This window comes from Phyllobates terribilis, unplaced genomic scaffold (assembly GCF_046119375.1).
Source record: "Phyllobates terribilis strain yellow unplaced genomic scaffold, ASM4611937v1 Scaffold_10__3_contigs__length_209671492, whole genome shotgun sequence".
Taxonomy (NCBI): Eukaryota; Metazoa; Chordata; class Amphibia; order Anura; family Dendrobatidae; genus Phyllobates; species Phyllobates terribilis.
This window is the reverse complement of record NW_027362770.1, coordinates 133,942,053-134,064,429: the sequence shown is the minus strand read 5'-3', so window position 1 is coordinate 134,064,429 and position 122,377 is coordinate 133,942,053. Positions and strand designations below refer to the sequence as shown.

The 122,377-nt window shown below is 44.7% G+C and overlaps 1 protein-coding gene across 2 annotated transcripts; it reads left to right on the top strand.

The window, feature by feature from the left end:
• The first annotated feature begins 12,482 nt into the window (after positions 1 to 12,482).
• Positions 12,483 to 101,242, top strand: ANXA6 (annexin A6). Of its 2 annotated transcripts, XM_073649815.1 has the most exons (26): positions 12,483 to 12,663; positions 28,768 to 28,816; positions 53,060 to 53,150; positions 54,941 to 55,035; positions 55,164 to 55,277; positions 56,520 to 56,610; positions 56,695 to 56,774; positions 58,594 to 58,650; positions 60,917 to 61,010; positions 61,792 to 61,887; positions 62,869 to 62,927; positions 65,383 to 65,505; positions 65,858 to 65,916; positions 68,537 to 68,621; positions 73,301 to 73,382; positions 73,570 to 73,664; positions 75,030 to 75,143; positions 82,392 to 82,482; positions 86,942 to 87,021; positions 88,402 to 88,455; positions 92,845 to 92,862; positions 93,024 to 93,117; positions 97,874 to 97,969; positions 98,621 to 98,679; positions 99,561 to 99,683; positions 100,864 to 101,242. In XM_073649815.1, the coding sequence occupies exons 2-26, from the start codon at positions 28,805 to 28,807 to the stop codon at positions 100,921 to 100,923; spliced, it is 2,022 nt and encodes a 673-aa protein (XP_073505916.1). In that variant the 5' UTR covers positions 12,483 to 12,663; positions 28,768 to 28,804; the 3' UTR covers positions 100,924 to 101,242. The 2 variants fall into 2 exon arrangements, with proteins under 2 accessions (XP_073505916.1, XP_073505917.1); XM_073649816.1 differs by lacking the exon at positions 92,845 to 92,862.
• Positions 101,243 to 122,377: the final 21,135 nt, after the last annotated feature.

Below are 122,377 nucleotides of genomic sequence, written 5' to 3'. Positions count from 1 at the left end.
TACAGCAGCCTCCAGTTATCTAGCTGAGCCTGATTATTCTCCACTAGTTGAAGGGACGGTCCCCTCTGCGGCCTGATCCCTCCACGTCCGTGTAGATTCGGGCGCACGGGTGGCTTTCTGCACCCATCATGCCCCTGGGATCCCCTCTGATTCTGGAGCCTTCCCTCTGCTTTACCAGGCCCGCTCTCCTCTCTCTACTCCTCCTGAGCAGAGCTCCTGCTCCCAACTCTCTCTCCTCTGACTGAACTCCTTCTCTAAACTGTCTCTAGAACTTCCACCCTTTCTTTTATACTACTACCCTGACGGTGCTCCCCTGATCTGCTTCCTCCACCCACACCCATTACATGGTTCCACCCTCCAGCTAGGGACCAGGGACTGTGCTCTCCCTTAGCAGCAATCTTGCCCTTCCCTACTGGGGTGGAGTGTGTTGGATGCGGGTGTGTGGGTCCCGGGTAGTACTCCATCCTTACCTGAGAGTGGGGTACCACACCTCTGGGTGAAATGCAGTACCTCTGTGGCGACTGAACCCGCAGGGGCGCCACATTCCCCTGCCCATTAGTGTTTTTAGGAGTGCACCGCTCCCCAGCCCGCTAGTGTTTTTAGGATCACACCGCTCCCTTGCCCATCAGTGTTTTTAGGAGCGCACAGTTCCCCTGCCCATCAGTGTTTGTAGGAGCGCACCGCTCCCCTGCCCATCAGTGTTTTTAGGAGCGCACCGCTCCCCTGCCCGTCAGTGTTTTTAGGAGCGCACCGCTCCCCTGCCCGTCAGTGTTTTTAGGAGCGCACCGCTCCCCTGCCCGTCAGTGTTTTTAGGAGCGCACCGTTCCCCTGCCCGTCAGTATTTTTGGGAGCGCACCGCTCCCCTGCCCATCAGTGTTTTTGGGAGCACACCGCTCCCCTGCCCGTTAGTGTTTTTAGGACAGCACCGGTCCCCTGCCCATCAGTGTTTTTAGGAGCGCACCGCTCCCTTGCCCGTAAGTGTTTTTAGGAGCTCCCCTGCCCGTTGACTTTCCGGGAGGTGGTGTGCTCCTGCTTGATTGACACTTTGGACCAGCGGCATGGTTGCAGCACGTGCCCCAATTGTGCATTCTCCAAGCAAAAGCAGCTTTATCTCTGCAGCATCAGAGGAAAGCAGCCACCCGGAGGCTCGAAAACTTTATCATGTTGAGAAAACCCCCCCTTCACCATCTTGGGTTTTTGCTTTTTCGTTTTTTGCTCCTCTTATTCCCAGAACCATAATGATTTGAAAGTTTTATATTTTTTTTATATTTTTAAACACAGACGCAATTAGAGGGATTTGTTTAATTGGGAGTCCCAGTTTCCTCTATTTCTGATCCCTCCCAGATTATTTTGTTAGCGCCTGGGTGACACGACTTTTATTGAACTGTCTTTTGTAAAACCGAACTCTAAAGCACAGAGGTATATAATTTAAAGAGAATGCACATGTCCGATTTTTTTATTTTTATTTTTGTCTGTAGGAGGAAAAAATTGCAGCATGTCCGATTTGTATCTGTAAATCAGATCGCACTTGGCCATGCAAGTCAATGGGTCTGTCAACAAAATCAGAAGTCATCTAACAGAATGGAGAAGATGGAGACATTTTTTTTGTTTTATCTTCTTCATATGCAAGAAAATCTGAGCACGCCCTGAGCACACCCTGAGCACGCTCTGAGCACACCCTGAGCACACCCTGAGCACACTCTGAGCACACCCTGAGCACACCCTGAGCACACTCTGAGCACACTCTGAGCACACGCTAAGCACACCCTGAGCACACGCTGAGCACGCCCTAAGCACACTCTGAGCGCACCCTGAGCACACGCTGAGCACGCCCTAAGCACACTCTGAGCGCACCCTGAGCACGCGCTGCGCACACTCTGAGCACGCGCTGCGCACACTTTGAGCACGCGCTGCGCACACTCTGAGCACGCGCTGAGCACACTCTGAGCACGCCCTGAGCACACGCTGAGCGCACACTGAGCACGCCCGGAGTACATGCTGAGCGCGCCCTGAGCGCACGCTGAGCACACGCTGCGCACACGCTGAGCACATGCTGAGCACGCTCTGAGCACTTTTATACATGACCCACTAGTCAGCTTACTATTTGGTCAGCACAATAAAAAGCGGGTTTATGGAGGTAATAAAGTTTCATAACTTGGAGGTTTTGTGGGTGTTTTTGGATACTTAGGGGAAAATATTAAAAACATGCTGAAAATGGGGATTGAAAAAATGGGAGATATGCCATAACGAATAGTTTAATCAGAGGGTAGTGGTATTACCCTACCCTGTGATCAAGGTTAGTATATGGCTAACTGCATTTCTTATTTTTTAGTCTGATACACAGCTCCAAATTTCTGCCTTCAGAGTTAGATTCTGTCTGTTTATAGCCACCACTAGGGGGAGCTCACTGCAGCCAAATTTCCAACTTAAGACAGTGATGCTGTATGCATGTATACGCCGTTAGCTAGGAAGATGCAGTGTAGGATAGATGACAAGACTATTGTTAGAACCTTGCTCTTAGGTTTTTTCCTTTGCTGGTCACATGACCTTGTTGGCCTATTTAATCCTGCTCCGCCCTTCTGGCTTTGCTGGACTTCATTGTATAACTACTTTCTAGCTAGCCTGTGCTCTGTATCTAACTCTGTTAGTTTGCTTGGTCTACGGACCTCTATGTTCTATATATTTTGTTTGTTCGTCTGTCTGCTACTATTTCTGTTAGGAGGTGTCCCATTTTCCTCCCAGTCCTTAGTACTTGTAGGGATTCCTTCCCCACATCTATAGGTCTCCGTACAGACTAGCTTAGGACTTTAGCAGGTCTGATCGCAGGATCAGGTCCCCTGTTACATCGTAGGGATCAAGCTGAGTTCTATCGTAGGGACAGATCTCCTCTCTTTCCTTAGCTCTGGTAGCAGAACATAACAACTATGAGAAAGAGGGGAAAAAGCAGATAATAGAAAGCAAACGACACTTGTTTGTGATAGTGCTCATGATGGGATGGAGACCCATTACAAGGTTTACAGTGTAGCCCTCTGGATACTTGTAAGGGTGCTTTCACATTACGTTCCGGCACCCGTTGGGTGACTCCATTGGGGTTTACATCTGAACCACGATTCGAACATATGCACCATCGGGACCATAGACTATAATGGTGCCGACAGAGCAAACATATGCTCTACCGTGCACCATTTTTGGGTTTATACGCCTACTGGAGGTGGACACTCAGATGCAGTCTACTACGTCTGGTTGTCCACATCCAATAGGCATATATGCCCGGAAATGATGCACGGTAGAGCGTATGTTCGCTCGGTCGGTACCATTATAGTCTATGGCCTTGATGGTGTGTCAGGGTCAGAAAGAATTTTTTTTTTTTCCACTTTTATACGCTTTGCTTATGTACTAACCACCATTTTGTGTCTTATAACAATAAGCTTTCCTTGCTACGTGTTACTCAGATCGAAACTTATGCTAAGATGGCGCCGGTATCGGCCAGCACCTGTTTCAGAGAAATGAAACCGGATCATCAACTGACGGTTGCAATATCTGCCCAGAGACTGAGTTAAGGAGACATGGACCAATCAGGAGTGGCCGGATACTAGACATTTATGGCTTACCCCGCCCCGAACAACCCCTTTCCCCTCCCCATTATGTAGTGTATTTAGGTTTGTGCATGCGGAAATAAAGGCAGAACATTGCTGAGATCGTGGCTTGCCAGTAGCCTTCTGAGCGTGCTCTGAGTTTGAACCAGCTCGTTGTCTGACTCATTCTTTGAATAATTGACCCATGCTCATAGCCTTAATTTGGAGTGACTAGAGGACGAGTGGATTGTCGTTACGACCCCGACAGGTGCATACGTCCGAATTGCAATTTGTGTAAGCCCCATGGGGAAACCCAACGGGGGCCGGAACGCAATGTGAAGGCACCCCAACACTCCTGGTAACCTGTCCTGCTGTGTTATGTGCTTGTTGGATGTGTGATCTGTGGCTTTGGTTGCATTTTCAGGCTGGTCTTTGGGGAGTGCTGACTTTCTGTGCTTTTTTGCATGCAGCCTCAGGATTTCTCCGAGAACGGCCCATGACATTGGCTCTTATCCCAGAAAACACAAGAATGGAGATTTCTGTGAGCTGGGGGGATTTCAATATCTCAGCAGCTTTGAGTCTTTTGGAACCAATCTGACACAAGTGTTAAAGGGAACCTGACGGCTAATACATGGCGGCCAATCCGCGCATGAAAACAACTGGTGGACTTGGTCAGTGCGTCAATTTTTAAGCTCGATGCAGACGACCATTTTCTATCCATCTGAGAAAATTGGTCGGATTATTCTAATCACACTGTGATCAGACTTTCTTGGAGGTGGAGAGACCCATAGACTCGTATGGGTAATTTTCAACCGTGACCTAAATCAAAATTTTTTTTGCAGATACACAGTCATGTGAACAGCTCCTTAGACTATAAGGGATACCTGTCCTATTCATGAAAATCACTATTAGGACAAATACATGACTCGTCAGCACCAAAGTCCAAATCCCGTTTTGGGGGAGTTCAGACATAAGCCCCGACGGGGCCACTGAACAGGTGCCTAAACGCAGTGTGAAACCACCTTTAGGCTGAGACTACACAACGTCTTTGCCCACGACACACTGCACATGCAAAGATCACATTACAAACCGACTTCAATGCACCAGAACGTTAGGAAATACGGCCGCTGGTTATAAAAAAAATCTAAATTATTTGGGTTTTTCCACTGGTGTTTCATGGTGCAGAAAACTTGCCGGTTTCAGCACAATCACGTTCCCTTGCAGTATAGTGCATTGTAGCAGCATAATGTGATTTTGGTGGCCCACTGAGTTATAGCCAAAGTCGCTGTATAGCCGCTGCAAACTGTGACCTCTGTGCGGTATAAAGGTATGTGCCCACGATGCAGAAATGAAGCGGAAAATTTCCACTTAATTTCTTCATGTCCTTGCCCGGAAAAACGCATGCGGAATTTGACAAGTGTTTTTTGCGCGTTTTGCACATGCGTAAAGGCACAAAGAATGGACATGCTGCGGAATTTTCCGCACATCAAAAACTCTGCGGAAAATTCCGCAGCATGGGCATTACAATTGCGGAATTACATAGGGGACCATGGGAGAAGGCTTACCAAGCGTTTCCCAAGCGTTTACGCTGCAAAAATTCCGAGGCAAAAACGCATCGTGGGCATATACCCTAAACGCTGCAATTCATATACAGCATCTTACTATGAGCAAATCACTGCACCAAATAGCATCTCATAGTTACCCCAACGCTCCAACACAGCACCTACACCGAGGCACAAGCCGTCCACATGTCAGCCACATGCAAGTCCTGTCCTGTGGGGGTTAGATTAATACCGGCTATATGGCAAAAGATTAATGTTAGGGATCCTGAATATGCACATTGTACAAAGAGGTCAGGAGCAGAAAGTGAGAGCAAAGGACCCTGTGCAAGAACTGTCATACAACACATCATACAATAAAAACAAGTTGTGCCACATATGGCTGTGTGCCCATGGTGAGGAGACGCTGCTTGTTATGCAGCGTCAAAGCCGCAGCGTCCAGATGTTACAGCATAGTGGATGGGATTTGTAGAAATCCCATGTCCACTATGAATCTCAGCGCTCCTGCGGATCACCCGACAACACGGACATGCCGCACGTCTTTCCAGACCGCAGCATGTCAATTTCTCTTGCAGAGTCGCTAGTTTCCGCAAGAGAAATTCTATCAGTGTAATGTATAGGATGCGGTGAATCCACATGGTGCAATGAACACATGCGGATTCACCTGCGTGCAGCGCTTTGGATGCAGCATAAAGTATACTGAGTCCAAAGCGCTGACAGTACGGATGGTGTGCACATACCCTAAGAACACAAACCATAGTGCAGTATAGTGCACACAAGCACCATGTACACACAAGAACTAATACACCACAAACAAGCACAAATGCATCATGCACACAGAAGCACAAATGCATCATGCACACAGAAGCACAAATGCATCATGCACACAGAAGCACAAATGCATCATGCACACAGAAGCACAAATGCATCATGCACACAGAAGCACAAATGCACCATGCACACACAAGCACAAATGCACCATGCACACACAAGCACAAATGCACCATGCACACACATTCATACAAACACCATGTACACACATGCACCATACACAAATGCACCATGCACACACACGTAACAGGTGCAGGATATGAGCAGCACAAACACTTTCAAACCATAAGGGTCAGTCCCTTCTTTGCTTCTTTACCTCCTCCATTGCTGCCTCCAGTCCATGAAGACTATCCTGCACATGGAGAAGTGGCCCCAAACATTACACATGCCCCGCCCCCAACGCTGATAAACTCCGCCCCCCATAGCAACAAATTAGAAGAGTTTATTAATAACCCCCTTCTATCTTCACCTTTATGCCCCAGGCGATCCCCGTGCAGCTGCTGTAACTCTGGAGACTCCTTACCAGCAGCGCAGCCTGCAGCCTCCTGTAGTGCAGACGGTCCGCGCACAGTGAGGAGAGGAGCAGCGTGGCCCCGCCCCCACAGGACGTCCCGACGACACAGAGGGAGGACGCTGTGCTGCCTGCAGAAGAGGAAAGGTGGGGGCCAGCATGCCTAATCCCAGCATCTATCTATACCAGCTATTAGGTTATACCTTCCCATGGTGAGTTTTTAATACTGCAGGTTTTCCTATTATGCAAATTACGTTACTTGCATTTTTATTGCATTTTTGACTGTTTTTTTTTCTCTTCTTGTCATGCTTTAAACAGAGCATCTTTGTTTTTTTATACTTCCTGGTTTTTGGCTTTGACTGAACTTTACTACTACAGTCATGTGCGGATTACACAAGTTTTTGATTCGATTCTACTGTGAAAACGCACTAAAAACACATAATAAAATCACTAGAAGCTCATCAAGGGTGCACAGCTTTAGGCCGGTTTCACACGTCCGCATATCTCAGGTACCGGAAAAAACAGTACTGGAGATATCCGTTTCCCCGTTGCCGTGTGTCCGTGTGTGCCGCATTAGGATCACACGGACCGGCGCCTGGGAATCAGCGTACAGTTAGCGCTGTGCCTAAGTGCCGGTACTGAACACTGCCCTCATCATGGTTCCCTGCCGGTGCTGCAATCAGCACCAGCAGGGACCATGATGAGGGTAGTAGTGTCTACTCCCGCAGTGCCCCCACCTGTAAAAATAAGAATAAAATAATAAAATCCTTATGCTCACCTGTCCTAGCGTCCCCCTCTGTACCAATGCGACCGCTCAGCAGAGGAGCCGGGGAGAATGAGCCTGAGCTGAGCTCAGTGAGTGACAGGACACAAAAGTTTAACAAAAAGCATTTTTGCTGTGTTTTTTTTCTGTGTGTTTCGTCATGCGGAAAAAAAACAACATTTTATGGTAGCAGCAATAAAAAAAACAACGAGATTTCTACAATCTAGCGTTTTTTTCCTTGTGGTTTTTGAGCTGCAGTGCGCTGTTTTTTTTTTAAAAAAACAAAAACGCAACATGTCAATTCTTTCAGTGTTTTTGCAGCTTTTTTTATCCAATCAATTGAATGGGTAAAAACGCATCACAATTGCATGAAATTTCTGAAGCGTTTCTCCTGCCAACAATGACTTTTTCATATTGATTAAAAAACTGTTAGGAAGCACTGTGTGAACATACCCTAGGAGGGTCACTTTCCTGACTGATCCGGAGAATCCTCACACTGCGGATTCACAAGTGACTGCAGACTTGTAGTTTAGGCTGTGTTCACACATCATGTTTTTTTCAGCGTTTTTTGATGCGTTTCTTTTTATGCAAATTTTCAGCTGCGTTTTGCAGTACCAGCAGAAAAGTCTATGAAATTCCAGAAATCTCATGCACACATCATGGTTTTTTTTCTGTTCAGGATTTTGCATGTTTTTTTTGCAAAATAGAGCATGTCACTTCTTTCAGCGTTTTTTTCAGCATTTTTTCACCCATTGGAAGTAATGGGTGGTGAAAAAAAAATGCTGAAAAAACGCATCAAAAAACGCAGGTGTCAAGTTTCCAGCATTTTTTTCAGCATTTTTTGTGCCTAAAGCGGAATGGTGTTTTTTTTCACTGAACTTTTTGTACATGCATATAAAAGAGACAAAAGGATAGTGAAAAAAAATGCTGAAAAAATGCACCAAAAAAAAAAAAAAAGAAAACAGCCACAAAAATTCTGAACAACCTCCTGGCAAGAGATCAAGTTTTGCTGCTGAAAATAAGTGCTGAAAAAAACATGATGTCTGAACATTGCCTAAGACCAGACCCTTTAACAGGTTTATCAGCACCTACCAGTTTCTATAGACCCTGTACCCTTTCTCTTCATCCAGCACTAGGCACGAAATCATGTAAACTGGTCTATTTTTACGCTGCTTAGAAGCCAAACTTGAAACAATCAGCCTTATAAAACCCCTATAAATAATAGCCATTGTTATAGTAAGGTCACTGTGAGATTTAAAGATGTCTTTCCACCACTAGCCAGCAAGGGGCAGTATTCCCATGATAATAACATTGCGGGTTATGCTCTAGTTCAGCATAGACCAGATTACCCAAGAAAGTTAGCTTCTAGTTGAAGATGGAGGTAGTCAGTTCGGATTAGCGGAAGAGCGCCGTTCATCCTAAAATCAGTCATTTCCTGCTTTCTTCCTCTTTCACTCCTTAAGAGAAATGAAAGAAACTTTTTCTTCTTTCAATAATAATGAACTATTTTCTCGAAATCCCATGGGGTCCTATAAATGGAGATGTCGGAGGACAAAGACGAAGCTGCTCGTTCCCAGGCACCCTACCATAGTGATCAACAATAGTCACCCATACTTAATGACCAGCCCAGGGGGATGGGGATGACTCGGTACCTGGGCCTTTGCCTTTAGGGATGTCGCGGTGGTCGGCTCCCGGGCCCGTACCCTGGGGTCTCTCTTAAAAAGGGTGGCTGTTTATTAATTTTAAGAAAGTTCGTGACGCCACCTGTGGTATCTGGTGAGAGTCACCAGCGCTGCGCAGTCCGCTGAGGCCGATGATAAGGCAGCTGGATGCTATAACTCCCCACAGGTGGAGCTGGGCCTCAGGGCAGCGGACGGAGAGGGGGATACAGGACAGGCGAGACCCAGCCGGGTCAGAGCAAGAACAGGGACAGACACGATAGTCACTTCAGTACCTTTTACTGATGGAAATTCAGGCACGTCCCAGAGCACTGTAGGGTGAAGGGTGCATATCAGGATCCTCCCCAATGAGCGGGTGTAGGGCCTCCTGTTACTTGCCTCTGCGTAGTAAGTTTCTGACCTGCCTGGAGCTAGGCCTAACTTTGTCTCTGTCCTGCGCTTGCTGACCTTGTGGTAGGGCCTTTTCTTGGAATACACGCTCCTCAGCTTGCGGGGCCTATGTGTTTCCTGACTCTGTTACGTATCAGCACTTTAGCGATCCTGGGACTTGTAGTTCTCCAGGGATTCCGGTTATGCCTTACTGGGTCATAGAGATCCCAGTAAACTTCGGACCCGGTGTCCGGTAAATTCTTCGCGGTGAGCTAGTTAAGCTCCTCTGCCCCCTATGTACCAACTCTCCACTCGCCTTCGGCCTACTCGGGCCCTCACTAGGCTATACACACTGATGGCAGCTTTCCGCACTTCACCGATCTTATGGCGCCGGCACACCTAAAGCTCACTTCCCTGAGCTACACCGAGTCTTGGTCTGGATAAGCTCCACTGCAGGATAGCAATTGCAGGAACTGGAACAGACTTTTGTCCTGTGAGGTAACTCTTCTCAGACTGTACTGGACTCACTGCTAAACCAGAATAGACTAACTATATAGATAAATAGGGAAGGTGGAGCCAGGCTGCCTGGCTCCACCTTCCCTATTTATCTATCCCTAACGGGCTCCCTCTGCTGGTCTGAGGTGGAAGGTGGAGATGTGTGAATGGTTATGGGGGCCTCTTGGGGAGGAATCCATCAATGCACTCTTCTAGGATCTGTGATACCAAGCGCAGCTGGGCATCACATTAACGGTTGCAAACTCTCATAGTGGCACCGTACGCTTGATGGTTGCAGTTAGACGCACAGTCCATGAATGTTTCTAAGCATAAACCTCTTCTCTTTTCGAGCAGTTCTTCCCTGGTCCGGAGTGGTTGGCAGCTCGTGCCAATCTTTCAGTGAGTTTTCAGGTTGGCTGCACTTATAGTGGTTGTTAGGCCTTACAAGTCAGCAGTCACGCTATGTGACTGTAGACTTGTGAATACTTACAATGCGTACACTTCGTACTGTGAGGATTCTCCAGGTTTTGCATACTTTCAGCCACATTCCGACTAGACGTGTCCGGCGTCCCTCAATACACTTGCATAGAACGAGGCCACACAAGTCTAGTCGGCATGTGACTGCCTGTATATAAATCGCTTACTTGTGATCACGTGCCCGCTACTCCCGACACCAGAGTATCCTCACAGCTCACAGTGTGAAGATTCCCAACTCTGCTGTCACATAGAATGACTGTAGACTTGTATCTTAAGGCTAGACAACCCCTTTAATATGCCCTGGCTAACAGGTACTTGCACAGTGGCACCAGGTACTCTCTATTGTAGGGCACAGCACTTCTGGAGGTCCTGTTGATCGTAAGGTAATTTAAAAAAAATCCCTATCTGTTGGTTACAGCTTGTTGAAATATTCTTTAATCACCCTCCCCGGGTCCAGTGTTGTGTTTCTGTCACTGCTTCCAGTGTCTGTTATTGTCTGCAGCGTTGATATCACATAAATAGTGCTGCAGTTAATCTGTGAGTTTAGCAGCTCTGTCTGAGTTGATGGCATGAGCTGCTCAGAGATGCTGAGCTGAGGATTAGCTGCAGCGCTCTTGACGTGACGTCAGTGCTGGACCTGGGGAGTGTGAGTAAAGCACTTTTTGTTTAGGAAACTGGAAAAAGCATTTGGCCCACTGATGGCTCCTCAACAGCCCCTTCTATCTTTTCATTAGCAATACTCTGCAGCGTTTCTGTACCGCAACACTCACGTCTCTATCAGGACCAGGCTCTTCTGTTTGCAAGTTGGCAGGAAGGGAAACCACAATCCCTGATGCCTAGCTGGTGCCGCTCTGTGCACCCAAGTGCAAAAAAGTGCTGTGTGTCGCGCCAAAAAGAGTGCACAAGGATAAGGTTCATCGCAAACTGTCTTCTAGAGGAGAACGGTCCCCGAAAAACCTTACTCCATCCTTCAAGACCATCAGGCCACAGCAAGAGTCAGTGGTGGGGGCACGGCAAGGTTCAGAGGTGGGGGCCACCAGGGCACGGCAAGGGTCAGAGGAGGGGAGCCACCAGGGCACGGCAAGAGTCAGAAGTGGGGGGCCACCAGGGCACAGCAAGGGTCAGAGGAGGGGGTAACCAGGGCATGGCAAGCATCAGAGGTGGGGGCTACCAGGGCATGGCAAGGGTCAGAGGTGGGGACCACCAGGGCACGCCAAGGGTCAGTCAGAGGTGGGGACCACCGGGGCACAGCAAGGGTCAGAGGTGGGGGCCACCAGGGCACGGCAAGGGTATGAACCACCAGGGCACGGCAATGGTAAGAGGTGGGGACCACCAGGGCACGGCAAGGGTAAGAGGTGGGGACCACCAGGGCACGGCAAGGGTAAGAGGTGGGGACCACCAGGGCACGGCAAGAGTAAGAGGTGGGGGCCACCAGGGCACGGCAAGGGTAAGAGGTGGGGACCACCAGGGCACGGCAAGGGTAAGAGGTGGGGGCCACCAGGGCACGGCAAGGGTAAGAGGTGGGGACCACCAGGGCACGGCAAGGGTAAGAGGTGGGGACCACCAGGGCATGGCAAGGGTAAGAGGTGGGGGCTACCAGGGCACGGCAAGGGTAAGAGGTGGGGACCACCAGGGCACGGCAAGGGTAAGAGGTGGGGACCACCAGGGCACGGCAAGGGTAAGAGGTGGGGACCACCAGGGCATGGCAAGGGTAAGAGGTGGGGGCCACCAGGGCACGGCAAGGGTAAGAGGTGGGGACCACCAGGGCACGGCAAGGGTAAGAGGTGGGGACCACCAGGGCACGGCAAGGGTAAGAGGTGGGGGCTACCAGGGCACGGCAAGGGTAAGAGGTGGGGACCACCAGGGCACGGCAAGGGTAAGAGGTGGGGACCACCAGGGCATGGCAAGGGTAAGAGGTGGGGGCCACCAGGGCACGGCAAGGGTAAGAGGTGGGGGCCACCAGGGCACGGATGTGACAACTACCTCTGCAAACCCCCCCATAACTATTCCTCTAATTTGTTCCATATTATGGACTGTCCCACCAAAAGAGCGACATTTGAGAAGCCTGTCTGCAGCGTTCCTTTTTAATCGACAGATGCAAGAAGAGTCTGAAACAATGGACAATGTGGACACATCAGGTCACTTTTCCCAGAAGCAGAGCTCATATGGCTTCATATAAAGGGGTAGGATCCGGCCCTCCCCCAGAAGTAGAGCTCAGCTATGAGCCAGGGCTGCAGCCTGGTGCTGACATCACAGTGACGGCGGTGGCAGCAGCTGCTCCAGTGGAGGAGGGCAGAGGCAGACCCTTCTTGTCTCTTCTTATCCTTCAGGGCTGCACAAGTCTCTGCCAGGATCTCTGCCACATCTCTCCCCCCAGAGAAGCTCAGCAGCCCACCTCTCACAAGTAAGTCCTATTCTCCTTCTTTCTTCTTGCATTTACACAATGGGCAGAGCAGTTGGCACACTGCCCAGGCTTTAAGGGCTTTAAGGGCATTCATACAACCTCTTCTAGACCCCCATGCGCTCGCTGCACGTATTCTCCATTCCTCTGTGGCTTTAACATAGGAAACTATTTTTTTTCTGCACTGAATCCGCTGTATTATAGGGGGGCGCAGAAACTTTTAACACATGTTCTGCATTTATATATATAGCAGATGGCACATGTAGCAGAGCCGAGTTTGTCATCGTATGTAGGCGTTATATAGACCGTTCTTAAAATAAATGACAAACTCAGCTCTGCTACATCTGGTTAATTACTTTGGTGAAAAATTCTGTTTTTTGCAAAAAATATTGAATTACCAGGGATGTGCGGAGCGATTGGCGGAGCTGTACACCAAGATTAGGCACGGTGACACCTCATCCACCGTGGTACAGTAGACTGGGTGTGTCCCTGCTGCATACAGTACTGATACAGGGACCGGGACGGGGCATGGAGCCAAAAAATAATGGCTGCAATTACTGCACATATGGGGGCTCAGGAACATGCTATTGTCTGCTGTTATCCGCCAGTAGATAATAGAATGTGATATGAAAGGGGGTAAAGAAAAATGTGACTACCCTTAGGCTATGTTCACATGCAGCATTTGTGCTTTTTTTTTTGCAGCCTTTATTTATGCAAATAAGAAGCTGTGTTTTACAGTACCAGATTTCCGAAATCTCATGCACAATCTCGTTTTTTTTTTTTTCCTGACCGAATTGAAAAGCTGCAGCTTTTTAGTAATTCTTTCAGAGTTTTTGCTGCATTTTTTTTTTACCCAGAAATGCTACAAAAAAAAAATGCAGCAAACAGGTTTTGCTGCGTTTTTGGTGAATAAAACAATCTTTATGACACGTGCACTTAGAAAAATCACACCTAATCTGCACCAAAAAACACTGCTAAAAAAAAAAAAGAACAAAAACTGCATTTTGAACGCAGCATTTTTACTGCCTAGAAAGCAAAAAAACGCTGCGTGTGAACATAGCCTTGAAGCAGCACTCCAGCTTTTTTTTTTTTTTTTTTGCAGCGCCAGAGTTCTCTGCCGTTAGTCTTATACTTACCAGCCGCCATCTTCATCTGTTCCCGGAGCCGCCATCTTGTGACCGCAACGTCTGACTGTCCAGAAGTCAGAGGTAATGGTCACAAGCTCTCAGTGTAAGTCTATGAGAGTCAGAACCTGAGCGGCATCGGAAAGAGCTGAAGTCGTGTCTGGTCAGGGGACTTAGATTAGTGGCACCACCCTACATCTGAAATTAAAAAAAAAGCGGTGATTTAAAAACTTACTTTATTTTTCATAACGATTATTGTTTCCACAGTTTTCATACCACATTGTGTTCCCTAGATTTTTTTTATTATTAAAGGGGTCCCCCCTTTTCCTGCACAACGGTGCTCCCAGTCACCCATATGTGCAGTAAATGCAGCCAGCCCCCTTCACTTGAATGGAGGCGCCACTGTGCTAGGAAAAGAGATACGTTTCTATATCAGCCCCCCAGAGTGTTGGATCAAAATCGGACAGGCATGTCAGGGGGTCCGTGAAAATATCGGACCGCACTCGCATGATATCCATGTGTGATTCGATTTTCACGAACTGTCAGAATGGAGAAGGTGGAAAATATATATATTTTTTAATTTCATACATAGTGAATCAAGTATATTGTGACAAGTATTGCTCATATAAAAGTGTGGTGGCCCACCGGAGGATTCCCCAGTACTCCCTTGGGCCAGTCCAGCCTTCTCCATGCTTTGCTACATCTGTGGAGGTCGTATAATTTTTGTTTGTCGTTACTCTTTTTAATATGTGAAAAAATAAATGAGATCCAGTGAAATAATCATATGACGTGATTATGATGAGAGATGGTTGCAGTTCCAGGTCATGTGAAGCTTATCTGCAGCGTGATGATAGTCTCCCAGTTTAGCATGCTGTGGGTACATGGCAGGGTGTGGTATACGAGGTATGCTTTGCCAAATACTAAAATTAGTAATACTGCCATATTGTAGGGGAGTGATGCTCCAGACCCACTTATCACATTAGCTATGTAGATGTACTTATATCTTTACATGAATATATACATATATGTTGCTTTTGAAATTGACTTTTGAAGTCTTTTATTACTAAAGGACGGGTCCTGATCGTGCCGCACCCTATGTAACAGGCATAGCTAAAGGCTCATTGGCCCGGGTGCCGAACCCCAACCCACACCCCAAAAGAGAGTAAAAATCATGTTACGTGACCCTCAAGCACTAAGACCCATATGCGACTGCTATTTTTGCACCCCCTATAGCTTCACCCCTGACAACCCTTGTTTTATTGAGATGAGGGAATCAATTTCGTTCTGAAGTCTCATTAAAAATTTGGGTACAAGTACAGTTGGTTGGCGGTCAGTCCGCTCGCTCCTCTCCTAGCTTCCGATCTTTCTTCAGTCTTCGGTACTGATCTTCTTCCACTGACTAGACCTCCGGTGTTCACGTATGGTGCAACACAGGTCCAAAATCTCAGGACTAAAGACCTATCCCAAGCTAGCAGAGGACCAGGCAGAGTGCTGTAGTAGGAGGACAGGTCAAGGTCAGGCCTGGGACAAGGGAGTATAATATTTTAGTATCTTTTATCCAATTACGTCAGAACACATTTGTTTATCTTATAAAGGGTATATCAGATGCATCATTTAAACAATGCCCTCCGATTGCCATTACTCCACTGATTTTGGAACAGTTTTTCTTTTTCTTCTGTGCCCCTCCGTTCCGTAGTTATGCCCCCCTGAAATAAAGGTTAAAATTTTCCCTTCATCCAACTGGGCATACGCCATAGAACTTTTCTGTGGGTATTTACTTTTTCTCCTCTGACACTTGATCACCCCATTAATTAAACTTGCCGAAATATTCACAAAACCCAAGGCCCTATGTAACCAACATGGCCATAAGTGCAGCTTGTCCATCTATCATCACCGTCGAGGAGTCCGTCATGTTTGGCTTTGGGTCTGTTTCACCATTCTTGACCTCAGGCTTGTGTTCAGACTTCATGGATGCAAGACGATGACATCACATAGATGATCCATATATAGTCATGGATATGAGAAATATGAGGGAACCTGGGTTGTTGAAAGACAAGATATATTCGTAAGTGGCAATATAAAATAGATGGCCAAACACGTGAACCTTGTAAAGACTTGACTTGGCAATTGACTTCTTACATGGTGCTGTCATGGTATGTCTGGAAACAGTCATAGGAGCTTCATGGGATGGGTTCTCATGAGAAAAAACCGACACACAAGTCGAAGATCACCATAAGAATTATCAGGAAATGGTTAGCGTTATACAAAATGCGTTGCTATTGTCACAAGTGTATCAGGTGTACCAGACAGTCAGTCTGGATCTGGCTGTAGAAGGTCACTGCTCTTGGCATTGCAGACACCTTCTTAATCCTTCTTCCTTTTAGACCAAGCGGCGACCTCCCTCCTGGTGCTGATTGACACACCCTTGCATTGAAATTAAAAGCACTCAGTTTGCTCCAGGCAATCGCCGGTGATACTTCTATATACCTTTGTGCAAGCTTGGAGCACTAGCAGTCAGCTAGCTTCTTCTCTGGTGCCCTTGGAGGGCAGTTGGTGTTTCTCCTCTGGTGTCTGTTCAAGCTAAGTTTAGCCCCTTTGTTTGTGTACCTTGTTGTCTTTAGTTTGTAGTGCTCACCCCTCCCCCTCTCTATCTAGGGCCAAGCTCGGGACATTCAGGGCTTAGGTTCCTGCTCGGCGATTGGTGCACAACCAATATAGGGACAATAGGGTAGTTAGGGTGTTATTAGATCTGCCTAGGGGTCTCCACTCCCACTTTCCCTAATGTTTGGGTTCCTCCCCCTCTTCCCTTTGTGTTGCACTTAGTCTTTCCCACACCTTGCGTGACAGCTATTGGGCCATGGACAAGGCCATCCTTTGGCTGAATGGTGCACTCCTTAATGCCCCCACCCCATTGTTCTTTGCTCAGTTTCCTCAGGACAAATGCAAGGGCAGTAGGCTGCCTTTTATATGCTAGGAAAACTTATTTAGGCTTCCTGCCATGAAATGACCCAACCCACATGTCTTATAGAAAAATCGGCAGAAGAACCTGTAGACTGTGGTCAAGTGACCATGAAGTCACTACAGGTCCTTCTGCTTATACCCATGGAGTCTGCACTGATAATTCAGGGATGGCGCCACTGACTATTTAACCCTTACTACCTGGCAGTGCAGGCGCCCCTTCCCTTGTCTCTGCTTGTTACAGTAGAGAGCAAAAGCATACAAGGAGGGGGAAGCTGCCGTGACCACCTAGGTCTCACATAGCTAAGGCCAGATATGCCCCTGGAGATATAAAAAATGTGTCTGGGTTTAGTGGATGCAGGGAGAATCATGTTCTTCTGCAGGTTTCCAAGGTTTGAGTTGGGCACCTTATCTCAGAAGAAGGGAAAAATGGAGATTTCAATGTGTGGCATGTGAGTTTTTTATCGCTATGACCTCCACTGGTCAGTAGAACATGGAGACTCACTGGTGTCCTCAGGTTCGAGGTACAGTAATGTGTCTGAACGTGCCTGAGACTGCAGCTCAAAGTTGGATCCAATCACACATTTATGGCCTATTCTGTGGGGGTTTTATTAAACCCCTCTTACGTTTTTACATTATAGACATGAGATTTTTTCCTACACATAGTCCCATTCCATTGAGGACCATTGCAGCTAACCTCGACCAATGGTCCTTCTTCATCAACTACTCAGTAAATATAAAGTCAGTGTGAAATATCTCATGTTCTGTCTAATTAGTCGACAGGAGAACCTAAGATGGATGAGAAATGAGATGTCAGAGTTGTAGATATTAGGCTCCTACACTACTAATGAATGAGCATATATAGAAAGTTACTAATCTACCGAACCTGGTAATTCCCTATGAAATCCATTAACTCATCACTTGTGTATTATGATGGTGGTATTTATTTATGCACAATTAATGCTTGTTTTTCCATTAAATTCCAGTTGTCCTTCGCCCACCCTCAAGAAACGAGAGGATAAAAACTTTTCCTTGTCGTTTTTGCTTTTTATTAGTTTTTTTTTTTATTCCGCTTCTACTTAAAGAGGATCCATCACTCGTTATCAATATGTAATATTATTACCTGGTGTAAATGCCGCTGTTCTCTGGAATCCGGCGATGTTTTTCTTTTGTTCCTGCACCTCTCCGTTCCTGAGATATGGCCCTTTCTTCCCAGCACAGAAATCTAGTCTGGTTAGCCAACGGGGTGTAGTTCTCAAGCAGACACCAGCAGGAAAGAGCTGATTATCCCGCCCACTTGGATAAGAAGTCTAAATTTATATACAAGAAACAAAGGGCCATATCTCAGGAATGGAGAGGCCCAGGAACAAAAGAAAAACATCGCCGGATTCAGGAGAACAGAGGCAATTACACCTGATAACAAAATTACGGTACATATTTATGGCCAGTGATGGGTCATCCTTAAATTTGATTATGGGTTGCTTCACTGCTGGGAATCCCAGAAAGATTTCCCATATCTTTTCTTTATGTATAGTTGATCATCATCATGAGGGATTAAGACAAAACCATCTCTAAGAAGGTGCCGTCTTGTTGCCTGTAGAACCCGTCCACGTTACATTTTTGGTACAGGTTAAATAAAAGGAAATCCGAGCTATGATTGGTGCGAGCAACAAGAATACATAACACCCTATATTTAGAAGAAAATGTAGCAAACCTCCTACCTTTCAAATCACAAGTGTCTCTGGCCTTTCTCAGGTCAGGGGGCGTGAAACGCGTGTGTCTCCAACTCAAGTGGCTTTCATGACTGAGACTATTCACTATTCAGAGTGTAAGAACATGGATTACTTTCTTACATCTTGACTTTTCGCAAGCAATATACAAGTTTCCATTTGTACTCGAGTATTTTGTACCCATGTTTTTATATCACACTCAAGAATTCCTGGAGATGCCAACTTTATGCCGTTTAACCCATTAACAATGTGCCAATTTATTATGCCATTTAATGGGATTTATTCTAAAGCGCCGCCTTTGTATGGTTCCTTTTTTAGTATTTTGGTTTTACTCTAAATTAAAAAAAAAAGTCCTAGAAAAATAGCCGCCTTACTTACCAACACCGGGTTCCGGGTCACAATACCAATGCACTACAGGATGCAGCTGTCACGCAAGGTGTGGGAAAGACTTAGTGCAACACAAAGGGAAGAGGGAAAGGGAGCCCAGACTCTAGGGAAAGGTGGAAGTGGAGACCTCCTAGGCTGATCTAGTGTCACCCTGTCTCCACTAACCTCCCTATATTGCTTGTTCACCAATCGCTGCATGCGTGCCTCGCCCAGTATTTCCCTGGCATATGGCTAAGACTAGGGAAGGGAGAAGATGAGCACTAGTCGATCTCCACTAAACACTATAGACAACAAGGGTGAACAAACAGGGGGAAATTGCTTAGCTTTAGACGACTCTAGACAAATGCGCACACGTCCTCAAGCTCCAGAGAGGACAAAGTACTGCTCTTGCTAAAGCCTTCACCAGTAGTAATGAATATCGCCAGCACCTCCCTCCGAAACACAGTAGGTATTTATACACTCAGGCCAAGGTGTCAATCAGCCAGAGGGAGGTAGCCGCTGGGTCCTAGAGACAGCCTCTAAAAAGATGTCTGTAATGCTAAACGTAGAGATCTCCTGCAACCAACTGCACACCAGTGCATTGGCATCGTGACCTGGTGTTGGTAAGTAAGGCTGCAATTTTTCCTTTTTGGTGAGATGTTTTTGATTTTAGTGTCGGAACTTGTAAGACAATGAGAGCGCTTGACGTGGACTGCGAGTTTACATATTTTTGCTAAAATATTGACCAATACCTCCTTGATTTTATACCTCTTTTTCATCCTCTTATTGCACATTTTTTCATTTTTATGCTGGATGCAGCCAGGTTCTTCAGTGTTGGCCTGGTAAATTGGGGTGTCTGTCTTGTGGGGTGGACTTATATAGTGCCGGGCAGCCGGCCTGATCTAATAGTATAGGAGTCATCAATATGCTGTAAGGCTATGTTCACACGTTGCGTTTTTGCTGTTTTTTTTCCCGCAGGCAAAACTTGCTCTCTTGGCAGTAAAGAAGCATCTTCAAAAAAACAGGTTTTGCTGAATTTTTTGTTGCTTTTTTATTGTCTCTTGTTCATGCTGATAAAGTTTATTAAATTGTGCCCCTTAAAGTGGACCAGTCTCCAGGTCAAAAGTTGTCATTTTTTGCTCTTACTTTAATTCTCACTGCTCCTGTGAGTATTCCATTTTTATTTTTTTTTAAATCCGCCTTACGGTTCCAGAGATATAAGCCTTTTTTGTAGTGCTAATTTCTATGTTCTTTACAAGGGGGTGTGGCACACAGGATCCTCAGGGGCGTATCATCCTGTGAGCCACGCCCCCATAGGAGAAAAAAAAACATACAAATTTGCACTAAATAAAAAGGCCAATATCTCTGTAACTGTATAGCGGATTAAAAAAAAACAAAAAACTGGAATGCTCAGAGGAGCAGCGGGAATAAATATGAGCAAAAACTGAAGACTTTTTATTTGGTGACAGATCCTCTTTAAATATTCTATTACCCAGAATCACATAGTCTTAAAGGCATACACACTTGGATTCTAAACCCAAGTTATAAAACATGAACATTATAAATAGCCGATATTATCTCGTTTTAAAGTAAAAAAGGAACGTGAAATCAAGAAAATAACCAAGTCATACAAAATAAACAATAGGTTTATGTTGTATGGCTGCAGCTCTGCAGCACCTGGCATTAATCAGGTGCATGCTATATAAATCCATCACGCCCTGCATTCAGGTTTAGTCTTATGCAGGTAAGATGGTAATGCCGGTGTCAGTGGGGACTGCTTGCTGGATTAATTTATAGAAGCAATAGAGGTCAGAGAGGAGAACCAAAAGCGAGAAACCCTAACGTACCGACAAACTAACGTACCATTCAACCCCCAACATCTACATTTTACACTGAAAAACTCCTGATGGTGCTGACATTATGCCGTTTATGGCCATATTCCCACTTAACAATGGTTGTTTTTTTTAGCTGCTTTTTTTCAGCAGTAAAATACCAGTCTGTTTTGATTATTGTGTTTTTGCTGTGTAGTTTAGATGTTGTTTTTGTGTTTTTGGTGCTGACTTAAAGTTGTCTTTTTAATGTTTTTATTACATAAACAATGGGATTTTGCATGCAGCAGGCTCCCCACAGATGCTAATACGGAAAAAAAAACACACAAAACCCCACAGTTTAGCAGCGTCTTTAAATACACAGTGGGTGTTCATAAATCGCATGCTACCAAACTACTTGTCAGTTTTTGTGCAATGTGCCTATATACCTATTGTACATTTTCCACAGACCACCATATCTTTGAAAAAACAGCAATCGTGTTAAAGAATTTGTTTTGCAGCTGTGTTCCTTTAAAAATGCTGCATAGTTTCCCTTCTATATCCTCTGTGATGCACTGTATTTCTGGTGCTGCAGAATGAGTTATCTGAGAATCTGTTAGTGAGCTCAGTCTGATGGTTGATGGGGGAGTTTGTAACTGTTTTGTCATTTCTGAGCTCCACCCAGCTGATTTATGTCTACAGACCACATCAAAGTTGAATGAGCAGGAAACAAAGAGCTTGAAAAAGATGCAGAACTTTTAATGAAGTCATTCCTCTGCCTTTCTCCATAAGGGCTCTTTCGTGTAAGCGAATAAATCGTACGAGTGTCTTTTTTCGCCAGGGCGCTGTCCTGTGTCTTTTTTTCGCCGGAGCGCTGTCCTCTGTGTCTTTTTTTCGCCGGAGCGCTGTCCTCTGTGTCTTTTTTTCGCCGGAGCGCTGTCCTCTGTGTCTTTTTTTCGCCGGAGCGCTGTCCTCTGTGTCTTTTTTTCGCCGGAGCGCTGTCCTCTGTGTCTTTTTTTCGCCGGGGCGCTGTCCTCTGTGTCTTTTTTTCGCCGGGGCGCTGTCCTCTGTGTCTTTTTTTCGCCGGGGCGCTGTCCTCTGTGTCTTTTTTTCGCCGGGGCGCTGTCCTCTGTGTCTTTTTTTCGCCGGGGCGCTGTCCTCTGTGTCTTTTTTTCGCCGGAGCGCTGTCCTCTGTGTCTTTTTTTCGCCGGAGCGCTGTCCTCTGTGTCTTTTTTTTGCCGGAGCGCTGTCCTGTGTGTCTTTTTTTTGCCGGAGCGCTGTCCTGTGTGTCTTTTTTTTGCCGGAGCGCTGTCCTGTGTGTCTTTTTTTTGCCGGAGCGCTGTCCTGTGTGTCTTTTTTTTGCCTGAGCGCTGTCCTGTGTGTCTTTTTTTTGCCGGAGCGCTGTCCTCTGTGTCTTTTTTTTGCCTGAGCGCTGTCCTCTGTGTCTTTTTTCGCCTGAGCGCTGTCCTCTGTGTCTTTTTTCGCTGGAGCGCTGTCCTCTGTGTCTTTTTTCGCCTGAGCGCTGTCCTCTGTGCCTTTTCGCCGGAGCGCTGTCCTCTGTGTCTTTTCCTTTGTTTTCTCAGGCAGTTCCATAGAGAAAGAGGCAAAATAGAAACCAAATCATGCAAATTTTAATTTTACAGATTGTACATGTTGCAGATGATTAGTTAGTAAGCCTTTTTGGAAAAATTCATAATACTGTAGATATATAGAGATCAGATAGCTAACATGAGACAGATTAAATCATGGATATGCTACAGAAAAATAGATGTAAGGTAGAAGCATAGATAGAAAGCTAGATAAATAGATCTCAAGGCTGCCTGATTTTTGGCCCCAATCATCCCATAACTACTTCCAGACCGCCCATATATCTTAAAAGTCTGGGTGGTTCGCATTCTACTCTGCAATGATGAACTAAGGCATCACTGCAGAATAAGCATCTGCATACTATTGTGCAGCTGTGAGAGTGGGGTGCCGGCTGTAAGACACAGCCTGACTCCCCATAGAGAAGGCAGAGTTTGTTTATTACCATCTCTGTCTTCTCAATCACTGTATGCACAGCACTGAATATACATTAATTGTAATCGCTAACAACGCTTCCTCCTCCTAACCAAGTGGTCATGTGCTCGCTACTTGTAGAGAGGGCGCCGGATCTGCTGGGCCCCAGGATACACAGTCAGCTCTATTATGAGAGATACATTTCCACTATAACTGGGGCTAATATATCAGCCCCAGTTACAGGGGATATCAGGTAAAAAAATAAAGTATTTAAATATTGAAATGCCCCTCAAAGCTTTTTTTATGACCTTATAGAGGATACAATATGTAAAATAAAAAAATAAAAAGCAGGGAAAAAAAAGAACAAAATAAATAAAAAGCCACAGCCAATTAAAATCACTGTTATTAGCCCCGTCCCATTGGGGGAAAAAAAATGTCTGAAATTGTTGCAGAAAGGTTATGTTTTAGTAGTCCTTTGTGGTTATAAAAAAAAAAGTGAAAAACAGATTTTCTTTAGTTTCCCACTGATATTGCCGAACATAGGTAAAGACATGAGAGGGCATAAAAATTAATCTCTGTATCATAGAAAAAAACGTGCAAAATTATTTGACTATCCAGTCCCAAAAAATATTTGACAGCTCGCTAAATGATATGCGTGAGAAAAAATAAAATTTGGTCAGGAAAAGGGGGAGAGGGTGTGTGTGGGTGGGGGGGTGGGGGGGCTGAATGGCCCGGTCTTGAACTGGTTAATAAAGGCCGGTTACATGGAGTCAGCTACCTAAAAATAGAGCTGTCCATGCATCTTTCATGACTAATCCCCAGGGCCGCTCTGCGCGAGTCTGCAGATCTGGACACTGCGGCATGTCATGTACTAGATAGGATCATGCTGGCTGCGGACATTGAAACATGGCTCTGAATTGTCACTGTCCAGGAAATAGTGATTGTGATATACATTATAAAGGAGCCCTTGTAGTCTGAGACGTTCTGACCGGAACATTATCCTCCACGTACATGTGTGTATCCACCAGCTGTCGTCCTGGCTAATTTCCTGCGTTTCCTGAGGCAATACTTGTGACTGCACAGTTGGCTACACACAGGTGGAGGCGGCCATTTTGTGGCTGTAATCTCTTAGGCTGTTTAGATACCAGCATAATTTAGGATAAAAAAAAATAAATTAGCAAATAAGCTGCAGTAAGTAAATAGTAATAGTACATATAAATAACATAGGGTACTTAGTTGACACTATTTTGATCAAAAAAGCATAAAAGCCTTCCTACCACGACAAGGTGAACCCATCGGGACAGTCCTATCCTCTAGTATTAAACCTCTTTATGTGCTAGCAGGCCTCCATAGATGGGGACAGAGCAGGTCCCAGGGCTGACTATTTAAACATCCGCGTGTGGAAAGCTATATAGACTAAAAGCACAGGCCCAAAAGGTAGTCATGCTCTTGTATGTGCAAAGTACAAGAAACTAAAGCAAAAACAAAAAAATGAGCCGGAACACATGTTGGTATAAGTGCAATGTGTAGGTGCACATAAGGCTATTTACACACTGCATTTTTGAGGGTTTTTCAAGCATAAACGTCTTCTATCTTTGGGGAGTTTTTGTTGGAATTTCTCCTTTTTCTTGAAGTGTTTTTGCAGCCTTTTGATTGGACAGTGCCTAATTTGGAGGAGATTCCATCAGGATCTGCTTATGAGATGTTACATACTTTTTTTTCCCACTATGTCTTTCAATTACTCTTCGGTCAAAAAGGCACAAAAAAACTCTTCACATGAACAGAACAGTAGATTTTGAAATTCTGGCCATTTTTCTGCCTGTACTTTTACATCATTTGACATATGGTAAGGTTTTAATACTAGAGATTGGGATCGTCCCGAATAGGGTCACCTTGACGCGGTGGGATGGCTTTTAGTTCTTTTTTTAATCAAAATGATGTTTCTCGTTTTGTTTTTCTTAGGTTTTTATGATGGGACTCACTTTTGTGGTGTACAATAGAGGTCCTAAATATTTTATTTGCTTTCGGCCATTAGCTTTGTGCGCTTGTCTTTCATACCCAGCTGTCCGCAGATATCCGGGACTGTCCCACAGAACATCTGCTTCATTCCTGGGAGGTGAGGAGTGAGGGGCTGTCAGGGGGCTGCGGGGGTTAGCGAAACAGAAATAATTAAGTGTTAATTCCTGGGATGGTAGAGGGGACGTAAAGACTACAAACGCGTGGGACCGTTATCTGCTGTTGTGGCTATGCAATATTTATTAACAGTCTAGTCTGCTTTGTTCTGGTGTTTAGATGACATGTTACTGTATGCGGCACAGAAGTTCTAGGCCAAGTTCACACATTGAGTATTTGAGTTTTTTTGGCTTACAAATATTGAAGTAAAAACTCGCCAAATACTCAATGTGTGCACGCGGCCCTAGGGTTGTTATGTTTCAGCTGTTCAGCAATGGGGGCAACACTGGTGGTTGTAGGATGGTTGAAAATGGACTAATGGTGTTTACCCCCTTTTATAGCTCCTTCTTTGAGTTATTGTACTCTTGTTTTAGGATGAGATCTATGTGAAATAAGACTAGGCAGGAGTAGAGTATTGTGGGAAAACCCATGAGGGCCAGGGTTGGAGTTGACTTTCAATCGGTGAGGGATTGTGCTGCTGCGGCTGAGCAGACCAAGAGCGCGAGGTGTGAGAGTGAGAAAGCTGTGTTTTGGAAGCCATCTAGGGATGGACTGAGAGTCCCGATACCAAGCGTGCTGGGAGACTTTGGAGATCAAATGAAGCCAGGCGTGTATTTTTACAAATATGCCTGAACATCAAAGACTGAAAATAATTTTGCAACATTAACAGACTGTGCCTCATTTTGGATAAAGTTACCACTGGTTAAAGACTGTTGTCTTGTGCACCGCTCTGAGGAGGTAGTCCCCAGTTAGTCCTGTCCTACAATGTTTTTTAAAAGGCCCCCATACTTAAAGGGGTAGTCCGGTCCAAACCGATAAGTCTGCAGTCACTCTGTGTGACTGCAGACATATGAATTCCCCCAGCGCAAGTGTATGGAGAGAGTCCTCAACCACTGGCTGGGAGTATGCATAACTCATACATACCCTCCGTTCCCGACTCAGAAACCGGCGAATCCCTGCAGCGCGCAGTGCGTGCTCTGAGGGGATTCATAAGTCTGCAGTCACACAGAGTGACTGCAGACTTATCGATTTGGACCGGACAACCCCCTTAAATGCAATTCATTTTGACACTTGGTTTCATTCAAAATTTTGTACCATTTGCCTTCCATAGCATCAGCTATTCCTAGCTGCAGAATGAGTTAACTGAGAATCCATTAGTGAGCTCGATCTGACAGGGAGTTTTCAACTTTTATCTGCCTTTTTCTGAGCACAGCTGATTTATGACTATAGGCCATATCAAAGTTGAATGTGTTGGGAAGCAAAGAGTCTGTACAAACAACTTTTATGAAACCAGGTAAAAAAAAAAACCAAAAAAACAATTTTTAGATCCAAATGCAAGCATGAAAAAATTGGACAACCCTTGCAGGCCGTAACTTTGGTTGGCCAGGACCAGATGTTGAAAGGTTCAATGAGGGAGACCACCAATCGAATGTAAAGAGTCTTTTACTAAAGAACAACTTGGTGGAGATTGTGTACAATAGATATCGGGTGCAGAACTTCCTTTGGAACATGGGGCATCTTGACACACATTCTCTTTCCTTCTCTAGGATCGCTGGTTTCTGCACCAGCTAGTTCCTCTGCCTTCACCACAACCCAGCGCAGTACTTCAAAAGCTTTCCTTGCTCTCAGTAACGACACTACAATCCAGTAAGTGAGAGTCCTGTACTTCAACCCGCGGTTCCACGTCCTTTTCCCCTTAGGGGAGCTTCTTTTGCCACTATGGCCTTTACTTCGCTTCTTGGCTTGCTGATGCCTTGGAACTATCACCTGGGGCACACTCTTTGTCTTACTTTTCCTCTTCTGTCCTGGCCTGTTACATCTGTATCTTGCGGGGCCATCCTGCTAGGTGTCCTGTCCCAGGACCCGTCTCCCGTGCATTATGCTGTCCATTGCCTCGGTTTCCTCTCACATCAGGGACACCCACATCATGTGACTCTGCTCAGACGTAGGTTTGCTTCTGCTACAAGCTGAGCCCTATCTAACTTCCTGCAGGAAACTGTTTAGTTCCCTTCACTTTATCTCCTTCCACTGAGGGTTAATGATTTGGACTAGCCCAATCTCTCCTAACTGTCGGTCAAACTAAAACGACCTCAGTAATAATGCATGCCATAATACACATTACAACAATATGCTTATCTTCAAGGGGGAACGTTGGCAGTATGTCCATCTCCCTACATTTCCCCCTTCTTTAACGATGGTCGTCCTCTGCCAACTGGAACTTGCAAAACACCAAGCATCACACCACAAAACAGGTGTTAAACCATGTGGGGCCCTCTTCTACTAGTAGAGCTACACAGACCCGATTCTTCTCGGCAAGGACCCCAGAACTGCAACTAACCAAGTCCTTTCAACCCGACACCAGTCCATCGGGTTGGTCTGGCCCTTCTAGGCAAGGGCCCTGGAACAACAGCAGTGTCTGTTTTTTTGCAAGTAGCCCAAACGGCAAGGGCACAATCTATCGTTCCGTCATCAGTTCCTCACGGGAAACGATCATTATCAACGTTTCCAATCATTAACCCTAACTCTCCCTATTGTCTGTTAAACTACAACGCCATCACAAATAACTCATGTCAAAATACAATACACATCTTCAAGGGGGAATGAGACTACCTTCATAAATTCTTAATTTCTCACACATTCATATTGAACCCATAGAAAATTGGAGTGATATATTTCCCTGTTTGGGCGCCATATTCTGATCGATAGGTAGATACTGTACAAAAGGAAAGAAAAATTTGTATGCCTCTAGGTGGGTTTGCAATGCCTGCTGGAGTCTGTCCAGGAGAATGAATGGTTGTAGGGGAGGGGTAACACTGAAGTTACAAGTCTGCTCTGTGCAGCCTAAAATGCCGGCTCTGTTCCAAGACCCTTGAGTCATGCAGAAAGCTCCTGAATGTGATTTGCACCAGGGTCTCCAGGAAGACGTCTGAGGCTGAGCCAAGATTTCTGCACTGTGAATAATATTCCATAAAAGGGATCACCGGAGAATAAAAGAGCATGGAGGAAAGACGGCGGCCCATTACATATAAACATTATGTGATTTACACAGGAGAGAATAAAGCATTAGTCTGGAGTAAAATGGGTCTTATATTGGAAATTCTTCGAACCCAATTCATTATTGCATTTTTACCTGATTTTCGTGGGGTTTTTGGTATTTTGCGCCTTTTTTGCACCAGTTTCTTCTTTCCATGTGTCCCTTTTTGAAGTCTATTTTATGTGTTCGGCGGGGTTTTGTTTTTGCTTTTTGCGGCTTTCAAGTTGTTGTCCCCTGATTTATCATGTGACCGTTTTCAAAAAGTCGCAAAATGTATTACAAATGTAGTCCAGTCCCCCTCGGAGTGTTTTTATATATGTCAGAAATTTTTTAATCATTTTTGCAAACAGTGTGACTTTTTCACTAAAAAGTTGCAAAAAGAGTGAAGACTTTGAGGCTGCTTCATCAAAGCTTTTTTTTTTGTCCGGAAACTGATGTAAAAGCTTTTGAAAAGTCACAATTTATTGTGCGATGCAGAGTTGCGAAAAAAAATTTGCGACTTCTGGCATTTTTAAACCAGTTTGAAGTAATCAAATGTGCCGGCGTTTGGTAAGCCAGAAATGTTACTCCAGTCTCTGACCGGAAACAGCACCACTCTTGTTTATAGACAGTGCCTGGAACTGCAGACTATAGCCGTTCACTTAAGCTGCAATACCCAACACAACCTGAGGACAAGAATGGTGCTGTTTCTAGAAATATACAATAGCACAACTTATTTTTTGATGATTTCTTATCAGCTTTGCTCTTGGCATCAGGTGCCCTCAAGTATCTTCCTCTGATTATTTACCACCTTGTGATCCCAGAAAACACTAGAAAAATTGGACAGAAGAAAACTTAACGACTTCTATTATTTTGAATATTCCATTTATTTTGTATCATTGTCTTTGTTCTTTAATTCTTCTCTTTTCTCTTTGCAGGTCCTAGTTTTCCTCTGAAGATTTGATCGGGGTCATCATGGCATCAAAGGTAAAATGTCTACAAGGGAAGCTCTGTGCCGGAAGGATGTTCACCATGAGATTGTTTACAGCCTGTTATATTATATGTCACCGTGATTGAGGATCTTTTACAAACAAGCGGCTTCCATTATAAACTGTATATATTAGCCGGGTCCTGCAATTCTCTCTTCTTTTTTTCTTTTCTGTAGCTTTTCTTTGCTATATAACCCACCATGTTGGATTTTCTTAGCTTCACCAATCTTCTCAGTATTGCTATATACTATGTCCCCAGATCAAATCCTCCTTTAAAGGGAATCTGTCAGCAGGTTTTTGCTCTGTAATCTGAGAGCAGCATGATGTAGGGTTTGAGACCCTGATTCCAGTGATGTCACTTACTAGGTTGTGTGTTGCTCTTTCAATAAAATTTGTGTTTTATCAGCAGGAGATTATCTATAGGACTAGGTGTCACGTGCGTCCTAGTCAACTGCTCTCTGTAACCGCACCCTCACCACTTATTGGCAGCTTTATGTCAATGTACACAGACATCAGCCAATCAGTGGTGTGGGCGGGGTTATACACTGCTCCGCATTCAGAGCTCTGCTAGATCTGCTGCAGAGAAAACTTTGTATTAAAATGACAGCATGGAGATTAACAAGTGACACGTCGCTGGAATCAGGGTCTCTGTCCCTACATCATGATGCTCTTAGATTACATAGCAAAATCCTGCTGACAGATTATTGTCTCAAAATCTTTCTTCCAAAGCGCACTTCTCAGCCTCCCGCCTTCCTGCTGCCGGAGGGCGGTGTGCTTTTCAAGATTGACAGTTCGGGATAGTAGCATGGTTAAACCATCGGCCCAAAGCTATATTCTAGTACTGAAGCTGGCTGTATCCCGCAATCCAACCAGCTTCAAAGCAGCGCTTGCGAGCTCTATAGTAAAGAGCTTGTAAGTGCTGTCATCCTTGCTTAAGACACTGCCCATCTTTGATAGACTACAGAAGTGGCCAATAATCTAGGCAATGAGAAATAAACTATAGACTTAAATATTCCTCCATTCTTGAGAAAAGAAGAGATTTGTAACAAAGGTAAATTGCATTGTTGATTGTATTTAAAAAGCACTTTGCAATTTTACCCTTATGTGATGATGATGAGACAATCTCTTTAAAAAGTTATTCCCAAAAAGACAAGACATCCCCTATCCATTCAATAGGGGATAACTTACTGATCACTGGTGATTTGACTGCTGGGGCCCACAATGATTCCTAGAACAGGGTTCTACAGCCCTGTCCATCTCGGATTTCCCTCCATTCATTGTCTATGGAACTGCCAGAAATATTCAAGCTCTGTATTCAGCAGTCCCATAGACAATGAATGAGGCCGAATATGTGCACCTCTGCTTCATTCAGGACAGGGCTGCAAGTTATCCCCCTTTTTGGACATAACCCTTTAATCTCCACCTTTTCTTTTATTCTATTACTGTCTCATATTTAAAACTGAGAAATATATTATGAAGTCTTCTGTGCTTCTCAGAAGCTGTCGTTCCCTTTCCTGTCTTGTCTGGCTGTAGGACAACTTATTGCAGCAGGAGCCTCCCCCCAATTCCCTGATTTCTAATCCCCATACTGTTGGCTAACGGGGATGGGATTCTGTGACCCCTAGAACCTTCATGATCACAAAAATTACCACCTTTGCATCTAAGCTTTCTCTGATATAGGAGCTCAGGCCCTTTTGAAGAAAGTCGTACTGAGCTGAAATATTCAGCACAACTCGTGTTACCATCTCGGGGTCCGGAAAGGGTCCCATTCATCAACCCCCACGCGGTTTAAAGGGTGCGCAGCTTGTTTCCTATGGCAAAAGTATGTTTGGGATAGAACAAATCCAATACTGTTTGTGTTCATCTATAGAGCACTGACATCCATATACTTGAGTGAAGCAACTGCTCCCTACAAAGTGGTGGAACATGCGGGCAGCAGTTGGGTTTCACGAATAATGGACCATCAAGTTTTCAGATCCTCCTCAAAATTCAAAATTCTTTGCCTTCAGACCATAAATGTCAATACCTTTCTCATGTATTTGGAGCAATGGTTGTCGGGGAAGGAGATGCTGGTGATTTCCCAGCACTCCATATATTTAAGAACACATGCCAAGATATGTCAAGAATGTGTCGTCTCCCTAGAACGGGATATTAATAGTGACCGTGCGGCACTGGAGAACTCAGATGAGTAGAAGTGAAGCGTACTCTCCGGGGTAAAAGCAGCAAAGAAGGAAATATTATATTGGTTGTACACCACGGTTATATATTAAATGGTATTATGGAGTGGTGAATATATCTAAATTGTGTTACACAATCTGTTGGGGTATTTTTCTCTAGGAGCAGCGCCAATTTTAGATGTGGTTGAGTCTGGTATTGCAACTCCCACATAGCCTGGTGGATAAGATTGAGACTGTTTTAGGGCATAACACCTTTAACATATTCATCTGAGAATAAAATTCTGCATTGAGAAATGGTTGACAGAAGGTTGGAAAGACTTATGCCAAAAAATAGTTGTTGGGTAATGGAAGGGGCTTGTCTCTGGAGAGGCTATCCATGTTGAATCAGTGGGGTCCCACCTTAAAGGGGTTATCCAGGACTATATTAGGGATGAGGGGACCGGTGGTAGTTTGGGTTCTGGTACCCGACTCAAACTTTAGTCCAAAGTTTGGTTCAGGTATCAAAACTCAACCTGAACCCGACCCCCATTAAATACAATGGGACCCGAACTTTGGAGCTGGCAAATCACTCTTTCTCGCGCTCGAGATCTCTCGGACCCACTCTCTCTCTAGATCTCTCGGACCCACTCTCTCTCTAGATCTCTCGGACCCACTGTCTCTAGATCTCTCGGACCCACTCTCTCTAGATCTCTCGGACCCACTCTCTCGAGATCTCTCGGACCCACTCTCTCGAGATCTCTCGGACCCACTCTCTCGAGATCTCTCGGACCCACTCTCTCTCTCGCGCTCGAGATCTCTCGGGCCCTCTCTCTCTCTCGCGCTCGAGATCTCTCGGGCCCTCTCTCTCTCTCGCGCTCGAGATCTCTCGGGCCCTCTCTCTCTCTCGCGCTCGAGATCTCTCGGGCCCCTCTCTCTCTCTCTCGCACTCGAGATCTCTCGGGCCCCTCTCTCTCTCTCTCGCGCTCGAGATCTCTCGGGCCCCTCTCTCTCTCTCGCGCGCTTGAGATCTCTCGGCCCCTCTCTCTCGCGCGCGCGCTTGAGATCTCTCGGCCCCTCTCTCTCTCGCGCGCGCTTGAGATCTCTCGGCCCCTCTCTCTCTCGCGCGCGCTTGAGATCTCTCGGCCCCTCTCTCTCTCGCGCGCGCTTGAGATCTCTCGGCCCCTCTCTCTCTCGCGCGCGCTTGAGATCTCTCGGCCCCTCTCTCTCTCGCGCGCGCTTGAGATCTCTCGGCCCCTCTCTCTCTCTCGCGCTCGAGATCTCCCGGCCCCTCTCTCTCTCTCGTGCTCGAGATCTCCCGGCCCCTTTCTCTCTCTCGTGCTCGAGATCTCTCTGGCCCTCTCTCTCTCGAGATCTCTCGGGCCCTCTCTCTCTCTCGCGCTCGAGATCTCTCTGGCCCTCTCTCTCGCGCTCGAGATCTCTCGGGCCCTCTCTCTCTCTCGCGCTCGAGATCTCTCGGGCCCTCTCTCTCTCTCGCGCTCGAGATCTCTCGGGCCCCTCTCTCTCTCTCGCGCTCGAGATCTCTCGGGCCCCTCTCTCTCTCGCGCTCGAGATCTCTCGGGCCCCTCTCTCTCTCTCGCGCTCGAGATCTCTCGGGCCCTCTCTCTCTCGCGCTCGAGATCTCTCGGGCCCCTCTCTCTCTCTCGCGCTCGAGATCTCTCGGGCCCCTCTCTCTCTCTCTCGCGCTCGAGATCTCTCGGGCCCCTCTCTCTCTCTCTCTCGCGCTCGAGATCTCTCGGGCCCCTCTCTCTCTCTCTCTCGCGCTCGAGATCTCTCGGGCCCCTCTCTCTCTCTCTCTCGCGCTCGAGATCTCTCGGGCCCCTCTCTCTCTCTCTCGCGCTCGAGATCTCTCGGGCCCCTCTCTCTCTCTCTCTCGCGCTCGAGATCTCTCGGGCCCCTCTCTCTCTCTCTCTCGCGCTCGAGATCTCTCGGCCCCTCTCTCTCTCTCGCGCGCTCGAGATCTCTCGGGCCCCTCTCTCTCTCTCGCGCGCTCGAGATCTCTCGGGCCCCTCTCTCTCTCTCGCGCGCTCGAGATCTCTCGGGCCCCTCTCTCTCTCGCGCGCTCGAGATCTCTCGGCCCCTCTCTCTCGTGCTCGAGATCTCCCGGCCCCTCTCTCTCTCTCGCGCTCGAGATCTCTCTGGCCCTCTCTCTCTCGCGCGCTCGAGACCTCTCGGGCCCCTCTCTCTCTCTCTCGCGCGCGCTCGAGATCTCTCGGGCCCTCTCGCGCTCGAGATCTCTCGGGCCCTCTCGCGCTCGAGATCTCTCGGGCCCTCTCTCTCTCTCGGGCCCTCTCTCTCTCTCGGGCCCTCTCTCTCTCTCGGGCCCTCTCTCTCTCTCGGGCCCTCTCTCTCTCTCGCGCTCGAGATCTCTCGGGCCCTCTCTCTCTCTCGCGCTCGAGATCTCTCTGGCCCCTCTCTCTCTCGCGCTCGAGATCTCTCTGGCCCCTCTCTCTCTCTCTCTCGCGCTCGAGATCTCTCGGGCCCCTCTCTCTCTCTCTCGCGCTCGAGATCTCTCGGGCCCCTCTCTCTCTCTCGGCCCCTCTCTCTCGTGCTCGAGATCTCCCGGCCCCTCTCTCTCTCTCGTGCTCGAGATCTCTCTGGCCCTCTCTCTCTCGCGCGCTCGAGACCTCTCGGGCCCCTCTCTCTCTCGCGCGCGCTCGAGATCTCTCGGGCCCTCTCTCTCTCGGGCCCTCTCTCTCTCTCGGGCCCTCTCTCTCTCTCGGGCCCTCTCTCTCTCTCGGGCCCTCTCTCTCTCTCGGGCCCTCTCTCTCTCTCGGGCCCTCTCTCTCTCTCGCGCTCGAGATCTCTCGGGCCCTCTCTCTCTCTCGCGCTCGAGATCTCTCGGGCCCTCTCTCTCTCTCGCGCTCGAGATCTCTCTGGCCCCTCTCTCTCTCTCTCGCGCTCGAGATCTCTCTGGCCCCTCTCTCTCTCTCTCGCGCTCGAGATCTCTCTGGCCCCTCTCTCTCTCTCTCGCGCTCGAGATCTCTCTGGCCCCTCTCTCTCTCTCTCGCGCTCGAGATCTCTCGGGCCCCTCTCTCTCTCTCTCGCGCTCGAGATCTCTCGGGCCCCTCTCTCTCTCTTGGCCCCTCTCTCTCGTGCTCGAGATCTCCCGGCCCCTCTCTCTCTCTCGTGCTCGAGATCTCTCTGGCCCTCTCTCTCTCGCGCGCTCGAGACCTCTCGGGCCCCTCTCTCTCTCGCGCGCGCTCGAGATCTCTCGGGCCCTCTCGCGCTCGAGATCTCTCGGGCCCTCTCTCTCTCTCGGGCCCTCTCTCTCTCTCGGGCCCTCTCTCTCTCTCGGGCCCTCTCTCTCTCTCGCGCTCGAGATCTCTCGGGCCCTCTCTCTCTCTCGCGCTCGAGATCTCTCGGGCCCTCTCTCTCTCTCGCGCTCGAGATCTCTCGGGCCCCTCTCTCTCTCTCGCGCTCGAGATCTCTCGGGCCCTCTCTCTCTCTCGCGCTCGAGATCTCTCGGGCCCCTCTCTCTCTCTCGCGCTCGAGATCTCTCGGGCCCCTCTCTCTCTCTCGCGCTCGAGATCTCTCGGGCCCCTCTCTCTCTCTCGCGCTCGAGATCTCTCGGGCCCCTCTCTCTCTCTCGCGCTCGAGATCTCTCGGGTCCCTCTCTCTCTCTCGCGCTCGAGATCTCTCGGGCCCCTCTCTCTCTCTCGCGCTCGAGATCTCTCGGGCCCCTCTCTCTCTCTCGCGCTCGAGATCTCTCGGGCCCCTCTCTCTCTCTCGCGCTCGAGATCTCTCGGGCCCCTCTCTCTCTCTCTCTCGGGCTCGAGATCTCTCGGGCCCTCTCTCTCTCTCGCGCTCGAGATCTCTCGGGCCCTCTCTCTCTCTCGCGCTCGAGATCTCTCGGGCCCCTCTCTCTCTCTCGCGCTCGAGATCTCTCGGGCCCCTCTCTCTCTCTCGCGCTCGAGATCTCTCGGGCCCCTCTCTCTCTCTCGCGCTCGAGATCTCTCGGGCCCCTCTCTCTCTCTCGCGCTCGAGATCTCTCGGGCCCCTCTCTCTCTCTCGCGCTCGAGATCTCTCGGGCCCCTCTCTCTCTCTCGCGCTCGAGATCTCTCGGGCCCCTCTCTCTCTCTCGCGCTCGAGATCTCTCGGGCCCCTCTCTCTCTCTCGCGCTCGAGATCTCTCGGGCCCCTCTCTCTCTCTCGCGCTCGAGATCTCTCGGGCCCCTCTCTCTCTCTCGCGCTCGAGATCTCTCGGGCCCCTCTCTCTCTCTCGCGCTCGAGATCTCTCGGGCCCCTCTCTCTCTCTCGCGCTCGAGATCTCTCGGGCCCCTCTCTCTCTCTCGCGCTCGAGATCTCTCGGGCCCCTCTCTCTCTCTCGCGCTCGAGATCTCTCGGGCCCCTCTCTCTCTCTCGCGCTCGAGATCTCTCGGGCCCCTCTCTCTCTCTCGCGCTCGAGATCTCTCGGGCCCCTCTCTCTCTCTCGCGCTCGAGATCTCTCGGGCCCCTCTCTCTCTCTCGCGCTCGAGATCTCTCGGGCCCCTCTCTCTCTCTCGCGCTCGAGATCTCTCGGGCCCCTCTCTCTCTCTCGCGCTCGAGATCTCTCGGGCCCCTCTCTCTCTCTCGCGCTCGAGATCTCTCGGGCCCCTCTCTCTCTCTCGCGCTCGAGATCTCTCGGGCCCCTCTCTCTCTCTCGCGCTCGAGATCTCTCGGGCCCCTCTCTCTCTCTCGCGCTCGAGATCTCTCGGGCCCCTCTCTCTCTCTCGCGCTCGAGATCTCTCGGGCCCCTCTCTCTCTCTCGCGCTCGAGATCTCTCGGGCCCCTCTCTCTCTCTCGCGCTCGAGATCTCTCGGGCCCCTCTCTCTCTCTCGCGCTCGAGATCTCTCGGGCCCCTCTCTCTCTCTCGCGCTCGAGATCTCTCGGGCCCCTCTCTCTCTCGCTCTCGTGCTCGAGATCTCTCGGGCCCCTCTCTCTCTCGCTCTCGTGCTCGAGATCTCTCGGGCCCCTCTCTCTCTCGCTCTCGTGCTCGAGATCTCTCGGGCCCCTCTCTCTCTCGCTCTCGTGCTCGAGATCTCTCGGCCCCTCTCTCTCTTTTTCTCTCTCTCTTTCTCGCCCTCGAGATCTCTGGAATCCTCTCTCTATCGCCCTCCGAACATTCAAATGGACTTCCGGGTGAAGTCCATGTACGAACCTCGAACTTTTAAGTTCAGGATCGCTCATCGCTAACTATGAGCCAAAAAGCTAACAGACAAGTTGTCGCTAACCACCTGTCTGTTCCGTCCGGCATTTGGCTCAGAGCGGTCACTGACTGCTCCTTCCGGTGATTCAGCTGCTCCACGTCAATAGAGCAGCTCTCCTTCTCCTGGGTTGCTCTCTCCATGAGGCGTGGCTGCTGACATCATGCTGAATGACCGCTGGCTTCCCACAGTTAGGTAGCAGGGAGCAGGCTGTAAATCAGCATGACAATGAGCAGTCAACAAAGCAGAGCTGAAGAGAAGTGGCTGTTCTGTAAACATAAGACTCAGAATAGCTGGCAAGGGCGGTCAGTGACAGCAGAGATCTGAGCTGGGTCCAGAAGGAATGTGAATTTCTGTTGACACTTTTCTGGGTGGATTTACTCCATTGAGTTGTATTTGGTGTGAAAAGTGCAAAAATGTAAAAAAAACAACAAAAAAGTGTATGCATTTTTAGTGAGTTTCCATAGCGTAAACACATCAAAAACACATGTAATCTGCACCAAAAGCTTATCAATAGTTTTGTCAAAGCCAAATACCAGGGAGTATCAAAAACAAAGCAGCTTTATTTAACCCCTTTATGCCATGGCCATTTTCCGCTTTTTTGTTTTCGTTTTCTTTTGTTTCTCCTCTTCCCAGAGCCATAACTCTTTATTTTTCCGTCCATATAGCTGTATGAGGGCTTGTTTTTTTTGCAGTACGAGTTGCGCTTTTGAACGACACCATTGATTTTACCATGTAGTGTACTGGAAAATGGTGAAAAAATAATTTCCAAGTGTGTTGAAATTGCAAAAAAAAAGTGCAATTTCGCAATAGTTTTTTTGCTTTTTTATTTACCATGTTCACTATATGGTAAAACTGACCAGGCAGTCTGATTCTCCAGGTCTGTACGAGTACGCAGACACCAAACATGTATCGTTTTGTTTTTTATTTAAGTTGTGAAAAAAAATTCAAAAATTTGTAAGATTTTTTTTTTTGCTTTTGTCGCTATTTTTTGAGACCTGTAACTTCTTCATTTTTTGAGATGTGGGGCCGGGTGAGAGCTTATTTTTTGCTCCTTAATCTGACGATTTTACTGATGCCATTTTGGGGTAGATACGATGTTTTGATCGCCACTTATTTCATTATTTTGCAATGTTGCAGCGACTATAAAATTCTGGCCTTTTGATTTTTTACGATCGGATTTATTTATATTTCGATTTGATTTTTTACCAATACAGCGATGACTAATGTGTTCTTTTTTTTTTTTTATTTTATGGGGCAAAAAAGATGGTTTGAATTTTTTTTTTTTTATATATTTTTAAAAACTTTTATTTTTCCTTATTTTAGTGTATTTAATAGTCCCCTTAGGGGACTTGAAGCTGTGATGGTCTGAATGCTTGTGCTATACATAGCAGTGCTACGTATAGCGAATATCACAATCTCCTGTGAATGTGATAAAAATCCGTGTTAAAAAAACACAGAAAAAAGCAATGAAAAATCGCAAGTAACCGAATTTAAATAATAAATGCAGAAAATCTGCAGCACCAAAAAACTCACCAAAATCTCATAGCGGGAACGTAGCGTAAAAGAAAGATAATGTAATATGATGGGAAATGCAAGTGTCTAGGTTAATACCCCCTGGAGCGGAGCAGACGGGTCTTTTATAAAGACTTATGACATTTGTTCCCACTGACACTTATTCTACAGAAGTCATTATTATCTCTTGTGCAAGATAGAACAGATGGAAACTAATAGGAACTTTCCCAACTTGTGAATGACTTTAAAAAATCAGTTTGTCCTTTTGCTTCCACCCTAAGTGATCAGCTTTAATCATTGGAGCAAGAGCTCAGCTATCCTACAGCGCCCCCTGAGGAGAAACTAAGCATTACAGTTTTTTTCCATGTAATGTAGGTTGGTTATCCTACATACTTTATAGGTTTTCTGCTCTGATATCTAAAATTCATCAGCTGACAGAAAATCTATCACTTATGAACGCTTATAGAAAGAGTCACATCCAACAGGCAAAAAGTAGAAGCTGAAAACTACTATAGAACTTATTGGAATATTTGCATAGGCAAATCCAGTGTGGTCACTATAGAGATGTCATTTCATAAAGGGTTATTCTCATCTTATTTGGATATGCCATTACTTTTGGGTGGACAGTTTCTTTTAATCAGCGTTCTACCAGCACTATAGGTGCCGGAAATTACTTTGCGTCAGTTCCCAGCATACATGGTTCCTGCATTTATCCAGTAGCCCGTTTGTCCTGAGCCGGCAGCCCACCTCTCTATTATGCCTGTATACGGTTTAAGTAGAACAAGAATAGGGATATAAATGGAAAAAAACATATATATATATTTTTTTTTGTCATACAACCCCTATAATTGGTCTCTAGTACTTTTTTTTTCTATTTTTCTGTCTCTTTTCCCCCAATACTCTGATGACCTTGCTCACCTCTGGTTAATCTCTTTCTAGCTTCGGTAGTGTAACCAGACCCTCCTAGTTACCTCTGTGAATTGCTCAGACCCAGAAAATGATAAATTATTAATAATTCTACAGCAAGTTACAAAGGGGAGTGATTAACCAACTACGGAAAGTTCTCTGTATTGTAGTGCAGTAGGAAACAAGGCTAATTCATCTAGAAAGTTATTAAACAGGTTATTGTCTTTAAAGGGAATCTCTGACTTTAAAACATTGGGTCATTTTTAAGGTTATGTTCAGGGAATCTGTTAAACCAAAATGATGGTATTACTAAGCCCATATCCTTGTAGGGTATATAGTCCCTATAAAAACCGCACCTTTATTAATCTAATCGTGGCCTTGGTTTTACAGAAAAGAAAGATTAATCAAGCATTCTAATTAGGGTGCTCGGTGCACCCTGAGTATGACCAAGAAGCTCAGTGCATCGTTCCACCCACTGGTTTTGCATTGCCCCACCTCCCTCACTGGTGTTTGACAGTAAAAGCTAAGACAAGCCATTGCTGTCAATCATCAATGAAGAAGACAGGGCATGCACACTGAGCTTCTTGGCCACACCCAGGGTGCACTGAGCAGAAAATTAGTATATTTGATCAAACTTCAGTTTTCTCACCCCTGTTTCCTTTCTGCAGAAACTGAAGGTGCAATTTGTATAGAGGCTACATCCCCTATTTGCCGCATTTAATATATCAGAGTGGTCGAGTTCAGTTTTTTAAATACCCTGCGCAGTGATAAGTTATTGATAAAATTCTGGCTGTCTACAGCCGTCAGTAGGGGGAGCTTAAGAGCCTATTACACACACACACACACACACACACACACACACACACACACACACACACACACACACACTCATGGTTATTGGGTGGGTGAAGCCATTTATTGTCAAACTACTGTGTTTTCTCTTTTTAAATCTTAATGACAACCAAAAACATCCAAATGACCCCGATCAAAAGTTCACATACCCTGGTGATTTTGGCCTGATAACATGCACAGAATTTGACACAAATGGGTTTGAATGGCTATCCAAGGAATTGATAATGCCAGTGAGCAGCGTTCAAACTGTGATTAACAAATGGAAAATCAGGGGCTCTGTAAAAACCAAACCACGGTCAGGTAGACCAACAAAAATTTCGGCCACAACTGCCTGGAAAATTGTTCATGATGTAAAGAAAAACCCACAAATAACATCAGCTGAAATTTAGGACTCTCGGTCCAGCGGTGTGGCTGTTTCAAGATGCACTTGAAGAAAAATGTGCTGCATGGTCGAGTCGCCAGAAGAAAGCCATTACTGCGCAAATGCCACAAAGTATATTCCCTACAATACGCCAAACAGCACAGAGACAAGCCTCAAAACTTCTGGAACAAGGTAATTTGGAGTGATGAGACCAAAATTTTACTTTTTGGCCACAACCATAAACGTTACATTTGGAGAGAGGTCAACAAGGCCTATGATGAAAGGAACACCATTCCTACAGTAAAGCACGGAGGTGGATCGCTGATGTTTTGGGGATGTGTGAGCTACAAAGGCACAGGAAACTTGGTAACAGTTGAAGGAAAGATGAATGCAGCACGTTATCAGCAAATACTGGAAGCAGATTTGCACTCATCAGCCCCGAAGCTGCGCATGGACAACATGACAACGATCCAAAACACAAGGCCAAGTCGACCTGTCATTGGCTGCAGCAGAACAAAGTGAAGGTTCTGGAGAGGCCATCTCAGTCTCCTGACCTCAATATCATTGAGCCACTCTGGGGAGATGTCAAGCGCACAGTTCATGCTAGACAGCCCAGGAATTTACAGGAACTGGAGGCTTTTTGCCATGAAGAATGGGCAGCTTTACCATCTGAGAAAATAAAGAACCTCATCCACAACTACCACAAAAGACTTCAAACTGTCATTGATGTTAGAGGGGGAATACACGGTATTAAGAACTGGGGTATGTGAACTTTTGATCAGGGTCATTTGGATGGTTTTTGTTGTCATTAAGATTTAAAAAGAGAAAACACAGTAGTTTGACAATAAATGGTTTCACCCAACCAATAACCATGAGTGGAGAAAAAGTTTTTTTGTTATCATTCATATTCTCTGAAACAAGTCCAAGAAAGGAAGAACTCTGCCGGGGTATGTAAACTTTTGAGCACAACTGTACGTACATACATACATACATACATACATACATACATACGTACATACATACACGCACATACATACATACGTACATACATACACGCACATACATACATACGTACATACACGCACATACATACATACATACACGCACATACATACGTACATACATACACGCACATACATACATACGTGCACGCACATACATACACGCACATACATGCACATACATACATACGTACGTGCACGCACGCACATACATACATACATACGTGCACGCACATACATACATACGTACATACACGCACATACATACATACACGCACATACATACATACATACGTGCACGCACATACATACATACATACGTACATACACGCACATACATAAATACACGCACATACATACGTACATACACGCACGCACATACATACGCACATACATACGTACATACATACACGCACATACATACATACGTACATACACGCACATACATACACGCTCATACATACGTACATACATACGTACATACATACACGCACATACATACATACGTACATACATACGTACATACATACACGCACGTACATACATACACGCACATACATACATACGTACATACACGCACATACATACACGCTCATACATACGTACATACATACGTACATACATACACGCACATACATACATACGTACATACACGCACATACATACGTACATACATGCACGCACATACATACATACGTACATACACGCACATACATACACGCTCATACGTACATACACGCACATACATACGTACATACATACACGCACATACATACGTACATACATACACGCACATACATACGCACATACATACGCACATACATACGCACATACATACGCACATACATACGCACATACATACACGCACATACATACGTACATACATACACGCACATACATACGCACATACATACGCACATACATACGCACATACATACGCACATACATACGCACATACATACACGCACATACATACATACGTACATACACGCACATACATACACGCACATACATACGTACATACATACACGCACATACATACATACATACATGCACATATTAAACCGAGAATGAAGCGGTACGTGATAAAGCGATCTTCCAACCCAGATACAAATTTGCCCATACATTATTAATACACAGACCCGAGTCTGCTGCTTTAATGTTAATCCCGGATGCTGCCGTTACCTCGCCCTTGAAAGCTGTACCTTAGGTGGAACATAAAACTAATGGACTCTGCATTTGTGAGACATAGCAGTAAAATCTCTATTTTTAGTCATGAGAGATCTATAAAGCTCATACTAAAGCATTGCTTAATATGTCAATATAATCCATTCACCAAAGAAAGTAATGGTTTCTTTTCCCAGTCGTCGGGTAAAACCATACATCATATTTCAGTCTTTTTCTTGCAGGACTTTAATAAAGAGTAGCCTAGACTATAAGGGAATATTTTTGTCAGTCGGGTCTGAAACGCTCAAAACAGTGCACATAAGCATTTCTATGTAAAATCCACATGCTGTTCCTATGTTCAGGGAGTTCTGAGAGGATTTTTTTTTTTTTTTTTTTTAACTGCTTCAGGTTTCCAAAGATGCTAAGTAGTTAAAATAAGTGACCCTACCATTCTACAGGTGGCTGCCGCTCTGAAGACGCTCTATACTTTATAATGGCCACAGTGTGAACATGCTCCTACATATTGCACATATACCAACTTATGCTCCAGCTAATTTTTTTGGTTTCCCTGTAGTTTCTTGTACACTGCACAAACAGGGGTTCCCTTTTTTGAGCTAGGGATTTCATCTATATAGCTTTCCACGGGCAAGTGTCTGCTCTGTCCTTATCTACTTATTTACATTCAGGACACAAGGTAAGGTTTTAATACTAAAGACAGGATAGGACTGTCCCGATGGGTTCACCTTGTCGTGGTACAATGGCTTTTATGCTTTTTTGATCAAAATAGTGTTAACCAAGTACCCTATGTTATTTACATGTACTATTACTATTTACTTATTACAGGGTATATGCTCATTTTTTTTTTTACTTTATAATATAAGTCAATGGGAAGGCTCAGAAGATGTTTTTTTAACATTTTGCCAGCATCTTTCTTCATTGCTAAAAAATTGCCAGTAAAAGACACAAAAATGCTCAAAAATAAAACCCTCAAACGTTAAAAGAAAAAAAGTGCTTTGGAAACTACCCAAAAAAATCCTAAAAAAAAAACATTTTTCAGGAAAAGAAAAACATCTTGGCATCTCCTGAAGCCATTTCTACTAAAATTTGGTAAGTTCACCACCCGAAAAAAAGACATTGTGGCACATACCCTTAGATTCCGTTCACACATTGAGGTTTTTTTTTTGCTGCGTCTTTTATGCAAATTAAAAACTGCTTTTTACAGTGCCAGCAAAAGCTTGTTTTTTTCCCCCTGACTGAATTGGAAAATTGCTGGGTTTTTAAAATTTGCATCATGTCATTTCTTTCAGCGTTTTTTTCACACATAGAAAGCAATGAGTGCAAAAAACGGCGCAGTGTTTTTCGTGGAGTTTTTGGTGAATAAAACTAACTTTATTAAAATACTGTAGAAGTAAAGTAATTTACTTTCCAGCCGCCGTCTTCTGCTCTTCCTGGCGCCGCTCCAGTCCCGTTCCATCTCTCATAGACTTACATTGATAAGTGAATACTGGAGCAGCAAATACTGGAGCGATCCAGCAGAGGACAACTGGAGCGGCGCCGAGAACAGAAGAAGTCGGCGTCTGTTACTACAGACAGGAAACGTGAATTAGTGATACCACTCCGGGCGTGAAATAAAAAAAAAAATCCTTAGAGTATCTTGGCTATGGATTTGGAGCAGAAAACAGAGCTTTGTCTCTACAAGTGGTGGAACATGCGGGCAGCAGATATATTAAGAAATTAATCAGTACAGTAATTTTGGCCAAATGATAAAAAGTGTGGATTCATTTTAAGACCATACTTTTTCCACATCACTAAAAAATGACAGATAATTGTAGTTTTCCTTATAAAGAATCCCTTTAACACTGGAGCCATTCATTCTTAAGGTTCCCATTACAAAACAATTAAAGAATATTTGTAAAAAATTGCCAATTGTAGCCAGTATATCAGGTTGGACCATGCTGGTATCGCAGCTCGTCACATGTATGGGGCGACATTTATTGTTGCATCCTGTTGTCTATATAACCAGGAGACCAAATTATCTATATGGAAACTTTCACTTTGACTCTGTAAAGTTGTGCAGGAAATGAGAAATATTTCTGCTATACCCTGCTCAGAAATGATTAATCCTAGGTAATTCAGTAACCTGAAGAACTAAACTATTTTTTAACAGTTTTAAAGTGAATCCTTGTCGGGCCGGATTATGCAGTAAATTTATGGCACAGTCTGTTGTAGGAAGGACTAACATGAGTTTTCACGTTGCATTTTTGGGCAGTATGTGGCACAGTTTTGCTGGAAATCTAGAGAGAACCGAAGAAGTACACGATTTTATACAGGCTTATATGCCTTTCTCTTTTCAGCCGTGCATCATATTACTGCCCTACAGACGCCTTGTGAAAACGCAGTGTAGTATAGCAGTAACTGAGAGCAGGCAGGCACCGTGTCAGCAGTGTTGTCAGGCTGTTTGGTCAAGCACAAAGGATGTGGACTATGCCAGTTACTTAAAGTATCCGACTCATTCTTCAGGCATAAGAATCCTGATTCTTTACTTTTCTCTGCAGAGATACTTAGTATTTACACATCCGAAGAGGTACACAGCATGATGGTTATGCATCCAAATAGGTACACAGCATGATGGTTACACATCCGAAGAGGTACACAACATGATGGTTACACATCCGAAGAGGTACACAACATGATGGTTACACATCCGAAGATGTATACAACATGATGGTTACACATCCAAAGAGGTACACAGCATGATGGTTACACATCCAAAGAGGTACACAGCATGATGGTTACACATCCAAAGAGGTACACAGCATGATGGTTACACATCCGAAGAGGTACACAGCATGATGGGTACACAGCATGATGGTTACACATCCAAAGAGGTACACAACATGATGGTTACACATCCAAAGAGGTACACAGCATGATGGTTACACATCCAAAGAGGTACACAGCATGATGGTTACACATCCAAAGAGGTACACAGCATGATGGTTACACATCCAAAGAGGTACACAGCATGATGGTTACACATCCAAAGAGGTACACAGCATGATGGTTACACATCCAAAGAGATACACAGCATGATGGTTACACATCCAAAGAGGTACACAGCATGATGGTTACACATCCAAAGAGGTACACAGCATGATGGTTACACATCCAAAGAGGTACACAGCATGATGGTTACACATCCAAAGAGGTACACAGCATGATGGTTACACATCCAAAGAGGTACACAGCATGATGGTTACACATCCAAAGAGGTACACAGCATGATGGTTACACATCCAAAGAGGTACACAGCATGATGGTTACACATCCAAAGAGGTACACAGCATGATGGTTACACATCCAAAGAGGTACACAGCATGATGGTTACACATCCAAAGAGGTACACAGCACGATGGTTACACATCCAAAGAGGTACACAGCACGATGGTTACACATCCAGGAAGGTACACGGCATGATGGTTACACATCCAGAGAGGTACATGACATGATGGTTACACATCCAGAGAGGTACATGACATGATGGTTACACATCCAGAGAGGTACACAGCATAATGGTTACACATCCAGAGAGGTACATGACATGATGGTTACACATCCAGGGAGGTACACAGCACGATGGTTACACATCCAGGGAGGTACACAGCACAATGGTTACATATTCAATGCTACCCATTATACAGTGTATATGATATCAGATGCTGCATGCCCGCTTCATGCCACACCGAGGACTGGCTCGGGAATCTGTAATAACATGGCGTCAGGACTGAATCTCACAGACTACTACACGGACAGTATTGTGACGATCTCTTAAAAGGGAAAGCACCAGTCACAGGGTCCAGCTAAATTCAGCTCCAATACACATCACATGGTATCACATGATCATTTGAATAAAACATGTCAGCAAAATACTGAATATTTCCATGAACAAGTATGAAGGACTGAGATGGAGGTGGTTTACACACGCATAGGGCTTTGATTTAAAGTTGCTCCATTTGCTTTGTCCTCCTATAACTTTGCATATCCAGGATGGCGCTGCCATAAAATTACCAGGGATCTAGAAAGAAGATGATTAACAATATGTTAAACCTGAATGGTGAAACATTTTAAGCCTCATGCTTTTGGCACATTGCTGCATGTTACCAGAGTTTCCTAGGATTCAGGAACAGGTCTACTACGGAGATAATGGGTTAATAGCCTAGAATAGGATTGTAATACTAATACCAGATTCATCAGAGGGAGATTTACTGGAAAAGGTAATCGGATCCTGCAGTCACAGCAAAAAGCTGAAGTGCCTTGCAAAATCTTACGTCTAATTGTTCTGTTTCCTTAAATTTTTTTTATTTGTAAATTTTGACTTTCCCTTTAACCATTGCTTTTGTTCCATAGTGTAACGTAAGCTAATGCCGCATCTCCTACACGTGGCATGCTGTAATTTCATGCAGTCTTTATTTTGCAGTCACGAGATTTTAGAAATCATGACTTGAATCCCGAGGCGCCCTCTAGTGGATGGCTTCTGTATTTTCTGATGTATTTTCAACGTTTGGTTTTCTTTCAAATAGCCAACCCATAAGTGATATACAGAGTTTGTATTCGCATTAACCCCTGTCCCCAGCAGGCTAAAATTAGTTTAAGGACAACCGCTTGGATTGTTATTGTGGCATTAAAAAGGGGACTTGTCACTTGCCATAAATATGTAATATTATTATCTGGTGTAATTGCCGCTGTTCTCCTGAATCCGGCGATGTTTTTCTTTTGTTCCTGCGCCTCTCCGTTCCTGAGATATGGCCCCTTCTTTCCTGTATAAAAATCTAGTCTTATTAGACAAGTGGGCATTATCAACTGTTCTCCGTGGGCATCGTCTTGATGACCACACCCAGCTGGCTAAGGACTAGATCTATATACAGGAAAGAAGAGGCCATATCTCAGGAACGGAGAGGAGCAGGAACAAAAGAAAAACATCTCCGGATTCAGGAGAACAGCGGCATTCACACCAGGTAAAGAAATGACATATTTATGGCAAGTGACAAGTTCTCTTTAAAGGGTTAGATGAGTTGGTTAAAATAAAAACAGCTATTTAACAACCCCCTGAACCTGAGCTCAGAAACTGTTCTGTGCCCATGATGAAAGTTCAACCCACTTTATCTATTGTTTTACAGGTCTACGGCAACCTCTTAAATAATAATTTAATCATATTTATTTCTATAGCGGCAACATATTCTGCAGCACTTTAGAAGCTCTTAAAGGGGTTCTCCAGGCACAGGTATTGATGAACTATAATCTGTCGGATAAGCAATAGCAGATCGACGGGGGTCCAACATCTGGCGATTGGTGTCTGCTCTGTTGGTCATTGAATTTAATTATTTATGAACCATCACTGCAATTTGCAGCTTGACTTTATGTGCTGCAGTCGCTGCCAGGTGCTGCAGTACAGCTGTAGACTAGTATAGAAAAATAATAAACACGGTGCTGCAGACTAGCATAGAAAAATAATAAACACCATGCTTCAGCACCCGGCAGGGGCTCCTACACTTTGGCGCTGCGCTTAGCAGCTCTGTTGAAAGTGTTTACATCTGGTGGTCCCCAGATCAAATAACAGCCGTTCGGTGGGTGCGCCGGAGTGCCACTCCCCTAATAACTGTACCAGGACAACCCGCTTTAAACTTTTTGGCTATTTTTTTTTTTTTTATTTATTTTATTTAAGCAATTTTTTTAATCAAACCGCTTTTATTACCCCAACTGGCAAAATACATTTCAGAACAATTTGTGATCACTGTATAATGTAACTGTATTATACAGAATATATACATAAGGATTGTAGACATACACCACTATTGTTCACATATACAGTGAAGGGAATAATAATTTGATCCCTTTATCTCATTTACACAATGTGATTTTCTTGATTTTTTTGGGGGGGATATTCTATCTCTCAATGTTAAAATTAACCTATCCAGACTGTTCATGTCTTTGTCAGTGGGGAAACTTACAAAAACAGCAAGGGATCAAATACTTATTTCCTTCACTGTAGATTGAACACTAAATATTTTCATCTCCTTAACCCTCCTTCCCCCAAACATCTCCCGAGTACCTACACTTCCCCTTCCGGTGTACAACTGTCACGCAAGGTGAGGGAAGGAATAAGTGTACAACGACGGGAAGAGGGGGAAGGGAGCCCAACAACTAGGGAAAGGGGGAGTGGAGACCCCTAGGCAGATCTAATATCACCCTGCCAACCCTATTGTCCCTATATTGGTTGTGCACCAATCGCCGAGCAGGAACCTAAGCCCTAAATGTCCCTAGAGCTAGGCCCTAGATAGAGAAGGGACAGGGTGAGCACTAGTCAGGCCCCACTACAAACTAAAGACAACAAGGTAAACAAAGGGAATACACTTAGTTTGAGCAGACACCAGAGAGAGAACGCCAACTGTCCTCCAAGGGCACCAAAGACGAGACCAACTGACTGCCGGTAATACAAGTCTGCACAGAGATACATAGAACTACCAACGACGACTCTCTGGAGAAACTGAGTAACTACCAAGCAAGGATGTGGCAATCAGCAGCAGAAGGTGGAGGTCGCTGCTGGATCCTAAAGGAAGAAGGATGTAACTATACTACAGAGATGAGAGGATCAAGAAGGCATCTGCAATGCCAAGCGCAGTGACCTTCTACAGCTGGGTCCAGAGCGACTGTCTGTCACATCTGACACACCCATGACAACAACAAACAATACATTACCCAGAACACCATCCAGAATATTTTCATTAAAGTATTAGGAAATTGAAAACCCACACAATTTGCCAATTCCCTTGATCCTACCGCAGGACATCTGATCCAGTTCCTCCATTGTTTCCCCCCTTTTGATATACGCCTTTTTCTCCATATAGATTGTATTATTTTGATATTTTATTACTACTTCTGTCTATGGAGGAGCACTTCAGAACCAATGTTTGGCAATTGATTTCCTAGTGTGATATAATATTTTGGATATGGCCACCTGAATTGGGAAGGACTCTCAAGCGTCCCCCACCAGGCCCAGGATACAGAATTTAGGACTTAGTGGGATTTTAATGTGATAAACCTCTATAATTAATCTACCAACCCTTTCCCATAACAGCAAACATGACCAAAACATATGTATTAAGTCTACTCCGCAGCGTGGACCGCAGTCATCAGTTCTAAGACCCATTCTGCACAACACGTTTAGAGTTCTATAAACTCTGTGGAAAAGAAACAGTTGAGATCTTCTCTGGGCCGTGTTGATCGAAACCTTCTCATCCTCTAACGCTAAAGCACATATGTCAAACTCTGCCCACGGATCCCCCAACTGGCACCGCCCTATCAACTATATTGGTATCCTGGATTGAAAGTTGAAAGCAATGATGGAGGCAGGAGCGTCAGTGACTCTCTCTCCCATCATTCCCCCTGTGAGTCTTTCATTACGACGCGCCTGCTGTACCGAGATGTGCAGAGGATCTCAAGATATGCTGAGGAGATCAGATCAGCAGGGGAACGAGCAAGCGAGGTAAGTATTTTTTTTTATTGTGGGGCCATTATACTGTATGGAGGACTATGTGGGGCCCATTATACTGTATGGAGGACTATGTGGGGCCATTATACTGTATGGAGGACTATGTGGGGCCCATTATACTGTATGGAGGACTATGTGAGGCCATTATACTGTATGGAGGACTATGTGGGGCCCATTATGCTGTATGGAGGCCTATGTGGGGCCCATTATGCTGTATGGAGGCCTATGTGGGGCCCATTATGCTGTATGGAGGCCTATGTGGGGCCCATTATGCTGTATGGAGGCCTATGTGGGGCCATTATACTGTATGGAGGACTATGTGAGGCCATTATTCTCTATGGAGGACTATGTGGGGCCCATTATAATGTATGGAGGACTATGTGGGGCCCATTATGCTGTATGGAGGCCTATGTGGGGCCCATTATAATGTATGGAGGCCTATGTGGGGCCCATTATACTGTATGGAGGACTATGTGAGGCCATTATTCTCTATGGAGGACTATGTGGGGCCCATTATAATGTATGGAGGACTATGTGGGGCCCATTATACTGTATGGAGGACTATGTGGGGCCCATTATACTGTATGGAGGACTATGTGGGGCCATTATACTGTATGGAGGTCTATGTGGGGCCATTATACTGTATGGAGGACTATGTGGGGCCATTATACTGTATGGAGGACTATGTGGGGCCATTATACTGTATGGAGGACTATGTGGGACCATTATGCTGTATGGAGGCCTATGTGGGGCCCATTATGCTGTATGGAGGCCTATGTGGGGCCCATTATGCTGTATGGAGGCCTATGTGGGGCCCATTATGCTGTATGGAGGCCTATGTGGGGCCCATTATGCTGTATGGAGGCCTATGTGGGGCCCATTATGCTGTATGGAGGCCTATGTGGGGCCCATTATACTGTATGGAGGACTATGTGAGGCCATTATTCTCTATGGAGGACTATGTGGGGCCCATTATAATGTATGGAGGACTATGTGGGGCCCATTATACTGTATGGAGGACTATGTGGGGCCCATTATACTGTATGGAGGACTATGTGGGGCCCATTATAATGTATGGAGGACTATGTGGGGCCCATGATACCGTACGGGAGACTATGTGAGGCCCAGTGTACCGTACGGAGGACTATGTGGGGCCCAGTGTACCGTACAGAGGACTATGTGGGGTCCATTATACTGTATGAAGGACTATTTTGGGGCCCATTATAATGTATGGAGGACTGTGGGGCCCATTATTCTGTATAGAGGACTATGTGGGGCCCATTATACCGTATGGAGGCCTATGTGGGGCCATTATACTGTATGGAGGCCTATGTGGGGCCCATTATAATGTGTGGAGGCCTATGTGGGGCCCATTATACTGTATGGAGGACTATGTGAGGCCATTATTTTCTATGGAGGACTATGTGGGGCCCATTATACTGTATGGAGGACTATGTGGGGCCCATTATACTGTATGGAGGACTATGTGGGGCCATTATACTGTATGGAGCATGTTTTGTGGCCATTATACTGTATGGATGGCTGTGTGGAGATTACAATTGGAGAATGATACTGTGATGGGGTCACCATTCTTTGCCGGGGGGATTGAGCGAGGGTACACTAGGGTCATCATACCGTGCATGTGGAGAGTACTGGTGAGGAATTCACTGTTAGGGTATCATACTGTGTTTGGGGGGGGGCACATTTGTTTGCATCATATTTTATTATCTGTATTATTCAAGGTTTTTATATTTTATTGCATATAAATTAGGCCATTGGACCATATGCTTTTACTGCTCTTAGATAACATATTATTTCAATATTTTATTTGAAGATCTATTAATTAAAATGTACTTAGCTTGTGGGACAACCCCTTTAAATTTGTTTCCATATGAAAAAGTTAATAGTTATATTTATAAGGAAAAACCTCCTCAATTGTTGAGATTTTTTTAAGAAATATCAAGGTTGTCCCTCAACTTTGTCCAAGGTTTTAATTTTGGCCTCTGTGTATTTGAGTTTGAAACCCCTGCTCTAAATGTAGCCCACTTCTTTCCCAGTTACCTTTAACTAGTGCAAATACTGTAATGCCTTTAGTAGTTTTAGCTTGTACCACAAAGTCTAGTAGTCCATTGGATTAGGTCAGAGATGGCTTCCCGGGATCTTATTGTGTGCTTTAGATGTAAGTATTTGAAGAAAGCAGAATTACTCAAATTGAACTCCTATTTCAGATATTCGAGAGCAAAAATGACCATTGGTGCAGATATTTCAAACCTGCCTTTTCCATCCCATGAATACCTCCAAATGCTGTAATTCCCTCAAGCCAAGGTTATTCCAAATACTATTATTGGGACGCCTCCAAACGCTGTAATTTCCTCAAGCCAGGGTTATTCCAAATAGGAGTATTGGGACTCCTCTAAACTCTGTAATTCCTTCAAGCAAGGGTTATTCCAAATAGGAATATTCTTGGAACGCCTCAAAATGCTGTAATTCCCTCAAGCCAGGGTTATTACAAATGGTATTATTGGGACGCCTCCAAATGCTGTAATTCCCTCAAGCCAGGGTTATTACAAATAGTATTATTGGGACGCCTCCAAATGCTGTAATTCAATCAAGCCAGCCAGGGTTATTCCCAATAGGAGTATTCTTGGATCAATCTCGCATTCCCCAACACTTTTTACAGGTCCACCAGATCTTATGCATCAGGAGTAGAGTCGGTAGCATCTTAAGTTGGCTTTAAATTTATGGGATTCCAAGACTTCCAGCAAGTTGTGACCTCCCGCAAAAATGTCAAGACTAGTGCCCCCCGGCTCCTTTGTTTCCTCCAGAGCTGATCATCTAAAATGCTGAAATTGGGAGGCCAAGAAGTGCCCCCATGTATGGTATGTAGCAGCGCTAATACCCCTTGATCTTTTGGTAGCTGTAGCTTTTCGAGTTTAACTCTAGGGATTCCTTTTTTCTATACCAGATCTCTAAAGAGGTGATGCATTTTCCTGAACCAAAATTTGGGAATATAAATGGGGGAGTTGTCCAGTGTCTTTAAGATACAGGGTACATTTTAATGAGATTTGTGCTGCCCATACTTTTCCCCAAGCACATATTTTATGCCTCAGCTTAATCACCAAAGGGTCCAAATTTAGGGAAATAGAATCCTTCATCTTCCTTGTAATGTGGATACCAAGATATTTGAATTTCTCAACCACTGAGATATTTGATATATTATCCAGAACAACCAATCCCGATCATCCAATGGAAGTAGAGCAGATTTTGATCACTTTATACTTGGGTCGGAAAAGGACAGAAAAATCTCTATTGTGTCCATTATGAGTGGAAGAGACATATTAGAATTATTAACAAATAACAGGTCGTCGGCTTTTTAAGCAATTCTTTCCTCGTTATTGCCATATGTAAAACCCTCTATCATTATTTCAGCAATTTGAATATGTATGAATTATAATTTATACATTATAGAACATAATTGTACTTTATATAATACTTCGGGTTTTTTTCTGTTTGTTTCGTTCGATATTGCAGGGAGGCCGCTACAGAGGATCCGTGAAGGATTACCCTGACTTTGATGCAAGCCAAGACGCAGAAGCCCTTTATAAGGCTATGAAGGGATTCGGTATGTGGAAATAATATTTAGGCCATGTTCAGTATTTGGGCTCCAGACCCTCTCACCTAGCTAAATCAGATCTCATACTTTGCACTGATGAGGGGCAACACCCCCGAAACATCGTGTTTGCAAATAGAGATTCTGGTTTGGCTTTTATCCTAAGTCATGTTGAAGTCTCGTTAAAGGGTCGATATTGACTTTTAGGATCGCTGCTTCCAATAGGTGGTGCTAGAGTTCTTGTCCTCTTCCTCTTTGAAGAGACAATTTGCATATTTAATTTCCAAGAGGCGCATGCATGACTTATAAGTCTCCTCACTTTGACATGCCAGGCTTGGATTGTCACTCTCCACAAGGAGACCATATTCCAGAGCCTCTCACCTAGCCAAATCAGATCTCATACTTTGCACTGATGAGGGGCAATAACCCGAAACATGTGTCTGCAAATTGTGATTCTGGTTTGGCTTTTATCTTAAGTCATATTGAAGGCTCGTTTAAGGGTCGATATTGACTTTTAGGATCACTGCTTCCAATAGGTGGCACTAGAGTTCTAGTCCTCTTCCTCTCTTAAGAGACAACTTGCATATTAAACTTTTCAGAGAAAATCTAGTTTGAAGGTCCTAGTGCCATTCAAGGTGTTCAGGTTTTTTGGGAGTGTTTTCCCATGGTTTTTGTTGCATCTTCTTTTACTTTGTTTTCCAGTCGTTTTTTTTCACTCCATTCAATAATAACTAGTGTTTTGGTTTTTTTTAAGTAAAAACAATGGCAAAACACTCCAAAAGGCATCCGGGCATCTCTTGAGGTTTCCCATTGACTTACAGAGCAGTTTCCTAGCTGAAAATGCCTGAAGAATGAACACGTCGCTTTTTAACCACTTGGTATTTTTAGAAATCTGAAGTGGATAAAAGACTCTTTAAAAGCCTGAACATGTACACAGCAAGTCGCTTTATCATAGAAATGTATATTTTTATTATTTTGCTTGTTTCCTGAGGGATTTTTCTGGTTGTCTGTGCAGCAAAATTTCCTGAAAGACATTAACATACCCTAAGGGTTTTTTTTTTTTGCTGAGTATTTGGAGCAGAAACGCTCAGAACTTTTTTTTCTTTCTACCCAAAATCTCTTGTAGTATCTTTCTGTCAATTTCATGCAATTTTTGGGGCCTTTTTTTTTCCACCATGCAGAAAGCTATTCTTTTTTATATGCTTCTCTATGGGAACTAAAAGTGTTTGTGTGGGGGGGGGGGAGAAACACTTCATAAAAAGTGAAAAAAAATTAACAATAATGCAATAACGCTTGAAATGCATGATTTTTGAGTGCAAAAACGCTGCAAAAGAAAAAAAGCGACCAAGCAAAAAACTAACTTTATTAAAAATGTGCTGTACATCTATAATCCACACCTAAAGAGGCCAAAACGCAGCAAAACCTGCTTTTCGTAAGCAGCTTCTTTGCTACCATGAGAACTGGTTTTTGCCTGCAAAAAAAAAAAACACGCTGCAGAAACGCAACATATGAATATAGCCAAAGGCTGGTCGTATAGGACTTGTTGTAGGACTGTGGTAGACCTTCCATTGACTGATGATTTTTTTTTTTTTTTTTAACGATTTCGAATATTTTTTGGTTCTAGAATGTTTTATTCTTTACACATTTTCTGGTCTACCATCACAACTCCACCTAGGAGCTTATAAGGTGTCTGGTGTATTTTAGATCATATATGACCCTACGTTGGCTCCAAATGTTGTTGTCTTCTGCTGGACCTTTTGGACTCATAAGTTTTACTAATGACTCAATTTAATTTCTTGTAGGCAGCGATAAACCTGCCATCCTGGATCTTATCACGGCACGGAGCAACCAGCAACGTATTCAGATTATCCAGGCCTACAAGTCCCTCTACGGCAAGGTAACTATACAGAGTCAACTTACTGTTCATCAGGTCAATGGTCCAAATTTTACTTGACGTCTTTCACACACAGACCCGATTGATATAATCAGCCTTGTTCCTATAGTTTATTTTTTGTTTTTCCTTAGGATCTTGTTGAAGACTTGAAATATGAACTGACTGGTAAATTTGAAAGACTTATCGTAGGCCTCATGAGACCCCCGGCTTATTTTGATGCTAAGGAAATAAAAGATGCCCTGGCTGTGAGTATAATACAATACCGGATAATCAGAATGAAATATTAATTTTATAATTTACATCTTTGGGTTAAAAGATCCAGGACAGTGGAGTCCATCAAATTGCTGGGTGTGACTATAGTAAGGAGTCCCGTGACCCAATCGCCAGCAATGGAGAATGGCACTTAATTGTAGGTTTCTACTGACCTTAAAACAGTAGAAGGACATAAAGGAAGGATAAGAGGGAGTCAAGATGGAAAGGATGGAGGGAAGGGATGAAATAAGGATAAAACATATGGAGGCAGAAAGGGAGGAAGGAAGGGAGGAAGAAAGCATATCATTTAGGAAGGTAAGAAAAGTAGGATGCAAAGGATGAAGGAAGCAAGCAAGGAGAAAATGAATGAAGGAAGAGTGGGAAGAAAAAAGAAAGGAAGGGAGGAAATGAGAGAATTAGTGATGGGGAAAAGGCGTAAAGGAGAAACATGAAGTTGAGAAGGTAAAGAGTGGTGGAAGGCAATAAAAGGAGGAGGGAAGGGGCTGAAAGGCAAGGATGAAAAACAGATGCAACTTAGGAGGTAAGAAAAGTTGAAAGGATAAACGAAGCAAGAAGAAAGGGAAAGGAGGAAATAATGAAAAAAGAATGAGTGATGGAGGAAAGTAGAAAAGAAATGTGAAGTTGAGAATTAAGAGGGAGAGAGGTAGAAGACCATGGCTGGAAGTGGGAAGGGATAAAAAAGAATAGAATTTAGGAAGGTAAGAAAAGAAGGAAGGAAGGAAGAAAGCAAGAAGAAAATGAAGGAAGAGATTGGATGAATAAAGAAAGGAAGAGTGTAAGGAGGAAATAATGAACAAAGGAGTGCGTATTGGTGGAAGGAAGTAAAGAAGAAACATGAAGTTGAGAATGAAGAGGGAGAGAGGTAGAAGGCAATGGCTAGAGGAGGGAAGCAATGGATGGAGGAGCAGGAGGCAAAAAGCTTGGAAGATAGAATAAAGGATGAAAGGGCGTCAGGCATGGAACTAGGTAGGAAGAAATGCAGTAATGAAGGCCAGGTTTTTGAGAGAAAGGATAAGAGTAAATTATGGAAGAAGTAAGGAATGAATGGATAGATTTCGGGAAGGACAGGGGGGAGGAAGGGCAGAAGAAAGGAAGAGATGACTGGAGAAAGCAATAAAAAATGGATGACAGAAATGAGAGCGATTCTCTGTTATTTTTGTGTTATGGATGTCATCCTTCTAACCTTCGGTCTGATAGATCTCCTCTCATTTTAGGGTGCTGGTACTGATGAGAAGTGTCTGGTAGAGATCTTGGCCTCTCGGGACAATCAGCAGATTCACGCACTAGTGGAGGCTTATAAGGACGGTGAGTTGGGAGCGGATCCTATGATATATGATCTCTAGTTATTATATGTATGTCTGCTCACCTCTGCTCTCTGGTTTATTTCAGCGTATGGAAGAGATCTGGAGTCGGATGTGGTCACAGATACCAGTGGACATTTTAAAAAAATGTTGATTGTTTTGTTGCAGGTAAGACATACAATACACACCGTATATACAACATACATGAAAAAGTTACCAAAGCTTTAAAGGGATTGTCCTTTGATAGACATTGATATATCATTAGGTTATGCCGTCAAACTCCTATAATTTGGTATCTGACCACTGTGCCCTCCTCCCACCAGTTTTTGCTTAAAAATAGTAGTAGCATTGCCAATTCATCTCTTGTCATCTGGCTTTTACCAGGTCATATGGTTGTCCCATCAATGATCATGGAGCATCAAGAAAGTCAAGTGAAGCCAGCGATAAACCCTTTTCTAGGGATGCTACCTTAATATACTGTACGAAAGTTTTAGGCAGATGTGGAAAAAAAAGCTATAAAGGATTTATAAAAAGTAGGAGTGTTAATAGTTTTTCTTTTAACTAAATGCAAAGTGAGTGAGCAAATGAGAAATCTAAATCGCATCATTATTTGGTGTAACCGCCCTTTACCTTCCAAACGGCATCAAAGTATATCAGTTCTTCTAGGTACTTGTATGCAGTCTCATAAGGAACTTTGCAGGAAGGTTGTTCCAAACATCTTGGAGAACTGACCACAGATCTTCTGTGGATGTCGCTAGTACAAATCCTTTTGTCTCTCCATGTAATCTCAGACAGACTTGATATTGAGATCAGCGCTCTGTAGGGCCCCCATCACCTGCCTGTATTTGTCAGCATTGAGGACATCTTTAATCCTGACCAAATCCCCAACTCCATTTGTTAACTTGCAGCCTCCATGCTTCACTGTTCCTACAGACACTCATTGTACCAGTCTACAGCCCTTTGGAGAACAGCCATTATTTCACGTTTTGACTTATCAGTCCATAACTGCGACTGCCATTATTCTCCACCCCAGTTCCTATTTTATTGTGCATAATTGAATCACTTCTTTCCATGTGAAAGATATGGTTTTTGGTCGCAATTCTTCCATGAAGACCATTTTTCACATTTTGACTCAATAGTCCAGCACACCTGATGACCTTTTTCTTCCATGAAGACCACTTCTCCAAACAGTAAATTGGTTTATCTAGGTCCCACTGGTTGCTGCCAGTTCTGAGTTGATGGCACTGCTGGAAAGGGAAGTATGATGTGTCTTTCATCTGCTGCACAAAGTTTACTTGGCCGACCACTGCGTCTACAGTCCTCAACATTGCCCATTTTTTGATGAGAACTACAGGTAGATACTTATCCATCATGAAACACCATTAGGGAGTTGTCCAATTGCCTCTAAATTTATTCTACAGCCGGACAATGTCACCAAACATACAGCCAATGTCATTAAGAACTATCTTCAGTGTAAAGGAAGAGATTTCGGCCCCACAGATCCCTGATCTCAACATCATCCAGTCTGTCTGGGATTACAATGACGAGACACAAGGATTTGCACAAACGACATCCACAGAAGATCTGCGGTTAGTTCTCCAAGATGTTTAGAACAACCCCCCTGCCGAGTTACTTCAAAAACTGTGTAGAAGTGTATCAAAACCTAAGCATTTATCACCTATAAAGTGAATAGATCATGAATGCTATGATCTGGAATATACCTTTGAAAGACTCGATCAGCAACAACACAGTGTTTGTAAGTGATTTCCAAATGTACAAACAACCTGTATTCATCCTTTCATTCTGCATTGTAGTCGTTTGTGGCTTATATTTATGACCCCCCCCCCCCTGGAAATGTATTAATTGTATCTGATTACCTTATGAAATCTCATGAGTAAACTGGTATCATAAATTATGCAGCAATGTTTTTCTTTGTGGTTTCTTTGTCTCAAATTTGCTATTGTCTGGTCTTGGTCTTGTTTTGTAGGGCACAAGGGAAGAAGATGACATTGTCAGTGATGAGCTTGTGGCACAAGATGCCAAGGTAATGTGCCAATCACTGCGATTTAGTATTTAGATTTTTAGAAAAAAAGCTAAAAAGACAATTTATAGTCATCTTTTATATAATTATTAAATCTGAACTTGTTCTGGAACGTTAAACTACACTGCTCAAAAAAATAAAGGGAACTCTGAAATAACCCATCCTAGATCTGAATGGATGAAATATTCTCATTGAATACTTTGTTCTGTACAAAGTTGAATGTGCCGACAACAAAATCACACAAAAATCATCAATGGAAATCAAATTTATTAACCAATGGAGGCCTGGATTTGGAGTCACCCCCAACATTAAAGTGGAAAAACACACTACAGGCTGATCCAACTTTGATGTAATGTCCTTAAAACAAGTCAAAATGAGGCTCAGTATTGTGTGTGGCCTCCACGTGCCTGTATGACCTCCCTACAACGCCTGGGCATGCTCCTGATGAGGTTGCGGATGGTCTCCTGTGGGATCTCCTCCCAGACCTGGACTAAACCATCCGCCAACTCCTGGACAGTGTGTGGTGCAACGTGACGTTGGTGGATGGAGAGAGACATGATGTCCCAGATGTGGTCAATCGGATTCAAGTCTGGGGAACGGACGGGCCAGTCCATAGCTTCAATGCCTTCATCTTGCAGGAACTGCTGACACACTCCAGCCACATGAGGTCTGGCATTGTCCTGCATTAGGAGGAACCCAGGGCCAACCGCACCAGCATATGGTCTCACAAGGGGTCTGAGGATCTCATCTCGGTACCTAATGGCAGTCAGGCTACCTCTGGCGAGCACATGGAGGGCTGTGCGGCCCTCCAAAGAAATGCCACCCCACACCATATCTGACCCACTGCCAAACCGGTCATGCTGAAGGATGTTGCAGGCAGCAGATCGCTCTCCACAGCGTCTCCAGACTCTGTCACGTCTGTCACATGTGCTCAGTGTGAACCTGCTTTCATCTATGAAGAGCACAGGGCGCCAGTGGCGACTTTGCCAATCCTGGTGTTCTGTGGCAAATGCTAAGCGTCCTGCACGGTGTTGGGCTGTGAGCACAACCCCCATCTGTGGACGTCGGGCCCTCATACCACCCTCATGGAGTCGGTTTCTCACTGTTTGTGCAGACACATGCACATTTGTGGCCTACTGGAGGTCATTTTGCAGGGCTCTGGCAGTGCTCTTCCAGTTCCTCCTTGCACAAAGACGGAGGTGGTGGTCCTGCTGCTGGGTTGTTGCCATCCTGCGGCCCCCTCCACGTCTCCTGGTGTACTGGCCTGTCTCCTGGTAGCACCTCCAGCCTCTGGACACTACGCTGACAGACACAGCAAACCTTCTTGCCACAGCTCGCATTGATGTGCCATCCTGGATGAGCTGCACTACCTGAGCAACTTATGTGGGTTGTAGAGTCCGTCTCCTGCTACCACGAGTGTCAAAGCAATACCAACATTCAAAAGTGACCAAAATATCAGCCAGAAAGCATTGGTACTGAGATGTGGTCTGTGGTCCCCACCTGCAGAACCACTCCTTTATTGAGGGTGTCTTGACAATTGCAAGTAATTTCCATCTATTGTCTATTCCATTTGCATAACAGCATGTGAAATTGATTGTCAATCAGTGTTGCTTCCTAAGTGGACAGGTTGATTTCACAGAAGTTTGATCTACTTGGAGTTATATTCTGTTGTTTAAGTGTTCCCTTTATTTTTTTGAGCAGTGTATTATTGCTACTATTTTTTTTTTGCTTTGGACATATTGTGGTGTGAACAGCCCCAGTTTAGGAGAAAAGAAGAGGTTATGCTTACAGCAGATGAATAACTAACCTCAGGTCTATGCTAGGATGTAAATAAAATAAATAAGGAGTAGTTCACTAAAGTGGTGATTAGCCAGCTAAGAGAAATGGATGGTGAAGCAAACTCCAGAAATAGTGGTAATATACTCAGACACAACATAGCTGTCAACCATACATAGAGTCAACCTTAAGAGGCTTTGGGTAATAATGTCAAAGTAGTTTACTGGGTTACTTGGAAAACCCAACCTGGAGTACAGCAAAGGGAGGTGACCATAGGAAAAGAGAGCATGGTCCGGTGCTGGTGCCGGAACAGGTACGTAATAGATGGAGAGTGGATCCTCAGGACCAAAGGATTTCATTCAGACACTGTTTTGGCCTTCTGATGGTCCCTGGCTGATAACTAAGAACACATCCAGAAGATCAATACTATGAACATTATTTAGATGTTTATACCTTTTCTATATGGTAATATATGAATAATCCATGTGTTCAGGATCTATTTGAAGCTGGAGAAGCAAAATGGGGCACAGACGAGGCTCAGTTCATCTATATTTTGGGAAGCCGGAGCAGGACACATCTGCAACTTGGTGAGTTCCATAGATATTTCCCATTAAATGAGTATTCCCTTCTCAAGCATTTATACCATAAATATATAGTAGATGCAGGGCTCCTTGACAGGATCTGCATCTATCTCAAGAATGAGGCTCCATTATGCGCTGCTGTCAGTAGAGATAGGGTTAAAGTTTCCATACAAAACAATGGAAATCTGACAATCCCGCTTCAGACCCCTGTTCTTAAGATAGGAGGGGTCCTATTGGAGACCTGCATCTTCTATACATTTATGGCATATTCTGTGGATGGGGAATAAGTGTTCGAGGTGGGAATATCCCTTTAAGGAATAAAGCCAACTTTTATTGTAACTAAGTGATTGTGGGTTGCATAATCAGTTATAAGTCCTCTATATTGATGAGTGTTCCCCCCTCCCTCTTCCGTCCCTTGATTTTCTGTGTATGCAGTACATCGAGATACATGACTAATGACTGGGTGGAGAAAATCCGGAAGAGGAGAAGGCAACACTCATCTTGGTGTCTTTTGAATCTCCACACATTCTAGGTTCTTCCCTATATTGTTATGACAAGGTGTACCCTGATTGGCCACCTCTGATTTGATGTCCAGCCTTAACCAATAATTGCTTCTGGAGCCGCTCAGTTGTTGTTCTGTTTGAGGTTGGAGCTGTTGAACATTGTTACTGCTGACGCTAACCAATTGGTTCCCAAACGTTTTATGCTGCAAATCCCCTAATCACCTAGTTGATGCAGGTATCTATTAACAAGTAGAAAATTAATATTTTTTTTTCTGATCTTGCAGTTTTTGATGAATATGAGAAAATTGCTGGGAAGAGAATTGAGGAGAGCATAAAGGGAGAACTTTCTGGAGACTTTGAGAAGTTGATGCTGGCTATAGGTAAATTTATTTTTTGTGGGGGGGGGGGATTAAATCTGTGAGTCACTGTTGGGTCTAAGCTGTCAGAAGTCATCCAGGTCATGATTCTCTTATCTCTACTTCCAAGGAGTCATGTTGGAATTTCATAGAATGAAGAGTGGTGTGATATCATCATGGATGTCTCCTGTGTAGTTGATTCATAAATAAGGGATAACTTGAAAATTCTGGGTCCCAAAGAAAAATCTGTAACAGTGCCCTCCCCTACAGTACCTTGTGCCAATTCTAATACTGGTCCTTCTTGTGGCAGAGGAGCCTTTATAGCCACTCAGTCACCAGGGCACTATGTGACTGCGACCGCTACACCCCTTATAGCACATTTAAAGGGCTAACTAAAGTTCAATGACTATAACTATATAAATGGGGGGGTCCAGCTCCTGATTTTCTTTTGAGTATCAAATGCAAACTGCTCTGAAAAAGTAGCTCTTCTCCAAAAAGTAGTACACAGACTCCTTAGTGCCACCCATAGCTAGTCGGGCAAAATGTTCTCACTGCCTTGCTCTGGTGTCCAATCTAGTCATCAGCGGTAGCTGGACCAGGACAGTCCTCGCTCTGCACTCACAAGGTTTCATAAAATTTTGACTGCCCGTGAGATCTTATCACTAGGCGTCATGCAAAGTAAGGCGCGTCATATCACGGCCTTGTGGGGCCCAGGAGGGAATGAATCATCTAGGGTGCCAGGTTGTGGATGGCGGGCGCATAAGTCATGACTGCCCAGGTTTGGCTGCCATCAAGGACCAAACTGAATGTCTGAATAGGGCTGCGCTAATTTTTTTTCTTCACTCTCTAATAAGTCAATATTTGGGTCGGACATCGACTTGACTTACATGTTGGCTACTTGGCGCTAGAGAGACTGTTTTATTACTTTTGGACAGAAGCTACTTTGCACAATGAATTTCACTTCTATGATTAGTATAGCTTTCAATGTATTTTTATTTTTTCCAGTAAAATGCATCCGGAGCATCAGAGATTACTTTGCTACAAGGCTGTACAAGTCAATGAAGGTAAGGGGCAGTAATTATGATGTTCAGTGCCTATGTATACTGGTGTGTTTGTGTGTGTGTGTGTATATATATATATATATATATATATATATATATATATATATATATATATATATATATATATATATATATATATATATATATATATATATATATATATATATATATATATATATATATATATATATATATATATATATATATACAGTACAGACCAAAAGTTTGGACACACCTTCTCATTTAAAGATTTTTCTGTATTTTCATGACTATGAAAATTGTACATTCACACTGAAGGCATCAAAACTATGAATTAACACATGTGGAATTATATACTTAACAAAAAAGTGTGAAACAACTGAAAATATGTCTTATATTCTAGGTTCTTCAAAGTAGCCACCTTTTGCTTTGATGGATGCTTTGCACACTCTTGGCATTCTCTTGATGAGCTTCAAGAGGTAGTCACCGAAAATGGTTTTCACTTCACAGGTGTGCCCTGTCAGGTTTAATAAGTGGGATTTCTTGCCTTATAAATGGGGTTGGGACCATCAGTTGTGTTGTGCAGAAGTCTGGTGGATACACAGCTGATAGTCCTACTGAATAGACTGTTAGAATTTGTATTATGGCAAGAAAAAAGCAGCTAAGTAAAGAAAAACGAGTGGCCATCATTACTTTAAGAAATGAAGGTCAGTCAGTACGAAAAATTGGGCAAACTTTGAAAGTGTCCCCAAGTGCAGTTGCAAAAACCATCAAGCGCTACAAAGAAACTGGCTCACATGAGGACCGCCCCAGGAAAGGAAGACCAAGAGTCACCTCTGCTTCTGAGGATAAGTTTATCCGAGTCACCAGCCTCAGAAATCGCAGGTTAACAGCAGCTTAGATTAGAGACCAGGTCAATGCCACACAGAGTTCTAGCAGCAGACACATCTCTACAACAACTGTTAAGAGGAGACTTTGTGCAGCAGGCCTTCATGGTAAAATAGCTGCTAGGAAACCACTGCTAAGGACAGGCAACAAGCAGAAGAGACTTGTTTGGGCTAAAGAACACAAGGAATGGACATTAGACCAGTGGAAATCTGTGATTTGGTCTGATGAGTCCAAATTTGAGATCTTTGGTTCCAACCACCGTGTCTTGGTGCGACGCAGAAAAGGTGAACGGATGGACTCTACATGCCTGGTTCCCACCGTGAAGCATGGAGGAGGAGGTGTGATGGTGTGGGGGTGCTTTGCTGGTGACACTGTTGGGGATTTATTCAAAATTGAAGGCATACTGAACCAGCATGGCTACCACAGCATCTTGCAGCGGCATGCTATTCCATCCGGTTTGCGTTTAGTTGGACCATCATTTATTTTTCAACAGGACAATGACCCCAAACACACCTCCAGGCTGTGTAAGGGCTATTTGACCAAGAAGGAGAGTGATGGGGTGCTACGCCAGATGACCTGGCCTCCACAGTCACCAGACCTGAACCCAATCGAGATGGTTTGGGGTTAGCTGGACCGCAGAGTGAAGGCAAAAGGGCCAACAAGTGCTAAGCATCTCTGGGAACTCCTTCAAGATTGTTGGAAGAGATTTCCGGTGACTACCTCTTGAAGCTCATCAAGAGAATGCCAAGAGTGTTCAAAGCAGTCATCAAAGCAAAAGGTGGCTACTTTGAAGAACCTAGAATATAAGACATATTTTCAGTTGTTTCACACTTTTTTGTTAAGTATATAATTCCACATGTGTTAATTCATAGTTTTGATGCCTTCAGTGTGAATGTACAATTTTCATAGTCATGAAAATACAGAAAAATCTTTAAATGAGCAGGTGTGTCCAAACTTTTGGTCTGTACTGTATATATATATATATGTGTGTGTGTGTGTGTGTGTGTGTGTGTGTGTGGGTGTATATATATATATGGGATATGGGAATATTAACTGACTTTACCACCTTTAGGAGGATCTATCATTTTCCATAGATGTGTAATTCTTTACCTGGTGTAAATGCCGCTGTTCTCCTGAATCTGGCGATGTTTTTCTTTTGTTCCTGCTCCTCTCCGTTCCTGAGATATGGCCCCTTCTTCCATATATATAAATCTGGTCTTTTTAGCCAAGTGTGCGTGGCTCTCACCTCTCTGTGGGCGTGTTCTTAAGGACTACACCCTTTTGGCTAACAAGACTATATTTGTATAGAGAGAAAAAGGGCCATATATCAGGAACAGAGAGGAGCAGGAACAAAAGAAAAATAACGCCGGATTCAGGAGAACAGCGGCATTCACACTAGGTAATAAAATTACATATTTATGTCAAGTGACTGGTTCCTGTTAAAATCAGACACCTCTCATAAATGCAGCCCTATCTGCTCCAGGGTTAGCAGCCAGTCATATTTTAAATAAGTTTATATTTCACGTTGTACTATAAGAATTATTTTATAATCTTTATTATTTTGTGGTTCATAGTATTTTTCTTCCTCCAGGGCTTAGGTACGGCTGATAACACCCTGATTCGGATAATGGTCTCCCGTAGTGAGATTGATATGATGGACATTCGGGAGTCATTTAGGACCCAGTATGAGAAGTCTCTGTACTCTATGATTAAGGTAAGTGACCCCCTACAGTCCATTAAATTAGGGTTATTAGGAACAATATAAAATCGTGGGAAAAGTTTTAAGGAGATGAAACTAGCTAACGAAAAATGTATTCAGAATAAAATGCAGAATAGTTTTCCCAATATCATCCATGAAACAAGAACTGTGCTCAGATTGGAAGACCTGTCCTGACCACCGATTCTCCTGACCTAACTGCTTTGTTAGGCCAAAGGGACCTTTTATGCCCCCCAAAGTTCCAGGGCCGGGGTACCATTGCTGCCCCTGCATGTACTGAATCTGGTTTTAAGTAGCTTATAACATTTTTGTTTTTTCCTTATAATTCATCTGTAATAATTTTTTCTAGAATGACACATCTGGGGAATATAAGAAGGCATTGCTGAACCTCTGTGGAGGAGATGATGAGTACGTATGACCGTCTCGGCTTGTATCATGGCTCATTATGTTCAGATTGTTACCTTTTTTAGTCATTTTATATTTCTTTATGATTGTAATTGGTATAAATGGTAGAGAGACAGAGATAAAAAAGATAGATATGAGATGGATATGTGAAGGCCCATCAGCAGATTGTTCTGAGACTTCTTATGTTTTGCACGTGATAAGATGTACAATGACGGCCCGATTCATCATTTAAGATTTATTGAAGTTAATTTTCTTTTCTTTTTCTATTTGCTGTTCTTCAAAATGGCATATGTGGTTCATGAATTTAGCACAAAATCAGAAAAATGCTCTTTATGCCTTTTGACCAATTTTTGTGCCTTTTGAGCTCCAAAAGTTGCAAATCTGCACAAAATTAAGAACTTCTTCAAAAAGTTTAGTACAGACAGAGACTTGAGTTCGAGGTTTCATAAAAGTGCGACATTTGGCAAGTCTCAATCCTTGTGGTGGGGGGGGGTGAGGGGGAGAAAGGAAGACCTAAAAAGTGGCGCAAAATGTATAGAGGTTAAGATGAAAATACAAAAGCCACCAAAAAGAAGGAAACTGTTAAGATGACATTGATGCATCGGGGCCTGAGTTTTATGAAGTTGCTTCAATTTTACTGTGATTGTTATAAATTGAGGGGCTTAAAAAAGATCAACCACTAGGACTCCTAGCAATCCCAAGATGTAGGTTTTAAAAACCTGAGAAAGGAGCTCTGCAGCCCCATCCTAAATGGAGCGGAGATGTTCAAGTGCAGCTTCTCCTCTGTTCATTGTCTATGGGTGTAACCGATCGCTGCACTGGGCAGTCCCATAGACAAAAAATAAGGGTCGGGTCAGACTGCCCTGCAATCTGCAAGATATCCCCTATCCTATGGATTTTTTAGGAATAGCTGTTGTCAGGTCACAGCATATTGCTAACCTATTCACAGGAGAGGTCATCAATATGAGATTAGTGGGCGTCCGACACCCTGCTCCCCCATCCGTCAGGAAATGACCAGATGTAAAAACTTTGAATGGGGATGCACTTTGCAGCTCTGTTTAATGTGTAGCGGATGTTCCCGGTTAGTGCAGAAGGTCAAAGTATTTACATCTGGGCAAGCAAATAACAGCTGATGGGTGGTGGTGCCAGATTTTAGACCCCCTCCCAACCTTTGAATAGATCATTAACAGTGTTGATCAAGCACTGAAATGCTCGGTACTCGAAACAAGCAGGTCGAACACTTAAATGTGCTTGACTCAAGTAGCGAGCATAATGGAAGTGAATGGCAAACTCAAACATTTTTCTGGAGGCTGGAAAAATATTATCTCGCTCTCACTCACGCACGCTCTTGCTCTCTCTCTCGCTAGTGGCCCCCTTTGTTTGGCCCGCGCCCCCCTTGTTTGGCCCGCGCCCCCCTTGTTTGGCCCGCGCCCCCCTTGTTTGGCCCGCGCCCCCCTTGTTTGGCCCGCGCCCCCCTTGTTTGGCCCGCGCCCCCCTTGTTTGGCCCGCGCCCCCCTTGTTTGGCCCGCGCCCCCCTTGTTTGGCCCGCGCCCCCCTTGTTTGGCCCGCGCCCCCCTTGTTTGGCCCGCGCCCCCCTTGTTTGGCCCGCGCCCCCCTTGTTTGGCCCGCGCCCCCCTTGTTTGGCCCGCGCCCCCCTTGTTTGGCCCGCGCCCCCCTTGTTTGGCCCGCGCCCCCCTTGTTTGGCCCGCGCCCCCCTTGTTTGGCCCGCGCCCCCCTTGTTTGGCCCGCGCCCCCCTTGTTTGGCCCGCGCCCCCCTTGTTTGGCCCGCGCCCCCCTTGTTTGGCCCGCGCCCCCCTTGTTTGGCCCGCGCCCCCCTTGTTTGGCCCGCGCCCCCCTTGTTTGGCCCGCGCCCCCCTTGTTTGGCCCGCGCCCCCCTTGTTTGGCCCGCGCCCCCCTTTTTTCCCTTGCTTCCCCCTGCTCGCCCCCGATCTCGCGCCCTCAGAGAGCACACTCGCTTATCACTAGTCATTAATATGCTGTGACCAGACAACCCTTTTAAGTAACAGAAGATTGATGCTGTGCAGGTACTGGAAGCCTGACGTTGGTGTCAGGCCATAGTGTGTGTAGGAAGGAGAGCAGCGATAGCAAGAAAGTGACCTGGAAGTACAAGTAGCAGACTGGATCGAAGATGCAGACGTCTCTGGTGGTCCGGGATCGAGGGAGTGAGTAGGGGGGAGGTCAGGTATAGCCAGGGCCAAGAGTCCACTCGGGTACTGCCGTGGGTTGCAGGAGGACACAGGAGTGGTCACCTGGGATTGGGGTGACTGTAGAGTCCTTCTGGAAGTTTTGGTTAACTTGCCAGGCAAAGACCACCATGTACTGTGCTGGAGCCGGGACATAGACCGCAAGAAGGTTATAGGACGAGGTTTGTGGTGTCATGTGATCAAGGGTCACCTAGTTCTGTCTTAGCGAGAAATGCACGGCCGCCTGAGAAAGGGTCCGAAAGATATATACTGTGGAAGGGAAACTTCTTCATGGGTGTTTAGGGTCACTGTCATGATCTATGACCCTTGCAACTTTTGCACATGACAAATTATAGAAGTGAACCTAAAATATGCTATGAATTGTAATCCTGCATATAAGCTGTTACTTTCCTTTTTAGCACCGCTGGGGAATATTTCCCAGAAGCTGCTCAGGTGGCGTTTCAGAAATGGGAACTTAGCGCGACCACTGCTTCACGCATGGAGGTTCGAAGAGAATAAGATGCCCCCTCTCCCTCTCTCTTGCCGCACTTCCTAACCAAGCTAGCAGGCATCACATCCAGCTGCTCGCTTGCCTGTCCTTAGCTACAGCCTAACCTGGATCTGTCAGAGACAAGTCAGTCAGGAATCTACACAATGCTTTTACGTAATGAAGACAAATACATGGCCCACCAAGCAGAAAAGGGAACACTGAAAAGTGTACATGTATGCGCTCATTTAGCCAATATGTCCTAGACTTTTATAAAAAAAATAAAAAAAAATGTCCAATATTTATAGAAATGTAACCCTTTTTAAGCAAAGTGCTGCTAAATCTCCAGAAATGATAAAATTCTAATTACCCACAGTCACCACTAGGGTGAGCTAGCTACTTGGGGAAAAAATAAACAGTATGCAACAAGTTTGTGCTCCATCTAGTGGTGACTGCATGGGGCAAGATTTCCATCTTTGACCACTGTAAAGAAATATTAAGAAATTAATAAACATGGAATTGTGGACCCATTTAGATTTGCAGGAAGAAGCCTCTAAGCTGCTGTCAAGCCCCATAGGTAGGGCTTTGACTTCTATGGCAATAAAAGATTGGGAACGTCGATATCCAATACTTCCTTCTTGCAGAAGTCAAATCCCTGTCCCTAAGCAATGGCACATTGTAGATTCCCAGCGTATATGTTGGACCTGTCTGTGACAAATCTGATCAATATAACTAATCAGCTAATACCCTTTGCCTCCTGGTTTCCCTCCTGCCTAACACTTTGCTTTCTAGCTAATAATGTTAGAATATTTGCAAATTAATTTGCCTTTTCTTTCAATGCATTATATGGCTAGCAGAATAGTGCAGTGTATTATATGGCTAGCGACGACGTCCAGCGCACTGTGCGGCTCGCAGTGGAGCGCGGCGCACTGTGCGGCTCGCAGTGGAGCACGGCGCACTGTGCGGCTCGCAGTGGAGCGCGGCGCACTGTGCGGCTCGCAGTGGAGCGCGGCGCACTGTGCGGCTCGCAGTGGAGCGCGGCGCACTGTGCGGCTCGCAGTGGAGCGCGGCGCACTGTGCGGCTCGCAGTGGAGCGCGGCGCACTGTGCGGCTCGCAGTGGAGCGCGGCGCACTGTGCGGCTCGCAGTGGAGCGCGGCGCACTGTGCGGCTCGCAGTGGAGCGCGGCGCACTGTGCGGCTCGCAGTGGAGCGCGGCGCACTGTGCGGCTCGCAGTGGAGCGCGGCGCACTGTGCGGCTCGCAGTGGAGCGCGGCGCACTGTGCGGCTCGCAGTGGAGCGCGGCGCACGGTGCGGCTCGGCTCGCGCTGGAGCGCAGCGCATCACTGACCTTCTAGCCACCTCTTCTATTCGCTGTGCATATAATGCATATTGCCAGAATACGAACTAGAAAAGGCTTCTATGACAGAGGAGTCTACTCAAAATATACGGTATATAATCTAAAATATTCTGCAATTGCAATAGAATAATAAATTAGTGATTTTTATTTATAGCAGTGACTTCATCATCTTATATTAGAATAATGATTCATAAAACCTAAGATAAAAGCCAATTACAGATGCTGAGAGATTATATATTGCATTTTGAGTGGACTCCCTTCGATTCTTCTTTCTGGTTTGTTTATGGTCTAAAATGACACTTTTGTGATACATGTAATATGATTTATGATGTTATATGGATAGTAATGGACACAATTACAATATAAGATATACTTACACAATACAATAATACGTTGTATAACTTGATAATTAAATGGTGCTTGGACTTGGCACTCTAAGGGGCGGCATAAATGAGTGCTAAAAACCATATAACAAATAGACATTTGTGTGAAAGATATTGATTTTTGGAGGATATGTTCCCTAAACTGTTCCTTTAAAAACCTATGTAAAAAAATGGCATTTTAGTTTTTTTTTCTTAATAATACAGAAGTGTCCTTCCTTGCCATTCCTCTTGGCTCGACATATTCAGAGATGTGTGACACGTCATGTCATGATCCTTTGATATAAAACATATTCTGTTGGAAGAGGTTTCTGCTATATGTGTCTCTGTCGCCACCAAGGGGTTGTGATACGAATTGCATCCTGTCGGGGGTTTGATTAGCATCTATATATATAATCGTCTTATCCCGTCTGTCTGTCTGTCTGTCTGTCCTGGAAATCCCGCCTCGCTCATTGGTCCGGAAGCGGATTTCTGAAAAAAGATGGCGGCCGTCAGCGGCTCATTTTCGTGACGGAGCTCAGCGGCGATGCAGCCGGGAGATGACCGGCGCGAGGCGCTCATCTCCCGACCGCCGGCGCCGCTGACCTCCATGCGGCTAGGGTGTGAAGGGGAGGACCGGGGAGCGGCGCTGCGGGTCGGGATACTTCTGCTGCGAGCGCCCGCTCATGTCCCGGGTTCTTGCAGCGGAAGTAGCCGCACAGGCAGCGCCGCTCCCTGGTCCTCACCAATACGATTCGATGATTGGTCGCGGCGAGAGATCGCGACCAATCACTGATCTTGGCCCAAAAGTTAAACACCGCTGTGCTGATTGGTTGCGGATGCTGCCCGCGACCAATCACCGATTTGGGCGCCACATTTAAATAGCAGCCGCGACCAATCACCGATCTTGCAGACACATTTAAACACCGCTGTGCTGATTGGTCGCGGACGCTATTTAAATGTGGCGCCCAAATCGGTGATTGGTCGCTGGCAGCGTCGGCGACCAATCAGCACAGCGGTGTTTAAATGTCTCTGCAAGATCGGTGATTGGTCGCGGGCGCTATTTAAATGTGGCACACAAATCGGTGATTGGTCGTGATCTTCGGCCGTGACCTATCACTGATCTTGCCGCAAAAGTTAAACACCGCTGTGCTGATTGGTCGCGGCGGCTGCCCGCGACCAATCACCGATTTGGGCGCCACATTTAAATAGAAGCCGCGACCAATCACCGATCTTGGCGCCACATTGAAACACTGCTGTGCTAATTGGTCAAGGAACCCAGCCGCAACCAATCAGTGAGCTTGGCGCCAAATGTAAACAACGCTCTGCTGATTGGTCGCGGACTCCAGCCGCGACCATTCAGCGAGATTGGCGCCAAATTTAAACAACGCTCTGCTGATTGATCGCGGACGCCAGCCGCGACCAATCAGCGAGATTGGCGCCAAATTTAAACAACGCTCTGCTGATTGGTTGCGGCCGCCAGCCGACCGCGACCAATCAGCGAGATTGGCGCCAAATTTAAACAACGCTCTGATCTCCCGACGGCAAGTGTGAATGGAGGACCGAGGAGCGGCGCCGCCGGTCGGGATGCTTCTGCTGCGAGCAGCCGCTCATCTCCCAGCTGCTCGCAGCGGAAGTACCCGCACAGCCAGCGCCGCTCCCCGGAGAACAATCAGCGATATGGGCGGCAAATTTAAACCCCGCTCTGCTCATTGGTCGCGACCGCCGTGCGCGACCAATCAGCGATTTTGGGTCAAAATTTAAACACCGCTCTGCTGATTGGTCGCAACCACCGGCCGTGACCAATCAGCGATATTGGCGCCAAATTTAAACCCCGCTCTGCTGATTGGTCGCGGTTGCCGGCCGCGACTAATCAGCATTATTGGCGCCAAATTTAAACACCGCTTTACTTATTTGTCGCGGTGGCCGGCCGCGACCAATCACCATTATTGGCGCCAAATTTAAATAACACTCTGCTGATTGGTCGCGACCGCCGGCCGCAACCAATCAACATTATTGGCGCCAAATTTAAACCCCGCTCTGCTGATTAGTCGCGACCGCCGGCCGTGACCAATCTGCTATATAGCCGCCAAATTTTAACACCGCTTTGTTGATTGGTCGAGGCCGGCAACCGTGACCAATCAGCGATTTTGGCGCCAAATTTAAACACCGCTCTGCTGATTGCGCCCTGTCGGCCGCATACATATTCTAGAATACCTGATGCATTAGAATCGGGCCACCATCTAGTATTACATGAATGGATTGAGTTTGTATAATGGAAAATTTGAGTTCTTAACCAAATTCGGTCAAAGGCGGACACACGTGGCTGGCATAAGGATAGGGCATGCTGTGGGTAGACTGGAGTCCAGTTTATCCCTTAAGCCAGAGCAGAGAATCACTAAAATAGACGTGTGTACCCTTCACTTTCTACAAATTTAATTCAGGACTCTAATTTCTCAAAGTCTACATGTTGGAAAAACCATTGACATACTGCAATTCTCATCATAACCACTGGGTGGCTACAATTAGACACCTACGGCATAACCATCTCCCGACACAACATTGTTTTTCCATAGCGGCTCATCATGGGAAATCTCGAACCAAAAGGAAAGGTGAGGAAGGAGACATTTCTAACTCTATTGACTCAAAGAAAACATATCAGTAATTTCCCTAAAAGAAAGGGCCATGTGGAACTTCTTGTTATATCCGCTAATTACTTGGGTTAGAAAAGCTGCAACCAAGACCATTATTGAATCCCCGAAATGGCTTCACTCTCAAAAGAGGATGTCCAAGTAGGGTTAGGCCTCTTCAAGTCTTAGGTTGTAGATTTGGGATGGGGCCCTCAGTTACATGGGAACATACCCAAAATCTGACAACGTACCTAAATATGGGAACATACCCTAAATCTGGATTTTAGCATTCATGGATTTTAGCGTTCATGGATTTTAGCATTCATGGATTTTATCATTCGTTATTCCAGTTGAAAGGAACCATTCAGCCGGCAGCCGACTTCAATGCTGACAATGACGGGAAGGCACTGAGGAAAGCAATGAAAGGATTCGGTAAGGACATCAGTCAGTGACATATTGTATTTTTTGTTTATTGCATTATTGTATGTGCTTATATCCTTCTTCCTGTCTGTTCCTGTAATATATGGGGTTTTATTTTCTCTCAAGCACTTTGCATTGGGTGTACAAATGTACTAAAACCACCCAAACCCTATTTTATACATATATGTATATTGTGCAGGTACTGATGAGGGCGCCATCATTGACATCCTCACCAAACGCAGCAACTCCCAGAGGCAAGAGATAAAACAAGCTTTCAAGTCTCACTTCGGACGAGTAAGTCTCATTTTGCATGTCAGTAGATTTTTACTATTAAATCTGAGAACAGCATAATGTAGGGGCAGAGACACTGATTCCTGGGATGTGACACTTGCTATAGTTTCAGCACAATCAGTGTTTTATCAGCAGGAGATTATCACTGCAGGACTAGATGTCACATGCAGACTAGTCAGGCTAATCTGTGTAATCTCACCCCCACTACTGATTGGCTGCTTGCTGACAGTGTACACAAAAAGCCACCAATCAGGGGTGTGGGGTGAGATACACAGCTCAGCATTCTGACCACTGCCACATCTACAGCAGAGAAAACAGGGATTCTATCAAAACTACACCGAGCAGCCCAGTAAGTGACACATCCCTGGAATCGGGGTCTCGGCCCCTACATCATACTGCGATCAGATTACATAGCAAAAAGCTGCTGACTGATTCCCCGTAATAAGGCATAAATCAGATTAGCCTAAAAATTCAGATGTCTACCCGTTGGAAAGTAGTCCACGGATTAACCAGGTCAGCCAGAACAAGTCAATTCCTATCTGTGGCTTTTTGCAATGACTCATGCAGATGGGTCTCAGGTAGGGCAATACCCATATGTCCTAACAGGACTGGGGTTGTCGATATTATATCGCTTTTTCTTCACAGTTCCCACTTCTAGGGCCCAAGGAAGCTGAGCTATAGGGAGCTGTTTAATGGGGTCCTCACATTGTAGGGTCACTTGTGGCAAACCCGGTTGAGTTGACCTTGTGGAGCCAATTTTCTTTTATATGGTTGAAAAATCGCTTGGGACCACAATTTTCAGGACATGCAAAAGCCTAACGGAGCAATAAACCCAGAACCAAACAACTGGTCCTGGACCTTTATGACGTGGGAGAAGAATGAGTCACACATGGATTCTGAAGTTCTTGTAGTGTTAGGCTTTAAGCCCTTTAAATTTCTTCTGCACCTTTCCATTGTCCTGAACTTTTAGTATTAGGAAAGTGAAAACGTAGAATGCTGTCAAAAAGATTAATTTTTCTACCAGCCATCATCTGAATTTACTAAGGAAATACAAACTGCATATATGAACCTTCAGGGCTCCTACTAAACTTTTATCTGGTGTCTGATATTAAGGTGCTCATGTTAAAAGAACATTGCAAGAATCCGTTGGATCTATGGGGATGTACCAAACTTTCCATGACAGCAAGTGCTGGGGAAAAAAAGGAATGATTGGGCATGTTGTATTTTAACATGCCCCATCCTTTATTTTGCTAATAAGCTGCATATGTGAAGATCTGTTCATGCTTTATATTTGTGCACTTAGGATCCTGTATTGGGGATTCCTTGGTGCAGGAACCGTGTCTAAGGATGCTTTTGTCTTATTTTTAGGATCTTATGGCTGATCTGAAGTCTGAGCTCTCTGGAACCTTGTCCAAACTCATTCTAGGACTCATGATGACACCTGCCCAGTTTGATGCCAAGCAGATAAATAAGGCCATTGTGGTAAGTAGTCTTTATTCTCACGTTTGATCAGTGCAGAATTGTGATCCCCACCGATCACTTAAAGAAGCAGATGTATTCAGCCAAGTGTTAGTCTTGTGATATTAACAAATGGGGCCAAGGCTCTGAAATAACAAAAACAGAACTCGCATAATGAAGCCCCTGCAACTCCAGTGCCGTCTACCAAATACTCCTTGCTTTCTACAACACAATTGCTGCCACCAATCACTGGATGCAGTGGTGATGCCAAAGAAGACCGCTGAGTTGGCGGTCTAGTTTTGCAGCAGCCATGTGTTGTGGACAAGATGTCACAGCTACAGTCTTGTAATCAAAGTTCAGCGGGAACCAGGTAGAGAGGTGGCGATGGGTCGGCAGGTGTCAGGTGACTGATATCTCAGGGCTAGGTGCCGGGGCCACGTACCTTGCCGAGTTCCTGATTCAACCCTTATCTGTCCCCTCCCCCACCCAGGGAAGTAGGGAGTAGTTGTATATAAGAATTCACAAACCAGACTAACAAGGGAAGACGTACAGGGATAAATGAAAATACCAATCATACAAATATGCACTCACAGAGTGGAACACCAGGAAGTAAAAGGAAGGAAAAAAACAAATAGGAGAGGATAAGAATATGCACACAGACAAGTCACCAAGCAACAGTCTTAAAAACAACACTCTAAACACCTCCTCAACAGACACCTTCAACTCCACACCAGGCAGTATAAAACTAACACTGGCAATTCTGATTACTAGAGGGGAGTGGCCAACACTGAACAGCTCAGATCATCAAAGCGGGAAAGCTCCAGGAGCTCGCAACAGAAAAAAACTGCACTTTTAAAATGATGGAGAAATACTTCTAATCAGTGCAAGAGTATGTGTAATCAGCCTCTGAGGTCTTCTGGCCCCTCTGTCACGGTAAACCTGTGACAGCAGGGGCTTATTTTGGTATTTTAAAGCAATAAGCTTAAAATAAGACCTTTTAAGCCTATTTTCAGCAAAATCTGCTTCTCTGAGCCTCTTCCCCCATCAATTTAGTTATTCGGGTGGTCTCAGCACCCAGACCTCCACCAATTAAAATGATTGACATAAGTTTATTAAAATGGCAGCTACTCTTTAAAATTTAAAGGGATTGTCTCATCTAGTTATTTCTTAATTGAAACTGAATGCCGAGGAATAAAAGACAAAGTTAATTAGAAGGTTACATTTACTTTATCTTATACTAGATGGTGGCCCGATTCTAACGCATCGGGTATTCTAGAATATGTATGCGGCCGACCGGGCGCAATCAGCAGAGCGGTGTTTAAATTTGGCGCCAATAATGCTGATTGGTTGCGGCCGCGACTAATCAGCAGAGCGTTGTTTAAATTTGGGGCCAATCTCGCTGATTGTTCGCGGCTGGCGGTCGCGACCAATCAGCAGAGCGTTGTTTAAATTTGGCGCCAATCTTGCTGATTAGTCGCAACCACCGGCCGTGACCAATCAGCAGAGCGAGGTTTAAATTTGGCGCCAATACTGTTGATTGGTGGCGACAGCAACCAATCATCAGAGCGTTGTTTAAATTTGGCACCAAAATTGCTGATTGGTCGCGGCCGGCCACCGCGACCAATCATCAGAGCGGGGTTTAAATTTTGCACCAAAATTGCTGATTGGTCGCGGCCGGCCACCGCGACCAATCATCAGAGCGGGGTTTAAATTTTGCGCCAAAAATGCTGATTGGTTGCGGCTGGCGTCTGCGACCAATCAGTAGAGCGCTGTTTAAATTTTGCGCCAAAATCGCTGATTGTTCGCGGCTGGCGGTCGCGACCAATCAGCAGAGCGTTGTTTAAATTTGGCGCCAATCTTGCTGATTAGTCGCAACCACCGGCCGTGACCAATCAGCAGAGCGAGGTTTAAATTTGGCGCCAATACTGTTGATTGGTGGCGACAGCAACCAATCATCAGAGCGTTGTTTAAATTTGGCACCAAAATTGCTGATTGGTCGCGGCCGGCCACCGCGACCAATCATCAGAGCGGGGTTTAAATTTTGCACCAAAATTGCTGATTGGTCGCGGCCGGCCACCGCGACCAATCATCAGAGCGGGGTTTAAATTTTGCGCCAAAAATGCTGATTGGTTGCGGCTGGCGTCTGCGACCAATCAGTAGAGCGCTGTTTAAATTTTGCGCCAAAATCGCTGATTGTTCGCGGCTGGCGGTCGCGACCAATCAGCAGAGCGTTGTTTAAATTTGGCGCCAAGCTCGCTGATTGGTCGCGGCTGGCGTCCGCGACCAATCAGCACAGCAGTGTTTAAATGTGGCGCCAAAATCGCTGATTGGTCGCGGGCAGCGGCCGCGACCAATCAGCATAGCGGTGTTTAAATTTAGCGCCAAGATCACTGATTTGTCGCGGGCGGAGACCGCGACCAATCAGCGAATCGTATTGATGAGGACCGGGGAGCGCCACTGCCTGTGCGGGTACTTCCGCTGCGAGAAGCCGGGATATAGAATCATAGAAGAATCATAGAATGGTAGAGTTGGAAGGGACCTCCTGGGTCATCTGGTCCAACCCCCTGCTCAAAGCAGGATTCACTAGATCATCTCAGACAGATGTCTGTCCAGCCTCTGTTTGAAGACGTCCATTGAAGGGGAACTCACCACCTCTCGTGGCAGCCTGTTCCACTCATTAATCACCCTAACTGTCAAAAAGTTTTTTCTAATATCTAATCTGTATCTCCTCCCATTTAGTTTCATCCCATTGCTTCTAGTCTTTCCTTGTGCAAATGAGAATAAAGATGATCCTTCTACAATGTGACAGCCCTTGACATATTTGTAGACAGCTATTAAGTCTCCTCTCAGTCTTCTTTTTTGCAAGCTAAACATTCCCAAATCCTGCAACCGTTCCTCATAGGACATGGTTTGCAGACCAGTCACCATTCTGGTCGCTCTTCTCTGAACTTGCTCCAGTTTGTCTATGTCTTTTTTAAAATGTGGTGCCCAAAACTGTACACAGTATTCCAGATGAGGTCTGACCAAAGAGGAGTAAAGACCGATAATGACTTCACGTGATCTAGACTGTATGCTTCTGTTAATACATCCCAGAATTGTATTTGCCTTTTTTGCTGCTGCATCACACTGTTGACTCATGTTCAGTCTATGATCTATTAGTATACCTAAGTCTTTTTCACATGTACTGTTGCTTAGCTCTATTCCTCCCATTCTGTATATGCTTTTTTCATTTTTATTGCCCAGATGTAGTACTTTGCATTTTTCCCTGTTAAAAACCATTCTGTTGGTTGCTGCCCACTGCTCCAGTTTATTTAGGTCTTTTTGAATCCTCTCTCTCTCTTCTCTAGTATTAGCTATCCCTCCTAGCTTTGTGTCATCAGCAAATTTAATCAGTTTACCCTCAATTCCTTCATCTAAATCATTGATAAAGATGTTGAACAATACAGGTCCCAGGACGGAGCCCTGTGGTACCCCACTTGAGACATTCATCCAGCTGGATGTGAAGCCATTTACAACCACCCTTTGAGTCCGATCACTAAGCCAGTTATGAATCCACCTAACAGTTGCCTGGTCCATTGCATACTTGGTCATTTTTTCAATAAGGATGGTGTGAGATACTTTGTCAAATGCTTTGCTGAAGTCAAGATATACTATATCTACAGCATTTCCCTGATCCACCCAGTCAGTGATTCTGTCATAGAAGGAAATTAAGTTAGTCTGACATGACTTGTTAGTTACAAACCCATGCTGACTCTGGTTAATCACTTCATTCTTATCCATGTACTTACATACATGTTGTTTAATAATTTGTTCAAAGATCTTTCCTGGTATAGAAGTCAGACTCACCGGCCTATAGTTCCCTGGGTCCATCTTCTTCCCCTTTTTGAAGATAGGAACAACATTTGCTCTTCTCCAGTCTTCTGGGACTTCTCCTGTTCTCCAAGAATTTTCAAAGATTATGGAGAGTGGCTCTAAAATTTCTTCTACGATCTCCTTCAGTACTCTGGGGTGTAATTCATCTGGACCTGGAGACTTGAACTCATTTATGTTAGCTAAATATTCCCTCACAATCTTTCTGTTTACAGATAACTTGGATTCCTCTATTCCTTTAAAAGGACAGTGAAGATCAGTTGATGTTACATTTTCTTTCTGAGAGAAAACAGATGCAAAATAGGAATTAAAAAGTTCGGCCTTCTCAACATCCTCTTACCATTTCTCCATTTTCATCCTCTAAAAATCCTATAGCATCTTTGACTTTTCTTTTACTTTTGACATACCCCCAAAATCCTTTTTTATTGCTTTTGACATCTCTTGCAAGCCTTAATTCATTGTCAGCTTTAGCTAACCTGATACGTGCCCTGCAGGATCTGCAGACTGCATTATAATCTTCTTTAGATATGCCTCCCTCTTTCCATTTAATAAACATTTCTTTCTTTCTTTTTAGCATGTGTTTAAGTTCTGTGTTCATCCATCCTGGTTTCCTTAAATGCTTCCCATTCTTCCTACTTTTCGGGATTGTTAACGATTGTGCTTTGAGAATCTCATTTTTAAAAATTTCCCATCCTTCCTGGACATTTTTGTCCTTAAGGACATCCAGCCATTGGATCCCTCCTATTCTCTTTCTGAGTCTCTTAAAATCTGCCTTTCTAAAATCTAACCTTGAAGTCTGAGTCTTCACATGTCTTCCTCCTCTAGTTATCCAAAATTCTATAATAGCATGATCGCTGCCTCCTAGGGTCCCAGCCACCTTTACCTCCTCAACCATTTCCTCCCTGTTTATAAGGATTAGATCCAAAGTAGCAGATCCCCTTGTTTTCTCCCCTACCTTTTGGAAGATAAAGTTGTCAGCAAGAGAGGATAAGAATTTGCTTGACATGAGCGACTGCTCGCAGCAGAAGTATCCCAACCCGCAGCGCCGCTCCCCGGTCCTCCCTTCACACCCTAGCCGCTGATCTCCCGACAGTAGCCGCATGGTGTTACTAAGGTCCGGACATTTGTGTTAAAAATCGCTGATTGGTCGCGGGGGCGCTGGCCGCGACCAATCACCGATTTGGGCGCCACATTTAAATATCGGCTGCGATCAATCGCCGATCTTGGCGCCACATTTAAACACCGCTGTGCTGATTGGTCGCGGACGCTGCCCGTGACCAATCACCGATTTGGGCGCCACATTTAAATAGCGTCCGTAACCAATCAGCACAGCGGTGTTTAAATGTGTCTGCAAGATCGGTGATTGGTTGTGGCCACTATTTAAATGTGGCGCCCAAATCTGTGATTGGTCGCGGGCAGCGTCCATGACCAATCAGCACAGCAGTGTTTAAATGTGCCGCCCAAATCGGTGATTGGTCGCGGGCAGCGTCCGTGACCAATCAGCACAGCGGTGTTTAACTTTTGCGGCAAGATCAGTGACTGGTCGCGGCCGAACACCGCGACCAATCACCGATTTGTGCGCCACATTTAAATAGGGGCCGCGACCAATCACCGATCTTGCAGAGACATTTAAACACCGCTGTGCTGATTGGTCACCGACGCTGCCCGCGACCAATCACCGATTTGGGCGGCACATTTAAATCGCGTCCGCGACCAATCAGCACAGCGGTGTTTAAATGTCTCTGCAAGATCGGTGATTGGTCGCGGCCCATATTTAAATGTGGCGCACAAATCGGTGATTGGTCGCGGTGTTCGGCCGCGACCAGTCACTGATCTTGCCGCAAAAGTTAAACACCGCTGTGCTGATTGGTCACGGACGCTGCCCGCGACCAATCACCGATTTGGGCGCCACATTTAAATAGCGGCCGCGACCAGTCACCGATGTTGCAGACACATTTAAACACCGCTGTGCTGATTGGTCGCGGACGATATTTAAATGTGGCGCCCAAATCAGTGATTGGTCGCGGTCAGCGTCCGCGACCAATCAGCACAGCGGTGTTTAACTTTTGGGCAAAGATCAGTGATTGGTCGCGGCGAGAGATCGTGACCAATCATCGAATCGTATTGGTGAGGACCGGGGAGCGGAATCGTATTGGTGAGGACCGGGGAGCGCCTCTGCCTGTGCGGCTACTTCCGCTGTGAGAAGCCGGGACATGAGCGGGCGCTCGCAGCAGAAGTATCCCGACCCGCAGCGCCGCTCCCCGGTCCTCCCTTGACACCCTAGCCGCATGGAGGTCAGCGTCGCCGGCGGTCGGGAGATGAGCGCCTCGCGCCGGTCATCTCCCGGCTGCATCGCCGCTGAGCTCCATCCCGCAGATGAGCCGCTGACGGTCGTCATTTTTTTTCAGAAATCCCACGGCGCTGATTGGCCGCTGCCGGACCAATGAGCGACGCGGGATTTCCTGGACAGACAGACAGAGAGGATAAGACGATTATATATATAGATATTAATTTTGATGTTTTAAAAAAAAATCCACAAAGTTGATGTGACATGCAGAAGTAGTGCTGTTGCTTCAAAAGCATCCAGCAACTATAAGAGTTCACATAGTCACAGGAGACTGGAAGTGTCGTGCTTCAGAAGCATCCAGCAACTAGAGGGGTTAACAGTCACAAGAGACGGAGTGTATTAGCAGAGCCCCAGGGGGATTGTGGGAAACTTGTTGTTGTGGTCTGGCTGAAGAAGAGAAAGGTTGTGTTATCTGGATCTGACAAAAGGCAACTGAACAGGATTCAGATCAGGAGAGAAACTAAGCACAGGTCAGATAAACTCCCTGAACTAACAGTGCAGAGTATTATCAGGCAGGAAGATAAGGACTGGAAGGAATTGTCACAGCGATCATCGGCCTCATCAAACCCTCCCCCCTCCATCTCCATACAGGATAAAGAATGTTGTGCACTATTGTGTCCTTGTGAAGGAAAAGTCTGTGGTTGTGTATGCATAGAAGTGTGCTGCTAAGAGATCTAATCTGTGCTGAATTATGCTACTGAAAGACTGTAATACTGTGCCTTGTGAAGAAACTACTGTATTGTTAATCGAGCCGGTTGCTCAAGAAACTCAGACTGTACTGTAATGAAGATTGCTGCTGTAATATCCCTGAATTACACTGGCCGTGCTTCAGATTAAATTCCACTGTTAAACTGTTGAAAAAGACTCTTGTCAGATGTGTCTGGTCAGCAACCGAATCTATCGTGTGCCTGAGAGAAGCTGCAGCCTATGGTCGCCCTGAGTAACGGTTCCCTCAGGATTCCAAAGAATTCATGAAACCCGTCTCGCCCTATCTGAACCTAGTGGCGTGCGTGTAACATTGATTTTCCATAAACCATTCGTCTATGGATTTGCAGGGCGCGGGTACAGATGAAAAAGTCCTGATTGAAATTTTGGCTACAAGAAACAACCAGGAGGTTCGAGCTATTGATGAAGCCTATCAAGAAGGTGAGCTGATCATAGACGGTGCATGTCCAGCTAATAAATGTCATTAAATAGTAACATAGTAACATAGTTTTTAAGGTTGAAGGAAGACTAAGTCCATCTAGTTCAACCCATAGCCTAACATGTTGATCCAGAGGAAGGCAAAAAAAAACATGTGGCAAACACTAAGCTCCACATTGGGGGAAAAAATTCCTTCCCGACTCCATACGGTAATCAGACTAGTTCCCTGGATCAACGCCCTATCAAGGAATCTAGTATATATAACCTGTAATATTATACTTTTCATGAAAGGCATCCATGTCCTTCTTAAATTTTAACAGTGAATCACTCATTACAACATCATGCGGCAGAGCGTTCCATAGTCTCACTGCTCTTACAGTAAAGAATCCGCGTCTGTGATTATGATTAAACCTTCTTTCCTCCAGACGCAGAAGATGCCCCCTTGTCCCCCTTGTCTCAGGCCTCAGAGTAAAAAGATCAGTAGAAAGGTCTTTGTACTGTCCCCTCATATACTTGTACATAGTAATAAGATCACCCCCAAGCCTTCTTTTTTCCACAGTAAATAACCCCAAGTGTAACAACCTGTCTTGGTATTGCAGACCCCCGAGTCCTCTAATAACCTTGGTCGCTCTTCTCTGCACCCGCTCTAGCTCAGCAATGTCTTTCTTATACACCGGAGACCAGAACTGTACACAGTATTCTAAGTGTGGTCGCACTAATGACTTGTATAGAGGTAAAATTATGTTCTCCTCATGAGCATCTATGCCTCTTTTAATGCATCCCATTATTTTATTTGCCTTTGCAGCAGCTGCCTGACACTGGCCACTAAACGTGAGCTTGTCGTCCACCAATACACCCAGGTCTTTTTCAGTTACAGTTTTGCCCAGTGTTTTACAATTAAGCATATAATGATACATTTTATTTCCTCTGCCCAAGTGCATTACCTTACATTTATCCCCATTAAAGCTCATTTGCCATTTATCTGCCCAAGCTTCTAGTATACATAGATCCTCCTGTAATATAAAATTGTCCTCCTCTGTATTGATTACCCTGCAGAGTTTAGTGTCATCTGCAAATATTGAAATATTACTCTTTATGCCCCCTACAAGGTCATTAATAAATATGTTAAAAAGAAGGGGGCCCAATACTGACCCCTGTGGTACCCCACTGTTAACTGAGACCCAGTCTGAGTGTTTTCCATTAATAACCATCCTTTGTTTCCTATCACTGAGCCAATTCTTAACCCACATACATATATTTTCCCCTATCCCCATTGTTCTCATTTTATGTTATCAACCTTTTGTGTGGAACCGTATCAAAAGCTTTTGAAAAGTCCATATACACAACATCCACGGCATTTCCTAGGCCCAGTCCCGAACTTGCCTCCTCATAAAAACTGATCAGATTAGTTTGACAGGAACGATCCCTCGTAAACCCATGTTGATATTGGGTCATGAGGTTATTCTTCTTCAGATACTCTAGTATAGCATCTCTTAGGAAACCCTCCAGGATTTTACCCACAGTAGAGGTTAAGCTTACTGGCCTATAATTTCCAAGTTCAGTTTTTGTCCCCTTTTTGAATATTGGCACCACATTTGCTATACGCCAGTCCTGTGGCACAGACCCTGTTATTATGGAATCTTTAAAGATTAAAAATAATGGTCTATCTATGACGTTACTTAATTCCTGCAGTACTCGCGGGTGTATCCCATCCGGGCCTGGGGATTTGTCAACTTTAGTGATTTTTAGACGCCGCCGTACTTCCTGCTGGGTTAAGCAAGTGACATTTAATGGAGAATTTTTGTTTTCACTAATCATGTTTTCTGTCATGTGATTTTCTTGTGTAAATACAGTTGAAAAAAAATCATTTAGCATATTGACTTTTTCCTCATCCTCATCCACCATTTCACCCAACACTATTATTTTTTAGATTTTTACTATTTATGTAGTTAAAGAATATTTTGGGGTTATTTTTACTTTCTCTGGCAATGATTCTCTCTGCCTCAATCTTTGCTGCCTTGATTTGTTTTTTACATAATTTATTTAATTTTCTATATTTATTTAATGCCTCATCACTACCTACTTGCTTTAGTTCTATAAAAGCTTTCTTTTTCTCACTTATTGCGCCCCTTACAGCTCTATTTAGCCCTAGTGGTTTCCTCCTATTTCTAGCATGTTTATTTCCATAGGGTATATATTGTGCACAGGTCCTATTCAGGATGTTAATAAATGTCTCCCATTTGCTTTGTGTAGCTTTATGTCTCAGGATATCGTCCCAGTTTATTGCACTAAGATCATCTCTCAACCATTGGAAATTAGCCTTCCTGAAGTTTAGTGTCCTTGTAACCCCTCTACTACACCTCTTATTAAAGGTTACATGAAAGCGTATTATTTTGTGATCAATATTACCCAAGTGACCCCCAAATCGTATGTTTGATATGCGGTCTGGCCTATTGGTTAATATTAGATCTAGCAGTGCCCCCCTTCTTTGTTGGGTCCTGAACCAGTTGTGAAAGGTAATTGTCTCTCATAGCTGTCAAAAACCTATTACCTTTGCTTGAACTACATGTTTCTGTCCCCCAATGTATTTCAGGGTAGTTGAAGTCTCCCATAATAATGACTTCTCCTTGAGTCGCTGCTTCATCTATTTGCTTTACGAGGATATTCTCCGCTACTTCCATTATTTTTGGAGACTTATAACAAACCCCTATCAGTAATTTACTATTTTATCCCCCTCCCCTTATCTCCACCCACAGGAACTCTACATTTTCATTAGATTCACATATATCCTCCCGCAAGACAGGTTTTAAGGATGATTTTACATATAAACACACCCCCCCCCCCCCTCGCTTGTTTGTACGGTCATTTCTGAACAGACTATAGCCCTGTAAATTAACTGCCCAGTCATGGCTCTTGTCCAGCCACGTCTCAGATATCCCTACCATGTCATAATTAATTCTAACTCCTCCATTTTGTTGGTGAGGCTTCTGGCATTAGTGTACATGCATTTTATGTATCTCTCTGTACCTCTATTCCTTCTTACTTTATTGACTGTTCTAACCCCACCCCCAATTTCTTTATTTGTGCCCAGGTCACTATCTGCACTATCTTCCCCACCTATAAAATGAATACCCCCCCCAAATCCCTAGTTTAAACACTCCTCCAACCTTCTAGCCATTTTCTCCCCCAGCACAGCTGCACCCTCACCATTAAGGTGCAGCCTGTCCTTAGCGTAGAGTCTGTAGCCAACTGAGAAGTCGGCCCAGTTCTCCAGGAACCCAAATCCTTCCTTCCTACACCAGTTCTTGAGCCACTTATTTATCTCCATAATCTCCCGTTGCCTCTCTGGCGTGGCACGTGGTACCGGTAGTATTTCAGAGAATACCACCTTGGAGGTCTTTGCTTTCAGCTTGCAGCCTAATTCCCTGAAATCATCTTTAAGGATCTTCCACCTACCTTTAACTTTGTCATTTGTGCCAATGTGCACCATGACCGCTGGGTCCTCACCAGCCCCTCCCAGTAATCTGTCAACCCGATCAGCGATGTGCCGGACTCGAGCGCCTAGTAGGCAGCACACTGTTCGACGATCCCTGTCTTTGTGACAGATTGCCCTATCTGAACCCCTAATAGAGTCCCCCACTACCAGCACCTGCCTGGCCTGCCCTACTCTCCTATTTCCCTCCTTACTGGAGCTGACACTCCTCCGGCTTTCAGGGGACATGCCTTGCTGCAGTAGTGCTACCCCTGTACCGTCACTCCCCTCATCTGCCAACTTTGCAAACTTATTGGGGTGTGCCAGATCAGGACTAGCCTCCCTGGCACTCTTCCCTCTACCCCCCCTTCTAACTGTCACCCAACTAGCGGCCTCACTGTCCTGCAGCTCCCGACTACCACCCTCCGCCACATCTACCCCAGTGAGCTGCTGCACACATCTCGCGCAGCAGTAAGCAACCCTGACAAGGGGTTCAAGGAATGCATACATGTGGCAAGATGTACACTGGATAGCATTGTCAATAATGGAGCTCATTTCCTAATGGGGATTGCAATAGACAGAATGTTAAGTAAAAAGAAAAGTAAAGAATTAATGAAATACAGACAGCAATTCAGTCCAAAGTTCTCCCTTCCAAACTCCCTGAATCCAAGTCACTGGAAAACAAGTCACACACTTACTTTCGTTCGCACTTATACACCGATCACACTCGCAAATTAAGAGATTTAAAGAGTTTTTTTTTTTTTTCCCTTTTCCAGCAATGCACCCTTCACCTCAATGCACTTCCAAAAGGAAGGAAATGGGACACTGAACCTAAAGTCTATCCATATTTGCATTTATATTACTGTAATGCAGTATGAATGTGAATTCTAGACAGAAGAGACAGTAGAGAAAGTGACAGTTGTGCTTTAATGCTGCTATCCTGCCTGTGAATTCTCTAATTTCTAAGTGTATCCTCGTTCTTCACAATAGCTTTCCACAAGTCACTGGAAGATGCGATAAGCTCAGACACATCTGGACATTTCAAGAGGATCCTTATCTCATTGGCATCGGTAAGTTAATATTAAAAAATCAAGCAAAATCAAATAACTAATATAGTAAATATGAAACAGTTACCAGATATTCATTTTATATAATAAAAATCAGCAAAATATCTGCATATCCATCCCCATTAGATAGTGCTCAGTCTGATTTTATTATTTAAAAGGAGGTTCTTCAGCAGCTGCAGTGCATATTACATGTTACTTTACATCCTTCTTATTGAGAAGAATAAGTGTGCTTCATATTGAAGGGGTTCTTCTAAATTGTAATACAATGGCCCCCGTCACGTAATTAAAACGGCAGCCCATCCTGCGCACGTATCTTGGCAGGCTACAGTCTGAAGAAACACAGCTCACAAGACCTGTGTCTCACCTGACAGAGGAGATGTATTGTAAGCACATATAACTCTGAGTCAAGGAGAAGGGCTGTGACTGGAGAAAATATAAATCCTCTCCTTGGCTGAGTGTGCATGGGGGGGACTGAGGCAAGAGAAAAAATCCTTTCGTGCTCAGTCAGCTGAGAAGATTTTTCTCTTGTCACAGCCCCTATCCTCAGCTCAAGGAGGTACGTGTGCTTATAAAACAGTTCCTCTGTCAGTTGAGACACAGGTCTCGAGAACTGTTTCTTTAGATTGCATCCCGTCCTGACATGTGACTAGAATGGGCTGCCGTTTGAATAATGTGACGGGGGCAATTTTCTTATCTTCTTGGAGAACCCTTTTAATGATGTAAATAGCTTCTTCGGAGAGGAGGACAGGAACTTTACTGCCACCTATTAGAGGTACAATAGTAATCCTAAAAGTCAATATCAAACTTTTAAGGGTCCTTGCCACATGACTTGGGGTAAGAAGCAAGAACAGAAACCCCATTTGCAGACATATGTTTTGGGAGTGTGGGTGGGGAGTTCACCCCTCATCAGTGCGAACCAGTGGACATAAAGATACTATTACTTTTCTAAAGAAGTTCTGCAGCAGTTGAGGCCCTTATTATAATACATGATGTCCATACTATAAATTATGAAGAATATTAGAAGTCACTTGTGAATATGATGAACTGCTGCTGTGTCTTTCTCTCTTCATACGGGCACAGAAGATCTGATGGATTCTTACAGTCTTATAATTTACTGTAGGGGGCACATTATATAATATGCTGTATCGTACACACTTGTATATCACTTTAATCCTATCTCCTATAAGATCACCTCAATATCCATCCATAGGACCTGGTCAGTGGTAAATCATGGGTGCGTAGCCATGCAATAGCCTATGCAGCAATAGGTATATTTTATATTACCTTTATATTGGGTCAGTCGACCTCTAATAAACCTACTACACCACCCAACATTCAGTCATGATGAACCCCATCAACCCCTGTATACACTTGTGTCTCTAGGCTAACCGTGATGAGAGTGGTGAAGACTTTGAGAAAGCCGTTGAAGATGCCAAGGTAAGAAAAGGAGTATTTTCCCTTATATTTCTTTATACTCACCAGGACAGAGCAATGGTATAAACTATATATCTACTTTCAGACCCTTTATATAAGAAAAACTTTTTACAGTTTGTTAAAAAAAAATTGTACATGATTACAGATCTTATTCTGTACACTAGATGGCGATGTAATTCCTCAGGATTCCATTATTACAAATGTGCAGCTTAGTTACTTCCAGTATAAAGGCACAAGAATATGCTAACTGTCCACATGTTCTTGCATTTAAAGGGTTATTCCAATCTTCGTAAATTGGGTTTGTTAGATAGTGCTTGTAAATACGAGCAATTTTGCAATTTACTGCTTCTTAAAATTTTCAGCAGTTTTTCAGATACCAACACTTTTTTCTTTTGTTTACAGCTTTGTTGCCTTGGAGACCGACCACCGCTGCTAGATAGCAGAACATGCAAAGTACTTACAAGCTCTTTTCTATTGAGCTTGTAAGCACAGTTTTTAAGCTGGCCAGGATCGCTGGACCATGCTGTTATCTCCTAACAATCTGTAGAGCTAAATAGCAGTGGTGGTCTGTCTCCAAGGCAACGAGCTGGAAACAAAAAGTGTTAATATCTCTGGAACGACTGTAAATTTAAATGAGCAGTAAATTGCAAAAGTGTTTTTTTTTTACAAGCAGTATCAGACAATGTTCCCTAAGTAATATAGAGGGGTCCTCCTCTCAAGACCCTCCTTTTAAGAATCCGTGTAAAGAATCATTAATGAGCAGCAACTCTGATATCCACATGTAATAATATAGCAGCTGCGGCAAGGAATCACTACTGTCTGCCATGGTTTATCCTTCTACCTGAATCCCCCAACGATCAAATGAAAACCTGCCAGTAAGTGTTCAGATTCCCTGCAGTGCCTCCACAGGATAAATGAAGTATTACAAGAACGAATTGAAAACCGCTCTATAATGCAGGAGAACACTAGTTGTTACCGATCTGCCGAAAATATGAAGATCCTGATCAGAGTTTCTCATATATTAACTCAAAATTAATAGATTGTAGATTAATTTTCTAAATTAAACAGCACCTTTTAAATCGATTCAATACCGAAACGTGAAACGAGTTAAAGGGGCTGTCCACACCTTTGACACTAATGACCTATCCTTAGGTCAGCAGTTGTTCAATGCCGATACCCCTACTGATCTGCTAGAAGCCCTGGCTGCCGGGTGTAAGCAGTAAATGGAGCCAGAAAAGCACAGCCCCATACCCAATCTCTGAGGGAAAGTGTAGACTCAACATCATTGATGCCACTCACCTCCCGAGGCAGAAGTGAGGGGCGGTGGACAACCCCTTTAGGTTCTTTAATCTATTACATGGCTGGGAACCATATATTTCTCTTACATGTTATAGGGCATTGGGGGCATCAATGTCATGGTAGTCAATCACCTTTTCAGATCTCAAAGTCCAATGAAATGCAATCTTTGTTAAAGATTGTCCACTTTAGACAGATGTCTCAGACAGTTCTTGAAGGGGTTGTCTGAGCTGACAATTCTGACCAGACTTCTCCAAACAGTAGATGGGCCCAACTGGTTGCTGCCAGTTCTGAGTTGATGCCACTGCTGGACATCTTCTAATTTCGAAGGGAAGTAAGCACATCTGCTGCATCAAGTTTCCTTGGCGGACCACTGCATTTATAATCCTCAACATTGTCTATTTCTTGGTGCTTCTTACCTAGAAGAATTAATACTGTTTGAAGCCAAAGGGTAGTCACAGCAAATACTGATTTCGATTTCTCTTTTGTGCCTTCATTTTTCATTTTGGAAAGCATTCTTACTTTGCAGTATTTTTTCTACACCTGCCTAAAACTTTTGCACAGTACTGCAATTGCACTGCGCTGCTTTGCCTCTGCAGCATGGAAGGAGCTCAGTGATGCTGAAGCTGGTAGGATCGGGAGCTAGACAATGAACCACAAACTGAAAAATTGAAATCCCTCGGTTTCTGAGAATGGAGAGGACTTTTAATAAGTAAATTGCAAAGATGCTTGTTTTTACAAGCAATATTTTCCTTTATAGGAACATGGGAATTACCATTTACCCCAGGCAAAGGTGTGTGGACTTTGTTCTCACTGAGAATCACCAGGTTGCTACCACCAGAATAGTTTTCGTTAGCAATGATTGACGCATGGCTGGAATAGCCTTCACAAGTCGCGGAACCAAAGCAGCAGGAGTAGTCAGATGGTGCAACAGTGAGTGCTGGCATAAAAATGTTATCGTAGAGATCAGGGCTGGCAGCAGACAAAAGACCTAGTCAGGAGATCAAGCCAAGTTGTAACCATAATCGTAGAGATAAGGGCTGGCAGCAGACAAAAGACCTAGTCAGGAGATCAAGCCAAGTTGTAACCATAATCGTAGAGATCAGGGCTGGCAGCAGACAATAGACCTAGTCAGGAGATCAAGCCAAGTTGTAACCATAATCGTAGAGATCAGGGCTGGCAGCAGACAATAGACCTAGTCAGGAGATCAAGCCAAGTTGTAACCATAATCGTAGAGATAAGGGCTGGCAGCAGACAAAAGACCTAGTCAGGAGATCAAGCCAAGTTGTAACCATAATCGTAGAGATCAGGGCTGGCAGCAGACAATAGACCTAGTCAGGAGATCAAGCCAAGTTGTAACCATAATCGTAGAGATCAGGGCTGGCAGCAGACAATAGACCTAGTCAGGAGATCAAGCCAAGTTGTAACCATAATCATAGAGATCAGGGCTGGCAGCAGACAATAGACCTAGTCAGGAGATCAAGCCAAGTTGTAACTATAGAGGGCAGAAGCAAATGAATGTCAAAGCAGGCACTGACCAAAAGGACCTAATTTCTCAGATGTAAATCGGTCTCCGACGGCTGAGTGCCTGGGGCACTGTGGTATTGGCTGGAGTTGGGGGAATTTTGAGCTAACAAGGTCCATCAGGAGGCCAGGAACCAGCACATGCATGCAACAAGCAGGCGGAGTGGCGGGATTTAGGATGTTAATGGCATCCGGGAAAAGGACATTGGATGCCTACAAATTTGCATTGGTGGATCATTACATATATGGCACTCAATTATACTAGACACAACCTGTAGAATTAAGTGCTAAGCCGGGGGTCTTTCTATGTTCTGTTCTAAGGCCTTCAAGAGTCGTATAAACAATGGTGGTCTACGTGAGAATAAATCTTTAACCCAATTCTATAGATGTTTTTATCTTCTTTGAAAACTTTCCGAGTTGCAAGGAAAAGTCCAACGTTACTTTTTTTTTGGCCACAAGTCTTCTCAAAAATAAACGAGCGATTTCCTTGTAGCTAAATATTTAGTAACCATAGTTCGGAAGCAGACTGTGATTTGTTCATTTTATCTTAACATTAGAGATTTCCTTAGATATCTGTACTTGGTCATTAGATATGTATCCTCGACATCAGAAGAACGGCACTTTCACTTTTACAAGTTGATGCTCAGTAGATAAGGAGCAAAGCTTAAAAAAAAACCTCAGGGTGACCACAAACCCCTCTGCTCCCTCCAACACTCGCACACAATGCAAAAGCCGATTTTCACTGAGAATTCGTAATCCAATTCTGATAATTTCAGGGTATATTTAATAATTCAAGAAACTTAAAATTTGCATTCCTTTCTTATATCGAGAAGCTCCCCCAGTATCATAGTTGCCTATTTTCCCAGTGAAATGGTTTTATTTTGTCTGTCCTCAGTCACCACCAGGGGGAGCTAATGTATATAGATTTTTACAGCCTCTATTGAACTCAGTAATAACTCTGTATGCAGTGAGCTCTTGAGCTCCCCCTAGCGGTCCATCAAATAATCATTTGCTTTTATAGGTCCCATCTTTAATAAATAAATATTGTCGGATAGAGCTTGTAAATAAAAAATTTTTGTAATTTACTGGTTACTAAAATTTTCAGCCGTCCGTAAGATATTACGACTTTGTTTACAGTTCGTAGCCTTGGAGACCGACCGCCACAGCTAGACAGCAGAACAAGTGTAGTGCTTACAAGCTCTTTTCTATTGAGCTTGTATGCGCTGTTTTGAAGCTGGCCAGGGTAGGGGGAGTGCGCTGTTGCCTTCTAATCCTGGCCAACTCCAGTGCTTACAAACTAGACAGCAGCGGTGGTCGGTTTCCTAGGTAATGAGTGTTAAACAGACAAAAAAAGTGTTAATATCTCCAGAACGGCTGAAAATTTTAATAAGCAGTAAATTGCAAAAGTGCTTATTCTTACAAGCACTATGCATCTATAGAGATTTTTTTGTCATTTATCAGGACAGGAGCAATGTCTGGATTATTCCTCCTTCATTTCTTCTTGGTGTTGGAGCCTTTTCTGACTCTGACATCTCTTAATCATTCCTTATTTTTCTTTTTTCCTTGTCTTAGGTTATTGCTTCAGTCCTGGTAAGTGATTTATAGATGTCCATTAAGTGTTGTCATGGTCCCAATAAACATGTCACCCACAATCCACAGACGTTTGTGTTTTAACAGTCTTGAATAGATAACGCTACTTTTCTAACTTTAAGTCAGATTTGTAAATTTTGCGTCTTGGTCCCGTCTTTCAGGAAGTCTCAGACTCTGGATCCGATGACTCTACTTCGTTAGAAACCCGTTTTATGACCATCTTATGCACGCGTAGCTACCCGCATCTCAGGAGAGGTGAGCGCTGGACCATTGGTTTACATGTGGATGCTCTATAATGGCTGAAATAGTCATTGGTTCTCCAGAATACATCACTATAAGATGGTACCAGTTACCAAAGTTATTTGGGCCATCTCTCCATCCATGCAGAACACATACAGTACAGACCAAAAGTTTGGACACACCTTCTCATTTAAAGATTTTTCTGTATTTTCATGACTTTGAAAATTGTACATTCACACTGAAGGCATCAAAACTATGAATTAACACATGTGGAATTATATACTTAAGAAAAAAGTGTGAAACAACTGAAAATATGTCTTATATTCTAGGTTCTTCAAAGTAGCCACCTTTTGCTTTGATGACTGCTTTGCACACTCTTGGCATTCTCTTGATGAGCTTCAAGAGGTAGTCACCGGAAAAGGTTTTCACTTCACAGGTGTGCCCTGTCAGGTTTAATAAGTGGGATTTCTTGTCTTATAAATGGGGTTGGGACCATCAGTTGTGTTGTGCAGAAGTCAGGTGGATACACAGCTGATAGTCCTACTGAATAAACTGTTAGAATTTGTATTATGGCAAGAAAAGAGCAGCTAAGTAAAGAAAAACGAGTGGCCATCATTACTTTAAAAAATGAAGGTCAGTCAGTCTGAAAAATTGGGCAAACTTTGAAAGTGTCCCCAAGTGCAGTTGCAAAAACCATCAAGCGCTACAAAGAAACTGGCTGACATGAGGACCGCCCCAGGAAAGGAAGACCAAGAGTCACCTCTGCTTCTGAGGATAAGTTTATCCGAGTCACCAGCCTCAGAAATCGCAGGTTAACAGCAGCTCAGATTAGAGACCAGGTCAATGCCACACAGAGTTCTAGCAGCAGAAACATCTAGTCAACAACTGTTAAGAGGAGACTTTGTGCAGCAGGCCATCATGGTAAAATAGCCGCTAGGAAACCACTGCTAAGGACAGGCAACAAGCAGAAGAGACTTGTTTGATCTAAAGAACACAAGGAATGGACATTAGACCAGTGGAAATCTGTGCTTTGGTCTGATGAGTCCAAATTTGAGATCTTTGGTTCCAACCACCGTGTCTTTGTGCGACGCAGAAAAGGTGAATGGATGGACTCTACATGCCTGGTTCCCACCATTAAGCATGGAGGAGGAGCTGTGATGGTGTGGGGGTGCTTTGCTGGTGACACTGTTGGGGATTTATTCAAAATTAAAGGCATACTGAACCAGCATGGCTACCACAGCATCTTGCAGCGGCATGCTATTCCATCCGGTTTGCGTTTAGTTGGACCATCATTTATTTTTCAACAGGACAATGACCCCAAACACACCTCCAGGCTGTGTAAGGGCTATTTGACCAAGAAGGAGAGTGATGGGGTGCTACGCCAGATGACCTGGCCTCCACAGTCACCAGACCTGAACCCAATCGAGATGGTTTGGGGTGAGCTGGACCGCAGAGTGAAGGCAAAAGGGCCAACAAGTGCTAAGCATCTCTGGGAACTCCTTCAAGATTGTTGGAAGACCATTTCCGGTGACTACATCTTGAAGCTCATCAAGAGAATGCCAAGAGTGTGCAAAGCAGTCATCAAAGCAAAAGGTGGCTACTTTGAAGAACCTAGAATATAAGACATATTTTCAGTTGTTTCACACTTTTTTGTCAAGTATATAATTCCACATGTGTTAATTCATAGTTTTGATGCCTTCAGTGTGAATGTACAATTTTCATAGTCATGAAAATACAGAAAAATCTTTAAATGAGAAGGTGTGTCCAAACTTTTGGTCTGTACTGTACACATTCATGTCTTCCGGATTCGGAAAACAACATTTTTCAGAGTGGTTAAAAGAAGTAGCAAAAGACTGAACATGTGCACAGCAATGACATTTTTACATTACTGTGCAGTATATTCACTTTTTATGCAGTGGTTTCGCAGCGCTTTTTCAGGCAGAATCCACCTGAAAAAGACATGTCCTAAAATGGGGTTTCTGTCCCCCAACTGCAGTTTGTTCTTAAAAAACGAACAAACTGCGCTTTACTCTCCCTCCCCGGGTCCAGCAGTGAATCTCCTCCACAGCTTTTAATGTCTTTTATTGTCTACAGTGTTGATGTCATGATGTCATGTCGACAGCACTGCAGACAATCGGTGAGCTCAGAAACTCTTTCCGAAATGTCAGCACAAGCTATTCAGAGTAGCTGAGCTCTATCATTAGTGCTGCAGGCAATAACAGACACAGAAAGCAGTGACGGAGACTTCGCACTGGACCTGGGGAAAGTGATTAAAGCCATTTGTTTGTTTTTAAATCAAACTACAACAGGGGACAGAAACCCTGCTTTAGGGTATGTGCACACCACATCTTTTTCAGGAGGATTCCGCCTGAAAAAGTGATGCGAAACCACCCGAAAAGAGAATATATTGCACAGTAATGTACAGTCCTCATCGTTATTAGCACCCATGAAGTTTCAGTACATAATGTGGAATATCTCCTGAAGAAAATTAATCTAGTGAAACAATTTTTTGTATAGAGAATTTGTATTAAATGCAAAAGAGCAAATGATGAACAATAATTTAAAACAAAAAACAATAGGAGGGAAAAATAGAAAAACCTAAAGCTTGCTGTGCACTGGTATTGGCACACATTACATTCATTTAGTATGGAAACACACATTTTTACTTGCCTGTGGTAAATCACAAAACAGTGTTATAAAAAGCCACATGGTAGGCCCTGTTCCTTTATCACAATGGTGAAGACAAAGGAGCTGTCTGAGGACGTCAGAACTGCTATTATTAGCAAACACAAGACTTCCAAAGGGTATAAGACCATCTCCACAGAGCTTGGTATCCCAGTTTCAACAGTGCGCAATGTTATTAAAAAGTTTGTCAAACATGGAGCCATCAAGAACCTCCCTAGACGTGGGGGAAAGTGGAAAATTTACTAGAAATGTCTATGAAGGTTGGTGTGAATGGTGGAAAAAACACCATGACAAACATCCAAAGAACTGAAGGCCAACCTGGAACAGTCTGGGGTCATGGTTTCAACAAGTACCATACGCCGCACACTAAACCAAGTACAGCTTTACGGGCGAAGGCCAAGGAAGAAACCATTGCTGAAGACAAGAAATAAAAATGAACGACTGATCTTTGCTAAAGAGTACCTTGACAAACCACAATCCTTCTTGGAAAATGTTGTGTGGACAGATGAAAGAAAAATAGAGCTTTTTGGGAATGCAAAGCAACAGTTTGTTTACAGACGGCACAATAAAGCTTATAAGGAAAAGAACACCCTACCAACAGTTAAACATGGTGGGGGGATCCATAATGCTGTGGGATTGCTTTGCTACATCTGGTACTGGAGGCCTTGACCGGATCACAGGAATCATGAAATCAGAGAATTATCAAGAGATTTTAGAGCAAAATGTCCTACCCAGTATAAGAAAACTTGGCTTGAGTAGAATATCATGGGTACTCCAGCAAGACAGTGACCCAAAATACACATCCAAAAGTACACAGGAATGGTTGAAAAAGAAAAATGGACTGTTTTAAAAAGGCCAGCAATGAGTCCTGACTAGTGATGAGCGAGTATGTTCGGTTAACCCTTTCGACGAGTATGCTCGGGTGAGTACCGAGTATCTTCGGCGTACTCTTTGATATGTTTGAATCACTCCTGTGTGCATCATTTGCGACTGTTTGACACCTTTAATACATGTGAGGAATGTGAAAGAAACAAGCATTCCTTACATGTATTAGAGCTGTCAAACAGTCGCAAATCATGCACACGGGAGTGATTCAACCACATCACCGAGCACGCTGAAGATACTCTGTACTCGCCCGAGCATACTCGCCGAAAGGGTTAACAGAACATACTCGCTCATCATTAGTCCTGACCTCAATCCCATTGAAAATCTTTGGGGTGAGCTGAAATCTGCCATTGGGAGAAAAGAACCCTGCGAACATTCAAGAGCTTGAACAAACTGCAAAGGAAGAGAGGGAGAAAATTCCAGCTGAGAAGTACAAGAAGCTTATAGATGGCTACAAGAAACGTTTGGCTGCTGTCAGCAATGCCAAAGGGTGTGCAACCAAGTATTAATTAGGGGTGTCTTTATTGCTGCACATGCTGTTTATTCTGTTTTTTCCCTTTGAAATTGCAACAATGTTTTATTGTTGTATTAATTTGGACCACTAATTAAAAAATCCTGAGGATACAACTTTGGTACATTTTTACATTTATTTCTGAAGATATTGTACAGTCTATGAAAAAAATGAAGGGGTGCCAATAATGGAGGGCAGCACTTTAAAAACGGCATGTTCAGTCTTTTTGTTACTTCTTTAAACCGATCCAAGGCTCAGAAACTTTGATGCGGTTAAAAGTAGTTTTCATTATAATGGCAAGTATAGAGGAAAGTAGTCTGCAGCAGAGCCACTGCAAAAACAACCCCCCAAAAAACACAATGGCAAAGCTGCTTCAAGAAAAAGACCGCTGACGCTTTTGTGGAGTGCAGCTTCGCCTAGAAAAATTTGACAAAAAGCGTCGTGCACAAACCCCTAATAAGACATTGACTCTAGTGGGAAAGTGGCTACAAAGTCATCTCCAGTGTCTTCTGCTGGACCTTTCGGGCTCATTGTTGTGTTACAGGTTATTCCCACTGCAGGACTCCGGTACTCCGGTACTCCGATCCTGGATAGTGGTGGCCATTTTTGTTCCTGTTTTTTAAATCCCATACTAATGACTTCAGAAGCCACGTTGACTCCCGTGTTTCACACTTGTTTTCTGCTTTCTAGTATTCCAGGAGTTTATTAAGCAGTCGAACCATGATGTAGAACATACAATTAAAAAAGAAATGAAAGGCGACGTGAAGGACGCTTTTGTGGCTATCGGTGAGTTTATTCTCTGATGTTATGAAATAACAAAGCATTATTTTCTGAATGGTGTAAGTCACATTATTGTATGAACAAAAAAAAAAACAATTTTATAAGTTAAAACCCATCGTGTCTTTAGGAATAAAATACTTTTTATGACTTGGTTTCATTAAAAAAATTTGCACCATTTTTGCTTCTATAGCCTCTGTTGCATTGACGTTTGCCAGCTGCAGAATGAGTTAACTGAGAATCCGTCAGTGAGCTCATTCTGGCGGTACAATAGCAAGGAAAATAAGGGGTTTAATTTCTGCACGGCTATGAATAGCAATGGATATTCCAGAGAGAATCAGGATAAAGGAATGCTGTTTGTCGACGAGTTTCAAAGTACAATAAACTTCTTCCTCATGACAAAACCACCACATAAGAGAATTTGACTGACCATATTTTTTTTTAGCTCCTTTCAGCAGATTTGTTTTCCTGCACACTCAACGTTGATGTTTTCTGTGGTCAAAGTCTCAATATTTGCCCCATTGCTCCCCTCAATATTAACTGCCTCAACACACAACAACTAAGTCAGGAGACCATATAAAGATCAATGTGAAAGTGCGGCCGCTGTGTTGGGAAGGTTTGTTTCATGCCCTTCATTTTTTTTATTATTCTTCCCTTTAGTTCGTAGTGTGAAGAATAAATCGGCCTTCTTCGCAGAACGTCTCTACAAAGCAATGAAGGTAAGAAACGCATCTACTGATCCGTGTCGCAACGCGGCGGTGCTGCAAAAGTGGAACACGGCCCAATACGTAGGCCGGTTGTCTCCATCCTGCGGATTTCTAGAAGACAACACTCATCATGGTTAGACTGGGAGTCTTGGTTATATATGATCTGGAAGGCCACAAGTTTGAGACCACTCCCATATCCTCCTTCAGTTTTTTTATACGAGAGCTATCCATGTTTTTCACGGAAGGCACTTGTACCTACGATTGTCTATAAAGCTGTTCACATGTCTGATTTTTCTTTTCTTCCTTGGGCCGATCTGTCCATTTTAAAAAACTGAGACCTGTCCGGTTTTGATCCAAGCGTCTGATCAAAATCGGCAATGAAAGTCTATGGGTTAATGAAAAAATTGGACAGCACTTGAATGACATCTGAGTGGGGTCTTACTATCATGGACAGTCACATTGGAGAAGTTTTTTGTTGTTTTTTTCCATCCACATACAAGAAAAACTGATGAGGCTCTGATGAGGCTCTGATGAAGCTCTGATGAGGTTCTGATGAGGTTCTGATGAGGTTCTGATGAAGCTCTGATGAAGCTCTGATGAGGCTCTGATGAGGCTCTGATGAAGCTCTGATGAAGCTCTGATGAAGCTCTGATGAGGTTCTGATGAGGTTCTGATGAGGTTCTGATGAGGTTCTGATGAGGTTCTGATGAGGTTCTGATGAGGTTCTGATGAAGCTCTGATGAAGCTCTGATGAAGCTCTGATGAAGCTCTGATGAAGCTCTGATGAAATCTTGTACGTGGAAAAAAACGGACATCTGAATGAGGCCTTACACAGAAAGTGCACACCAGTCTCGGCTTTGGGTCATTGGAGTAATGAAAACTTTGTTTTTCAGGGAGCTGGGACAGATGAAAGGACCTTGACCCGGATCCTGATATCCAGGAGTGAAATTGACTTATTCAACATTCGCCAAGAGTTCAAAGAGGAATATGAGAAGTCTCTGCACCACTGCCTGGAGGTAAAGATATATAATTTTATATTTATTTTTTATATTTATACCCAGATAAAAGGGTGGCGGTTCAGTACCCTCTAAGGGGTGACAATAGGGAAACTTTGCATTTTATATGCCATTCTTGGGTCTAAGGGGTAACATTTCTCCTTGTGGAAAGTGACAAGCCAGGCCTGGCATGTCAGAGTGCGGAGACTTATTGGCCATGCATGCTTCTCTGGGAAATTAAATATGCAAATTGTCTCTTCAGAGAGGAAGAGGACTAGAACTCTAGCGCCACCTATTGGAAGCTTCAAGTCCTCTTCCTCTCTGAAGAGACAATTTGCATATGTTCCAGAAATGCTGTTTACCTGGACATAGAGGGTTAATCTGTCGGTAAATAGCGTTACAATGGTGTCTTACCGCCGTACTGAAAGTCAGCTACAGGGAGAAAATGAGTTAATTTCCTCCCAGAAGTCACTGGCTATCAGTCAGGTGTGCTAAGAGTGACTATACCGTGAGCAGCGGCTGTAACCATATCCTGGCACTTTGATGGACATTTTGCTCTGCAAAGATGTTCTGCAGATCCAGATGTCAAATTTTTTTTCTTTATTTTTTTTTTACAAATTTCAGAAAAAAAAAATTTTCACCACTGAGATAAAACAAAAATGTTTTATTTGCATGTTTGATATCACTTTAATCGTACTGACCTAGAGAATTGTTTTTACAGTAAAATAAACGCTATAAATAATTTATAAAAAATTGCGTAATAGCACTTTTTTTTGCTATTTCGCCACATTTGGAATTTTTTTTCCCTGTACATTACATGATAAAATGGATGGTGTCATTTAAAAGGTCAACTTGTCCCGCAAAAAATAAGACCTCACATGGCTATGTTGATGGAAAAATAAAAAAAAGTTATGGCTCTTAAAACAAAAGCGCACAATTCTTTATACCTCCAGTCACCACTAGGGGGAGCTAAGGAGCTGACTGTCTGTCATTTACACATTGAACTCTAATGAAACAGTATGCAGTGAGCTCCACCTAGTGGTGGCCACAGGCAGGTACAATTGTATATTTATGCAGGAGATACAGTAAATCTAAAAATGATATGATAAAGGTTTGCTTGCTTTTTTTTTTTTTTTTTTTTGAAAAATGCAATATAAGACATCTTTAATTTACAGCTATATAACTATGCATTATTTTGTAGAGTGAAACATCTGGAGACTACTGTAAAGCCCTGCTGGCCATCTGTGCTGGGGACGACTAGACCAGAAGCCCAGACCTTTTGTACATCCATCTGTGCGACCACGTTCTAGGTGTCCTTGTGGTAGATGGCGTCAAGGACCCGCAGAAGAAATGTGAATAGACGACTTCACCGAGCAACAGAAAAAATGCCCCAAAGAAATAAACGTATGGGATCCGGGAGGGCGATTTAGGTCGGGGTGATGGATATGGGATCACCAAATTGTAATACAAAGGTGTATGTGACACTTGGAAACAATTTCTTACAAAACCAAAGCCAATTCTAGGTCCCTCATTATATAGGAGGATCCAGCCAAGTGGAAATAAAGTGTCTCGATACACAAGCGCCTTTCACTGTCTCTTACTTGTGCGGCTGTGACAAAGTCAACAGAACATTTATGATGGGACCTAATTCCCACCAAGGTCCTCCAGTCATAACCTGATCCTCAGCAATCAGATAGAATCTGTAGGGAAATTGGGTTGCAAGTGTTTGTTTTCCTGCAGCGCCTCCACAGGTGATATAAAGTATTACACAATCCCCCATCCAAAAAATCAGTTTACTGTGTAATGTAAGGACATGTCAGGTCCACATAGAATCACTCTTGGTATTAGGTGACAAACCCTGGTCCACACCTGCTACAGGCTGTGACTAAGTTTCTAGGCTGGAAACGCGTGAGTCATTTCTTCTCATAATATCAATGACTGGTCAAAGGGTTGTCTGGAATTCGGATAGGGCTGAGCAAAAAAGGCTTGCAGGACCATAGTCTGGTGTCCACGATGGAACTCCATGGCCACCAGGCCAGGCAGTGCTAACTTCCTCCACCAGCGCTCAAAAGCCGGACGCCTCTTGATTACTATAGTCCCTCAAGTAGCATAAAGCATAGAAACATGACTTTGAGGGAGGCTACTAATCAAGAGGAACATAAGATGCGTGACATCGGTCCGTATGCCATGGGGTTAATGACTATGATGCCACACCAGGGTTCAACAAATGTTTTTGCTCAACTCTGAGTTAAAAAAGGGGCCCCTTGTAGCCATTTTCTCCTCTTCTTTTTTAGCAAGAGGAGAAAGGAGCATCTTTGTACAATACATAAATGTGCCAGGTCCTCCAAACAGCTCATTGATTTCAATGAGAAATATGTAATGCTTCATATTTCCTGCGGGGGTGCTGTAGGGAAACTGAACACTTACTGCCAGGTTCCTATAGCTGATTACTATGGGTTACAGCTAGGTGACACTAAGATTAGCCTGTTCTTATGGGGACACTTTAAGATCTGTAGAGTTTGAAGAAAATACAGCTCAGAAGTAGAGCTCTTTAAAAGGGTTCACATGAGACTTTTTATCTGGGACTAAAGACCACCAGTGTGTATTGCTCTGGAAAGTGGTAGCTGCAGAAGGGGGATGTAGTTTTATATGACGCCTACAGAAATATTTGTAGAAACCATGTAATAGTAGAAGTCCTGCTAAAGACCACAACCTACATTTATTTATTTTGCTCACTTACAGTGGGGAAAAAAAGTATTTTGTCAGCCACCAATTGTGTAAGTTCTCCCACCTAAAAAGATGAGCGAGGCTTGTAATTGACATCATAGGTCGACCTCAACTATGAGAGACAAAATGAGAAAACAAATCCTGAAAATCACATTGATTTGGAAAGAAATTTTTTTTCAAATTTTGGTGGAAAATAAGTATTTGATTAATTACAAAAGTTCATCTCAATACTTTGTTATATATCCTTTGTTGGCAATGACAGAGGTCAAACGTTTTCTGCAAGTCTTCACAAGGTTGGCACACTGGTACGTTGGCCCATTCCTCCAGGCAGATCTCCTCTAGGGCAGTGATGTTTTGGGGTTTTCACTGGGTAACACGGACTTTCAACTCCCTCCAAAGGTTTTCTATAGGGTTTAGATCTGGAGACTGGCTAGGCCACTCCAGGACCTTGAAATATTTCTTACGAAGCCACTCCTTCATTGCCCTGGTGGTGTGCTTGGGATCATTCTCATGCTGAAAGACCCAGCCACGTTTCATCTTCAATGCCCTTGCTGATGGAAGGAGGTTTGCACTCAAAATCTCACGATACATGGCCCCATTCATTCTTTCATATACACGGATCAGTCGTCCTGGTCCACTGACGGAGAAACAGCCCCAAAGCATTATGTTGCCACCCCCATGCTTCACAGTAGGTATGGTGTTCTTTGGATGCAACTCAGAATTCTTTCTCCTCAAAACATGCCGAGTTGTGTTCCTACCAAACAGTTCTACTTTGGTTTCATCTGACCATATGTCATTCTTCCAATACTCTTCTGGATCATCCAAATGCTCTCTAGCAAACTTCAGACAGGTCCGGACATGTAATGGCTTAAGCAGGGGGACACGTCTGGCACTGCAGGATCTGAGACCCTGGCGGCGTGGTGTGTTACTGATGGTAGCCTGTGTAACTTTGGTCCCAGCTCTCTGCAGGTCATTCACTAGGTCCCCCCGTGTGGTTCTGTGATTTTTTCTCACCGTTCTTGATCATTTTGACCCCATGGGGTGAGATCTTGTGTGGAGCCCCACATCGAGGGAGATTATCAGTGGTCTTGTATGTCTTCCATTTTCTAATTATTGCTCCCACAATTGATTTCTTCACACCAAGCAGCTTGCCTATTGCAGATTCAGTCTTCCCAGCCTGGTGCAGGGCTACAATTTTGTTTCTGGTGTCCTTCGACAGCTCTTTGGTCTTCACCATAGTGGAGTTTGGAGTGTGACTGTTTGAGGTTGCGGACAGGTGTCTTTTATACTGATAACAAGTTCGAACAGGCGCCAGTACTACAGGTAATGAGTGGAGGACAAAGGAGCCTCTTAAAGAAGAAGTTACAGATCTGTGAGAGCCAGAAATCTTGCTTGTTTGTAATTGACCAAATACTTATTTTCCACCAATATATGAAAAAAAATTATTTCCAAATCAGACAATGTGATTTTCAGGATTTGTTTTCTCATTTTGTCTCTCATAATTGAGGTCTACCTATGATGTCAATTACAAGCCTGTCTCATCTTTTTAAGTGGGAGGACTTGCACAATTGGTGGCTGACTAAATACTTTTTTTTCCCCACTGTATATAGCGCCATTAATTCCACAGCGCTTTACAGACATTATGGGTATGATGTCCATATGCTTCATGAGAGGAGCCCTTTTAGAGGGTTTCCGTGTATTTCAAAAGTGAAAGTTTTACTATTTCTAATATTTTTAAAGGGGTTATCCAAAATTAGGAAACAGGGTCTACTTTTTTTTTACCCCCCAAAACAGTGCAACTTTTGTCCATAGTTAGTTGATCCCCATTTGCCTAAATGAGGCTGAACTGCAATACCAAACACAGCCCAGGAATGAGAGTGGCGCTATTCATAAAAAAAAATTCAACTTTTTTTTTAATCCTTTAATGGTATTTGGAACATACTGTAGACATTAAGAACAAAAATATATTTATTTATGTAATAATGAAACCTTTTTGTGCATTACCTAAATTCTCACATATTGTTTACAAGTTACTGAATAAGGAAGGCAGGTATTTTTCTTTAAAAAAATGTAAAAAAATGTTTAGGTTTTTTTTTTTTTTGCCTAGAAGTCATCATTGTCTATGTTGATAACTTCCAGCTTCACTAATTTTTCACAAATTTTTTTTGACACCAAGTCAACTCAGGTCATGGGAGTGTCACATGAAATACTATCTGTGGGCACAGGGACATCACATGTCCCAGCTCTTGCCACAGGCCAGTCTACCCACGGGCAAACCTCCAAAAAGTACAATGAGATGCTGGAACATTGAGCCGAAAACATGATCAAATCCAACAAGTATGCGCAATATAAGGTCATACAAATGCAAAACCTGGACGATAAATAAACAAGACAGAAGAAGAATCAACGCCTTCGAATTGCGGTGCTGGAGAAGGATGTTATCAATACCATGGATGGAAAGAAGAACAACAAACCGATTTTGGAACAAATGAAGCCAGATATGTCACTTGAAGCAAGGATCACCAAGCTACGACTGGCCTACTTTGGACACATTATACGAAGAGAGTAATCACTGGAGAAGGACCTCATGGTCGGAAGGAAAAAGGCGAAGAGGAAGACCAGCAACCCAATGGCTTAATACTATCAAGATAACAGTGGAGAAGACCCCGGAGGACCTCTCTAGGCTTGCACAAGATTGATCTTCCTACAGATCGTTCATCCCTTAAGTCACTATGGCTCGACACCAAGCCGAAGACCATTTAATAAAAGAAACTAGAGAAGAGAAGGTGTAACAAGTAATCATGGAGTATTATATTCTGTAGGCAAAGAAAAACCTTTTAAAGTAGTTGCCAACAATTGCCAGCTCCAAGTATGGCTATTAGGTTGCAATTCCAGTGATTTAGTCTATCTCCAGTAATCTACAACATTAAACTTAAGATGTCATGTCTTCAAAGAAAGTCATTCAGACCGCTCTTGATTTCTTTCAACCATTCCAATTTTGTAGTTACAAAATATTAATGCTCTAACAGTAAAGAATAATTTCCTATGCTAATGATAAAACCTTCCTTTCTTTATACATAGTTACAGATCAAAGTATAATAAAAAAGATAATTAGAAAGAACTGTACTGACCCTTTTTGGACGTAGTTTTTCAATCAACCTTGAAGAGGACTCGTCAGCCCTATTTTAGAAAATATTTTTATTCCTTATGATGTAGAAATCCTGGGGCATCTTTTCTTATAACTTTGTTGCGCCATTCCTTCTAGGAATGTATGAATAAATTGAGAACTAGGAATTACCAGTTGGGGCATGTCCCTACAGTGGGGAAAAAAAGTATTTAGTCGGACACCAATTGTGCAAGTTCTCCCACTTAAAAAGATGAGAGAGGCCTGTAATTGACATCATAGGTAGACCTCAACTATGAGAGACAAAATGAGAAAACTAATCCTGAAAATCACATTGTCTGATTTGGAAAGAATTTTTTTTCACATTTTGGTGGAAAATAAGTATTTGGTCATTTACAAACAAGCAAGATTTCTGGCTCTCACAGACCTGTAACTTTTTCTTTAAGAGGCTTCTCTGTGCTCCACTCATTACCTGTAGTACTGGCACATGTTTGAGATTGTTATCAGTATAAAAGACACCTGTCCGCAACCTCAAACAGTCACACTCCAAACTCCACTATGGTGAAGACCAAAGAGCTGTCGAAGGACACCAGAAACAAAATTGTAGCCCTGCACCAGACTCGGAAGACTGAATTCTGCAATAGGCAAGCTGCTTGGTGTGAATAAATCAACTGTGGGAGTGTGGCACCCCTGGGGGTCTGGTTGCCACAGTGGTAGAAATACCATGTCTGAGAGCGAGCATGGGTTTTCCTGGTCAGGAGCATTATTGCATGCCACACCTCCTGCCTCAGTCCAGGGAGGGGAGGAATCTTTATAAACTGGATCTGGGGCGGGGTTAGGGAGTCCAGTCTAGTCTAGTTCCAGAGAAAGGGACAGAGCAGCAGCAAGGAGCTCTGTAGGAGCCAGGAGCTGAAGACCAGGGACTGGAGCAGCAGAGCTTGTCCTGGCAGAAAGACGCAGAGAACCAGACACCGGAGTCCGAAGCTGTGAGGATATTTACATCCAGCAGCAGAAACCACCTGGCAGGGGATTTCAGGTCCTCTGGCCATAGAAAGCCCGGAGGCTCAGTCACACGCAAGAGACCGGCACCGCCATCGAGGAGCGGAAGGAACCAAAGGCCCAAAGTCACCAGCCATACGGGTGAGCACCACATGGTACACTCAGGGACGTGGGCTACTACACGACTACAGCAGGGTAGCCAGGAAGAGTGCAGTCAGACGGGAAGGCCTATACCTCCACCTGGCCAGGGGGACTCTTGTTTGCTCACAGACTGACCAGGCCTCTAATGTTAGCCAGTACTGCCGGCAGGGCCTTCTTCATTACCAACAGTAAAGACCCTGAACTGCACTGCACGGACTCTGAGTCATTTCCCGTGGGGAGTTATACTACCCTCTGCTGTGCACACAACATCAGCCTCAGCGGTCTGCCCCGCAGCGGCGGTTCTCAGTGACCGCAATCCACGGGTGGCGTAGTCGGACATTTAAACATTGCAAAGCCAAATAAACAGGTCCGCCACTGGTTTGACCACCCTACAACCCCCAGCATTACACAGAGAGCCGGCTCCGGGTTTTCCCCCACACACGGCCCAGGGGGCGCATCAGGAGCAATAATTAGAAAATGGAAAACCACTGATAATCTCCCTCAATCTGGGGCTCCACACAAGATCTCACCCCATGGGGTCAAAATGATCTCAAGAACGGTGAGCAAAAATCCCAGAACCACACGGGGGGGACCTAGTGAATGATCTGCAGAGAGCTGGGACGTACAGTACAGACCAAAAGTTTGGACACACCTTCACATTTAAAGATTTTTCTGTATTTTCATGACTTTGAAAATTGTACCTTCACACTGAAGGCATCAAAACTATGAATTAACACATGTGGAATTATATACTTAACAAAAAAGTGTGAAACAACTGAAAATATGTCTTATATTCTAGGTTCTTCCAAGTTGCCACCTTTTGCTTTGATGACTGCTTTGCACACTCTTGGCATTCTCTTGATGAGCTTCAAGAGGTAGTCACCGGAAATGGTTTTCACTTCACAGGTGTGCCCTGTCAGGTTTAATAAGTGGGATTTCTTGCCTTATAAATGGGGTTGGGACCATCAGTTGTGTTGTGCAGAAGTCAGGTGGATGCACTGCTGATAGTCCTACTGAATAGACTGTTAGCTGCTTTTTTCTTGCCATAATACAAATTCTAAGTAAAGAAAAATGAGTGGCCATCATTACTTTAAGAAATGAAGGTCAGTCAATCCGAAAAATTGGGAAAACTTTGAAAGTGTCCCCAAGTGCAGTTGCAAAAACCATCAAGCGCTACAAAGAAACTGGCTCACATGAGGACCGCCCCAGGAAAGGAAGACCAAGAGTCACCTCTGGTTCTGAGATAAGTTTATCCGAGTCACCAGCCTCAGAAATCGCAGGTTAACAGCAGCTCAGATTAGAGACCAGGTCAATGCCACACAGAGTTCTAGCAGCAGACACATCTCTACAACAACTGTTAAGAGGAGACTTTGTGCAGCAGGCCTTCATGGTAAAATAGCTGCTAGGAAACCACTGCTAAGAACAGGCAACAAGCAGAAGAGACTTGTTTGGGCTAAAGAACACAAGGAATGGACATTAGACCAGTGGAAATCTGTGCTTTGGTCTGATGAGTCCAAATTTGAGATCTTTGGTTCCAACCACTGTGTCTTTGTGCGACGCAGAAAAGGTGAACGGATGGACTCTACATGCCTGGTTCCCACCGTGAAGCATGGAGGAGGAGGTGTGATGGTGTGGGGGTGCTTTGCTGGTGACACTGTTGGGGATTTATTCAAAATTGAAGGCACACTGAACCAGCATGGCTACCACAGCATCTTGCAGCGGCACGCTATTCCATCCGGTTTGCGTTTAGTTGGACCATCATTTATTTTTCAACAGGACAATGACCCCAAACACACCTCCAGGCTGTGTAAGGGCTATTTGACCAAGAAGGAGAGTGATGGGGTGCTACGCCAGATGACCTGGCCTCCACAGTCACCAGACCTGAACCCAATCGAGATGGTTTGGGGTGAGATGGACCGCAGAGTGAAGGCAAAAGGGCCAACAAGTGCAAAGCAACTCTGGGAACTCCTTCAAGACTGTTGGAAGACCATTTCCGGCGACTACATCTTGAAGCTCATTCAGTTGTTTCACACTTTTTTGTTAAGTATATAATTCCACATGTGGTAATTCATAGTTTTGATGCCTTCAGTGTGAATGTACAATTTTCATAGTCAAGAAAATACAGAAAAATCTTTAAATGAGAACGTGTGTCCAAACTTTTGGTCTGTACTGTACGTTACACAGGCTACCATCAGTAACACATTATGCTGCCAGGAACTCAGATCCTGCAGTGCCAGACGTGTCCCCTTGCTTAAGCCATTACATGTCCGGGCCCATCTGAAGTTTGCTAGAGAGCATTTGGATGATCCAGAAGAGTATTGGGAGAATGTCTTATGGTCAGATGAAACCAAAGTAGAACTGTTTGGTAGAAACACAACTCTGCGTGTTTGGAGGAGAAAGAATTCTGAGTTGCATCCAAAGAACACCATGCCTACTGTGAAGCATGGGGGTGGCAACATCATGCTTTGGGGCTGTTTCTCTGCCAAGGGACCAGGACGACTGATCCGTGTAGTTGAGGTCTACCTATGATGTCAATTACAGGCCTCTCTCATCTTTTTAAGTGGGAGAACTTGCACAATTGGTGGCTGACTAAATACTTTTTCCCCACTGTACATATTCCCTGTCCAATTAGTGCTTCAATGCCAAATTGTATAGGGACATGTCACACAAGGTGTGGGAAAAACTAAGTGCAACACGAAGGGAAGAGGGGCAGGAAGCCCAAACACTAGGTTCCACACCTATCGCTGAGCAGGACCCTAAACCCTGGATGGCCTTAGATAGGGAGGGGGAGGGGTGAGCACTGATCAGGCCCCACTACAAACTAAAGACAAGGTAGACAAACAAAGGGGATTAACTTAGCTTGAGCAGAAACCAGAGGAGTAACGCCAACTATCCTCCAAGGGTGCCAGAGAAGACGCTAGCCAACTGCTAGTGCTCCAAGCCTATACATACAAGTATCACCGGTGATTGGAGCAAACTGAGGGTTTTTAACTCCCATGCAAGTGTGTGCCAATCAGCAGCAGGAGGGAGGTTGCCATAGGGTCTTAAAGGAAGAAGGATTAAGAAGGTGTCTGCAATGCCAAGCGCAGTGACCTTCTAAAACTAGATCCAGAGCGACTGTCAGTCACACCTGACACACCCGTGACACATGCATCTTTGCAAAACCACTGAGATGTCAATTTATTAATCTATATATATAATCGTCTTATCCCGACTGTCTGTCTTTCTGTCTGTCTGTCTGTCCTGGAAATCCCACGTCGCTCATTGGTCCGGCAGTGGCCAATCAGCGCCGCGGGATTTCTCAAAAAAGATGGCGGCCGTTAGCGGCTCATCTGCGGGACGGAGATGCAGCCGGGACATGACCGGCGCGAGGCGCTCATCTCCCGGCCAGTAGCAGCAGAAGGACCTCGACCGCCGGAGCCATCTGCGGGACGGAGATGCAGCCGGGACATGACCGGCGCGAGGCACTCATCTCCCGGCCGGTAGCAGCAGAAGGTCCTCGACCGCCGGCGCCATCTGCGGGACGGAGATGCAGCCGGGACATGACCGGCGCGAGGCGCTCATCTCCCGGCCGGTAGCAGCAGAACGACCTCGACCGCCAGTGCCATCTGCAGGACGGAGATGCAGCCGGGACATGGCCGGCGCGAGGCGCTCATCTCCCGGCCGGTAGCAGCAGAAGGACCTCGACCGCCGGAGCCATTTGCGGGACGGAGATGCAGCCGGGACATGACCGGCTCGAGGCGCTCATCTCCCGCCCGGTAGCAGCAGAAGGACCTCGACCGCGGAGCCATCTGCGGGACGGAGATGCAGCCGGGAGATGACCGGCGCGAGGCACTCATCTCCCGGCCGGTAGCAGCAGAAGGACCTCGACCGACGGAGCCATCTGCAGGATGGAGATGCAGCCGGGACATGACCGGCGCGAGGCGCTCATCTCCCGGACGGTAGCAGCAGAAGGACCTCGACCGCCGGAGCCATCTGCGGGACGGAGATGCAGCCGGGACATGACCGGCGCGAGGCGCTCATCTCCCGGCTTCTCGCAGCGGAAGTAGTCGCACAGGCAGCGGCGCTGACCTCCATGCAGCTAGGGTGTCAAGGGAGGACCGGGGAGCGGCGCTGTGGGTCGGGATACTTCTGCTGCGAGCGGCCCGCTCCCCTCCCAGCTTCTCACAGCGGAAGTAGCCGCACAGGCAGCGGCACTCCCCGGTCCTCACCAATACCATTACGCTCCCCGGTCCTCACCAATACGATTCGATGATTGTTTGCGGTCTCCGGCCGTGACCAATCACTGATCTTGGCGCAAAAGTTAAACACAGCTGTGCTGATTGGTCGCGGACGCTGCCCGCGACCAATCACCGATTTGGGCGCCACATTTAAATAGCGGCCGCGACCAATCACCGATCTTGGCGCTACATTTAAACACTGCTGTGCTGATTGGTGGCGGACGCTGCCCGCGACCAATCACCGATTTGGGCGCCACATTTAAATAGCGGACGCGACCAATCACCGATCTTGCAGACACATTTAAACACTGCTGTGCTGATTGGTCGTGGACGCTGCCCGCAACCAACCAGCGTTCTTGGCGCCACATTTAAACACTGCTGTGCTGATTGGTCACGGACTCTGCCCGCGACCAATCAGCGATTTAGGACACAAATGTCCGGTCCTTAGTAACACCATGCGGCTACTGTCGGGAGATCAGCGGCTAGGGTGTCAAGGGAGGACCGGGAAGCGGCTCATCTCCCGGCTTCTCGCAGCAGAAGTAGCCGCACAGGCAGCCGCTCCCCGGTCCTCACTAATACAATTTGCTGATTGGTCACACCCTCCTGCCGCAACCAATCAGAGATTTTAACACTAAATTAAAACACGCTGTCCGCTCCTTAGTAACACTTCAATGATTGGTCGCGGACGCCGCCCGCGAGCAATCACAGATTTTCGAGCCAAATTTAAACACGCTCTCCGCCCAATTACCGCAGGATTTCAAATAGGTACGCCACCTTCGGGAGATAGCAGGGCTAACTCCGCCCATGTGGTCATGTGACTCACAAACTGCTCATAACGTACTGAGCAGGTTTTCTCAGTCACACTGTGCGAGGGACTTCAGTCAGACTGTGAGAGGGACTTCTGTCACACTGTGCGAGGGACTTCAGTCACACTGTGCGAGGGACTTCAGTCAGGTTTACTGAACACGTTCTGCCAGTGACAGCGCGCTGAAGAGATACTTCTTTACGCTTCCTGTTTTATAATGGGTCGTAAGCGAAAATACGCCACGGAGGAAGACAGAAAAGCAGCAGAAGCAGCAAGAAAACGACAATGTCGAGAGCAACAGACACCACCACATACTGCCGCCAGATAAGCCCAGGATGCAGAATCTCACAGACAATGTTGGAAACGGGAGACACCGCAACACACTGTCGCCAGACAAGCCAAGGATACGGAAGCTCACCAAAAACGCAGGGAACAGGAGACACCGCAACACACTGCCGCCAGACAAGCCCAGGATACGGAATCTCACCAAAAAAAGCAGAGAAGAGGAGACACCGCAACACACTGCCGTCAGACAAGCCCAGGATGCGGAATCTAAAAAAAACCGCCGGGAACAGGAGACACCGAAACACACTGCTGCCAGACAAGCTCAAGATGCGGAATCTCACCAAAATCGCCGGGAACAGGAGACACCGCAACACACTGCTGCCAGACAAGCCCAGGATGCGGAAGCTCAACAAAAACGCCGGGAACAGGAGACACCGCAACACACTGCCGCCAGACAAGCCCAGGATGCGGAAGCTCACCGAAAACGCCAGAAACAGGAGACACCGCAACACACTGCCGCCAGACAAGCCCAGGATGCAGAATCTCACCAAAAACGCTGGAAAAAGGAGACACCGCAACACACTGCCGCCAGACAAGCCAAGGATGCGGAATATCGCCAAAAATGCTGGGAACAGGAGACACCGCAACACACTGCTGCCAGACAAGCCCAGGATGCAGAATCTCACCAAAAACGCCGGGAACAGGAGACACCACAACACACTGCCGGCAGACAAGCCCAGGATGCGGAAGCTCACAGAAAACGTCGGAAGTAGGAGACACCACGACACACTGCCACCAGAAAAGCCCAGGATGCGGAAGCTCACAGAAAACTTCGGGACCAGGAGACACCACAACACACTGCCGGCAGACAAGCCCAGGATGCGGAATCTCATAGAAAACGTCAGGAAGAGGAGACACCACAACACACTGTCGCCAGACAAGCCCAAGATGCGGAATCTCACAGACAACGTCGGGAACAAGAGACACCACAACACACTGGCGCCAGGCAAGCCCAGGATGCGGAATCTCACAGACAACGTCGGAAACAGGAGACACCTCAACACACTGCCGCCAGACAAGCCAAGGATGCGGAATCTCACAGACAACGTCGGGAACGGGAAAAACCACAACACACTGCGGCTAGGCAGGAACACGATGCGGAATCCCATAGACAATGTCGGCTGAATGAATCTCCAGAATCCAGGACAAACCGAGAATAACACGATCGCAAAATTTATCAAAAACGAATGCTCTACCAACTAAGGCAAACCCAGCAGAACATTCAACAACTTGCACATTACGTAACAGACAATGAAACTATAATTATTCAACACTACTGTGGGAAGATGAATGTAGTTTGTTCTAAATGCGACTCTCTGAATTTCATCGAGGAAAAACCATCTGACAATCAGTTTACTCAATGCTGCCAAAAAGGAAAAGTGATGCTACCAAGATGTCACTATTCAGATCTGTTTGAGCAGTTGATGAAAGGAACGCATGAACACAGTAGAAATTTTATGGAAAATATCAGAAGTATCAACAGTTCTCATGCGTTTGCTTCATTTGGTGCCAACATTGCACCGCCCCCTGGATTCGGACCGTATTGTTTTAAAATTCATGGCCAGATCTACCACCGCACTGGAACACATCACCCAGAACTAGGACAACCACCAACATTTGCCCAATTATACATCTTTGATCCAAATGAGGCTACAGAACAGAGGATGAGCCTAAAAGAAAATGAAAAGTGTAATGCAGAACTGATGAACCTAATTGCCGTACATTTACAAACAATCAGCCCATTTGCTGCCGCATATCGCATGCTAAAAGACGTCGAAGCTGAGGAGGAACAGAGAGCTATACGAAATGGAACGGAAATGCCTTCTATTATCATGGCCATTAAACAAGAACGTCAACAAGATCCCCGATGTTACAACAAACCACGTTTAAGTGAGGTCGCAGTTGTTTTTCAAAACGATTAAGGAGAGCCTCCTTTTCAAAGAGATAAATTAGTCTATCTTAAGCCAGACAAAAACAACCCTTTCGTTCCAAAAACACAACGAATTAGCATTTTGCACAGCAACCTTGATGCTCTTCTGTATCAGCTATTCTTTCCAAGCGGTGATCAAGGGTGGCATGAAAACCTACACCACCAAGGAACTTCAAGAAGAATTACACAACTACAGTACTACAGTTTTCTTCTGTCTGTCCGAAATTACTTCAATCCTATTTTAAACGGTGGGAAACTGACACAACAGTACTTAGTCGACACATACATTAAAATTGAAGCTAATCGGCTCAATTTCATACGAATGAACCAAAAACAACTTAAAGTTGAAGACTACTGCGTTCTTCAATAACATTTGCAAAAACAATCCATTCAAAAAGGAATTCCAATTGGAAAAACAGCAATTCTCCCGTCATCCTTTGAAGGTAGCCCCCGCAACACGCAACAGCGTTATCAAGATGCAATGGCAATAGTAACAAAGTATGGAAGACCTGACATTTTTTTAACAATGACCTGTAATCCTAAATGGCCGGAAATTACCGAAAATCTACAACCCTGGCAGCAAGTTGAACACAAGCCGGACTTAGTTGCATGCGTATTTCGACTAAAGCTCAGCAGCCTTTTTAAAGACATCAAAAATGGGCTTTTTGGAACAGTCGTAGCAATGGTACACGTCATAGAGTTTCAGAAACGAGGTCTCCCACATGCGCATATACTAATTATTTTAGACGCGGATTCCAAGTTTCGCACGGAGGACGAAATTGACAACATAGTGTGTGCTGAAATTCCTAACCAAGAAAAGTATCCAGAATTGTATAATATTGTAATCTGTAATATGGTTCATGGCCCATGCGGTGTAGCAAATCCAAAAAGTCCATGCATGGAAAACGGAAAGTGTACAAAAGGGTTTCCAAAGCAGTTGAAACAGCACACTGTTAAAGATTTGGACGGCTAGCCATCCTACCGGAGACAACTGATTGATAACTTTGTAAACAACAAAAAGATTATAAATAACTCATGGATAGTTCCATACAACCCGTACTTATTAAAACGCTACAACTATCACATCAACGTTGAAATCTGCGCTTCAATAAAAAGTGTTAAATATCTTTTCAAGTACATCTACAAGGGGCATGACAAAGCTAACGTCGAAATACAACAAAAAACAGTCAATCACGATGAATCATCACGGTTTCTTGACTCAAGATATGTCAGTGCTCCAGAAGCTGCTTGGAGAATATTTGCATTTCCAATGCATTCACAGTCCCATGCCATTATACGTTTAGCTATTCATTTACCAAATCAACAGCTGCTTTATTTCTTTGAAAATGCTCAAGTCGAAGATGTCTCAAAAAATTTAAGCACAACGTCAACATTAATGGAATGGTTTTTGCTGAACCAACGTGACGAAAACGCAAGGCAGTATTTGTATCGAGAGATTCCAGAGCATTACGTTTGGAATAAAACTTGGAAGCCAAGACAACGAGGACTTAGCAGAATAATTGGACGCATGTATACTGTTAGTGTCAAGGATCAACAAAGATATTGCCTTCGGCTGTTACTACTGCATGTCAAAAGAGCTAGAAGTTACGAAGATTTGAAAACAGTTAATGGAGTATTGCACGATACATTTAAAGCTGCAGCTTTGGCTTTAGGACTTCTATTGGATGATACTATGTGGACACTTACTTTAGAAGACGCAGTTACCCTACATATGCCTAAGAAACTTCGTGAATTGTTTGCCTACATTTGTGTCTTTGGACCGCCTACAAATCCGGCTCAACTTTGGACAAATTTCAAAGAACATATAATTGAAGATTACTGCTTACGTCTTCACAACAAAAGTGGAAATTGTCAAAATTGCGAATCTTATGCCATGCAAGATGTCCAAAATGTCCTACTACTGCATGGAAAAACGTTTTCAGACTTTAATTTGCCACAGCCTGCAAGTCAAGTTGCACAAATTCAAGAGTATGACGAAGCTTATGAATTATTGTTGGCAACAGAGAAGAAAAACTCCTTAAATCAACAACAACGGATTGCATATGAAACTATTGTGAGCGCTGTAGAAAACCAAGCCGATCCAACGCCAAAATGTTTCTTTATTGACGGTCCTGGAGGCAGCGGTAAAACATACCTCTATGAAGTTTTAATGCATCACGTTAGAGGGTTAGGAAAAGTCGTATTGCCATCGGCTACAACAGGTATTGCAGCAAACCTTTTACGAGGAGGTCGCACTATGCATTCACTCTTTGGGATACCAGTTCCGGTCAATGAAATCTCCGTTTCCAGAATCAAACAAGACACATTTGCAGGAAAACAGTTAAACAGTGCAAATCTTTTGATACTTGATGAGTGCACCATGGCGCCCAAATATGCTTTGAGCTTAATTGACAGACTTTTGTGTGAACTTATGACTACAAATATTGCTGAAAAAAATGAAATTCCTTTTGGAGGTAAAGTTTTTGTCCTTGGCGGAGATTTTAGGCAATGCCTTCCAGTTGTAACAAATGGAACAAGAACAAATATTATCGAGTCCACCTTAAAAATGTCAGACCTTTGGAAAGAGTTTAAGAAACTACAACTAATTAACAACATGCGATCTTCTGACCCAGAGTACAGCAACTGGCTTCTTAAACTTGGTAATGGTGAACTTAGCAATGAATATAACCTTGGAGAAGAAATTATTGAAATACCAGAAGACATGTTGTGCACTGACTGCATCGTAAGTGATGTTTTTGGACAACGCGTTGAAATAGGTGTGAACGACCAAAGCAGTGTTGAGAGGGCCTCTTCCTATGCAATTCTCTATCCCAAGAACGATGACGTAGCTCTGCTAAATTCGCGTGTGATGGATAGAATGCCTGGAGAGTATAAATTATACAAAAGTGATGATGAAGATGAACGAGAGCATTATCCAGTTGAATTTTTAAATAGTGTTACGCCATCAGGAATGCCATCCCACAGACTACAACTTAAAGTTGGAGCAATCGTAATGTTGCTGCGGAATCTAAATACAAGAAATGGTCTATGTAATGGAACTCGCCTTATTGTTACTGGACTCCATTCCCACATAATTCAAGCAACAGTGATCACTGGATCTGTAAAAGGAGACAAAGTATTCATTCCACGCATTGATTTATGTCCTTCAGACACCGGTCTTCCATTTAGGCTTCGACGTCGACAGTTTCCAGTAAAACCAGCATTTGCCATGACAATAAACAAGTCACAAGGTCAAACTCTACACCGTGTTGGCATATATTTACCGGAGCCCATGTTTGGTCATGGACAACTCTATGTTGCATTTTCAAGAGTTAAAATGAGATCCAATGTCAAGGTGCAAGTTTTGGATACCCATTTACAAGGAAAGTTGTTTACAGATAGTCCAAAAGTATTCACCAAAAATGTTGTGTACAAAAATATTTTAGGTTGATATTGTTAAGAAATATATTCTCGGGTCGTACTTTTTTTGTCCGATGATTTATTGTAAAATATAGTTAGATATTCATGGAATAGTTTATATATTTCGATCATCTGTTTAATAATTTTGTTCAGTTGTATTAAGTTCTATAACCAATAATAGTTAGTAAAGTATTATTTTGTGTATTCATTGTATTATTGTTAAATCTTCATAGCGACATCTGCAGCATGTGCTACTAAAGTGAATGCAGATTTGTGCCTCTCCACGCACTTAGTCCCGGCGTGGAAAGCAGCGAATCTACAGACAGCAGCTAATCACAGCAGTATCTGAGAGCGCGTGCTGTGCCTCCCATCCTGCGAGGAGCTGCTGAAAACAGGACAGACAGCGCTGGAGCAGAGAAAAGGAAACAAGGGGAGGATTAGGGTTTAGTTTTTGAACTGTGCTGTAGAGATGGGGGAATGTGAAAGTCATACCAAACCAGGATAAGCAGGCCATACAAGCTAAGATGAGGAAGGCGTACAATCCAAAATAAGTCAGCCATACAAACCAGGATTAGAGGAATGACGCAGCCATAGAAACCACATTGACAGACCGCGCGGTGGATCCTGGATGTGACACGATGGAGGATAACCCCACCCACAGCCCGTCATTCACTGTGGTGCGCGGAACAGCAGACCCCTGGCTGCAGACGCAAATAGTCGTGATGTAAACGGAAGCAAGATCCGGCTGCAGGCGGGAGAATTACGTGCTGGCTGTGCGTCATCTGCGATGTTGTCACAAGCAGGATTGACAACATGACGTAATGACAAAATTCATTAGGGGCACCGAGGGGATACATTGTGAAGTTAATTAAAAGTACTGCATAACCCATTTAAACACTGCTTCGCTGCTTAGTGGCGCCCGGTCAGCCGCATGCATATTCTAGATTACCCGATGCATTAGAATCGGGCCACCGTCTAGTACATTTTATAAGAGGAACAATAAAGGAAAAGCACAACAGAGTTCTAAAAAGAAAACATGCTCCAGAATTGTATTTAGGGGCGGAAAACAATTATTTAGTAAAACAGTCTTGTTGGGATTGGCGACAGGCGTCTGGCGACTGTCTAGGGGTCAGATGACTGTGACGTTTAATTGCGTGGTAGAAACATGACTGAAGCCCCCTGTACACATTACACAAACATTGGCTAACCCAGCCATATTGGCAGCTTGGCCAACAGTCTGTGTTTGAGATCCTCCTTGCTCGTCCTCTGATTGTCGGAGCTGGCATATCCGATTTCAGGTTGCAAATCCTTTTGTTCTTGTGGGGACGACCCACCGCCACAGAGATCTAATAGCTTCTCTGAGACCACAGGAGCGCTCAGCAGACCGAGCGCTCCTCTGTATCGGAGAGTCGGCAGGATAGCTGACAGCCAAACGGTTTGCATACGGGGCTTCTAAGTCAACTGAGTGGTCTGAAAAGTGAAAGGATCATTGCCCAAGATCGTGGCAGCGGGCACTGAGTTTTCGTACCGTAAGGCGCAAATGAAGAATGATTATTCAACTTTATTTTGTTTGCGCTGTGCATTGTTCACATTTTGTGTTTTTGCAGCGCTTTTTCAGGCGGTATACACCTGAAAAAGACATTGGGTCTGATACTGTACATCAAAGCTTTTACGCTAGCGTTTTGGCATAAAAATCTTTGAGTTGTCTCAACGCTTCTGAGAAACTTTCACCCAGGTCAAAGTGGGCTTAACAAGACACTCATCAAATTCATGACTAACGGAGGTGTTCACTACATCACAAATCCTACTCCAGCAGGGACTGGAGTAAGATTTGTGGTGAGATGCAAACCACTTGTCACGCAGATGCCTCTTAATAAATCAGGAGCCTCGCGCTCACTGCCCCGTCCCCTCATCAAGACCGACGTGAAGAGCATCAGTCTTGATGAATCGGCACCATTGTATGGACATACCTTTACACAGGGTAACGTTTCTTCCCAGGGATAAGCTGCTGATACATTATACTTCTAGTCTAATTTTTGCATTGACCTTTTTAATAAGTTCTATACATATCTCTTATTTATAGACAATGACTCATGGAAAAAATAATAATCTCTCGATTATGTCAGCAAGTCAAATGACAGCGGATTTATAAAGAAAAATCAGTGACATTTTCCGATACAATCTTCATATGAGCAAGACACCATATGTGATGGCCCTGATCTAATACCAAGGGCCACATGACAAACTGGGATTGTTATGGAGTGCGGAATCAGTTATTTGAGAAAAACCCTTTTAAGGGCTCAGGCAAATTGGTCTGATGTCGAACTGCAATGCACGAACTGACCGCGGCTCCCCCAACCTGAGCGTCACGACCTCGAACAAATATGTGAAGCCATCGTGCTCTGGTCGAGAGACCCAAAGCCAGTCCGTGCATTGCGGTTCAAGATGGGACCGATTTGCATGAGTCCTAAGGGTGAGTTTACACATTTTAATTATGTGATTGATGCCCAATTTTTATTAATTCCATGCATCCATAATGGGGTCATGTCACATGTGCACGAGGCCCAAATATATTTTTACCTGGTCCAAAGAACGCTCCTAGGTCTGAATGAGCTCTAATGATATTTGGGGCATTGAATGAGGCCTCAACATGTTCACATCCTTGCCTTCCATGGAATTGTTACAAGGTCATTTTCTACACCTCAATCACAGTCAGCACAGCGTGGAGCTAACATACTTTTTTTTTTTACTGAGGTAGTTTAGCAGGGAGCGGCAGACAGGCGACCAGTTTGCGTCGAGTGTGCAGAGAAGTGACCACACTGGGGATCTGGCAGGCTCATGAGCACACGGTGAGGAGCATGCAGGCAGGTGAGCACACTGCGGGGATCTTACAGGCAGGTGAGCACACTGTGTGGAGCATGCAGACAGGTGAGTGCACGGTAGGGAGCATGCAGGCTAGTGAGCACACTGTGTGGAGCATGCAGGCTGGTGAGCACACTGTGTGGAGCATGCAGGCTGATGAGCACACTGTGTGGAGCATGCAGGCTGGCGAGCACACTGTGTGGAGCATGCAGTCAGGTGAACACACTGCGGGGATCTTGCAAGCAGGTGACCATACTGTATGGAACATGCAGGCAGGTGAGCACACGGGGTGGAGCATGCAGAAAGGTGAGCACACTGTGTGGAGAATGCAGACAGGTGATGGCGCAGTGGGGAGCATGCAGTCAGGCGAGCGCACTGCGGGGATCTTGCAGGCAGGTGAGTACACTGTGTGGAGAAAGCAGTCAGGCGAGCGCATGGTGGAGAGAATGCAGACAGGTGAGCACACTGTGGGGATCTTACAGGCAGGTGAGCACACTGTGTGGAGCATGCAGACAGGTGAGCACACTGTGTGGAGCATGCAGGCTGGTGAGCATGCTGTGTGGAGCATGCAGTCAGGCAAACACACTGCGGGGATCTTGCAGACAGGTGACCATACTGTGTGGAGCATGCAGGCAGGTGAGCACATGATGGGGAGCATGCAGAAAGGTGAGCACAGTGGGGAGCATGCAGTCAGGTGAGCGCACTGCGGGGATCTTGCAGGCAGGTGAGCGCACTGTGTGGAGCATGCAGTCAGGCGAACGCACGGTAGAGAGAATGCAGACAGGTGAGCACTAGTGTTGAGCGATACCTTCCGATATCGGGAAATATCGGATCGGATTGGATCGGACCGATACCGAAAAAGTATCGGATATCGCCGATTCCGATACCGGACACCAATGCAAGTCAATGGGACAGAAATATCGGAATGAAAATAAACCCTTTCTTTCCTTGTAGGTTAATTCTACATGAAGGAAAACAACTAAGAATAATGTAGAATGTATTGGGGGAGGTGGGGGAGACAATAAAGGCATAGAGGTTTAGCCCAATCAAATGGAATAGCAGGAATTAATATTTTTTTTAAGACGTTCTGAGTTACGGAAATATTGACTATGTTAAGTATTTTTATATTTTGTCAGATATTTATGTTTCACTACTTCCATGCTCTTCACCTTCTTTTTTACTTCTCCCACACTTTCTCCTTCATCATCCTCAGCATCTTTTTCATCCACTTCTTCTTCACCTTCTTCATCTTCTTCTTCTTCACCTTTTTTTTTACATTCTTCATATTCTACTTCTTCATCTTCTTCATATTCTTCTTCTTCATCATATTCTTATTTGTGACAGGCATATAAAAGGTTGGACATTACACCTTTCGTTCTGCCCGTCACAAAAGATTTACAACAGGATTTGTCCGCGTTCAGTTTGGCCTGCAGCAGCAGGTCTTTTCCAGGGGCACCACGAGGAGGAACGGACTCACCCCCATACACTGCTTAGTCATCTTCTGCTTATAATTTAGATATTATCTTTTGCTCTGATTTTTAGTCTTATGCTTAATGTTCTTCCGCTTTTTGTTCTGCAGCTTCTTGTATTTCTGCTTCTTGGTTTTCTGTCTCTTGTTCTTCTGTATCTTGGTGCTTGTCTTCTCTTCTTTGTCCTCTTGGTCAACTTCTTCAGGGTCATCTTCTTGGTCTTCTTCGGGGTGGTCTTCAGGGTCGTCGTCTTCAGGGGTCCTCGTCTTCGGGGTCCTCGTCTTCTTCGGGTTGGTCTTCTGGGTCCTCGTCTTCGGGGTCCTCGTCTTCTTCGGGGTGGTCTTCAGGGTCCTCGTCTTCTTCGGGGTGGTCTTCAGGGTCCTCGTCTTCGGGGTCCTCGTCTTCTTCGGGTTGGTCTTCAGGGTCCTCGTCTTCAGGGTCCTCGTCAGGGAGATCCAGAGTGATTACCAAGAACCATTTCAAAAAGCTTGAACTTAGAAATGTAGCAGAAGGTACAAGAAGGCTGAGGAACTACCAGTTTCAAGGCCGCGAGCCGGCCGCAGTTACCAAAACCCACAGTCCTACAGGGGGTGCTTGTCCTATTGGCACTATGGAACCAGCCTTCATTGCCAGATCCCGCAGCCCACATAGGAGTCACCTAAACTGCAGGCAC

Coding starts and splice junctions, on each gene's coding strand:
- ANXA6 (XM_073649815.1), top strand. Junction 55,036..55,163: donor ACAAGTCCCTCTACGGCAAG/GTAACTATACAG, acceptor GTTTTTCCTTAG/GATCTTGTTGAAGACTTGAA. Junction 56,611..56,694: donor AGTGGAGGCTTATAAGGACG/GTGAGTTGGGAG, acceptor GGTTTATTTCAG/CGTATGGAAGAGATCTGGAG.